Here is a 141,715-nt window from a genome sequence, read left to right on the forward strand (position 1 = left end):
TCAGTATAAAGGGCTGGGATCCGGGGCCCATTTAGAGTATTTTCCACAAGGATGGTGATTTCAGCCGGGATGACATCATCATCACTTTCAGGGCTATTTTTTTTCCCCATAAACCCAAGGGCAGGGCTACCCTTAGCTAAATCCCTCCCAGTGACTGCAATACAACCCTCTGGAAGCTCAGGAAGGGGTGGGCTGGGTTATAAGCTGCCATGTATTGTGTAGACAGGTATGGCTTCTCACTGTCTTCCCCCCTTCCCCGTGTGAGGGGGGAGAAGGAGAAGGCTTAGGTAAGACGCCCCCCACCCGTCCCCCCACCCTCCAGACTACTACGCAGGCACAGGTCCCCAGATTAGAAGTATGACACCCCAATTCCTTAGGCTTCTCTAAACTCAGCAGTGACAGCCAGGGGCAGAAGCACATTCCTCGCACTTTCCCCTCATCTAAGAGACTGCAGGGGGAAAACTGCAATAAAAGCTCGACCCTCCCTCCAGAGATTTTAAAGTCCTTTTTTATTCCATGATAAATCGATAAATCGTTTTTAGGGGGAGTGGGAGGTTGGACAAGCTGCATTTCAGAAATGCTGTCGTAATGGTTTTTAACACCTTTTACTCTTCTTACTGGTGCTATTTTGTAGACTAAGGAACAATGTTGACAGGTTTTGTGGGAGGTTTTTTATACACTTTTTTTTTTAAATCTCAGACATCTATTTTTGTTTTAACATTTTCATAATTTTTTTTTTTTTGTAACTGGAGCCATGTAACAAAGTATGGGGAAAAATTGTGCCTTGTTTCAACAGTTTTGCTAATTTTTAGGCTGAAAGATGACAGATGCCTAGAGTTTACCTTATGTTGAATTAAAATCAGTATTTCTCTAACAGTCTGGTGTCCCTTTTGTTCTTTTGCAGGTCAGATGGGTGGGGTATGTGAGGGCCTGGTTAAAGTGGAAAGGTGGGTGGTCGCAGTAGGGTCATTCATCAACAAGCCCAGTACATAAGTACCACGGTGACCCCCAAATCTAGTGCCATGGTCCCCAAACTCCAATGTATCAGCGTTCCCTGGAAGGCTTGTTCAGTGGAGATTTCTGGGCCCCATCCCCAGAGTCTGATTCATTAAGTCTGGAGTGGAGCCTGAGAATTCCATGCTTCTGGTCCAAGAACCAATCTCGGCTAGTGAATGGGTTTCTAAATCTTGGTTCCCCAAACAAATAACTGGAGTGCTTGAGTTCATTTAAAGCCTTGGTGTCTGGAACAGCCATCTCCAGATTATTACAGCTCTTGGGTAGCTGGTCCAGATGACTCAAGAATCCCAGGGCTGATCCTCCAGTTCCTTGTCCCTCTGTAGGCTTTCCCTGCACCCTGTTCCACTGCTCCCAAGTTGCCATATCACAGTTCAGCCACAGTCAGTGAGGGGACTTGTTGGGAGTGGCCCATGGTCCGAGATTTTAGCATAGCTGCCAGTGGCCCCAGCTCTTTGGGTGGAATGTGTATCTTGCTTAAGCTTAACGTTGCAACTCGCTTCAGTAGTTCCATCTTAAAGTTTACCTGGGGCCACCCAGCCAGGTGTCCCAAGCCCAGAGCCCATCATGCCATAATCCTCATATTTCACTATCTCTAAGCATGGGTCAGGGCAAAGGAGCTGATTTCAATAGCTCTCCAGAGGTTAATATCGGTCAGCTGGTGTGTGCAGAGGGAGAATGGTGTGTAAATGGGATGCACATAGTGTATCAATTGAGCCTCAGTTGGACTTGGCACCTCTGAACCTGTTTCTTCACATAAGATAGGTTATAATCATGGCCACCTCCATGATTGGAGTTATGGGCCTTAATAAGGCCAAGTTCAGAAAGGGTCTGGTCCAGGGTTGGAGAATGAGAAACCAGCTATTTTTTTAGGCACTTGCTGGGCTAGGACAGCTCAGGTGCAAGTTGCCATGGTGAGACGATTGTCAATTAGCAAGCCGAGCCAGGCTGGCGCTCTGCTCAGGTGTTCAGGCCCCAGGGGCCTTGGCTGCCCTATTAAGCCATCTTGTATACAGTACTGCACCAAATGCCAGGCCAGGATGAAGCAAAATAAACGGCCTCGGCCTCAAAACCCCAAGAGAGGAGATGAACTAGCTCTTCAGGTGAGGGGCCCTTGGGTGTCCTGGCCTCCCTGTGGGCAGGCTAGCGGGGAGACCTTGTTGGGGCTGCCGGGGCAGTTCTCTGTGTTTTCTCAAGATGGGGGCCAGGTTTGGATAGCAGTGATCCCAGGTCTGGGGCCAAATGGAGAATGTAATGAAAATTCTGATCTTGGGGAAGTAGTTGGTTTGCACCACAAGTAGGCCTTTTCTGAAAAAGTCTTCCAGTTGCCTGCGGCTGTATCTGGGGTCTGGCATGTTGTATCACTTGGGCAGGTGACCCTTGGAATTTTTCATCTCTATAAAAGTGGGAATCATAAATCCTACCTACTTCCTAGGCCTGCTGTGAATGTTCAAGGCTGTGATCCGGGTAAATTGCTTTGCCTGGTGTCTGGCACGTAGTAAGCCCTCACATGTGATAACGAAACCCATTAATCAATGCAGTGTTAATGACAGTGCTGGTAGTGATGGTAACATCCAATATTAATGTATTAAAGTCTTAAAAAGGAAAGACAGGTAGTATTCACCTAGGTGTTTCAAAGGAGCTGGGCTCAGATGCTAACTATAGCAACAGCAGCATCTGGCATTGAAACTGTGTCCGTCACCCCCCTCCCCTCCATCATATTGGGGTCCCCGTGCTCCTTGTTAGGGAGAGTTGATGGGGGTGGCTTTGGCATCCGGCACTCAAGAGACCTGTGGAAGGGATCTTGCCTGGGGGTGCAGGGACTGACCTCTGGACAGTTTCTCCATGGCTGTTTGGTGGGGGATGAGCACTAGATAGAGAGGGTGCCCCACTCTACCTCAGTCCCTCTGGTTTTCCAGCCAACTGCTTCTTGAGGGATTCTCTGTTCCAGGCCTGTGTTTCATCCTTGATTCCTCTCTGCAGCCAGACTGGATGCCTCTCCTGGCTTCACCCCCTCCTTATTTGTGACGTTGGATGGGCTCCATAGCCACTCTGTGCCTCAGTTTATCCAGTGTAAAATGGAGATAATAACCTCATAAGGTTGACGTGTGGATCAAATGATTCAGTGTCTGTGAAGCACATGCAGAGTGCTTGCGGGTAGTGAGTGCGGAGTAAATGGCGGCTGCTTTATTGTTTGCTGTTAGAGAATCCTCCCAGCAACCCTGAAGTGAGGCAGTGATTATTGTGATCATAGGTAAGAGAACTGAGGCTCAGAAGTCTAACATACCCAAGGCCACACAGCCAGTGGCAAAGGAGGTGTAAGTTAGAATCTGTTCTGTGAATCCATTGGTCTCACCTGCATCTCTCTCTCTCTCTCTCTCTCTCTCTCTCTCTCTCTCTCTCTCTCTCTGTGTGTGTGTGTGTGTGTGTGTGTGTGTGTGTTTGGATCCTGAAATTACCTGCTGGCCTTTGCAGCCTATGGTACAATTTACCTTTCTTGCTTCTTTCCCTTCTTACTTTTTTCCAGCTTACCTTCCCTCCCTCCATTCTGCCTTCTTTCCTTTCTTCCTTCTTTCTGTTTAACTTTATTACTGGAGTTGGGACTACTTACTCTGAGTCTTTGCATGTGCTGTTCTCTGCCTGGAACAGCCTTCTCCACTTTGCCAGACAGGTCCTCCAGTTCTCACCTCTTCCAGGAAGCCTCCTTTGCCTCCACTCTAGGCAGCATTAAGAGACATCCCCTAATCTGAGCCCTCCTTCCCTGTGGACAGATAGAAGAATCCATCTCAGCACAAAGCACTCTGTATTATCATTTCTTACTTTTGCAGTCCTCTCCTCCATGAGCTTGTGAGGTCCTCAAGGCAAATGAGACCTGACACCATTTTTTAGTTCAATAATCTTGTCATACATTTGGAAAACTCGGGTCTTGAAGTTATAGTGTTTTGGTTTTGTTTTCGGAGAGGAGACTCACGATATCTATCTGGGAAAATGAGATTACCTCATACTTTAAAACGGTAGCTTAAAGACGCATAGTAAAGTCTCCCAAATTTCACCGGCTGGATGGAAGTTCTTTTTTCTGTTTACCCTCTGGCCTTTCTCAGTCAAAGCTTAATCTGACCCAGACAACCTTGGCTAACCGCCTCAGGGAGGAGGGTGGAGCCTGAGGAGATCACGTGACCCTCGCTCTTTGGGGAGCTGTCTCCTGGGAGGGTAGATGAGTTTTATTTCAGAGGCCCTCGCTCAGAAACCTGTGATGTCCTGTGTCTCCAGAACCAGGTTCAAACTCTAGACTGGCACTTGAGGCTCTTCTTGACTTGGCTTTCATTCCCCACACCCATTCCTCCCCCACCCAAAATGGCTTTTAGGTACTGCTGAGAACAGTTGACAGTAATTGAACGTTGACATTAATCGAAAGGGACTTCGAAATCACTAACATTTATTGAACACACACTATGTGCTAGGAGTGGTCTAAGAACATTACACACATCATTTGATTCTAACTCCTAGCAGAGTCAGGATTTGAATCCAGGCCTGCTGGCTTTGCTACTTATGAAATTCACTGAAACTGTTGGAAACTTAATGTCCTTGTGTATAAGATGATAACACATTATATTGCCCAAATCACTTATGAATATCTTTACTCAATTATCCAGACTTCGTATCAATTCACTATAGTGCTAATATTACTACTACTGCTGTAATCATATGGTTACAGGGCTCTTTGCTGCATCTTCTTGTTTGTCTATTCCTACCCTTACTCTTGTGCTGGGTTAACGTCTCATATTTTAGGACAACTATCAACTCTGAGAAGCCTTCCCATACTCCTCAGGTGAGGTCAGGTCTCATGCTGCACTCTTGGAGCGCTGCGTACCAGAGAGACTACCCAGCTGTATACTGGTGGTTAAAATATTGAAGTGCCTCCTGGCCAGTTGATAAATAGCTCCTACCCCAAGCTCCCCAACCTATTCTTCCCTGAACATCTCTCCAGGCCTCAGGGGAGGGAGAGACCCAGCCCAGAAGAGGCCTCCGGGACCCCACCTCTTGCAATGCAGGTGCCATCACTCCTGCCACAGCCTCCTCCTGCCTAACACTGTCTGGTTTGTAATTAAACAGTGATGTGTAATTAGTTATGTGCTTTGCCTTCCCTGCTGGACTGGAAACTTTAAGAGCTCAGAGGCTATGTCTGGTTCTTGGTCATCACCAAAATCCTAGGGCCTGACTGATCAGGGAAAATAAATATTTGTTGAACACAAGAATAAATGATATTTGGACAAGGAAACCAGCTAGAAACCTGGATCAGTCTTTGTGATGCTGGGCAGTTGACCTCTCTGACACTCAGTTTCCTCTTCTGTAAAGTGGGTGTAATTCATTCTTTGAGCAAGTCTCTACTAAGAACCTCTGTATCAGGCTCTGGGACACGGTGGGAACAGGACTGAGAAAAGCCTTGCTTCCGTGGAACTAACGGAAAGGCAGGCAATAAAGGCATAAACAAGATGATTATACTAAGAAAAAAACGGATGATGAGGTTGTAGGGTCATTCTAGATAGAATAGTCACAGAATGTGTCTCTGAGGTGACTTTTAAGTCCTTCCTCAAAGCCCGTATTGATTTATTTTTTATCCAATAACTCATTTTTGTAGAAATTCATTGTAAAACCAATTTTTTTGGCTACTGGGGGTGTAGAATTTGTAACTGGATCCCGCCTTCTAGGCGGAGTCACACCGGCACGAGGAGGGATCTCATTGGTTGCGGCAGACCACGCGGCTGCATTGCCCCGGCAGCCGGCGCCCCGCCCCTTGGGCACTCCAGCCGTCGATCAAGTGTCGGGCTCCGCCCCCAGTGCGCGGCTTAGTCCCTCTCTATAAAAGGAGCCGGCGGGCGATGACGAGCCTTTACGTCGGCGCGTAACGGGGGGGTGCGTGTGAGGTCATCGCGCGGGCGGGCGGGCGGGGTCAGGCGGTTTGAACGAGACGAAGACGGAACCGGAGCCGGGTACGGGCAGCGGACGCGGTCCAGCCGAGAGCCGGTGAGCCGGCTAGCGGGCACGGGGCGGCGGCTGGGGGCGGGCGGGCGGGCCTCGGGGCGGGTAGAGCCGGCGGGTTCTGCGAGCGGTGCTCGGGCCGCTCCCCTCAGCGGTGCCGTTCGGGCCGGGTGGGGGAAGGGCGGGGCCGTGACCCGGCGCGCGCGGGCCAAGCTGGGGGAAGCGCGCGGGCCAGGCTGGGGGGCGCGCGCTCTCCGTTCTGCTGGGGGGCGGGGCCTCGGGCCGGAAGTGGGGGCTGCTGCTCGGCGGCGTGGGGGCTTATGGGCTGCGGCCGAGGCGTGGATCCCGGACGGCGGAGGTAGGAGGTTCCGGGGTGGCTGTGCCGAGTAGGGGGCGTGTGTAGTTGAAGTGGGTCCTGCTGGGAGCTCTGAGGACCCCCACTGTAGGAGACGGTGCTGCCTGATTAAGAGTTCGGGTTTTGGATTCATACCTGTATTGAATTCCCTGCTGTGCGATCTTGGGCAGGTGTTTTAATCTCTCTGGGCCTCAGTTTTCTCATCCGTAAAACGGGAGACAAAGATACTACATGCGGAAAGCTCTCGTCGTGGTACATAGCAAAAAAGCAAAAAGCAGGCCAGCTCACTGGACTTCCTCCTTTCTTCATCGGTATTTGTTGAGCGTCCACTAGGTGCTAGGCACTGTGCTAAGCGCTGGCTATACACCCAGGAGCAGGAGGGCAAAGACTTGCTTTCTAGGAGTCTACATTATGGTGGGAAGACAGGAAATGAGAAAATTAATACTTGGAAAAGATAATTTTATATGCTCACTGGGAAGATAATATAACAGGGTGACATGAACAGTGCTTTTTCAGTCCCTGCTTCACAGCTGACCTGGGGTGCTGCAGGGCAGAGCTTGGCTTCTCCTCCATTTTGGGAATGAGACTCCTGAGGCCCGTTGAAGGAAGGTACACCGGCCCTGCCATCCACCTCTGTAATGGGGTATCTCTAAGAGTAGTAATAATAGCTGTTTGCTAATTGGGCACTTGCTGTGTGCCAGGTGTTGTGTGGCATTATGTCATTTAATATTACACTGTCTCTAAGAGTTATTATCTTCAGTTTACAAATTAGGGGACTGAGGCTCTGAGAGATGATTTGCTTTACGGTGTCCAGCAAGTGGCTGAATCCACGTCTGTGACTTTCTTTTTTTTTTTTTTGCGGTACGCGGTCCTCTCACTGTTGTGGCCTCTCCCGTTGCGGAGCACAGGCTCCGGACGCGCAGGCTCAGCGGCCATGGCTCACGGGCCCAGCCGCTCCGCGGCATGTGGGATCTTCCCGGACCGGGGCGCGAACCTGTGTCCCCTGCATCGGCAGGCGGACTCTCAACCACTGCGCCACCAGGGAAGCCCGTCTGTGATTCTTGAGTCCAGGCCCTTAACCTCTGTATTATGCTGCCTCCCTGAGGATCAGATCTAGAGGGCATGTTTTATCCAATGTGCCCTTTGCGGTGGTGTGTCAAAGTGTGTAGTGGTTTCTGGCACATAAGGAAGCTTAGGACATGCTGTGCTTTCACTCAGATTCTCATTTAATCCTCACCACCACCTTGTGAAGATATTGTTCATCTTTTACAGGTGAGCTCTTTGTGATCCGGAAAGGTGAAGTATTTACTTAGGGTCACATTGCTTTTTTTCTGGTGGCACCTTCCTCCCCCTCTTTCCATAGGGCTCAGTATGGTGCCTTGAAAGTAATAGGTGCTCATCAGCCATCAATGAATCAAAGTGGGTTTGGGGGCCTGCTAGGAGACCTGCTGAAGGAGAAGAGATACCTGGAGAGGCAAGGGGGAGCTTTTTTCAAGGCACTTGAAACATGGATCAAGGAGCCTTTTAAGGGGGTGAGGTTTGCGTGATGGTCATGGGGTCTTCCATTGAGGCCAAGCAGTGGGATCCTTGTAGAGGAAGAGTGAGCTGTCACGAGCTGTAGCTGAGGCTCTGAGAATTGGGCTCTGTTTTGATTGCCTGGAAGAGCCAATTAAGTAGTTGAGTTAGTGGATGTTTACTGCACATCTACAGGGTGCCTAACCCCAGTGGGGTTAGTGGCTGCAGAGTTTGCAGAGCACATGGGGCCAGGTATTAATGTACTGCTAATGAAAGAGTTTTGAATTATATGATGATGAAAGGCCATTAATGTTTTCTGAGCTGGGGTGTGGTCAGGAGACACACGTGGCTTAACCAGCTGCTTACACTTTATGGCAGCGTGACACACACATTACCCGGTGTATGTATATATGAATGTCACCAAAATAGATTACAAGTGCTCAGCCTGGGACCGTGGTGGTTTTTATTTGGATGTGTCTCACCTTGGTACCTATTAATAGCATTTTGCGCACAGTATGCATTTCATTTATTCATTCATTTGGGAATTTTAAACAGAGGAGACCCTTGGTCTGATTTTTGATCCAGAAGATTCTCCCTCACTGCTGTGTAAAAACAGTTTGAGTTAGAGACTAATTTGATGGCTGTTGTGGTGGATGGAGATGAGAGATGGTGGTGGCAAGTCTCAGGCACTGTTTTTGGCGCTGGAGATAGGAGGATGAGTGAGACAAGGTCCCTCCCCGCCCTGGCGCTTGTTTGTTTAATACGAAATAATTTTTTGTGCATTATCTCATTTAAACCTCACCTCACCCTTTTCAGATAGGTAGCATTAACTCACAAGATAACTGAGGTGTATTGAAGTTAAGTAACTTGCCCAAGGTTATACAACTAATGAGTGACAGCCTCACGTTCAAACCCAGGCTTCAGATACTCAGCTCTTGGTATGGAGCAAATTGCCTACTGGTCCAGATCTCATCCAGGAGTGATTCAGAAATGAAGAGGTAATGACAGTTGCAGAGGTTTGAATGAAGTGCTGTGGGATTAATTTCCCAGTGGAGTTAGGAACTAAATTGTATTGGCTCCTTGTATAACGTGGTTTTCTCATTTGAGTTTAAGTAATAGTGTTGATAGTTTGCTTTCTGGAAAGAGTTTACACAGACACATTTTTCTCTCTCCTGCCAGCCTGAAAACAGGTAGCATTTACTGAGCCCGTTGTGTGCAAGTCAGTGTGCCGAGTGCTGCGGGGAATGTGGGATGTGAGGGCACAGACCTGCCAAGTCATTTATCTCTCTAGACCGCAGTCACCTCTGTTCATAAAAAGGGGATTGGATGGGAGATCTTCATCTTCTGGCTCTCACATTCTGTAGCTGTGTGACTCGTGAGGCGTGCAGGAGACACGTGGAAGTCTAGCTAGTTGCTAGGTGAAGGAATGAAGGGCCACAAGAGAGCACAGCGGCCCATGGTGGTTCCAAATTTGCTCTGAGTTTTTTTCCTCTTGTTGGTCATATTGATGTCACATGAAATGAGGAAAATTTAAATGTCAAGATCATCTTGAAATTTAATATTTTATAGTCATGTGTCCTCATGGTAATTGCCCAGGGATTTCATTTAGATCTGGATACACCTCCCCTTATCTCATATTGCTTGAGTCTTCCCTTCCCACTGTCTGTTCTCCACCAGCTGTCAGGGTGATCTTTTTCTTTTTTTTTCTTTTTCTTTTCTTTTTTTTTTTTTTTAGCCACACCGTGCCAGCGGGATCTTAGTTCCCCGACCAGGGATCGAACCCGTACCCTTGGCAGTGGAAGCATGGCGTCATAACCACTGGTCTGCCAGGGAAGTCCCAGGGTAATTTTTTCAAACTTAAACGAGAGTGTGATTCTACCCCACTTAAATCCCCACAATGGATTCCTTAACAGTTAAAGAATAAAATCTAAACTCCTCAGCACAGCCTGCAGTCCTAACAGGATCTGGCTTCTTCACTTCTTCTCCCACTTCTGTTCCTGCTATCCCTCTACTCACTGGCCTGTAGGCACCCTTCTTCCACATCTTCGCGGGGCTGCCTCCTTCTCATTCTTAAGCTCAAACATCAACTCCGAGAGGCTTTCCCTGACCACATTCCCCTCCACCTTCATTATGTAAATGGTTGCCTGAAATGACATTTGTGTATGTGGTCAGTGTCAGACTTATACTAGAAAGTGAGCTTCCTGTGGACAGGCAACTTGTCTTTCCTGCATATCTGTTTCCCCTAGAACAGTGCTTGGTAAACATTTTCAGTTAATGTGTTTCTCTGTGCTTGTTGTTTTGAATTGGAAAGCCTGGCAGAAAGGTGAGGGGCAGATTTTCTAGGGGCGGGGAAAGAATGTGGATGATGGGGCCAGGCAGACTTGGCTGCCACTTCCTAGGGCTTCTGTGCTGCACCTTTTTCCTTATCTGTAAAATGAGGAGAATAAAGTGAGCCTTGCAGTGAGTTGTTGGGTTAAGTGACAAGTGTCTGCTAAGCTCCTGGTGCTTAGTAGGCCCTCAGATGCCCTGTCTTCAGGAGGCTCAGCAGAGAATTGGTACTAAGGTCTCTTCACTGTGAGGTCATTGCCAACACCTTGTAGTACTTAGGTTATTGAAAAGGTAATTTACTTTTTTGATTATAAAAGTGGACATAGTCTTTAAAGAAAATTTGGAAAACTTTATAGTGGAAACTAAAGAGAAATTAATACAAAAGCCCACCATCTGAAGAAAACTGGTGTAAACATTTTGATATGTTAGTGGACAAACTTGGATTGACGTTTTCTAAGCAGAGAACATTTTTGCTTGTGCATCAGCCTCCCTTCATAAAACAATCATTCCTTTACTTAGTGTCTTTTGTAGCTTAAAATTTTATGCCAATCACATTAAAACGGGGCCTGAATTTTAGGCTGGCTGGTGTTGGGTATTTCATTTCAGGTCATGTTTATTCATGGAAATCCAGGCTTGTGGCTGGAATCCTAGTGTCTCTGGTTTGGCCTGTTGGGGAAGAAGGTGAGGCTTATAAATTGAGTGTCCCCACAGGTCTGCCCTGGTGACTCCAGGAAATGCTTGCTCCTTTTTGCTGCCCAATAACACGAGTCCTTCTCTTTTCCTCACATGTGTAGAAGATGGCAGTGAATGTGTACTCAACGTCGGTCACCAGTGATAACCTCAGTCGACATGACATGCTGGCCTGGATCAATGAGTCTCTGCAGTTGAATCTGACAAAGATTGAACAGTTGTGCTCAGGTAAGAGAAATCAGTAGGCCCCTTTTCCAGGAAAGTCTGCGGGTCCTTCAGGGATGCAAGGCCCGTATCTGATTGCAAAAGGTGCAGGTTCAGGTTCTGCGTTGGGGCTGCCCGGTTTCTTTCAGCTCTGCCCTGATTCCACTTCTGAGAGGAACTGTGCTTAAAAAGAGCGTGCTCTGTTCTGGCCTGTGTGTCTACCGTCTCCTGCTGTAGAGGCTCCATTCTGAGGCCTGCAGCTTAGTCCCAGCTTCTCCATCTGCACTGTTGTGCATCCAATTTGAAGTGACTTATTTAAGGACAATAATTATAATTGTTCTAGTTCTATATTAGTTTATCAGTGGTGTTTCTTTTTTTATTTATTTATTATTTATTTTTGGTTGCATTGGGTCTTTGTTGCTGCGTGTGGGCTTTTCTCTAGTTGTGGCGAGTGGGGGCTACTCTTTGTTGTGGTGTGTGGGCTTCTCATTGCAGTGGCTTCTGTTGTTGCAGAGCACGGGGTCTAGGCGTGCAGGCTTCAGTAATTGTGGCATGTGGGCTCAGTAGTTGTGGCTCACGGGCTCTAGAGCACAGGCTCAGTAGTTGTGGTGCATGGGCTTAGTTGCTCCACTGCATGTGGGATCTTCCCGGACCAGGGCTCGAACCCATGTCCCCTGCATTGGCAGGCAGGTTCTTAACCACTGTGCCACCAGGGAAGCCCTCAGTGGCGTTTCTTATTCCCAAGTAGCACAAGCCCAAACTCAGGCAAGTTTGCCATTTCAGCCACAACTTTATTGACCTACTGTTTACTAAGAATCTGGCAGAGAGGTAATGATTTAAAACAAGAACAAAAACATGTTCTGTTTCTGTCTATACTAATTGTATAACCTTTAGAAAACTAGAGAGAAGAAAATAAAAAATGCCGGTGGTTTCATTTTGAGAAAGCCACTGATTGGGTGTTTTCTGTGCACATATATATTTGTATATATTCCAGCTTTTTTTCACTTAACATTAAATTGTGGATATTCTCTAGTTTCTTTCACTGTCTCGGAAATAATTACGTTTAATGGCTGTATACTATTTCTTTCTGTAGATATGGTGGAGTTGTTTAATATCTTCCCAATTTTTGGACATTTAGGTTATTTCCAACTTTTCTTTCTTTTTTCTTTTTTTATAAAATAAATATTTATTTAGTTTTGGCTGAGTTGGGTCTTAGTTGCAGCATGCAGCATTTTTTTTAATTAAGTTTTGTAAACTTTCAGATGATTGTAGAAGTGTACAGGCATACCTCGTTTTTTTGTTGTTTCTGTTTTGGTTTTTTCTTAAATTTATTTACATTTATTTATTTAGCTGCGTCGAGTCTTAGTTGCAGCACGTGGGCTCTTTGCGACACACAGGCTTCTCTAGTTGCGGCGCATGGGCTTAGTTGCCCAGCGGCATGTGGGATCTTAGTTCCCTGACCAGGGATCGAACCCGTGTCCCCTGCATTGGAAGGTGGATTCTTTTTGATTTTTTTGGCTGCGTTGGGTCTTCACTGCTGCATGTGTGCTTTCACTAGTTGCGTCTAGCCGGTGCTACTCTTTGTTGCGGTGCGCGGGCTTCTTATTTTGGTGGCTTCTCTTGTTGCAGAGCACAGGCTCTAGGCGCACAGGCTTCAGTAGTTGTGGCAAGCGGTCTCAGTAGTTGTGGCACACGGGCTTAGTTGCTCTGCAGCATGTGAGATCTTCCTGGACCAGAGGTCGAACCTGTGTCATTGGCAGGTGGATTCTTTTTTTTTTCTCTCTTACATAAGTTTTTTTTTTTTTTTTTTCTTGCGGTACGCAGGCCTCTCACTGTTGTGGCCTCTCCTGTTGCAGAGCACAGGCTCCGGACACGCAGGCTCAGCGGCCATGGCTCACGGGCCTAGCCGCTCCGTGACATGTAGGATCTTCCTGGACCGGAGCACGAACCCGTGTCCCCTGCATCGGCAGGCGGACTCTCAACCACTGCGCCACCAGGGAAGCCCTGGCAGGTGGAATCTTAACCATTACACCACCAGAGAAGTCCCTGGAAGGCGGATTCTTAACCACTGGACCACCGGGGAAGTGCCCAGGGATCTTTAGTTGTGGCATGCGAACTCTTAGTTGTGGCATGTGGGATTTCGTTCCCTGACCAGGGCTCGAACCTGGGACCCCTGCATTGGGAGCGTGGAGTCTTAGCCACTGGACCACCAGGGAAATCCCTCCCCTGTGAGATTTAATCTCAGTTTTATAGTCAGAGAGGCTAGATGTGAAGTTGTACAGTGAGACAGGGTTGCCCAGGAGTCATGCTTATTAAACATCAGTTGCTTTGTTAGTCTTAGGCACTGGCTGTTAGTCTTAGATCCGTGCTGCTTTCCCCCTGCTTTCTGTTAATTTCCTCAGTTTCACTGCCACATCCCCATTTGTTGGAGGCTTTTAAAGCACTTGTTTGCCTGGTGATTAATGGGGGGGATGAGGTCATCTTAGTTTTCTTTGGAGCCAGCTTTTTCACCAGCAGTTTCTCCCTAAAAATTACCTCTTTCTATTATAAATATACTCCAAGATGTATTTCACTTAGTTAATTCAAAAATGAGATCTCTTTTCACATGTAGATAAGTTGTATATGTGCTGATCTGGCTCCAGATTTGTCTCATTCAGACAGGGAGCTGTCATGAGTAGTCAGGACTTGGCATGAAGAGACTTCAGTCTGCACTGAGCCATGTGACTTTGGACGAGCCCCATAACTTTAAAAAAAAAATTATTTTATTCTTACTTATTTATTTTTATTTCTTGGCTCCTCCGTGCAGCATGTGGGATCTTAATTCCCCAACCAGAGATTAAACCCACACCCCCTGCATTGGAAGCACGGAGTCTTAACCACTGGACCACCAGGGAAGTCCCAAGTCCCATAATGTTCTGGTTCCTCATCTATAAACTGGGGTAGTAGGATCTGGTTCACCTTTTGCGCTGTTGTGAGGCTCACCTGTAAAAATAGCTCTCAGATACTGATTCTGCACCAGACCCTTGAGGTGAACCTCGATCTCTCAAGGGGCAGGACACATTCTCGTTTTACACAGGAGGAGACTGCGCGGGGCACAGCTTAGACGTTATAGAGCCTGATTTTGAACCCAGGATCTTTCTGACCACACAGCCTATACTCTTTCTGCTGTATACATGCTGTGTCTTTTAAAAGAAGCATTTGGAGGAGAGTTGAACAAATGTAAATTACATATTATCATTTATAGTGATATTGTCTCTTTAAAAATCTGTGAAGAGTTTCAACTTTGCCTGCTGCCTGCCATTTTTCTTATCCTAGATAAAGGGCTTTTCCCCAGTAGAACGTGCAGAATACTTCTTTTTTTTTCTTTGAAAATTTATTTATTTTTGGCTGCGTCGGGTTTTCATTGCTGCGCTCAGCCTTTCTTGTTGCAGCGAGTGGGAGCTACTCTTCATTGCGTTGAGTGGGCTTCTCATTGTAGTGGCTTCTCTTGTTGTGGAGCACGGGCTCTAGGCTTGCGGGCTTCAGTAGTTGTGGCACGTGGGCTCAGTAGTTGTGGCTCATGGGCTCTAGAGCACAGGCTCAGTAGTTGTGGTGCACGGGCTTAGTTGCTCTGTGGCATGTGGGTTCTTCCCAGACCAGGGCTCGAACCCGTGTCCCCTGTATTGGCAGGTGGATTCTTAACCACCAGGGAAGTCCCAGTGCAGAATACTTATGCACGTGATTTATAAACTTCTGTTCACAGCTAGTTCACCTCTTGAAAGCCGTGTGGAACTTTTCTCAGAGTATGTAGAAGGTTGTGTTGTGTTTCACATTGACGTGTAGGAAATGGGGTCTCAGCTTCCAGTATGAGACCAAACAGGATGAGCCGCAGACACCGTGTCCCTGAAAAAGGTCTGCTGCCTGGGGATTGGAGTCAGAGAGAAAGTGAGGCTCCTCAGATTCTCGTGTTTACTGAGGCCCGAGGAGAATCCGAGTGACGTTTAACACTGGAGCCTGGTCCCTCCTGATCTTACTTCTGATGAGCAGGGGGTCATGCAGATCAGAATTCTCTACCAAGCCCAAGCTTTGAAAGGTAGGAATAGGTTTTTCCCTTGAGAGGGCAAAGCTCTGAGGTCGTACACTACTCATGTGCTGGCTGCCTGTGAAATGGCTGGGTTTTATCAGCATTGTGGGCTCCCTGCCTCCAACAGTGAAGTGAGCCATTGCTTAGCCTTGTAGTGAGATAAGGTGAGGATGACTTTCAGTGATAGAGTGGCCGCTTGTTTCAGGATTCATTACATTCCGTAGTCTCTCTGTTTTGGAGAGTTAGTCAAGTATTTTGAAAAGATAGTCATCAAGGGAAAAACCCCGATCACAGAGAAAGATTCTGATGGGATCGCTTGTGTCAGAAGGGGGATGCTGAAAAAGAAAGGGAGTTCCTTGGTGGCCTAGTGGTTAGGATTTTAGGCTTTCACTGCCGTGGCCTGGGTTCAATCCCTGGTTGGGGAGCTGAGATCCTGCAAGCCAGGCAGTGTGGCCCAAAAGAAGGGATGGGGGTGGGGGTGCCATTTGCTTTCCATTCCTCTCTTCCTTCGATTCCAGTTCACGATCAGGCCCCTCTGCGCTTTTCCAAGGGCTCAGCGTGGTGCTCTGAACATGTCAGGTGGCCCTCACTGAATGTTCTTGGATCCCCCTTCCTTGCCTTCTCCCCTCCATCCTGACCTCCTTCACAGTTCTGTGCTGTACAGAGTAGAAGAGGTGTTTGGATGCTCCCAGGCAAAAGCTAGGTTTCCTTTTTTCTTAGCTCATTGTGGGGCCCTGCCAGCCCTCAAGTTGATATAAAATAGCTTGTCAGTCTTGCTCCCAGAGCTGCTCTGAGAGTGAGACCAAGAGCCTGACCAGGCCTTACCCATTTTGTTTTCTGCTCAAGTTGGGCTCCCTTTTCCAGACACTCCATTTTGGGCCATAATTCCACCATTCTTCTAGTGTCGCAGGCCTGAGAATCATCTTTTTAGGCTAACTCACAAAATTCTCTGTGTCTCCTGCAGGGTCTTTTGCTGTAACCCCTTCTCAGTTTGCAGGCTGCTGCCATAGTGGCCTCCTAACGTTCCCTGCAGGCTCCCCTCCCCCACTCTTCTTTTACTGTATCAGATAGTCTGCAGCCTTTCAAAGAGACCATTTTTTATTGTCACTTCTCTGCTCAAGGAAGTACCTCTTTAAATTATTTTGCCTAATTCTTCAAGTACCTCTTGGTGTTAATTAAAGCAAGAGACAAGAAACTTATTTTCTTCTGATTATAAGTAATGAGGTCTTCTTCATAGAAACATTAAGAAGAAAACCATAATCTGCTGTATTGTCACAAGTGATAGTTATTGTTATCTTTTAGCTGCATTTTTTCCCCCTAATTATGGTTTAATTTATTGAACTCTTACTATAGGCCAGGCACTTTCTAAAGTGCTTTACCTATATAACCTCGGTGTGGGGGGTGGGGGGGAGGTAAGGACTGTCATCACCATTTTATAGATGGAGAAACTGAGACAGAGAAGTTAAACAGCTTGCCCAAGGTTACTCATTTTAGCTGTACGTTCAGTATTTTCTATAATTTTAAAACATAATTGACATACTTTTTGAATAACTGAAAGTCTCAAATGGTTTACAATTCAAAAGGAACAAAAAGATAAACAGCAAAAAGTCTCCCTGTGAAAAGTAAGCCCATCTACTAGCCACCCAGTTCCCCAACCCTGAAGTAACCAGTGTTATCAGCTGGGTGGCCTCCAGAGAGAGTGTATACAAGCAGAAACATCCATCTGTCTGTGTTTTGTGTGTGTGTTCTCTTCCCCCCTTTTACACAAGTGGTACTGTTTAATTGCACTGAACACTCTGGAGAGTGTTCCATATGCATGTAGCAGGTGCCACTTTCCTTTCTTTTATGGCTGTGTAGTGCCATAATTTCCTTGGATCAGTCCCCTATTAATGGACATTTAGTTTGTTTCCAGTCTATTGCTATTACAGACTGTTGCAGTAAGTAACAAATACAAGCACACAATGTTGTATGGTTTTGTTTCTTGCTTTTAAAATTAAAATAGGATTATGTTTCACTTGTTAAAATGTCTCGAGGCCGACTTTTTTTTTTTTTTTTTGCTGTACGCGGGCCTCTCACTGCTGTGGCCTCTCCTGTTGCGGAGCACAGGCTCCGGACACGCAGGCTCAGTGTCCATGGCTCACGGGCCCAGCCGCTCCGCGGCATGTGGGATCCTCCTGGACCGGAGCACGAACCCGCGTCCCCTGCAATGGCAGGCAGACTCCCAACCACTGCGCCACCAGGGAAGCCCGAGGTCGACTTTTAATGTCTGCATTAATGACTCCTCACAGCCTTCTATTTCCAAATTTTATTCATCCTTTAAGATGACTTAAGCCTCACCTACTTCCAAAAGCCTGAACACTTTTACATTTAATAGAGTGTTTCCTTTGTGTAAAACTTTGAGGACTCTTAATCTAGAGTTTTCTGATAGGAAGGCATTTATCCTTTTTTTTTTTTTTTTTGGCCGTGACGGAGCATGTGGGATCTTAATTCCCTGACCAGGGATCGAACCCATGCCCCCTGCACTGGAAGTGCAGAGTCCTAACCTCTGGACCGCCAGGGAAGTCCTGAAAGGCATCTATCCTGTGTAGAATATTGACTTCAGCTTTCATCTAATTCTCCAAGGGACCCTTGACCCAAAAGGGTTGAGAGCCAGTGCACTTGAGATATTGCAAGCTTTTGGAGAAGGGGCTGCATTGTGCCCTTGTGTGTTCTGTGCTTGTAGCACAGATCCTGGCAGAATAGGGCTGCAGTCAGCGGAGACTTGGTGGTTGGTGCCATGACACAGCTGGTCCAACGCTAAGTCTGTCTGCATTTTCCAGCCACAGATTTTACATAGACCTGTTCTCCTGCCCCAGATCATTGGGACAGCAGCCATGTAAGAGGGGTCCTCTTCTTTTTTTTTTTTTTAAATTTATTTATTTTTGGCTGCATTGGGTCGTTGTTGCTGTATGTGAGCTTTCTCTAGTTGTGGCGAGCGGGGGCTACTTTTCGTTGAGGTGGATGAGCTTCTCATTGCAGTGGCTTCTCTTATTGCGGAGCACAGGCTCTAGGCGTGCAGGCTTCAGTAGTTGTGGCATGCGGGCTTCAGTAGTTGTGGCTCGCGGGCTCTAGAGCATAGGCTCAGTAGTTGTGGTGCACGGGCTTAGTTGCTCCGAGGCATGTGGGATCTTCCCGGACCAGGGATTGAACCCACGTCCCCTGCATTGGCAGGTGGATTCCCAAGCACTGCACCACCAAGGAAGACCTGAGGGGTCCCCTTCTTACCCTGCTTATGTTGCCAGCCTTTGTTATTAAGGCAGAGACTGGAAGGAAAGCCCCTTTTAACCTCTTCTGAAACAAGCTGAGACATCTACAGGCCAGGAGTTTTGAGCCCTTTTGTAAAAAAGCAGCTGACAGACTTCTTTGTAAAAAACATTTACCTTCTTTTTTTGTGTTTGATTATAAAATAATATTCATTGTAGTACATAATTAATATTTTAAAAATAGAATGTATTCAGTACCAGTCCCCAGAGATGGCCACTGTTCAATCATTTTTGATCTAAAAGCAATAACTTTGTATGGTTTAATGTAATACATTGTGTTTTTTATTTTTTAATATTTATTTATTTAATTTATTTATTTTTGGCTGCATCAGGTCTTAGTTGTGGCACGCAGGATCTTCGTTGAGACATGCGGCATCTTTCCTTGCATTGCGTGGGCGTCTCTCTAGTTGTGGCATGTGGGTTTTCTCTCTCTAGTTGTGGCACACGGGCTCTCTCGTTGAGGCACGCAAGCTTAGTAGTTGTGGCTAATGGGCTTAGTTGCCCCGTGGCATGTGGGATCTTAGTTCCCTGAGCAGGGATTGAACCCACGTCCCCTGCATTGGAAGGTGGATTCTTTACCATTGGACCACCAGGGAAGTCTCCACATTGTGTTTTCTTCTAGTCTTTTTTTTCCTATGCATATATATTAAGGTGGATATTTTTACATATATGAAGACATTTTATAGATATGTTTTTGTATCTTGCTTTTTCTTGTAATATTAAATCTTGAGCTTTTTCCCCCACAATTGAAAAAAAAATGTGCTTTGAATGCTTGCATAATATTCTCTTAGGTGAAGGTGTGCAAATTACATAATTGATTGCTCCTATTTTTGGACATATAGGTTGCTTCCATTTTTTACTCTTGTAAATAAAGTTACACAAGTTTCATGTGTAAATCTTTGCTGTATTTTTTTAAAATTGGTATTACTTTATTAAATTCACTTTTTTTTTTTTTTTTGCTGCACTGGTGGCTTGTGGGATCTTAGTTCCCTGACCAGGGATTGAACCCAGGCCCTCGGCAGTGAAAGTGCAGAGTCCTAACCACTGGACTGCCAGGCTATATTTTCTTAAAAATTCATTTCCTTAGGTTGGCTCCCAATGTGTTTATCAGCTGTTTACATTTTTTTGTGTGAATTGTCCAGTTGATTTGTCTATTTTTAGTGGGGTCTCAGCGTTTTTCTTTGTTAAATCTTTTTCAGTCAGAGTGTAGCAGCATGGTATACCTCTTTCTTCCCTGATTCGGGAAATGCTTCTTTATTCCAGGGTAGGGTGTCCTAATATGGTGGATAATGACATGGAAAAGAGCAATGGACCAGAAGTCAGGATACCTGGGGTCTGGTTCTAAGCTTGGTCTCTTGCCTCTGTAGTGTTTGGCCACAGTTTTTGGTCCTCAGTTTTTACATTTATAATGGCTATAAGGATTCTTCTATCACTAAAATAAAAACAACATTCTTCAAGCAGGTTTTTTCTGAGAAGCAGATGACTGCCGTTTTGAATGGAAAGTCCCACGAATGGCCTGAGAATTTAGTAAATGCACATTATTTTGCTGGTTCAGAAAGAATATCTTTCATGTGTAAAGCAGTGCTGTGGGTATAGATGCTTAATAGATTATCTTCTGTGTGTGTGTAAGTTGATTTGTATGCATCAGGATCCGAACCAGATCTGTATATTGCAATTGGTAAATTATGACTTTTAAATCTCCTTTATTTTTTTAAAATTTATTTATTTATTTTACTTATTCATTTTTGGCTGCGTAGAGTCTTCGTTGCTCTGAGCAGGCTTTAGCTAGTTGCGGCTAGCAGGGGCTACTCTTCGTTGCGGTGCGCGGGCTTCTCACTGCGGTGGCTTCTCTTGTTGCGGAGCACGGGCTCTAGGTGCGCGGGCTTCAGTAGTTGTGGTGCCTGGGCTTCAGTAATTGTGGCTCGTGGGCTCTAGAGTGCAGGCTCAGTAGTTGTGGCGCATGGGCTTAGTTGCTCTTGCGGCATGTGGGATCTTTCTGGACCAGGGATCGAACCCATGTCCCCTGCATTGGCAGGCGGACTCCCAACCACTGCGCCACCAGGGAAGCCCAGTGCCTCCATTTTAAGAAGCATAAATATTGCTAATTCATTGCCTGGTACGTAATTCCCACAGTATATTTCTGTTGGTACGTAATTCCCACAGTATATTCTGTTACAGAATATATATATTCTGTAAATAGCCACCTCAAGAATCAGGCTTTCACTTTCTGGTGCTCTTTTCTACTAAGCATGTCACTCTGGTCATTGAAATGCTTCTGCTTTCTTTGTATCTTTCCAAAAATAATGATAATGACACTGTTTATGCCAGATCTGGCAGAGAACCAATTTGGCCTGATGTAAAATAAGTTGAATATGCATATTAAGATGGCCTCGTTCTGCAGAACACCTATTGCTTAGTCGCTGGATTTCTTGCCTCCTTTCCTGAAAGGGCAGTAAGTGCACATGAAGCCTGCCCTGTATTAGGAGAGTGTATTTTGGTAGGCATTAGAGAAGTAACATTCCTGGAAATATTAAGTGCCAAGAAAACACTTTTGGGGGTGGTGATGGATAAAAATGGGCAAGTGGAGGAAAAATCGGGGAGCAAATGAGATGAAATACATGCAATAATTTCTTATAGTGGCCTTTAAAATTGAAAAAATTTAAGTGGAGGAACACAAAAATGTCTTCTATTCACCTTTGTTTATAAAATAATAGGTAAGTTTATTTAGAGATGTAAAAAGCTCAGGGAGGCAAACATCTTAGAAAAAACTTTTTTTTTAAACCTGTGTCAGAGGATGGATCTTTGAAATACAGGGGAAATCCCTCCTCCCGCTGACATTCATTTTTCTTTGTAGTTGTCATTTTATTGTCATGCTGGTTTTCTTATAAAGAATAGTTTTAAAATTTCATGGGAACATTCCTCTTTTCATCATGGGGTTCCAGGTTGCAAGTGTGTTGTAGAACTTACCAGCTAAAACCACAGTCCTATTATCAATTTCGAAGTCAAGTGGTAATGAAGCTTTGGGGTTTTGTAGGTCCACTTCACAACTTTTAAAATTTAGTGGGTTAAGCAGGTTTGGGTAAATTTTCACTCTGCTGCTTTAATAGCTACTGCATTTAATGACCTAGTGTGTATTTTCTTCTGTTACTCATTCAGGGGCTGCCTATTGTCAGTTTATGGACATGCTGTTCCCTGGCTCCATTGCCTTGAAGAAAGTGAAATTCCAAGCTAAGCTAGAACACGAATACATCCAGAACTTCAAAATACTACAAGCAGGTTTTAAGAGGATGGGTGTTGACAAAGTAAGTAAACTTTATTCTTTCATTTAGGGTGTTTCTTAACTAGTGGTAATTACTAAGGATACAGATTCTGGGCCATGACTTTGGACATTTTTGTTTTTCTTTTCCCAATTTATATGGTTATCTTTTCTCCAGTTAACATAATTTACTGGGAGCAAAGTTTCCCTCTGCTCTCCTACCCCCGGTTCCCTTACGGTCTTCTTTCTTCATTATGAAATTGGTAACTGTCTGAAAGATCAATCTGTAAATCTCTACCCATGATTTTTTAAAAAAATTTTATTACTGTTTACTCTCTATTAGTCTGAGGTCTAACTCGTTTAATCTCTGAATTTACTTCTGTAAAGCATACCATATGGTAGAATAAGTAGCTCTAATAGAGAAGATTCTAGAACTACTTGATTTTTATAGTAAAGTACAAAGAAGATGGCTGGCAGGTGCTGGAATGTTCCCTTTTGCTCCCAAGGTTATTTGAAGCTACCAGAAACACAGACCACCAGGCTTCATTAGGGTAAATAGCTTTGTTTTGGTAGATAACAGATTATTGCAAAATTAAGTAGTTTCCCCCCATTAGAAGGGCTTATCCTTTAAGCCATTTGGGGGGGGGGGCATTTTTTTTAGTAAAGCTTGTAATCGTCCCCTGATTATCTTACTGCTGTATCTGGTTTTTATTTACTTTGAAATCAGTCTTATTTTTATTTTAGTTTTGTCTCTGTACAATATATAAAATACACATTTGTGTTGGAAGAATATCATTTAGTTATCAGGCATAGTTTAAACTAGGTGTAGCTTATTATATGCAGTAATTTTTCTTTTTATGGAATTTATTTTTTTGAATAAGGAAAATTTTTGAAGTATGTAAGTTAGAATAGTGCAGTGATCTCCCATGTACCTCAGTGATTATCAACTCAGGGCCAATTTTGTTTCATGTATACCTCTACCCCTCCCCCTGTACTCGTGGATTATTTTGAAGTGAGTTACAGGCATAACATTTTATTTGTAAATGTTTCAGTGTCACACAGAGAAATTTTTAAAAAATTATTTGCTCAGATGGGTGGGTATAGTTCAGATTGTAACTGGAATTCTTGAAGAGTTAAAAGATAATTAAGCTCTGGCCAGCAGTCCCACCATTTGAAGTAATACCTGGTAACACAGTATTCTTGTACAATAAAAAACTTACAGGTCCTTTGAAGTATGTTTAATAGGACTGGAATTACTTGAAAAACATACCATTTTGTAGAAGTCTATCCCAGGACTGATTCCGTACGTTGACCTATTTTTAATACAGAATTTTTTTTAGCACAGTTCATCGTGGATGCCTGTGGTTAGTTTGTGCTCTGGATTTCATACCTTGTGACAGGCACCGTGGCTGTGCAAGTTCCATGGGAGCTTTACTCTTTACAGTGGAATGACATATCTTAGGATGTGTTTGGATGTGTATATGTGACTTAATGTATGATACTTGTTTCTTTTGCATTTCTGATTTCTTTTGATGGACTTGGAGGGGGACTGGCTGTTGTTAAGTACTCTGTGGAAGGCAAATTGAATGAAACTTGCTCTACAAACTTCCAGGGGCTTACTTAGCACTTAGTTCTTGCCTCTAAAATATTTTTTTCTCCTTTGGCAGAACTTTATACTGATTTGATGGACATGTTTGATGCTTGACAGAAGCTTCTTCTTGCTTTGGGCTAAATAGTCTTTTGTTTCTCTGCAGATAATTCCTGTGGACAAATTAGTAAAAGGAAAGTTTCAGGACAATTTTGAATTCGTTCAGTGGTTCAAGAAGTTTTTTGATGCAAACTATGATGGGAAAGACTATGACCCTGTAGCTGCCAGACAAGGTCAAGAAACTGCGGTGGCCCCCTCCCTTGTTGCTCCAGCTCTGAACAAACCGAAGAAACCTCTCAGCTCTAGCAGTGCAGGTAAAACAAACGAACAAACAAACCAAACAAACCCCAAAAACCCCCACACAAAAAATACCATTTCCAAATACATTCATTCTTATAGTAGTCAGTCAGAAGGGTTTGGGTAGCCGTAGGCTTAGGGAGCTTAAAGAGCATAAGCCCAGCCACATGGCCGAGGCATGGATTGTGGCATCAGGGCCCTGTGTTTGTTCTTAGATCTCTGGAGGCCTGTGTAATCACTTCACCTCTACCCTGCTGTTTCCTCCTCTGTAAAAGGGGAATTTCTGTACTTGCCCCTAGAGGGCTGTTCTTGAGGCCTGAATGAGTTACTGTATCGATTTGGCCAACACACTTTAGTTGGAATAGACGTCCCTCAGGTTAGCTCACATAAAAGAGAGTTAGTTTGAACACAAGGGCATTTCATCTTAGAGCCCTCGGATGGGAAGTTACAACCATACCTGAACTCCCAGGAACTGAAGGAGCTTTCTAGGTCTCTTGGGGCCTGCTCTTGGCTCTGTGTCATTGTTCTGTCTGCAGACCAGCTTCCTGCGCTTACTCACGGCTTCCCTGCCATCCCTAGAGTGCTAAGTTCTGTGCTGCCAGCAGAATCTAGGAGTCAGGGGGAGGCTGTTTTTAGACACTTTCTTTAAAAGTCTTGTCCTGGTAGATTTCCCCAAATTGTTTGCAGTAGTACACTCACAGAACATATACTTTGGGGCAGGGTGGATGTTCTGCAGATGCTAACTCCTCCTCAGAAGGTGGCAAGAACGTTACTTAAAGTCGTGTAGTACCTTGAGAGAGGCTGATCCATCTGGTAGGTAGAGAGGGACATTGAGTACTTTGTAATTTTGATAGCTTTATTGAGCTCTGATTCACTTACCATACAATTCACCCATTTAAAGTATACAATTGAATGGTTTTTAGTACATTCATAGGTGTGTTCTACTATTGCCATAATCAGTTTTAGAACATTTTCATTACCCCCCAGAAGAAACCTCATGTGTGCTTAATAGCAGTCACTTCCCATTTTCCCCCAACTCTCCTCCTTCCCTGCCAATCCTAAGCAACTACTAATCCACTCTCTGTCTATGGATTTACTTATTCTGAACATTTCTGAGTGGGATTATAGAATACATAGTCTTTTGTGTCTGGCTTCTTTCATTTAGCATAATGTTTTCAAGGTTCATCCATATTGTATCATATATCAGTATTCCATTCCTTTTTATGGCTAAATAACATTCTATTGTATGGTTGTAGCACATTTTATTTAGTCATCAGTTGATGGTGATTTGAGTTCTTTTCAGTTTTTAGCTCTTAGGAACAATGCTGCTATGACCATTCATATACAAGTTTCTGTGTGGGCGTATGTTTTCTCTTGGGGTATATATCCAAGAGTATATACTCTTTTTTTAAAAAAATTTTTTTTAACGTCTTTATTGGAGTATAATTGCTTTACAGTGGTGTGTTTCTGCTTTATAACAAAGTGAATCAGCTATAAATATAGATATATCCCCATATCTCCTCCCTTTTGTGTCTCCCTCCCACCCTTCCTATCCCACCCCTCTAGGTGGTCACAAAGCACCGAGCTGATCTCCCTGTGCTATGCGGTTGCATCCCACTAGCTATCTATTTCACATTTGGTAGTAGGTATAAGTCCATGCCACTGTCCCACTTCGTCCCAGCTTATCGTTCCCCCTCCCCCTGTCTTCAAGTCCATTCTCTACGTCTGTGTGTTTTTTCCTGTCCTGCCCCTAGGTTCTTCAGAACCATTTTTTTTTTCTTTAGATTCCATATATATGTGTTAGCATACAGTATTTGTTTTTCTCTTTCTGACTTATTTCACTCTGTAGGACAGACTCTTAAGTCCATCCACCTCACTACAAATAACTCAATATCGTTTCTTTTTATGGCTGAGTAATATTCCACTGTATATTTGTGCCACATCTTCTTTATCCATTCATCTGTCAGTGGACACTTAGGTTGCTTCCATGTCCTGGCTATTGTAAATAGAGCTGCAGTGAACATTGTGGTACATGACTCTTTTTTTTTTTTTTTTTGCGGTACGTGGGCCTCTCGCTGTTGTGGACTCTCCCGTTGTGGAGCACAGGCTCCGGACGTGCAGGTTCAGCGACCATGCCTCACGGGCCTAGCCGCTCCATGGCATGTGGGATCTTCCTGGACCGGGGCACAAACCTGTGTCCCATGCATTGGCAGGCGGACTCTCAACCACTGTGCCACCAGGGAAGCCCCATGACTCTTTTTAAATTATGGTTTTCTCAGCGTATATGCCCAGTAGTGGGATTGCTGGGTCATATGGTAGTTCTGTTTTTAGTTTTTTAAGGAACATCCATACTGTTCTCCATAGTGGCTATCATTTTACACTCGCAGCAACAGTGCAAGATTCCCTTTTCTCCACACCCTCTCCAGCATTTATTGTTTGTAGATATTCTGATGATGGCCATTCTGACTGGTGTGAGGTGATACCTCATTGTAGTTTTGATTTGCATTTCTCTAATGATTAGTGATGTTGAGCATCCTTTCATATGTTCGTTGGCAATCTGTATATCTTCTTTGGAGAAATGTCTATTTAGGTCTTCTGCCCATTTTTGGATTGGGTTGTTTGTTTTTTTGATACTGAGCTGCATGAGCTGCTTGTAAATTTTGGAGATTAATCCTTTGTCAGTTGCTTCATTTGCAAATATTTTCTCCCATTCTGAGGGTTGTCTCCAAGAATATATACTCTTGGAGCAGAATTGTTGGGTCATATGGTAACTCTGTGTTTAACCTTTGACAGAACTACCTGACGGTTTTCCAAAGTGACTGAATCATTTTATTTTCCCATCAGCAGAGTATATGAGGGTTCAGATTTCTCCAAATATTGAGTACTTTTATTCTTTAGCTTCTTAGAATGGGGAACTGCATAGATAACCCTGTGCATTTCATGTTTCAGATGCTGCTAACAGGCATGTGGAGACTTGCATTAAGTATTTAGTCTTCAGGTTAAACATATGCTAGAGATCCTCCAGCGGAAATGCCTGTTACTGTGGGTGAAAGGCCTGATGGTTATTGAACAGTTTGGGATGTCAGGAAAATGAGATATTTTTAAGCCTGGCATAATGTACAAGCTTTACAAAATACTTGCTGAATGAATAAAATCATGAATGATAAATTTACCTTGAGGTAGCCCATTCTTGATTATTCTTAATTATTTTAACTTGTAGATAGATTGGCTCCTTGTCGCTTTTTCCTCGTCTTTGTCTGTTTTGGCCATTCATACTGAGAGAAATCTTTAAGTACTGGTCAGTGTGCTGCTTTTCTCTCCTAACCCTTCTAAACACCTTTTAAAAGGGAAGCAGGACGGGGTTTTGAAGTCATTAGTGGTCAAAGCAGGCTCTACCCTCTCATCTTCCCAATCCAAGGAGCCTGAGGTTCTGAGTTAGGAGGCACCTTACTTTCCAGATGGGGAATTGTGGGCACCCCACAACAGCTGGGATTGTGAGCTCCTGGCCTGAAGTTTTCCTTTGCTCCATAAAGCTGCCCTGTCTGTGGATGTGGTTGGAGCTGGGTTAAGGTAGATCATCTGTATGTACCAGGATGACTTTGCCTCTTTCAGATGATAGTCCTGTCCACCCCAGCGGAAAAAAGGCCACGCCAAAGGACTTATTCCCAGCACGAAAGATCGTGGCTAAAATTGGTACTTAAATGTGCTGCCAGGATGAAAAACCACTTTGGGCAAACATGGGGTGCAGTCTTGCATGCTGGGCTCTCTCTGTTGGGTCTCCTCACTGCATAGCTGTGGAGGGCAGTTGGTCACAGCCTCCTTTTGTTGTCTGGTGGGTTCTTGTTTGTCTTGAAATTTCTCCTCTTAAAAAAAAAAAAAAACAACTCTGCTCCTCTCAGCTCCACAGAGGCCCATTGCAACGCACAGAACTACTGCAACCCCTAAGGCTGGCCCGGGCGTGGTGCGGAAGAATCCTGGTGTGGGGAACGGGGATGATGAAGCAGCCGAATTGATGCAGCAGGTAGGCACCTCTTGTGTCCAAGACAGGAGCCACCTTGGGGGAAAGGTGCTTGCTGCCCTGACCAGGGAGGCTTGTCTGTGTTCTTGTGGGAAGACCTGCCTTGTGTGCATACCAAAGCAGTCTTCATGACACGTGTGAGCACTTTGGAGCTGGTGGGCACTGCGAGCCTGGAGGTGACGATGGAAGAGAGAGGGACCCGGCATTTTTGAGTGCTGTTACATCTATTTCTGTTAGAAACCCATGTCTGTTTGGAAACCTGCCCATACGATGGAACCCTGTTGAAAGTCTTTGGAATGCTGTCAGGGTTCTGTGGGATTCGGAGAATGTCTCCTGAATTTTGGCTCTGACAAAAGATAGATTTCCCTTCTAAATGATAATTTAAAAAAAGATTCCGCAGTCTCTCTGCTGAAATCCTGGGCCACTAGAGTATCAAGTTGAGAGTGGAACTGGTAAGCAAAGCCTATTGCTTTTCTGTTCTTAATAGGTCGATGATTTGAAACGTCTTCAGGATTAAATATCCTGAAGGTACTTGGGAGAGGTCTCTGTAGATCAGAACAAATTTTAGACTTTTAGACATTTTCTCACTAATTCTTATAGTTTTATTTGTTTGTTTGCTTTTGGATGATTCTCTTGATTAATTCCAGATTTAAAATCAAGGATGCTCTGCGATTCCTGTGACTTCGGGATTGAACCCTTTTACTTTCCTTTTAAAAGCCAAGTCCTAAAGCCTGGAGGAAATGGCCTCACTTTAATCCAGAAGCTCTTGTGACCCAGATCATACTTCTGGGAAATCAGGACACAAAAGCCTGCTCAAAGATCACATTTGGTCTTTTTCATTCTTTGATTTGTGTGTGCCTCATGGTCACAGGTGCCTTGGGAGCGTGGAAGTGACAGGGTCACCATCCCCATTGTTGTGGCAGCCTCAAGCACCCTGTGGGCACTGTCACTGTGAGTGCATAAGTCCTGGAGAATAAGGAGCCTTCCCTGTAACTGTTGGTGTCCAGGCACAGGTGTACACAGGAAGCAGTCTCAGTGAGAAATAGGGCAAAGAGGTGTCATTGCCGAGGCCTGGCAGCCAGCACTGGGTTGGCCTTGTGCTCTCCAGGAGAAGATGCAGTGGGTTCCATGGGACTGCTGTTCAACTGGTGTCCGGTGTGAGGGAGCACTGACTTTGGGTTGCGTAGATTTGGGGCGCATCCTGGCTCTGCCACTTAACTTCTACTTGGGGCAAGTCAGTTAACCTCTCCGAATTCACTGCCTCGTATGCAGTGGGGCTAATACTTTGGTCACGGTATTTGAGCGGATTTCATGAGGTGATGTTTTGCCAAGTACCTGGAAGGGTGTTTGGGATAAATGGGGTAAATGGCAGTGGATGAAAGACAGTTGTGATTGTTACGGTTCTTGTCTATGGGCTTGATAGAGTGAAATAGGTTCTGCAGTATGTTTTTTTTTTTTTTTTTTTTTGCCGTACGCGGGCCTCTAACTGCTGTGGCCTCTCCCATTGCGGAGCACAGGCTCCGGACGCGCCGGCTCAGCGGCCATGGCTCACGGGCCCAGCCCCTCCGCGGCATGTGGGATCTTCCCAGACCAGGGCATGAACCCGTGTCCCCTGCATCGGCAGGCAGACTCTCAATCACTGCGCCACCAGGGAAGCCCTGAAGTATGTTTTAAAAGTTCATAGGAGTTAGATTTTTTTTGGTGAAACACACAACTGTTAATAGCAAAAACAAAACTACCGTTTTTAGAGTGTGAGCGCCAGTGCTCTTCTAAGCATTTTCTTTCATTTTTGCAGCAGCCGTGTGAAGTGTTACAGAGGACAGTGCGGCTTGGAGAGGTTAAATAGCCTGAGTTGAGGTTTGGACCCAGCTCACAGCCAGCTGGTCCAGCCCTGCCTCAGAACTGATTTGTTTGGCCTGAACAGGGTTTTGATTTTTATTATTATTCTTTTTAATATGAAGGATTTTAGATTCTTTCCAGGTTGCCAAAGTCCTGAGCACACCCTGTTACTGACTCCCATGGCTCATTTACATGATGTCTCTAACCCTGAAAGTATTTGAAGTGGTGACCCTTCTTGATAAAGATGTGGAGGTCTGGGGGACACGACTGATGTGGGGAAAGTAGAGCCACATGGGCTTGGTGGGCTAAGAGGAGAACAGTGTATTCTACATAAATTACCTTGTGGTGTTCATAAACTTTGGGAGATCTGCAGTGATTCCACACTGTTAAGTCATCCTGGAGAAATGTTCTTTTAGTTGATTTTAGTCCAAAGTACTGATGTTCAGTAGAAATAGAATGTAAACCAGAAATGTGAGGCACATATAGAACTTCAAGTTTTCTGGTAGCCACATTGAAAAGAGTAACAAGAAACAGGTTACATTAATTCAAATAACACATTACCCAGTATATCTAAAATATTAGCATTCTGACATGCGATCATTACAAATAATTATCAGTGAGATGTTTTACATTTGAACATTGTACTAGGTCTTTGTAATCCAGTGTGTGTTTGATCTTTACAGCCTGTCTCAATTGCACTGGCCACATTTCAAGGGCTCAAAACACCACATGTGGCTCATAGCTACCTTATTGGCCAGTGCAGGCCCAAAGCATTCTCCTTGGGCTTCTTAGGTTACAGCTGTTACTTAACTATAAGAGAGTGTTCTAAGAGTGACGCTGATTACTGGCCACAGATTTTTAATAACCTTATAAATAAGCAGTTAGAAGAGTGCCAAGTGAAAGCTGATGACTTAGTCTATGCGTGTTGTTTCTTGTGGATTCATAGTTATTGAGTGATGTCAAGGAGGGCTGCTGCTTTGGCCTTGTGGGTGGGACCAATCCGGCTGGGTTCTGGTGCCCTTGTTGATTTGTAGGCCAGAGAAGTGTTCAGTGGGTTTGTGAGGGAGGCACTAGTGTAACGTGTGTGTACAGATGGACTCCAAGCCACCGTGCCTCGTGAAGCTGTTTTGACTTCCCTTTCCTTCTCTTGTGACTAGAAGGCCTCTTCCCTGGCTCATGGACCTTGGGCTGAAGATCCAAGGCAGCTTCCACTACTGGGGATAGTCTACTCTTGCCCTTTTGTCCCCTTCTTGTACTCACTCCACTTTGGGAGTGACTGACAGTTTAAGGAAAGGCAACAAATAGCAGTTAAAGCAGGGGTGGGGAGGGTGGGGGCAGATGGATGATTTCGTTTTGCTGGTGACTAGGTGGTGTTAGTACTTTATTGAAACTTTCAATTATTTTTACTTATTAAAAAAATTTTTTGGGGGATTACTTTTTGGCCGTGCGGAATGTGGGATCTTAGTTCCCCCACCAGGGATCGAACCCATGCCCCCTGCATTGGAAGCGCGGAGTCTTAACCACTGGACTGCCAGGGAAATCCTTTCAGTTATTTTTAAAAGTGATTTCTGTGGTTGCTAAAGGAATAGTGAGAGGGTGTCTAGAACCTTGACTCTAGTTTGGTCTTTTCAGGCCTTTGATGTTGAACGTTGAAATTAATTCTTTGACAGAATGGTTCTGGTGGTTCCAGTCACCTGCTTCTGGATCATCTCTGGATGCTTCTCAACTGCAGGTTACGAAGGGACAGGATTTGATCCCTTCGGCTGGGTCTGGCTTCTTCATCAGGGAAGCTGGATAAGCTGTTTCCTTGTTTTTGCAGCTAGAAGTTCAGAAGGTAGACTAGATTTCTCTGGTGTTTCTGGCTCTCAGAATTCCCTGCTACCCAAATTGTTCTCAGCAGCTGTACCTTTGATTCCCTGGCTCGGCCTTCCACGGGGCCCTAGCCTGTAAGGCCTGTGAGGATTTTATGCTGCACCCTATGCCATGTATTTTGCATTCGGTGAGAGTTAAATTGAATTCACATTATAGATTTGAGTATACTGGAACGAAGACATACCGTGCTTAAAATACACAAAGGGCTGTGAGAGTGTTACGACTTCTATTACTTGTGGCTGGATAGAGTCCTGGCGCAAGCACTGAGATTTATTTCTTCATTGCCCCTTTGTGGAAATTAGAGTCCCTCAATGGGGCTCCTGGACGATCCTGCAGCACAAGTGGTGTGAGCTGACAAGATGCTCAGGGGAGCTAGCGGTGGAATGTGGTGGGGTCTGCTCCCTGCCTCTGCTGTCTTCTCTCCCTTTTGAAACTCTCTTGGGAGAGAGAGTGATGCAGGGACCCTCTCATCAGAGGATGCTTTTCTTTTGAGTCATGGATCGTCCCCTAGCCCCAACATACTGGGGGGAGAAAGAACCATTGAGTTTCCATGCCCAGGCCTGCCTCAGTGCTAGCTGTCTTTGGCTAGTATTAGTCATCTTTAGATAGTTTTCCCCTCCTGGCTTATCATTTCTACCTTGCTCCCTTGGACCAGACCCTCTCTTACCATTGACTTCAACTTGCAGAAAGACCTGAACTTGATTGACCAAGTGCCCTGGTAAGGACTCAGTATATGATGGGCAGCCACTCTGCTGGGCCAGGTTGTAGATTCTGCTTCTGTATTTGTCTCAGGCTCCTATGGGTTTTTCTCTTTGATCTTGTCTTAGTCCCTGAGAAGTTCCTGCATGTTCCATGATATAGCCTGCCCTTTCCTGGGAATTGTTATAGTCAGGGTGCCATGAACAAGCCCGTGTTATTTATCTGGGGCTGAAGAAAATTGACATTAAACTAAAGTGGGGTTTTGTCCTTGTTAGAGAGTTTGATGAAAGCCCACATCTCCTTTTGGGTTAGAAGTTTATCTGATGTGTTGTTGGTGCACGAATGCCAGGTGTCTAACCCTTTCTAATGTTTTGTGCAGGTCAACGTATTGAAACTTACCGTCGAAGACTTGGAGAAAGAGAGAGATTTCTACTTTGGAAAGCTAAGGAACATTGAATTGATTTGCCAGGAGAACGAGGGGGAAAACAACCCTGTATTGCAGAGGATTGTGGACATTCTCTATGCCACAGATGTACGTATTGACGTGAGGATATTTTCTTGCCATTTTGCCACCTAAGAGAAGATAAAAATATTTTTTCTGGTTGGTTTCGGCAAACTCAGTACTGATGCTTGCTGTGTTTCAGCATAACATTCATCAAAAGACTTCATCTTTGACCCTTAAAGTCAGCCAGAGAGGGCACTACTGCCCAGCTTCAGCCTCTGCCTTGAGGTCTGTGAGCCTTTGAGGCAGGCATAGGACACTCAGGTGGCTGGCTGCCCTGCTTCTGTAGTTTGTGACCACTGATAGGTCATGAGTGCCACAAGGTGCTCTTAACCCCCCTATCCCCACTCCACCCCTTTCAGCTTGGACCCCTCAGCCTGAGGTCTGCCTTCTTTTTAATAGGGCCCTAGGCGTGCCCTGGAGAACCAGGCACATGACCCCTATTTGATGTCTGCTGCCCACAGCTGTCAGAGTGTACCTTTTTCCTCCCAACCTGGAGTGTATCTGGTTCCTATTTCCGCAAAGTGCTTTGTGGTCAAGTTTCTTGGGATCCATGTGTATTACACAGCCATATCTGCTGATATTAATCATGCTATGTTAGCTGAACAAGGAAAACTGATTTTCCCTAGATTTAGGATTTGACATCTTGCTGTGTCCACTGTTTAATGGCTGCAATTATTTATAATTCTTCTGCATGCCTAGCAAGGTCTTTAGGATCAAACTACAGTATATGTCTACGTGTTTCATAGTATGTGGCAGTATACAAATATAAGGCAGCATTAATGCTGTTACTAATAGTGTGCTCTAAACATATCAAGTGAATTTGGGGGGATTAAGACAGATGACTGAAAAGTTGATAATTTGTTCAATAAATCCTTATTTCGGGCTTGCTCTGTGCCAGATAATACAAACAAAGGGGTTGAAGATATAGGTGTCCTCGATCTAGTCTGAGTATTATTTTAGTAGTCATAGCTTAAGTAAATTTAGCCATAGATATTTAGTTAAAAAAAGATGGAGGTTGAAGGGGAAGTTTAAATTCTTATGGCATTGTGGCCATTAGCACATGCCAGATGCCCTGGAGTAAGTTTGAGGTGGGAGCCATGGGTGTGATGTTTTCCCATGCTTCTGATGTTGGCTCAGCCTTGCAGCTATTACGTGTGTTGTGGGTGTTTTGGGTAAACAGAACACCCACAACACCTGCAGTAGCATGTGTGCATGGTTCCTAAGTGCAGGCAAAAGAATGAATGAAGGAAAAGCTGGCTGTATGGACAGTTATTGAGAGGAGATGGTATGGCACCATTATGGTGACTTCAGGGATTTTTGAGGGTAAATTTTCTTAAACAACTTTATTGACATAATGAACTGCACATATTTAAGTACAACTTGATGTGTGAGATCATCACCATAATCAAGACAGTGTACACATCCATCACCCCTGAAAGATTGAGAGTAAATTTGTGCTCAGTTTTTGCCTTTTGTGGGATGTGATTCCACTGCCTAACTAATAAAATAGTGGTCACTTGGCCTTGTGCCATTAAATGCCAAGTGTGTGGTAAAGACAGGACGAACCGTTGACTTTGAGAGGCTTTAAATATGAGGAAAGTGAACCCACAGTAGAAACTGATCTTTCATTTAGCCTTGAGTAATAGCTTTCCCCTCTCATTTTCCCATTTCAGGAAGGCTTCGTGATACCTGATGAAGGGGGCCCGCAGGAGGAACAAGAAGAGTATTAACAGCCTGGACCAGCTGAGCATCATCCGAATTCTTCACTCCAAATCATGTGCTTAACTGTAAAATATTCCCTTTTATTATTCTTAGAGGACTCACTGGTTTCTTTTCATAAGCAAAAAGTACCTCTTCTTAAAGTGCACTTTGCAGAAGTTTCACTCCTTTTCCAATAAGTTTGAGTTAGGAGCTTTTACCTTGTAGCAGAGCAGTATTAACATCTAGTTGGTTCACCCAGGGAACAAAGAGGCTGACCATGGGGCTCACTGTGTGGATGCTGGTAGCACTGATGGCTGGAGAAGGGGGAGACCTCAGTAGAGAAGTGTAAAGACTGGTTTGAATTTTAAGCTAATGTGAAATCTTGACAGAGAACGTTTTAATAAATAAATGCCTTAAGAGTATTTAAAAGATGCTTCCATATTTCAAAATGTCAAATGTAACATGACAGGAGCTTCTGTGTGTTTGACATTGTGTCTGGGAAGGAAGGGCCAGAACCTGGAACCTTTGGGACCTGCTGTTCCCAGCCCTCACGGGGCTGCCTGATCCTCATAGGCCCAGACCTTGGCCCAAAAGGAAAGTTTGAAAAGTTGCTTTGTAAAGCCATTTAGTGTCCTTGACCAGTTGCATCCCTGATAAGAAGCAAGAGGCATTGTTGCCTGGATGAATAGAGGGGTGTGTTTCAGCCCTGAGACATGTTGAGTCGAAGAGCTTGATTTTCATAGAACATTTCTCTGGTGATTTTTCCAGTTATCCCTGATATTTCTATGTACTGTGTTTTGTTGTTGTTGTTTTGTTTTGTTTTTTTTGAAATGAGGTGTGTCCAGTTTTTAAATCTAACAACTACTTTTGGGGACTTGCCCGCATCTCTGGGATTTGAATGGGGGTTGTGTCCCATTTTACTGTCTTTTAAGTTTACATTTAACATGTTTCTCTTCTCTGCTCCCCTTGCCCACTGGGGACTCCTCTTTGGCTCCTTAAAGTTTGCTGCTTAGAGTGGAAGTTCAGCAGGCAGGTGATCATGCTGCAAGTTCTTTCTGGACCTCTGGCAAAGGGAGTGATCAGTGAAGGAAGGCCACTGCTACCTTGGGATCTGCAAGGCTGGGTGTTTTCGGTACCTGCTGTCCACAGCCCTCCACTGTTATCGGAATACTTTGCCAGTGCACTAATCTCTTCGGAGATAAAAATGTTAGCGTGTTACTAAATGTTAATTTTCTTTTGCAGAAAATACAGTACCATGTCTGAGTTAATTATTAATATTTAAAATATTTCATTCCTTAACTCCCTCATTTGCTTTGCCCACAGCCTATTCAGTTCCTTTGTTCGGCAGAATTCTGCAAAATGTGTTACCCACTACTGAGATTGTTCTGCCCCTGATGTATTTGTATTGATTTGTTTCTGGTGGTAGCTTGTCCTAAAATGTGTGTAGCAAGCAGGTATTTTATGATAAAATTGTTGTGTAGTGCATGCTCTGTGTGGAATTCAGAGGAAAACCCAGATTCAGTGATTAACAATGCCAAAAAATGCAAGTAACTAGCCATTGTTCAAATAACAGTGGTGCTATTTCTCTTTTGTGGCCTTTTAGACTTTTGTTGCCCTAAAATTCCATTTTATTGGGAACCCATTTTCCACCTGGTCTGTCTTGACAGGGTTTTTTGCTACTTTTAAACAGTTTCTAAATAAAATTCTGTATTTCAAGAGTGTCATGTCTTCTGAAATTTGTCTTGCCCTGGGTATATTATTTTAGGTTCAAATGGTAAGGTACCCACGCTTCCTTCTTAAATTAGGACTGATCTTTTGAAATCCTTCAGTTTTTTTTTTTTTTCCAAATGTGCTTATTTGTAAGGCTGTTTCTTTTTTCTCCATTCTTCACAGTACATTTCTCAGCCTCCTGCTGTTTCACACTCTCATGTTACTGTGAGAGGTCTTTCAGAAGTCCAGGGCTTGGCCTAGCTACCGTGAAACCTTTTCAGGCTGTTTCCTCCAGAGGTATATAGGACAGAGCTTGGTGGATACCATGGGGCAATACTTTTTTTCCCTGAAAGTATGTTTCAAAGGCAGTGAACACAGTCAATCTGTAACCTGAAGTCATCACCATTTTTCTTCCCTTTTAAAATTCTGTGCTGTAAGAAACGAGTTCAGAAGGTGACGTGCTGCCATTTTCAGTATAAAAGAAAGTTAAATGGTCAGAAGGTAGTTTTCTATATGATCTGTAGGGTACCCACCACAATTATGGATGCTCTGTAAACCCAACTAGATGATGATTTTGACTAGGATTACACCCACGTTACTTCCTGTAGAAGTTAACGGTATGAAACCTTCCTTAAAATGTTACACATCTTCAAGAAGGAATTGGAAACCACATGTGTTTGTAATTTACAAGAGGCTACCTCCAGGAGTGCATGGAGTTTGCCAAGATAATTTTGGGTAATGTCAGCTGAGACGTTACCTTGGGAAGAGTGAAGCTGTTAACTGTGTGTATCTCTGACCTAGTAAGTCCATTGGCCTGACTCTTTAGGCTGAGGCACAGTCTTCTAATGTGACTAATTCAGGTTGGGTCACTGGTGCGGTGAACTTGAATTAGCTGCTTAGTTTGCTTGGCAAGTTCTGTGTTGCATGCAGTATAGGTAAACAGATGGCTGGATTTAGGATTCACTCGTGCTGGTGGTCCTCAAACTGATGGGCTTCAGAATCACCTGTAGAACTTGATTGACATTCATTTCTAAAGTCCAATCCCAGAAATTCTGAGTCAGGAGATTAGAAATCTGCATTTTACTGTATACCTCAGGTGACCGGGGCTTAATGTAGTCCTCAGACCTGTACTTTTTGGCCTAACATTTATGCCTGCAAGTTCAAGTCTAATTCTGGCAGGGGGGATATCAGATTGGAGTCCTTGTAGGTCCCTCCTAGCTTTGTGACTTTTGAGCTAATTGATCCCTTTTCTTGTTCTGACCTGCTAAACAGGGATGATGGTGTTGGCTGCAGTGCCTCCCTCACTGGGTGCTTGTTGAGATCAGAATGAGCTGAGAAACAAAAGGTGACCACAGCGTTAGGAAGCCCTGCACGGGTTCTTGATCCAGTCTGAAATTGTTTATAGATCAGAAAAGCTTAGGGCACAATTCAGGAGGGTGATCCTTAAGATAGACTTGGAGTTATTTTGTAAAGTAAGTAACAAGTTCTTCTAATGTTTCTTTTTCAGCTTGCGGGGGATTGATGAGTCCAGCTCCTTTTAGTTTTCAGACTATGATTTTCATCCTGTTTTTCCCCCAGGTGAAATCGTGTTCTAAACACACACCTTTCCCCTTTTTCTTTTAAATGAAGATTCATTGATTCAGTAATTGATTCATTGATTTAAAGATAGGTATTTCTTCAGGGTTTACTCTCTAGAATATAATATGGTGTTGGAAAGGAAGCAGTTTTCTTTTGCTACAACCAAAATGAGTCTAGGGAAGTTTTTCTTTAAGGATTGTTTTGTGAGATTTGGTATGAGGAGCTCCTTTTGTGATGTTTACCATAGTTCACCATAGTCTACAAACAAAACCTAGGCTTTAAGCCTGATCAGCCTAATCGGATTAATTTGCTAGTATGTGGGTGACCCAAATCTGACTGCTGTCAACAGAGTGGAAGTAATTGCTTTGCAAGCTGAACCTGAGCCTTCGGTTAGTGTTCGTGAGTCACCAGTCATTTTGCTGGTCTGGCACTGTTGCTGTTGTTTTAAAATTAGGAGTATGTCGTACTTTTGAATTCATACATTCCAGTTATAAAATTTTAAAACCCGATGAGTTCATATTTATTTCTTACACTTGCAGCTTTTTTCTCAGTTTTCATATGTGACAGTATAGATGAATATGCAGAGTCCTTGTCCGAAAGAAAGCCCACAGAGGAATTCTGTGCTTTTACATTGAACTTGACTATGCTTAGAACCATTATCCCAGATGCCTTCAGCCAGATTGTTATGCAGGTATAATTTGTGAAGGTCTGTTTCCCTTTTGGCTTAATCTGAGTTGGAAAGCAGTGTTACCTTAGCCTGGAGCACAGAGCTTTCTGTTGAGGTTGTGGTCAGGTTGCCTCATTAATTTCGTTATGTAGGTAAGCAAGTCCAGCCCTACACACACACATTTAAAGTAACCTATATTTCTTTTGTATTGGATGCTCTGATGTTCTGAATTGTAAAATGTAAGTAGCCTTCACAGACATGTTTCTGCAGGTAGGGAGAGGTAAATCTTTGTCTTGTGATCAGTTGAAAAGCAAAGCAAGTTAGCCATCAAAGCCTAGAACTTTGTGAATGGTATCAAGAGATAGATTTAGAATTACAAAGTGATCTGTTAGCAGTTTGGAATTCTGTAGGATGTCTTACCTTAAAAGTTAAAAATTTTTTTCCTTAACTTTTTCCTGGTTTACTTTGAATATTTTTCGCAGTCTGTAGGAATTGGTGAGGATAGGCTTGATGTAGGTATGAGGAAAAGGAGGAAGAGCGGTTTATTCCATTTGCTGGTGTCTTTAATTTTTAGTTTTGGTGGGAGAAGGAGATTTGGGAAGCTGTAGTGAGATTCAGTCCATCGGGGTAGGTCTTAACAAAGCTGGCTTTGTGGCTCTTGCTAGTTTCCAGCGGGGACAAAGATGAGTTTCTAAGATTCGGCTTTCATGGATGATTCACAAATTGCAGTTTAGACTATTAACGTTAAGCCAAGGTCAGGCATGCAAGTGGGTAGACTGAACATATAAAGGGGAGCCCTTCTCCAAAATGAACAAGGGAGAAGTGCTGTGATCAGGAGGCCAAGGATCAGGACCAGGGTCCTTCCCAAGGCCCTGCATCCTTGGTCTGCAGAGCATGGCTTTTCATTGGCTCCGTGAAGAGATGAGCGAGGATGGTTTCCCTAGGAACCTTTCTGAGCCAGGAAAACTTACTTAGGTCTGTAAAAGCCAGTAGGATACCAGAGCCAGAAAGAGTGGGAGAGTGCCCAGTTCCAGCAAGTGTTGCCTCTGGAGGCCAGTTTTCAACAGTTGAGAAAGTTTTGGTTCAGAGACGAGCACAATGTTTCTCAGCATCAACTACATACATTTTGCATGTGAAGTTTTGAAAAAATTTGCACTGACAATGAAATGGTTTGTAAAGCGTACATCCTTTTGTATTTTAATAAAAGTTTTGACTCTAAAAGAAGAGATTTTGACAGATGAAGTAAAAAGTGGCTCAACACATGTGTTTGGCTTTTTTTCCCACAGGCTGCAAGCTGCAGGGAGAGCTTTGCTTAATACATCCATCCCTGAACCACCATTTAGTGCAAGAATCTAAATATATTGCACCCAGGATCTGTCACCGGTTATCCTAGGCTAAGCTTGGGTGACCTTCAGATTTCTTTCCTGTCTTGCTTCACAGTTGTTTCATCACGTTCATATTTATATTTCTCCGATTGGGCCCATTTGTATATTTTGGAGTAGTTCTAGTGATTTTAAGATCCAGCATACCTCAGGGTCATCTGGATTTTAGCATTCTAAAGGTTTCTAAACTGATATTGCCTTTTTTTTTTGTATTTTATATGTTTTCTTACAACGTAATGTGAATTAAACGTGTAATTATATATGACTCCTGTTTTTACTTTGAAATTTTAAACCCTACTAGGAAGAATGGAATAACCTGTTTTTTACAGGTAGCTATAGGCTAATCGCAGCTTGCCCCTGTGTGTGCGCCTCCCCCCCTAGTAATGTTAAAGGCTGAGAGAAGAAACAATAATTCAACGTTGAATGAAATAAAAATTATTTTTAGAAATTTCCTAAGAATTTGTAACTCTCTGACTTAATTTCTTTTCTTTCTTTCTTGGGGAGGAGATGGGTAATTAGGTACTGAACCACCCCAAGAATCTGCTGTTTTTCTTGAATCATGGTATTTTGAAATCTTTGGTATGTGAATCCTGAGTACTCTTTGGCAGTGTGGTAGGAAGAGCATTGTTTTAAACGTCATGTGAGTTGAGTTGTTAGTCTCAACTAAAGGTGTGATCTTGACATTAATCCTCAGGGTCCCCTCCAGTTCCAATGGTCATTGGCTTCTGTCTTGTTTATTCGATTTTGAAAAGAAAAAAGCCTGTCTTCTTAGCTATCAAGTTGCGCCTTAAAATTTTCAATAAATTTTATAAAGCTGAGAAGAATAATTGCAGCTTTACTGAAGACTAATTCACACATATAAATTGTATGTTAGGTTACAATTTTTGACGTTTTAAATCCCGCAGTGGTAAAGCTGGCGAGGACAGAGTTGGCGCTGCTGCTGAGTGGAGTGGAGCTGCCTTCCCTGGAGCAGTGACTGTGACCTTGAAGCCTTCCGGCAGCATTCCATCTCCGCTTTTAGGGAGCAGAGTAGAATCTCCTTAGGATCGGCAAGCGATGCCTGAACTAGTCTCAAGTAGGACTTTGAACTTTTTTCCAGAATTATTTTGTGCAGAGGTTTATCTACGAGATTTTTTTCTTCTTAAACACCTTCCCTCCTGCTTCTTGAGTTAATAAACTTGAATTATTGATGATCACGATTTTATTCGTTTTAGATGTGGGTTTTCTGAACTTTTCCTTACCTAAGAAGTGGAAGGAATGCATCTTACTATTTCCCCTTTGTTCTCATGTTTCTTCTTTGGGAAGGAAAGTTACATTTATTGTGATAGAATTTAGCATATTTTGGCCCATGTAAAAATGTTGATAAACGCAGGGGCTGCTGTAAGTAGAAATGATAACATTGGATTGGAAAATGAAAGCCCCAAACCAAAAGACAGTGGGGAATAGTCAAATCGGCCTTGTCTCTGTTTTTTTTGTTGTTGTTATTTTTTAAATAAACCCTTCTCGTTTATTAATACCTAGTTTAATAAAACTCTGATTTAAAAGACCTGCATCTTTTATGACATTTCATTTCATTGAAAGTCTTTTGTCTCCACTGTTGATGAAATGGGAGCAGGAATTTTTTCTCTATGTGGGTGCTCTCTTTGTGGTGAAGATATGGGGAGGGGTCTTGGCTTGGTGAACAGTTAACATTTTGGTAACATCTAGGTCATCGTGAAATGTGATTCAGCTGGGTATCTTTAAGTCTGGAATCCATGTCCCTGGTTGAATTCTGCCCAAGAGATTTGCCTTTGGCCAGCTCATGCTGCTGAATTGTGCCAGGGGCAAGATTGAACAGTGCTGTATCAAGTCCAGGCCTGCCATGAAGTCTGGGTTTATAGGACTCCCATCTTACACACAGTGCTCTTGTAGTCTTCCTCTTTTCAAAGAGTTGCAGCTCACGCATCTTATGTTGAGAGAGCTGCTGTGCCTTCCACTGTCCTCCAGCTGTGGGGGCTAGTTGGCCTTTTGGTTTCGCTGCTTTATCATTAAGCTCCCAGGCATTTTCCACAGTTTCCATGAGTTGTGGGCGCTCTGTGCTGTATTTGTCCTATGGGCCGTTCTCCACTCATACTTGTCCTGGCTTTGTGTGCTGTAGCTCCTCCTGTCACTGTCTGCTGTAAGTTCAACTTCATCCGTAAAAAGAATGTCTCAGATTAGATGAAGCATGGCTGTGGTTATGGTTTGTGGGATGGATTCTGCTGTTCCGTTTTGTGTTCTGCGTATGGAATTCTATCTCATTTTCCTGGTTCTAAGTGTGGCCAGCTGACCCTGCAGTCAGGTTGAGGCCCTCGGAGTTCACAGAGACTTCCTAGAGGAGCTACTTTGGACTTGGGGACAGCTGTCAAGATGTCTCTGTCGAGAAGGAAGTTGAAAACCAATAAGCCTCTGTCAAATATAGCCAGCAGTGTTAACTGGGGAGAGCAAATTGGGTCAGGGTGAGTGAGGGTTTGGGGTTAAAGTCATCTCCAAAAGATTGGACACCTGGGCCCTAAAATCCATTTGCCTGAGATTAAAGGCCGAACAGGAGAGCTGAGCCTGTCTGAGCTAGATTTCCAGGACAGCTTTAACTGCATTTGGCCTTAAGTCATCTGCCCCTGTAAATTCTTACAAACGAATTACTTAGCAAACCAGTTTTTCTCCCATCCTCCACCTACTTCCCTAGTGGCAGTTCTAAGCTCTCACCCCTGTTTCCAGGTTTGTACCGAACCCCACACCCTGGCCCCCTTCCCCTCAGAGGAGGCTTCCTCTGATCTTACCTGCTCTCATTCCAGATAGATATTTAACTCTACAGCTGAATCTTCTCTTCCTTCCAGTATCAGAGGACTAGTACTTCTCTTTGCCTCTTACTCTTGTGCTTTGCTCTTGGGTGTCTCTGTTGCCCTCAACCAATATTTTTTCCCCTTTGTGGCCTCCGTCCATGAACATACAGAGCTCCTCCCTTTCTCATAAAACTCGTAGTTTTAAAATAATTATTGTAGTTTTAAATAATTATTGTAGTTTTAAATAAATTAATTATTATAGTTTTAAATAAAATAATTATTGTAGTTTTAAAATAATTATTTATAAAATAATAAAAAGATTTAAATAGTTGTGAGAATAGTATAAAGAATTCCCCTTTGCCCAGACTGACTGATATGGTGAACATTTTGCCGCATTTGCTTTATCATCGTATGCATTTGTTGAACCATCTGGGAATAAATTACAGATATGGTGTCCCTTTACCTTTAAATACCCAAGTGTGTATTTCCTAAGACCAAGGATGTTCTCTTGTATAACCACAGAACAGTTGTCAAAAGCAGGAAACAACATTAATTCAATATTATCTAAGAATGTAGTCATGTTTAAATTTTGCCGATGGTCCTAATAAAGGCCCTTAGACCTTTTCCCCACCCAGTCTAGGATCCAGTTCAGAATCACGCATTGCCTTTAGTTGTTAGCTCTCTCAGTCACCTTCAATCTGGAACAGTTCCTTAGGCTTTGTTCTTCATGACACAGATTTTAAGAGTAAAACCCAGTTACTTTGTAGAATGTCCTGCAGTTTGGGGTTGTCAGGTTACGTATGTTTGCGGAGGGTACCGCGGAAGTGGTGATCTTGAGACCAGCGCGGCAGGAGGCAGGGCCTTCGGCTCCCTCATCAGTGATGTTAACTTTAATCACATGTTAACCAGGACTTTAAAGCAAAACAAAGTATACTTGATTTCTGTATACATACCAATGCTTTGCTGCTTAATATAATTGTGGTGATACACGTGCCTTGTGTTAGTGCACCTTTTTGTATTCCTTTATTCTTGGCCTACCTTTTTTTGCCACATTGGCCCCCAACTCCCCATAATCCACATGTACTCATAATTTTGTATGTACTGACAGTACAGTACCCCCTTAGACCCAGGCAAGAAGGGCCTCTGCCCCGGGCTGAGCTTCAGGGCATCCCACTCTGTCCCTCCTCTGGCCATGTCCCTCTCCACCAGATGAGGTAGGTTCGAGGGGCTAAGCGGATGGCCACTCAGGCCCCACCGGTGTGCTGCCCGCTCCCCCCACCCCCCGTCCCCTGCTCTAAGTACTGGAATTCCCCACCCAAATCACTTGGAAGCTGATTCCAGAGTCTTTGTAGGCCTGTTCCTCAGAGCATCATTTTTGAGGGCAGCCTTGCCAAGGCTTGCAGTGACCATGGAGCAGTGGAGGCATGGGGGAGATGCAGCCTGGGTGTATGGGCTGGGGTGTCCGTCCACATGCCACCATCCACAAGCCCCCTCAGCAGGATGGAGAGGACATGGGGTTGGGCAGAGGGCTTGGAGGCCACACTGCCAAATTCTGTCAGTGAGCTGAGGAATTCAAGAGTTCTAAATTTGAACCTGGCCTTCCAGCTTGTTATGAAAGTGTATTTGTGAAGGTAGGAGAATAGAATGTATTTTATTTAGCAGTGTAATAATTTATAAACGTTTTAAATAACTAGACTTGCTATGTGGACCAATATTTGTTCTTCTGCTCTTGGCCCCATAATTATTAAGGGTAGTCCCATTTACAGATGTGTGTATGTGTACACACGTACTTATATGTATAAGCATGTACCTGTTTGTCATTCTTTTATAAATATTGGCATCATTCTGTGCATTCTTTTTGTATCTCATGGAAATCCCTCCTAGTCGTCTGCCGAAGGTCAGATTCATCCTTTTGATTCCTTGGATAATGTCCTGAGTGCAGGTGTACTGATTTATTCAGCCATTCCTCTACTGATAGCCATTCACTTTATTTTTTTGCTGCTCTGAACGATGTTGCAGCAATGACTTTTTTTTTTTTTCTGCACTGCATGGCTTGCAGTATCTTAGTTCCCTGACCAGGGATCGAGCCCGGGCCCCAGCAGTAAAAGTGCCAAGTCCTAACCACTGGACCGCCAGGGAATTCCCAGCAACCACTCTTGTACAACGGTCTTTCACAGATGAGTAAATTGCTACCCACCATTCACTCCCTTGAAATAAATCTTTTTTTTTTTGTGGTACGTGGGCCTCTCACTGTTGCGGCCTCTCCCGTTTCAGAGCGCAGGCTCCGGACGTGCAGGCTCAGCGGCCATGGCTCACGGGCCTAGCCGCTCTGCAGCATGTGGGATCTTCCTGGACTGGGGCACGAACCCATGTCCCCTGCATCGGCAGGCGGACTCTCAACCACTGCGCCACCAGGGAAGCCCGAAATAAATCTTAAAGATTGGTATGAACCTTTTTTGAATTAAAAAAAGAATAGAGAAATGCATGATTTTAGACTATAGAAATTCTCTGTAATCTCACCTGCCAGAAATAATTGACATTACATTTGGAGTTTATTTTTCCAGGCTCTCTTTCCATGCAGGTGGCAACATATACAGGTATATATTCTGAACAGAAATGGACTTATGAATACACCTCTGCAGCTTTCTCACTGGTGACCTTTCATCGCCGTGTTCAGTGGCCTTCATTTCTTATCATCTTGGCTCACTCTGGAGCATCCCAATCTTCCTGGTTGACTCATCCTGTCTTTTGTGTGTTTCCCCTCCTCTCTCTATGCCCTAAATGTAGCCACTCAAGTTTCAGTCCCCGTATTTCTAGGTATTTGTTTTTTATTTCTAATTGGACAGCCCAGCATCACATGCATTAAGCCACTTTCCCTCATTGCTCCGTTTTCTGGAAATGTTTCTGGCATTTCCCTCAGTTACCCTGGTTCCTGGCTTCCAAGTCTCCTTTCCTTTGGCTCTTCTCTCTCCTTTGGTCCTTATAGCTGAGCTGTCGCCAAGACACGGTTAGGTTAGGACACCATGGGCCAGTCTTCCTCCTCCTCTCTTCCTCCATATGCTGATGAGTTTTCATAGTTGCCTTCATGAAAGTTTTCATGCCATCCTAGAGTACCCTCTTGATTCCTGCTGGTGGTACTGGCTGATGAGGTGGATTGACACTCCAGTAATCCTAACACAATGCTGTCTTCCATCATCTGTGGAGGTGCCATTGACCCAGTGGAAATGTGCCCTTTGTATTCTCATAGCAGAGCTCCATGGAATGGACCCCTCCCACACTCACACCTGACCCCGTGCTGCGTGAGGAGAAGTCCTGCCTCCAGGGGCACTGAGGGCAGGTGCGTGCACACAGTGGAGAGTCAGGGGCCCATCTTGCCCCACCTTTGGTGCATGTGTTTGACCCTTTGGAAATGTGCTTGCCCCAGACCTTATTTCCCTAATCTGTGAATTATAGTTGGACCCCCACATGGCCTCCTAAGCCTTTTCTAATTCTGAAGAAAGGGTGACTCCCTTTAGGAAGCCTCTGGCATTAAGCCAGGAGTATAGTAACCTGAGAAGCCTCAGGGCCTCAGGACAACTCTTTCCCATCAGAGGAAAGGCGGCTCACAGGTATAATAAGCTCTAGAAAAACTCCCTGTTGGAGGATCCCCTATGAGAAGAGGGGTGCTCATCAAATACGGGCTGGGGGTCCATGGGCACGGGGCAGCCATCCTCTCCCTTGACCTTGACTTTTTTCCCACCCTCCTGTGACTCAGCTAGGTCAGCCTCCCACATGGTCCTTACAAAGACTGGAGTTAAAGCAACTATGATTCCCTATTCTAGGTCAAGACCAGTGTCTTCTGAGGACTTCAGAGAGAGCTCTTTATCTCAAAAGGTAAGAAAGCCATCAGAATTGATAACGGGAGGGGGTGTTCCAGAGCCACCAGACATCACTCATGGGCATCCAAGTCTGTCGGTTATCAGCTTATCAGCCTCTGCACGGGGAGTTGCAAGCTGAGATATTTACAAAGTAACAAGTCTACTGCAGTAGGCTGGTTTTCCCTTTTAAAGCATTGTGTGGGCCAAATGCAATAAAACTGAGGCCACCAATTTGCAGTCTCTACATGGACTGTACTTAATTTTGTCCAGCTAAGTTGTGATAATGGTGGGGTGGGCTGTACAAAGTATTATGAAGCCAGATGAGTATTTAGTGTCCATTATGTGCTTGGGGCTGGGGAAAATAGAATTAGTATAGATTAAACCAAGATAATTTTAAAATGCCCTGGCCTTCAAAGAGCTCACTGTGAGATGGGGAGTAATAACAGGAGTTCTCATTGATTGTGTAATACAATTTGTTGGGGCTTCACATGTGTTCAGATGTCATTTTATCTCACCACAACCCTTCAAGGTGGATACTGGGGAGAGATTTTGCAGATAAGGAAACTCATGGCTCAGAGAAGTGATGTGATATGCCCATGATAAATTAGCTTGGGAGCAGGGAGCCAGGCAGAATTCTAGCCCAGAGAGCTCTGGGACTCTACAGCCGTGTGTTTCCCATCACACCTTGCTGTCACACATATGGATAGACATGCACAGGTGTCAAGCATGCAAGGCAGATAGGAGCAAAGAGTTTGGAAGCACAGAGGTGGCAATGATGACTCTCACCTGAAAGTTATTGAAAAGCTCCTTGGAGGAGGTGTCATTTGAGCCAGAGTTTGAAGCATGGGTAGGAGTTCATCTCTGGGGATGATGGCCTGTGTTGCATAGAGGGAAAGACGTGAGGAGAAGTGGAATGCTGTCTGTGTGTTGGGGGGTGGTGGAGAGCAGTTGGCGTGCCTGGACCATGGTGTCTGCATTACAACTAGAAAGACAGATCAGGGCTACATTGCAAAGGGCTTTGAGTGCCACACTCAGGAGTTGGGGATGATGGGAGTAGCCTGGAAAGTGTCAGCTGGGATCGAGTCGTGATCAGATTTGCCTTCCAGAAAGATAATTTGTGCGAGTGTTTTGGGAGGTGGATTTAAAGGGAAGACCAAATTCTGGTCCCAGTTGGGGAAGGTCATTGTACTTGTCCCAGCAAAAGGCTAGGGTTTAGAGTGGGGCAGGGATGTGGGAGAGGAGGGTCTAGATATAGGAGATGGATCATAGTAAGAATCAATAGGAAGGACAGTAAGAATGCAAGGGAGGCAGAGGGAAGAACCAAAGATGGCGGTGGGATTTCCAACCTCGGGGCCTGCGTGGCTGGTGAGAGCATTAACTAGCTCATCTGTTGGGCTCCGTGAAGGCAGGTCTCCACTCTGTTCGATGGTGTGTCCACAGTGCCTGGCACTCAACGAATATGCCTAGACCCTGAGGGAATGAGGGAAAGTTCACAGTTGGAGGAGCACTGCGTTTGGTGTGACTGGGGTGGGGAGAGTGAGTAGTCCAAACTCCACCTTGTCTTTTGACTTTCTGAACCGAAGTCTTCTTCACTGCCCAAGGCCCAAAGCAGTGCATTTCAGTGGGCAACACCCAATGGTTATCACATAGTCCACACCTGGAGTCTTTTGGGGGAGGTGGCCTTTGATGACCTGAGTCTTCAGGAACCTGCAACACTCTGCTAAGGGTCAAAATGAGTCACGTGTAGGGGCGGCAGAGGGGAAGCTTTGTTGAGGGCTGGGGGGATGGGGAAGGCTGGGTGGAGAATGCGGGAAGGTGAGCAGGAGGTGGCGGAAGCCGAGAGCCCCCGATGGAGGGGACTGCGTGAGCTTGGCTGTCGCGCACAGGTGATCTGACCTGATCCGGGGTGTCTGGGCTGGTCAGCACAGAATCACATTGGCTGGAGAAGATGGAGCTGGATTCCTTGGGCTCTTGAGTTCTGACCACTGAAGATTTGAAACTATATAGTTACTCAACTGAAGCACCTTGTCGAGTCCTGTGATGTGTGAGGTGGGGCCTTGGCTGTGTCTGCTAACCTCGCTGAGCCTCAGTTGTGGCATCTGTAAAAGGGGAACAGTAGTTAACTCCCCAGAGTCAGGAGAAGCGGTCTAGATCTTCCTTGGGCTTCCTAGGCCTAAAAGTGGTTAAAGACTTACTTGTTTGCATCAGTAAGTAACACACCACAACACTACCTACCCCAAAGGTGTGCTCTTTCAATAAGATGTGCTGAAACTGTTCAGCTCAGGAAATCACCCCTCTCAGGGCCTGGTTCCTGTAGTCAACTGTGTTCCAGGTGTCCTCTGCAGGTGGGTCCCAGAAGAACAAGGAGGTTCTCAGCTCCCCGACACCATCCGTCTCCCTTAGCCAGACATCCGACTTCCAACACGAGTCTCAGCTGTTCACTGAGCCACACCTGGCCCAGATGGAGAAAACGTTTCAAGATGAGGTCGACTCGACTGGAGGTGAGGCTACGTCATGGGCTCAGCCTCTGGCTTCTGCACAGGGAGGGACCCAGGACCTGGTGTAGGTGAAGGGTGCAGACTTGACAAGTGTTTTTATATCCAGTATCTCCTTTAAAACTTTTCATCGTTATACTGTGTGGGTATTGTAAGCCTACTAGAGGCTATTTGGGACCGAGGAAAAAAATACCCCTAATCCAAACACTTGGGTAATCTCTATCAGCATTTCAGTATGTTTTCTTCCAAACAGTTTCATATGTATGCTTCATTTTCTATTGCTGTGTTGCAATATTCCCACAAAATTAGTGGCTTAAACTAGCACTTGTTTATTATCTCACCATTTCAGTTGGTCAGGAGTCTGGGCACAGCTTAGCTGGCTTCCCTGCTCAGGGTCTCACTAGGCTGCAGCCAAGGTGTCAGCTGGGGTTGCAGTATCATCTGGGGCTTGACTGGGAAGGATCCACTTTTTTTTTTGCTGCGTCGGGTCTTAGTTGCAGCAGGCAGGCCCTTCGTTGTGGCACACGGGCTCCAGAGCGCATGGGCTCTGTAGTTTGCAGCACGTGGGCTCTCTAGCTGAGGCGCAAGGGCTCAGTAGTTGCAGTGCATGGGCTTAGTTGCCCCTCGGCATGTGGGATCTTAGTTCCCCGACCAGGGACTGAACCCGCATCCCCTGCATTGGAAGGTGGATTCTTAACCACTGGACCACCAGGGAAGTCCCGGAAGGATCCACTTCGAAGTTCACCAGGTTGTTGCAGAATTCATCTCCTTGAAGCTGCAGGACTGAGGGCTCTTGTTTCTTCCTGGCTATTAAAGGGCCACTGTTTTCAGCTCCTGGAGCCGCCCAGTTCCTGGCCCTGTGGGACTCACCAACACGGCTGATTTCAAGACTCAAGTCAGGCAGGAAGATAGCAACTCCAGCACGATGTGTGCTACAGTCTCATAATCATGCACACACAGTCCCGTATATCCTGTCACCTTTGCCGTATTCTGTTGGTCAGGAGCAAGTCACAGGTTCTGCCACACTCAAAGGCAAGGGATCACAGGAGGGCATGAACGCCAGGAGGTGGCCATCATGGGGCCACCGTCAGCCTCTCTGCCCCAGATGGCTATGTGTGTTTTCACATGTCTGTAATTGTACTTTATGTAATTTCAGACCCTTCTTTTTCTCTTAATGTTAATTCCTTAAGGGTTTTTTCATACTTTATGTGGTCTTCTGAATCATCATTAGCAGTGAATGCAAGTGCTCTACTGGTTGACTAAGCCATTTCCCTAAATGAAACATTTAGGTTTTATTGAGTTTAAATAACATTGTGAAGAACATCCTTTGTGCATCAAACTTTTTTTCTCTTTAGAGCTTGATTTATGCCCTTGGGAAGATACACATAAACTTAAATTATTCCTGTTGGAATACTTAAAGTCATCTTTATTTCTGTCCACTAGACTCTGAGCGCCAATGCTGGGGCCATGTCTGCTTGCCCCCTCAATTTGAGTTTTACAGTCACACCGTGTTTTGGCAGGAAAGGGTAACAAATGGTCAGTTTAAGAAGAGCAAAGTGAGGTGGGGGAGGGACAGTTTGTGTCTGACCTGAAACTGAGATTGTCCCTAATCAGAGTTCTTCGGGTGTCGGTATTTGGCGGCCAGGAGGTGCCACCACTGTGTCTTAGAGGACCCGACAGCCCCAGCTTTAGCCACAGTTTTTATTCTGTTTGTCTTTTGTTTTGAACAGGTAATATAGGCACACAGTTCAAAATTCAAAAGGTGCCGTTATCTCTCCCTCTTTTCGAAGCAGACCACCATGCAGTATTTTTACAATGCTGCATTACAAACGTTTTCCAAAAAAAAAAATTCAAAAGGCACTTTTCTCATGATACCTTTTCTTGGTATACAGAGAAAATGTCTCCCTGGGCCAGACTGTGCTGCTCCATCCAGCATGCAGTCCCTGCAGGCGTTACTGCCTTCTGTTTCCTGTGACCTTCAGAAGCACAGAGTGCCTGTAGTTGCTTCCCCCTCCTTTTCATATGCACTACTGTCTACACTGCTCTATTCCTTGCTTTTTTTCCTCCAGCTTTATTGAGGTATAATTGACAAATAAAATTGTAATGTATTTAAAGTGTGCAAAGTGATGATTTGATATCCGTATACGTTGTGAAGGATCTGCACAATTGTCTACTCCTTGCTTTTTTAAAAAATAATTTTTATCTAGTTTCCCTTCTTGAATATGTCTTGACCTAATATGTCTTGAAATCTTTTCCTATCAGTGTAAAAAGAGCTTCCTCATTTTAAAAAACAAAACAGAAAACTGGCTGTGGTTTTAAAATGGAGGAAAGGAAAATTCACTCTTAGCTGATGGAGGGTAAGGGAAAATAGGACCCTTTTTCAGAAACCTTTAAAAGAGGTGAATTCTGAGCATGGGCTTGAAACCGTTTCTCGGGAACCCTGGCCATTTGTGCTTGCCTCGGAGGGAAGAGGGGAGATACATGGTTCTCTTCCCTGTTCTGCAAGTTCCCTTTTTGGGCTGTAGTGGTTTTGCTGGTCTTGAAAGTGTCCACGTACCCCTGGCCCGCTGCCCGGTGGGGCCTGCCTGGGGGAGGCTGCAGGCTGCTCAGGGGTCGTGGGAGAACCATCGGGCTAGGGGGCCCTGCAGCTCGGCCTGCAGGCAGGGGGAACTTACCTTCTGCTCAGGTGCTCCTGGGTGGACGTGGGTGGCACACAGTCTGAGTGCCACCCACCCTTTATGCCAACAGACATTTTACCAAGCTCTGCCGGGCCTTATGGTTTATATAGGCCTCTGCTGGATTTTATTCAGTTCTCCCAGAAGCCCTGTAGCAGGGGTCCTGACTGTCCACGGGAGGCACCTGGGGGCTCTGCGCAGCCAGGCATCAACCACAGGCCCCGACAGAGTGGCCAGTCCTGTGGCACCAAAGCCTGTGCCTTCTCAGGCACCCCCACCATGTGGAGCACCTCAGATGCTAAAATAGATGAAAGAAGGCCCCTTCAGTGAGAGCAGGGCTGTAAGTCCAGTGTGCAGCATCATCCTGTCCTCCATGATCTGTGTGCTGAGAAGGGCAGGCATGCGCTCTGGACAAGCGTGGGGAACAGGTACTTATTTCCCCTGGAGGGCAGAGTGGAGGCTAGGAAACAACATTTTTCTTTTCATTTCTTTCTTTTCTTTTTTTCAATTGAAGTATAGTTAATTTGCAGTGTTGTGTTAGTTTCAGGTATACAGCAAAGTGATTCAATTACACATATATATTATTTTTCAGATTCTTTCCCATGTAAGTTATTATAAAACAACATTTTTCTTAAGTATTTTTAATTTAGCATTTATTTTTTTAGATGCTTATAAGTATATAAAAAACAGAGATAAATAATCCATTATCCTACCTCTTGGCATTACAAAGAAAGGAAGAGAAAGGGGCGGGGAGCTGGGGGCACTTGGCACTGGAAGAGTACATGGGTAGAAAGTTCAGACAACACAGAGAGGTGTGGGTGCAGCGGGAACCTCTCTCCCTTCCTCCACCCCTGACTCCTGCCCCACTGTGTTCAGAGGAGGTCATCCTTGACCTGCCTGGAGAGGTGAAGTGGGAGTTTCCCAGGAGATGGGGAACAGGGAGGGTCAAGGCAGGGTCCTGGCATAGGAGAGGTGTTGCTGGGCTAGAGGGCGAGCGGGGCATCCTGGAGCAAGGCTGGGGGGCCAGGTGGCCCTGGGGGGCTGGTGGGTGCCCTCGGGTCACAGGGCCCTGAACTCCGGCAGTGGGGCTGATGGGGAGGTGGCACATCTAGGCCTGTTTGAGAAAGGTAAGTGTCATGGTGGCCAGGAGGTCGGGCTGGGTGTAGAGCCTGGGGGGGTTGTTGAAAGAGCTCATCATGTGATGGCCTCACATGGGGTCCTGGAGATTATAACAGAGAGGAGAAAGTCTTCTGGTTTCAAATCCCCGCTGCACCACTGTGTGTCCTTGGGCAAATCCCGCACCTCTTGTGCCTCTTGTGTGCTCATCTGTAAGATGGGGAGAATGACAGTGCACCATTCTAGGACCACAGGACTCACCCCTCAGGTGTTCTTCTTGGGTGACTGGGTGGAGGTGATGCCGTTAGCAGAGATGGTAAACACAGGAAATGGGAGCAAGTTTCGGGATAAAGATAAGAAATTGGATTTTAAACATGCTGAGTTGAAAGGGCCGGGGGGACACTTGGAAATATTCAGGGACATGGAGAGAAATTCTCTCCTGAGATGTAGAGATGGGTGAATAGATGAGGTCGTTCAAGGAGAGTGTCCAGCAGAAAAGAAAGGGACAGTGATGGGAAGAGCTGAGGCACGTGACGAGCGACAGGACAGAGCAGGTGACGGAGCCTGGGGGAGACGCAGCAGCCCGGGGAGGCGAGACTGGCTGGTGCTTGGCTGCCAGAAGGGAGGAGGCCCCGAGGGTGGGGTTCGAGGTCACTGGGGCCAAGAGGAGTGAGCTGGCAGGAGTCAGGGAGCCGCCCAGAAAGTCCCTCCTGCCTGATCCTAGGGAATGTAGGGGCCCCCTCCGCAGGGACATGATATTTCCACTTTTGTGCTTCGAGAGCTGTTAGTGAACCATTTGGTGTGAGGGGTGAGCACTTCCTTTTAGCCGTGATGAGCAGGGGACCTGACTGGCTCCCACAGTGTACATTTCTTTTCCAGGACACCTTTGTGTCTATTCTCTTGTTATACTCAAATTTTTTTCAGTAAACTGTTTTTAAGAAGGATATTAAAATAATACAGCAGTGGACAATATATACAAGTTCTTAAACACCAATGAAAGGGACTCTCCCTGTAGTGTTGTCAAGAGGAGTTTGTTCATTAAACCCGCACAAAGGCCCTTTGACTGCCAGCTCTTTCCAGAGGGGACAGCTCTGTGCTCGGGGACTGTCCCCTGACATCCATCTGATACACGGAGGGGCTGTTACATGTCACTCAAATATGTAAGGCTCTTGGCTGTCGCTTCAGGTCAGCAGGATGGCTCCTTCTTTAAGCAGGGCAGCTTTCGTTCAGGCTTTCATTTGTTCCTCAGTTTAGCAGTAAATGTTGCTGTAGTGCCGTGCTGGGTGTTGTATGAGGAGCGTGGAATAGGGTGGGAGCGTGACCCCAGCTTGCTGGGGATGGTCTGGGTGCCACCACTCACCAGCTGTGTGACCTTGGGCACACGATCCCACCTCTCTGTGCCACAGTTTCCTCACAGCACCCCCACCCCGCCCCCGCCCCCACCCGCCACCATCAGGTGATCAGTAAGAATAAACGCAGATGGTAGTGGTCCCCAGTCATAGTCATCATGTCCCAGTGCCAACAGAAACACTCTGGGAACAAACATTTGCTGCGTGCTGAGGACCCAGTCAGAGAGGGGACAGGCTCAGCCCTGCACTGCCCGAGCTCATGTCCAGGCTGGTAAGGAGGAAGGTTTGGGGGGAAGTAGGAGCCAGGCATGGGGCTGGGCCGCCCCCTTCGAGAGTCCCTGGGAAAGGCTTCCCTGTGGAGGAACCAGGTGGTGCAAAGGCCTTGAGGTGGCAGGGTGAGAAATGGTGTGGGGACATGGTGGCTGGAGCAGAGAATGAAGGGGATGGTGGTGAGAGGTGAGGTCCGAGAGGAGCAGCCTTCAGGCCATGGCGAAAGCTCCAGATATTTGGAGGGGGTTCTAGAAGTTCTTTTTAAAAACTGTGATTCTTTTTAAAAAAATCTAGACAGGAGTAATTGATCCATTTGCAGACAGATACCCCTGTAGCCACAAAACCCAGCAGGGGAAGAAATTTTATCCCAGCCCCTCTGCCTCTCCCCTGCCCATCTTTCCCTCCAGCCCAAGTTTGTATTTTCATTGCCTCTAAAAGATGTGTTTCACCTCTTCCTCTATAGCTTTGAATTTATTTATGTCCGTTTGTTGCCATTGTTTACTTATGTTTTTCTTCTTTCTGTATTTATTTATTTATTTTGGAGTTTTCATCAGTTTTCTTTGTCTCAATGCCTGGTCTGTCTGATTTGCTCAGAAATGGGATCTGATCTTTTTTAGTACCCACCCCCGTCACTGCCGTGGGACCAACATGGTGCTTTCACGCGGCAGGTGTGCAGCCAGTATTTTTGGGTGATCGCATGTTGAACAGATGAGATGCAAAAGATGACCCGGCAACGTGATCCTCTGTGTGTTCCCCCTCAGCACCCAGATACCCAGGAACGCTGTGGCTGGTGATGGGGCCGAGGGACTTTTGGTGAAGTGGACGGTGTTCTTCCTTCTCTCTTTTGAAGCCCTGGACATGAAGACTTTCGTTAAGGCTGTGAAGAAGATTCTGAGCAATGCGTCCATCGAGATGATAGAGGCGCTGTTTTTGAAGGTGGACATGAAATGTAACGGCCTCACCTCCGCTGCTTCAGGTGGCTGGAGGGTGCAGTCCTTGGCTGGTCAGTGGGGCACGTGGAGGGCTGAAGAGGGGGGTAGACTCTGGGGGGCTTGCTGGATAGAGGGAACACTTGGAGTCTTTGAGGGGGCCCTCCCGAGACCCCTGTGAGCTGGGCTCACTGCAGCTTGTTCCCCTGCCAGGGTACAGGAGGGTATGTGACAAACGCTAGTGACCCCTGCCCGAGACTGGCTGAGCACACAGCAGTGAGCGGCAAGGACCCCCGCCTGCCACGTGGCTCTCCTGCACACCAGCCTCCCATTTGGCTCAGGGGATTCCAGCCGGTGCCACAAACATCTCTTAACCCTTTATGGTCACTCAGTGGCTGTTAAATCAAAAAATGTCAGGGTTGGGCTTCCCTGGTGGTGCAGTGGCTGAGTCCGCCTGCCGATGCAGGGGACACAGGTTTGTGCCCCGGTCCGGGAGGATCCCACGTGCCGCGGAGCGGCTAGGCCCGTGAGCCATGGCTGCTGAGCCTGCGCGTCCGGAGCCTGTGCTCCGCAATGGGAGAGGCCACAACAGTGAGAGGCCCGCGTACCACAAAAAAAAAAAAAAAGTCAGGGTTTTAGAGCATATTAATAATAATGCTTTTTACCCCTGATTTTAAATGTTCTACAGTGCATGTACAGCATTTAAGAATGCAAAAGAACACAGTAAAGTACAAAAAACCAGTCTGATGTATTGATGTAGCAATGCTGACAACGATAACTAGCATTTACACCAGACATTGTGCTAAGCAGTTTATATATTATTATACTTAAACCTCACAGGAATCCTATGGGGTAGGTGCTGGTAATGTACCTCCATTTGACAGATTGGGAAACTGAAGCAAGAGAGGAATAAATTGGGCCAGGGTTACAGAGCTAGTTAGCAGCCGGGCCAATCTTCAGACCCAGGGATTTTGCCTCAAGAGCCCATGTGTTAACAGCTCTGTCATACCTCCCCCTCAGCATAGATGTACATTCTGTTTCTTTTTTTTTTTTTTTTTTTTTTGCGGTACGCAGGCCTCTCACTGTTGTGGCCTCTCCCGTTGTGGAGCACAGGCTCCGGACGCGCAGGCTCAGCAGCCATGGCTCATGGGACCAGCCGCTGCGCGGCATGTGGGATCTTCCCGGACCGGGGCACGAACCCGTGTCCCCTGCATCGGCAGACAGACTCTCAACCACTGCGCCACCAGGGAACCCCTACGTTCTGTCTCTTTATGTGTGTTTTTTGTTTTCATTTCTCTTAATACTCTATAATAAATATGTTTCCAGCACTCTGTCATCTACACAGTGATCTTTCTTCATAACTCCCTGTTTTTTTTAAATTAATTAATTAATTTATTTTTGGCTGCTTTGGGTCTTCGTTGCTGCGCGTGGGCTTTCTCTAGTTGTGGTGAGTGGGGGCTACTCTTCCTTGCAGTGCATGGGCCTCTCATTGTGGTGGCTTCTCTTGTTGCGGAGCACAGGCTCTAGGCGCGCAGGCTTCAGTAGTTGTGGCATGTGGGCTCAGTAGTTGTGGCTCACGGGCTCTAGAGCGCAGGCTCAGTAGTTGCAGCTCGTGGGCTCTAGAGCTCAGGCTCAGTAGTTGCGGCTTGCAGGCTCTAGAGCGCAGGCTCAGTGGTTGTGGCGCACAGGCTTAGTTGCTCTGCAACGTGTGGGATCTTCCCGGACCAGGGCTCGAACCCGTGTCCCCTGCATTGGCAGGTGGATTCTTAACCACTGTACTACCAGGGAAGTCCCCTGTCTCTTGTCATAGCTTCATATGGTGGCCCATTTCGGCCTTGGCCATGTTTTCGTGAGGCTGGTCAGTAGAGTCTAGATTTGCCTTCGTGGCCTGGCTTATGGGTCCTCCCCAGCTATTGACTTCTTGATATATGAGCTGGGGCAACTCATCTATACTTATATGGGCCTTAGTCTTATTATCCATAAAGTGGGGTGAATAAAGAGACTCAGATGCAATGGCAAATGTGGAGTGATGTGAGGATTATCTAGGATTACAGAAACGCGTTGAGGGAGCGCTGCTGTGCTGTCTTCACAAATGCACGCACAGAGGCCCTTTGCCGATCCAGATCCAAGAACAGCTCTGGTGCTTGGCTTCTTCCCTCGGCCAGAGCCTCTGGGGGCTCCCGGAGCCCCTTGGAAGGGGCTGGGAGAGACGGGCGAGGCACTGGAAGCCGGTGCTCTGCCAGTTTGGCCGACGCCCTCCCTGCTGGCGTTTCTTCCTGAGGCAGCAGGAGTACCTGGACTACGTGATGCGTGAGTTCAAGGGCAAGGAGAAGATGATGAGAAGCCAGTGCTGCCTGCGCTTCCACCTTCCCATGAGGATCATACCCCTGTAAGGAGCCTCTCCCTGGGCTCCCTGGACTGAAGGGTGTGTCTGGACCAGGCTGGGGCCAGCCCTGCATCGCCCCTTCCTAAGTCCCCGCGCCTGTCTGTGGGGCCACTGTGGGCCTGGCACCACGCCTGCAGCTCTGTATTCTTTAGCTCGTTTCGGCCTCACAACCCCATAGGTGGGCTTGAGCAGCCCCTCATTGTGTCCCCATTTTTCAGACAAGGAAACTGAGGCTCAGAGAGGCCAAGTGACAGTGGTGGGGTTGCTCTGTTGGACCCTCCGTATCCACAGCATAGACGCTGCTCCCACTTCCTGCTCTGGCTGGGGCTGAGCAGGTCTGTGGTTTCATCCACAGGGTACAGATGGCTCACATAGCGGGGACAGGGCTTTCCCTCGAGGTGACAGGAGTGAGGGCCATCACAGGAGACTGCTCAAGCCCGCACCGGGCCTCGGGAGCAGCCCCTGCATCACTCCTGGCGCAAGTGGCTCCTGTCCCTGCCTTGATTTGTGCCTGACCCGCGGGCGCTCTCCTCCATGTGACTCCTTCTCTCTCTGTGCCCTGGCCCTGTTTGCCCCCACCCCTCCAAACTCCCTAAGAACGAGGAACATTCTAGTGGATCCAGCCCGTGGGCCCAGGCTTCCTGAGCTGGGCTGCTGCAGGCCTCTTGCTCTCCTCCCGGAGTCTGCCTTGGTTGGGGCACCAGATGCCCCGTGCAGGCGGCCGGGGCCTGGGAGCCAGGTCCTGTGGTAACAGGTGTGGTGGCCTCCATTTGTGGCCTGGTTATAACCAGAAGGGCTGTGGGTGAGTTTGTCTCTGGGGACCACACCCAGAGCAGGCCACGGAGAAGACCACAAGGGTGTGTCTGCCCTCAACCAACCTGAAGTTTAATAGAGAAGATGGTGCGATGAAAACCACGGAAGGGTAACTTTGAAAACAATTTGGTCAAGATTTGAGGAATAGCCAATAAATATGAGTGATGACACACTTTGCAACCGTAAATTTCTACATGGAAACTTTGCTGGGTGTTGTCATACCTTTGCTGGTCTATTTCCTGGGACGTTTGATTCCCCAGGGTGATCCCAAGGGCCTGAAACAAGAAGCTTGTCCCTGTTTTCTCCTGTTTATTTGCTCAACCTCCTAACCTGGAGGGCATGTCCAGCTTGGTGGAGAAAATAGCCAAATAATATTTCATCACCATCAGGAAGGGGTAACTTTGAAAACTGGCTCACCAGGACTGAGCCTGGGCCAAGCTCACCCAGCGCACCATCTCCTTGATCCCGTGGAGGAGCTGTCACTGTGGAGATGAGGAAGCTGAGACCTCAGGAGGGGACAGCTTCCTGGGGCACTCTTCACTTCAGAGCTCTCACCTCTTGGGTCTGTTCCCTACAGTCCCTTGGCCCTGACAGAGGAGGCAGAATTGGAAGGGACGGCTAGAGAGGTGACTGAGAAAATTGATCAGGCTCTGAGCAGAGCCGTGGGCTGAGGGCAAGAGAGAGGGGAGAGCCGTGTCCAGATAACGAGTCCCCGTCTCTCGTGCAGAGTCTGTAACACAGTAGAATTTCCCAGTGACGTGGGTTATCCTTAAGTCACGGCTCAGCTCACATCCATGGCAACGTGTGGAAAGGGCTCTGGCTGGAGTCGGAGTCGAGGTGCCTGGGTTCTAGTCCCAGCTCTGCTGGGAACCAGGACATAACTCCAGGCAGTTAGCCCCTGGCTCCCTGTAGGGTGAGGCAACATCACCTGCCCTGCTGGGGCCCAGAGGTGTGGGCACATGGAGTGGGAGAGAGTGTGCTGTGCTGTGTCTGGCCCTTTAATAGCCAGTTGGCTTAGCCAGCTTGGGGACGGGAAAGAAGCCACTGGAAGGTGGCGTTGAAGTTCGCTGGGAAGGCTGTTCAGTGGCTTCCTGTGAGGCCAGGCATGCCCCATGCCTGGCCTATTAGCCATGCTCTATTAGCTATTATGCCCTATTAGCTATGCTCAGGGCATGATTTTGGAGATGAAGAGCTGGGTTCACAAGGCCCTGATTTCTCACTGTCCCTTTATCTACTTTTATCTCGTTCTTGGACCCTATTCCCCCCTCCATCTCTAAGCACTAGAGTAGTTGCTGGAAACACTGTTATTTTGCAGTTTTCCTCACAAGCTCCACTCCACTCGCCTCCTGTGGGCTGTTTTTCCTGTGAAAGGACATCTGGCCCATCCCATCATGAGGAAGCTGACCGGCTATTTCATGGGATAAACTTACTGCTCTGGGAGGCCCGTGTCACCCCAGCATCCCATGTGGGTCTCCTTTCCTTCTGGCCACGGTTGTCAGCGGTGACAGTCCCCTTTGGAGGAGGGGCAGAGCCCACGTCTCACAGAAACTCACCCGAGTTTCTCATGGTGCCTGTGAGGGAAGCTGTGTCCTTCCTCCTCTGTGCTCTTTGCTCTGGTTTGGTTTGGGCTCCTCTCTCTTGTCACCTTCCGCAGGAATCATGGGTGTGAGATTGTGAAAGTGGAGTTCTTAGTCCAGCGGCGCAAGAAGATAGGGCATTTCCTGACTGTCACCAAGGACGGGATCCTGCAGTTCTGGTCGGAGTCCTTCTCGCTGACCAGCTCCTTTAGGGTGAGTGGGGCCCACGTGGGTGGTTGGAAAGTCTCTGCCTTCATGCCCTGGACCCGAGTGGGCTCCTTCTCTGGACCCGTGGGCTAGACAGCCACACTTGCTCCTGGGAGCAGGTCCTGGCTTCCCCATGGGACCATGAGCCTTGCATTTCTTTTCTGAAAGCAGGATTCCACCTGGATGTCCATTGCACTTAGATGTCCAGCAGATAACCTAAACCCACTTTGTTCAAATTGAATGTCACTGTAGCCCTCCCTGCCCACCAGGCTTCCTTCTCCTGTGCCTCCAGGTCAGTGAATGGCATCGTCATCCACCAGGGTTCTCGTGTTGGAGATCAACCTCCTTTCCTTTCTCTGTCACACCCATTCCACCACCAAGTCCTGCTGGTTCAAATCCTCTGCTTGGACCAGGGAGGAAGTCGCAGTGACTGTGAACATGGGCTCCGGAGCCCAACTGCCAGACGTAGAGCTCTGACTGTACCACCCCCCAGCTCTGTGACCTTGGAAGTTACTATATTGCTCTCTGTGCATCAGTTTCCTCATCTGTCAAGTGGGGTTAATAATAGTATCCCCTACAGGCAGGGTTGTTGGGAGGATTTAATGACATAATCCATGCCTGGTGCTGGGAGCAGGGCAAGGCACGCAGCAAGCACCCGATAAACATAAGCTGACATCGTCATTGTCATGGTCGTTTGTGCCGTCAGCTCCTGGCCAAGCGCGGTAAATGATAGAATGCTCGGGAAAACCCCTGTGTACTTGCCTTTGCCAGGCCAGGCCAGAGTCCTCCAGCAGATGAGGAGGGCCCAGCTCTGCAGAGAAGGCTGAGTGAGCATGCTCTGTGCCTGCAGAGTGTTTCCTAATTGCATCAGGGGTCATCCTTTGGGGCAGGAGGATTCTGTATCATCCCCCTGACCCCAGTTGCCAAGGGAGAGAACCAAGGTGTGTGGAGTTCTAGTGACTCTCTTGGGTGCACTTGGTAGCCTAGGATCAAAGGGGATTCTCACCTGTACTCCCGAGGCTGGCGTTTCTGGCACATTCCACCCTCTTTTTCTCTGTGTGCTTATCAGGGGGGCACATCATAGCCTGAGCTCCTGCTTGTGGCTACAACATGGTCACCTCAGCTCTCCTGAGGGCCAAAGCCTGGGAGGGCCAAAGAGGACAGAGGGAGGCTCCCCAAGAAGGCCCACAGACCTGGGCATCCTTCCCTGAGGGGCTGCTTTGGCAAGTAGATGTTGGCAAGAGTGAGCCGCCAAGCACCATCCTCGGGCACTCACTGCATGGCCATGGTTGTGCAGCCGGAAGGCCCTGGAGTCTGGGCTTCGCTTACCAGCTGTGCAACCTTGGGCAAGTCTCTGAGTCTCCCCAGGGCTCTCAGTTTCTGGTGTGAACGCGGGTCTTGGGGGTGATGAGCATTACCATCACCTCCACTGTGTGTGGGTTAGACCCCAGCCCTGGGCCAGAGAGGGGCCTTGGGGGCCCTGGTGCATTGTTTTCCCTGCCCCAGCCGTTAGCTCAGGCCCCTGCTCTTGGTGCTCTGAGCTCTGATGGGACAGTTCGGAGCCCGCGTGGCGCTACTCAGGGAGTAAAATACAAGTTCCGCCGCTGGCCACACCTCACTCATGGCCCGTCCTCTCCAACCCAGACCTGTCGGGCTGGCCCCCTCTTCCCTGGGCGTGGCAGCTCATTTCTGCTGACTTGCCTTTGCTTGTGGTGTCCCCTGCCTGGAGTGCCGGCTCAGATTCTGTCTGTGTAAGGGTTGTGTGAGGTTGGCACCAGGGTGGGCGGCACCCATGCCGGCCCAGCCCCTCCCAACGCCGGCAGCACATGGATGCTTTAGCTGTCACGGTTCCATTCGTTCCTCACAACCTGGCAGGACGGTTTCTCGTTAATAAGCCACTTGGACCAGGCAACACTGGCAGGTGGTAAACAAGATTTGGACAAAACAAACAAAACGAATACCAGTGTTATACGTCAATTACATCTCAATAAAAATCAGAGAAAAAAGATTCAGGCAGAGAGGGGCAGGTCGTGGAAAAGTCGGTCTTCCTCTCTCAGACCCTAATTCCTCTCTGGAGGCAACTGCTGTGGCCACTTTGGGGGTGCTTTTCCGTGGACAGCCTGTACATACACCGACCCCTTCTCTTTAAATACACAGATGGTAGCACGTTATAATGCTGCTCTTCACCTTGCTTTTTCACTAGTAACAGGTCTAGGCAACTATTCTGCATTGTATGTACACAGCTCCCGCGTTCTTAATGTCCGGGCCGTGATCGGTGGTGTGGGTTTGTAAGGCGTCATTTCCAGGCAGACTCTGGCCTGTTGCTGTTGTAGCTGGGCAGCAGTGCCCGTTCCTGCTTACACTTCTCTGTGAGTACCTGCAAACACATCTGTAGATGCCTCTTGGAATGGATCCTGGGATCACAAACTATGCACATTTAAAACTTGATGAGCTTGTCAAACTCCCTAAAGGGTTGTGAGGATGAGTGTTCTTTAAGCTCATTTTACAGATACGGAAACTGAGACTCAGAGAGGTCAGGGAGTTTAGCCAAGACCCCACCGTTGGTAGTTGGTGGTAAGGCTGGGCTCCACACCAGGTCTGTGCTTGGCTCCAGGGCCTTGGGTGGCAGGAGAGGGTTTGCGGGGAGGCTGTGCTCCTGGCGTGCTCTCCCGGGGAGCCTCCGCAGCCCAGGTCTCTTCTGCTCTCCCTCTGGCAGCTTTACCAGATCCATCCGCTCCACAACCAGCAGATGCGGGTCATCGACATGGTGTGTCTGCACAACATGAACATGGTTGCGATAGTGTCGACCGACCAGAAGATAGGTGAGGCCCCGAGGTTCCCCAGGCCGGTGCCTGGCCACTGGAAGCCATGCATTTGCACTTGGAGAGCCCTGTCACCCAGCCAACTGTGAGCATGAGTTAGAGTCCCCTGGGAGTATTGCTGGGTGGTGAGTAGTGAGGCTTCTCACTGTCACCAGAGACTCCTGAGGCCTGGGACATGGGTTTGGGTTCATGTGTGCCTCCCCTTCTGTCTCTTCCCCAGAGTTCTTTGATATCAGTAACCGTAAATGTGTCTGGGCCTTCACCTTCATCGATCTGGACAGTTGCGTCCTGACCTTGAACTACTGGTGAGTCTCGTGGGAGACCGGGGCAGGGGCTTGGCAGCAGTGGGGCTGGGACCCCCAGAAAGCCTCTCTGGAAGCAGCACTGGAAAGATCCCCACCCTCTGTGCCTGTGTCCTCTTCCCCTCAAGCTGCTCCTCTCTTGGGTCCCCTTTCATGGTCACTCAGACCTCAGAGTTGTTGTCGGCCCCTCTTCCTTTCACCAAGTCAGCCATCAAACCCAGCCTGTCCCACTGTGTCTCTGGGAACATCATGGTCCATCAGTAGGGTGACTTGACAAAGAGCAGCTGAAGGACCAGGGATTCATTTATTCTGGTTAAGAAAAAGTGCTGATTTCTCTTGGACCTGGTTCACCAACGGTCTGGATCTGGGCGGCTGGGCCCACGTTTGTCAGCTGTTGAGGTCAAGGCTGGAAAGTTGTGTGGGATCTGCCCTCGCTCCCAAGGTGGAGAAGGGCCTTGGAGGCCGGCGAGGGGCGGAGGGTTGCACTGGACACACCCAGCCGGCTCCGTGGCCTCTTCTGTCTCCTTCTTTTCCCAGGTCTGACTATCACAGGGCTGTGTTCTGCTATGGGGACACCAAAGGCAATGTCATCGTCTTCACCTCCAACGATGTGACCCATGGGCTGTTCAACCCCTGAATCCTCCCCAGGACCTCCAGATGGGGTAGCGGAGATGTGGGGAGTGGGGGGAGATGGTCCTGCCCTGGGAGCTCCTTCCCCTCCCTGCTTCCCGGTTCGAGAGTCCCTGGGAAGGCGGTGCACCCACATGCTCAGCTCAGAGCCGCCTGTGGGAGATGGGGTGATGGCGTGACAGCGGGACACGGGACGGGGCTGGGGAGATGGGCAATCTCTCTGGAGGTGGGAAGTAGTGCACGTGAGGGCCGGGGCGGAGGTGGGGGCGCTTCAGGACCCTCCTCATACCAGGAAGAAAGAACCTGTGGCAGCTATGTGACCCGCTCTGGGCCCTGGGGAGGTGGCGCTAGCTTCCTCCATGGCGTGAGGAGGGTTCTGCTCTCCTTGGCTGGGAGCTGCCTGTGGGTGGGTGTTGGGGTGGGGCGGAGAGGCTGCCCAGGAGGCTGCGCTTCCTCGCAGCGCCTGGAGGAAGGCCCGACTCCGCACGAGCAGCGTGAATCAGCACAGGGACACTTGCGGAGCCCTTGGGTGCTGAGCGCTTTGGGCGGTCACCTCCTGCAGTTCCCGCCTGCTGCCAGGAGGGGCTGCTGTCGTCACAGCCTGTTAAGGGAGGAGGAGCCGGGGGTTTAGGGGGAGACGCGCTTACACTGGCCCCACAGTGGCTAAGCGTGGCTGAGATCTGAGGCAGGCAGTCTGCGCCAGAGCCTGCACTTGAACCACTTGCTAGGCTGTATCCCAAACCGACTGAATGCTGGAGGATGCTGTCTGGGGCTGCTCTGCCTAGGGGCACGAGATCCCGAGGCCTCGGGGCCTGGGGCTGTCGGGGACATATCTGAACTGGACCCTGCCTGGGATCGAGCCTTCGACCCGCAGTGTCAGGCCTCCAGGCCGCACCGCGTCCATCTGGAGGGGGCCCCAGACCCCAGGGACACTGACTCCTCTCCATCCAGGACTCCAGAATGGCCACTTGGGCTTCTAGCCCGAGTTTCTGAGCAGGGGCTCCAGGGGCCCCCAGGCCTCAGTGACACCTCCTGCCCAGCTTGTTGGGGCAGCATCCGCCACTGGCCGGACAGAAGGTGGATCCTGCCCTGGACGCAGCAGGGGGCTGGCACCCTGCTGTGTCCTGTCTCGTCTGCCTCTGCCCCTGGTGCCCGACCTGCCCTGACCCAACCCACCGTGGTCGCTCTGTGCCACCCTGGGAATTGGCACAGGAGTTGGTGGTCTTTGAGCTGAGTGGTGGACAGGAAATTGGAGGGGAGGCAGATGAGGCTAGAGTGTTGACTGAAGGCTGGGGACAAACAGGAAGGGGGGCCCAGCAGCATGCTGACTTGGGAGGGGCTGGACAGACCAGCTCTGTATGACCTAGATCCAGTTGCTTAACCTCTCTGTGCCTCAGTTCCCTTATTCAAATGGGGTAAGCACAGTCAGTTCATGGATTTGTTAGAAGGTGGAAGGAGAGAAAAGTGGGAGGGCAAGGCTGTGCTTACTGCGCCAGACACGCTTGCTTTACGACGCATGCGTGCAACTTCTCCTTCTTGGAACTTGTATTTGCCAGACAAGGGGGGGCATGTATTCAGTAGTTTGAAGCATGATGGCAAACTCCCAAATGATTATTTTCAGAATGAATAAGAGCCCAGGATCTCAGTTCATTCTCCACTCCAGCAGAGTCAGAGCTCCCTAATGGAGACTCAACCAGCTGGGGAGAGTGAGGAGCCCCGAAATCTGGTTCCAGCTCTGCTAGGAGCTGGCAGGGGGACTCTGGGCAGCAGTGTTTATTGGCCCCGGTCTGTTTTCTGGGTGCCGACTTCACCCCACTGAATTTACCAGGACACAGGGAGGCTTGAGTGAACGTTTGGATGGGAAAGCCTTTTGGGGTGCATGGGAGTTGCAAACCAACTCAAGGGTTCTTCTGAGGTCTTGCTTATTCTACAAACAAGGAGAGCTGGTGACCTGGGCCTTGATTTTCTCCCCTATCAGATCACTGGACCGATGTTTCCACACGGAAGCTCTTAAATGAGAAGTCCCCTATGTATAGAAGTTACCGGCTGAGGGTAAGTGGGATCTTTCCTTGGCTGTAACCATGGTAATTAGCTGTACACAGGTAAAAAAACAAAAATGCAGCAGGTGGATCTGCCCTTCGGTCTCTGCCCTTGGGGCTTGGTCTCTGGGGATGGGGTGGAGGCAGCTGCTGGATCCCGTCCCCTCTTTGTGCAGAAGCCAAACCATCCCAGGTGTGACTGGTCTCTCTCACCGCCTTCATTGCTCAGGCACCAGCCCTCCTGGGTGGCTGCAGCGGCTTCTCGCCGTTTCCCCACGTCCTTTCTCTATGCAGTGCTTTCTCCATTCAGCAGCCTCAGGAATCCTGAGCTAGAAATACAGTCATGTCACTCCTCTGCTCAAAATCCCCCAGTAGCTCTCTTGTCTTGCACAAAATCTCAAGTGCTCCCCACGACCATCAGGACACGAGCGGACCTGGCCCCTGGCTTGTTCCCAGTCTCGCTTTCTACCTTTCTCCTCCTTTCTCTAACACAGAGACGCCAGCAACCTGGCTGTTCTCTGAACACGAAGCCCTTTCCCACCTCAGGGCCTTGACACACGCCGTTCCTTCAGGCTGCTGTGCTCTCCCCCCACATACTGTACGCCCCCCTCTACTTCCCTTGGGTCCCCAACCAGCCAGCCTGGAACAGCCCTGCTCCATCAGCCTCTGCCTTCACCCCTTCACCTGCAGTGCTTATAGGATTCTGACACCCATTACAGCGTGTGTTTTTTTCCCACATCTCCACGCGATTCTCTGACACGAGCTGGGTGTCCTACAATTCAACTCAATTCTGACACTGTCTACCCCAGGATAGCGTCAGATCCCGCAGTTTAAGGGTCCCACAAGACTGCCCTCCCCTTCAGATGCCAGTCCCAAGTTCAGGTTGTTACCTGTGCTTCTGACCCACTGGCATTAATCAGAGGTTTCCACGACCCCCTCCTTGGGTTCGATTAATTTGCTAGAACAGCTCAGAACTCAGAGAAACGTTTTACTTTACCAGATCACTGGTTTATTAGAAAAGAATATAACTTAGGAACAGCCAGATGGAAGAGATGAGGATGGCAAGGTATGTGGAAGGGGCACGGAGCTTCCATGCCCTGTCCGGGTCTCCACTCTCCCTGCACCTCCACATGTTGTCCAGCCCAGAAGCTCTCAGAACCCCACCTTTTGGGTTGTTATGGAGGCTTCATTACACAGGCATGATTGATTATGTCATTGGCCATTGGTGATCAAATCATCCTCCAGCCTTCACCACGACAGACACTTGGTGAAACAACTCATGCAAAACCCAGCTCACCTCGCCTCCATTCTTGTCTTGGAGAGGAAAATCTCCAGATTGGGAGGCCAAGCACTGGGCCAGAACACAGAACCTGTCCAGCCAGGCCATGCCCTTGACCTGTGGGTCCCAGACTTTATTTTTTTTTCGCTATACCACGCAGCTTGCGGGATCTTAGTTCCCTGACCAGGGATCGAACCCGGGCCCTGGCAGTGGGAGCGCGGAGTCTTAACCACTGGACCGCCAGGGAAGTCCCAGTCTCGGGGAAGTCCCAATCTCGCCCAACTTGTACCAGATAACATCCTCGCTCACTGCAAACCACTTCCCGACAAACACGGACAGCGGTGGGGCCGGGAAGCGCAGGCTCACCCATGGTGGGCGCCCCGTGGATGACAGCGACTGTGGACTAGGCGGACTTGGATCCATCCTCCCTCCCCCTTGGCATGGGGCCACAGACAGTGGTATTAGGATGGGCCAGACCTTGCCTGTCCTCTAACTTATAAGCGAGAGTTCACCTAACAGCAGATTTCAGTGCTTGTAACCTGTTCCACTGATAAATGGTGGCCACACACCCCTGATCACATGACCTGGGCTAGGACTGTGGGGCTGGAGCACTTTGTCAGAGCTGTGATAACTAGAGGGGCATAGACTTGGGGAATCTCTTGGCCCCTCCAGCCCATCTGGTGGCTGGGCCCGGATGACCGTCCTTGGGTTGGGTCTCCCACCACCACTGCTGTCTTCCCAGGCTCTCCACCCCAACTGGTGTCAACAGGTCAAGTTTATCCCCCAGCTGAACCTGGTGGCTTCCTGTTCAGCCATCGAGGAGTCCTCTCTGGTGCTGACCATATTGCCGCCCGAAGTCCCAGAGAGCCTCAAGTAAGGAGCACCTGTCTCCAGGCAGAGGTGGTGGGGCTGGGAGGGGGTGGGTGGTGACAGTGACTCCGGGACTCTGGCTTCACTTCAGCCGCAGGTGGCCATCCCTCCTGAGAGGGGACCTGCCTCCGGGACAGTGGCATCTCCTGTGGGCAGTAATACCGTGTCCTGTGGATCATGCTGGGTCCAAGGAAGCACTGTGTGTCCTGTGGGCCAACAGTGAGGTGTGGTGGTTAGAACATGGGCTCTGGAGTCTGTTTTTTTTTAAATTGAGGTTGTCAGTTTTGAAAATTGACATATAACATTATATTAAGCTTATATTAAGACGCATAACATAACGATTTGAAATTGTGAAATGATCACAAGTCTAGTTAACATCTATCACCACACACAGTTGTGCATTTTTTTCCCTGTGATAAGAACTTTTATGGAATCTGGTTTTAATCATTCTGGCATTGCCACCAGCAGCAAAAATATGAGGCCTCTGTTATCCACCAATTCATACACAAAACTCAGCACAGAAGCTAGCACATAGTGTAAGGATACAGTCAGAAAAATGTTTTCTGAATGAAGGAATGAATGTGAGTTGCTTCACCTCTGTGAGCCTCAGTTTTCTTGTCTGTAAAAGGGGGTGATAATAGCCCTTCACTTACCTCAGGGCTTACATGAGTGAGTGTTGTACATAGCGTGTGTTCACTGGTTGGCCACATTAATTCTTTGGAGATGGTTCTAATCTATTTCCTTCATTCTGGATTCCTCTACCCCAGGGGGCATCTTTTCATCTTCTGTCTTTTTTATTTTTTAAAATCGGCTGTTGGGAATTCCCTGGTGGTTCAGTGGTTAGGACTCTGCACTTTCACTGCTGGGCTCGAGGGTTCAATCCCTGGTCAGGGAACTAAGACCACGCATGATGAGCAGTGCGGCCAAAAAAAAAAAAAAAATACTCAACTGTTAGTCACACAGGTATACGTACATATGTAAAAAATTCAAGCACTAAAAATAAAGCCGGAATCCTGTGGGCTTTTCTCCCCGTTCCCTCATCCAATCCCCAAGTCCTGGAACTAACTGCAGGTTGGAGGAGGGGTGTGTATGCCTGTGGCGGTGGGGAATCTTCTGTCTTGGTTTTTGTGGTTTGGGTGGGGCGGTGTGGTGGGATTTTGCTTGGAGCTGATTTGCCGAGGTCCATCTCTCTGCTTTGGTGGGAGTATTACCTCATGTCTGTGATATGTCTTTCAGCTTCTTGTTTTATTGGGTCTCAAGGGCAGGAGGCTATGACAGGCTCCTTGGTCTGCCTGCCACCTTCCCACTCCAGCCACACGGGGCCCCCTTGTGGCTCACACATGTTCCTGCCCCCAAGCCTTTGCATTGCTCCTCTCTGCCTGTTTTTTTGTTTGTTTTTGTTTTTTAAACATTTTTATTATGAAAGATTTTTAAACACACAAAAGTAGAGAAATAGTATAATGCTTTAATATCACTAGTACTAGTCCAAGTTAATCTTTACCCAAGTGTCTCAAAAATATCTTTTTATGATTATTTGAAATCAGATATAGACAAGGTTCTAGGATGGTTCTGAGCTGAGGAATGGTGTGCTCTGGTGTGTGGGAGCATCCTTCTGGCTGCTCTGTTGCAAGTGGAATGTACGTATGTGGGCAGGAGGGGAGATGGGGACACCAGTGAGGATGCCATTGTAATAATCCAGACTACATGTGATGGTGGTCTGGAGTCTGCCTGGCGTGGAGACGGAGAGATTTGAGATATATTTTAGGGGTGGGTTGCAGAATATAGTTATACACATGAGCACACACCCCGTTCCTTCTTGTCTGTATGAAGTACACACACTGGCCAGCAGGTGGCACCATTGACTGCTGGCTGGTCTCTTGTTCTGGTGATGTTCTCTTGGGGCGTAGCCTCTGCAGGTGGGGCCTGGCACTGCCAACCCAAATTCTGCCTCTGGAGTGGCCTTGTAGACTTCTTCCCTTCGTCCCCTCTGACCTTCCAGTCCCTTCTCTGCACAGCAGCCATCTGTGCAGAGACCTGGTCTCCTCCAGCCAGCCGTCATGTCAAAGCCACCTGCTTATTTCCCTGCAGGACTTGCCATGATGTGTACATGTCCGTCTCCCTGTCCCTGTGTTCCTTTACTTGCACAGGCTGTTTTCCTCTAGAAGAAAAGCTCCAGTGAAGGCAAGGGCATCCTGTCTGCACCTCTGGTCATCCTGGAAGGGCATAGGAGCCAGGAAATCTTTGTTGAATAAATGGGTGAATCAGGCTGAAATGATTTCTAGTAACGTTTTGTGACTGTTCTTCCAGAACATTTCTCTGCACACATAAGCATGGAGGGAGACTTATCTGGTTTGACAATACAGGTATTTGGTATGCTCTTCTTGAAGTTTTCTAATGTCCTTTTTTCTTTTGGCCGCACGGCGCATCATTCAGGATCTTAGTTCCCTGACCAGGGTTTTTTGGTGAAGTTTTGACTTTTAGAGGAATCCTTCTGGCTGTGGAGTGGGGAGCTCAGGGGAGTGGGAGCAAGGGGGGAGGTTAAGAGGCCCTCCTGGGAGGCTGATGCAGAAACGAGGGGGCCCTGGGCTGTGGTGGGATGTGAACAAAGAGGATTTGGGGCCCAGGTGAATAATGAGAGCGCAGGAGAGGGAGCCTCTAGGGTGATAACCAAGCTTAGTTCCCTGGGGAGTAGCAGAGGTGCAGTTCAGGGGCAAGTTCAGTGGAGAGCATGCTGCGTTAGAGGCCTTGGAGTTGAGTTTTGAAGGGAGAGTTTGAGTGGAAAGAGCTGGCGGGGCAGGATGTGTGGATGTGAGGGAATAGCACACGCAAGGCACAGAGCTCCCAGGGCTCTGGGGCCTGTGAGGGCTGTTGGGCCTGACCTTTCCCCTGATCTTCCCAGAAGCCCTGCCTGGGTCCCCTGGCCCTCCTGAGCACCCCGACGGCCTCCTGGCTCCCCATCGCCCATCCCCCGGGCCTCCAGCCCTGCCACACCGTTTCCTGTCCTGGAGCTCTGGTTCCTGAGCCTACTGCCTCTCCCTGCCACGCCCACCCTGAGTCTGAACACTGACCCCCCCCCACCTTGCCAGCCATGGGACCTTGGGCAAGCTCCTTTATTTCCTTCTGTGTCCTCATCACGGCACAGGGCTCATGACAGTCTTCAGGGTTGTGTGAGGGGTCCAGGTGACTCACAAGACAGCACCCAGCACAGGGACCAGCACGTAGCAGGGACACCTTGTTCTCTTCCCCTAGCCTTTGGGGGATCCCCTTCCACCTTTTGGTCTGTGTCATGAGTGGGAGGACAGCCGTCCCGGTATAGTGAAGGTGCAGATCGAGTTAGGTTCGCCCTTGGAGCGAGGCGAGCGTGGTGCAGCTGCAGGAGTTGCTCCTGCTTCGCGGCTGCTTTCGCCTTCATGTGCAGGCGAGAGGTGGGCGTCTCCTCCAGGTACTGCTGGTTTCGGGCTGAGCGGGGGCTGCCGCTCTGCTGGCGGTGCTGGCCCTCCCTCGGGGGCAGGGTGAGCCCAGGGCAGGGTTCTGGGAGCCGCTCTCTCCTTGGGTGGAGACGTGGTGACTTCTCCCTGGCCTCCCGGCGGCCCTGCCTCTAGCTCCTCCACACCCCAGCCTCAGAGGCTCTCCGAGGCCTCCGGTCACAGCCTTCCCCCTGTGCTGTTGTAGGTTTTCAGTGCTGAATTTAAGAAAAGGGATTCTTTGCTTTGATTACTGCCCAGAAAAGAATGTCCTGGGTAAGTAACGTTTGTATCACGTGAGGCTGCTGGTCTGGCAGAACTAGGGTGAGGGCTGCTGGGGAGGTGGGGCCCATCAGAGCGGAGGCGGAGGCCCTGCAGCGTCTGCCGCCAGCCACTCTGGTCCCCGCCCCTGGGCACCTGGGGTGGAGTGGTGACAGGGGCTTGCTTGGCATGGTGGCAGAGGAGGCGGGACGAGAGAGGCAGAGGGATGGATCATAGCAACACCCCCCACCTGCTGAGCCTGGCTGGAGTCCGAGGCCTGGCCCCAGGACAAGGTCCCAGCGCAGGCCCCCAGTGGCTGATACCCGGTTTTCAACTTCAGTGACTGGTGGCCATGACCCCCTCATCTGCCTGTGGAACCCCTTCTTCTCGAAGAAGCCTGTGTGGCTGATGAAGGGGCATGAGACCTCGGTGACACACATTCTCGTGAACAGCAAGCACAGCAGCATCCTCCTCAGCATCTCCAAGGACAAGGTGTCCTCAGGGAGCTCGGCCCTGACGCCCGCCACTAGCTCCTGTTCCCCAGCAGAGATGCTGGCCCAGGGAGAACGATCGAGCTCAGCCAGCCAGGGAGCTGGCTGCAGTTGGCAGGAGCCTGAGGCCCAGGGCAATGGTGTGACCTCCCTGTCCATGGTCCCACCCGGGCCTGAGGCCTAGAGGCAGGTACCCCAAGTGGCACCATGAAGGGGCCGTGGGTCTCTGACCACCCCCATAGGGTCCTGAGCCCAGCTCTGAGCAGCCCACCAGAGTTGGGCAGGGCCCTTCCCTTTATGGGGTCTCAGTCTCCTCATCCAGAGAATGGGTGTTGAGTGGTTTAGAGAAGAGCTGCTGGTGAAAGAGCAGAGGAATGTCTGGCGCATAGTAGGTGTACAACAGATGTGAGCCTTTCCCTCCCCACAGACCCGAACTTGCTCCTCTCGGCTCTCCCAGTGACCACTGCTTGGCTGCCCTGGCTGCAGGGCCTGACTAGACCTTTTTCAAATGCCCGGGGTTCCCCTGATCAGGCCCGCTCCTCTGCTTCTCTGAGCTGTGGGTTTAGGGTCTCTCCCCACCTGCTGGGGGATGCAGGCCAATGGTTCCAGGTGCCCTCCTTCAGGGGACAAGTCTGTGTCTTCTGGGACTCAGTAGATCAGGAGCTGGCAGGGCCCTGGTTCACCAGGCCACGCTGCCCACACATCCCCACACTTGGTACTGTCTGGAATTCTCCTGGCAGCGCTGGGAGCTGGGCATCGGCACCTCTGATGAAGGCTCCGAGGCTGGAGGGGTCGGGGACAGAAGTAGACTTGCCCAAACCTTCATGGGCAGCGATGGGCAGAGCCACGGTGTGGACGGCAGTCTGTGGACTCCACGCCCATGCCGTGTCCAGCTTGCTGCTGGCGCCCCGAGTGAGGAGTGTCCTGGAGGGACTTCCACGGGGCCCCTCTGGGGACACTTCCTCAACCTGGGAGGAAGTCGAGGGGGACAGGTGAGCCTTTTGGGCAATGATGTTGGCAGCTCTTTCTGTGCCCTGCCTGGCTTTACTCGAGGGAGGCTGGGGTGGGAGCTAGTGAGGGTCTGCAGGGGCAAGTGCTGCCTGTGAGGTCTTCATCCTCAGCCGATGAGCAGCAGCTACTCGAGCAGGGTAGAGACCCTGGGGGAGGCTGGGCGGGGGGCGTGCCTCGGTTTCCTCATTTGAGCATAAGCACAGCGTCTGTCTTAGGGCTGTGATCCATGGCAGTCACTTAGCGTGGTGGGTGTGTCTTGGAAGTGCTTGCACTGGGTGCCCTGGCCCCGCTCCCAGGAGAACCCCAAGGCCTCAGGTGCCAGCTGCATCCCCGAGAACCCACTCTTGGCCTCTTTGCCTGTTTCTCACCCCCGCAGAATATTCGCGTGTGGGACATGCAGGACTACGAATGCCTCCAGTCCTTCTGCGGGAAGCATTTTGCCCTGGGACACTGCCCCATCACCAGCGCATACTTCCACAAGGATGACAACAGCCTCATCTGTAGCACCTACTCAGCGCTGCACGAGAGGGAGGTGGGACCGTGTCTGCACCCAGAGGGGAGGGGCTGCAGCCGTGTTCTGCAGTCCCTTGGGACACCGAGGGGTGGTCACATCCCGTCCGTCCTGAGACTGCTTCGTGCCATGAGGACAAAGCTGCTAGACTCTGTGGGCTGGTCCTCAAAGCTCTCGTCTCCTGGGATTTCCTGGGGGACTGTTGCTAGGCCCTCAGTGGTCACCCTCTATGCTGCTGTCCTCCTGACCCGTGCATCCTCCGGACTCTCCTCAAAGCCCACCTTGAGGCCCGGGCTGGCTTAGAAGACCCCGCCCGCCCCCACCGCTCCACGCTCCCTTGCCTCCCCTTGATCACGGCCCTTATAACTCTGTCCTGTCGTGGTTACATGCCTGTCCCTCCTGCCAAATTGTGAAGCCCAGGAGGGCAGGGCCCACCCCCGAGCAGCCCCTCTGAAGGAGAGAGCCTGGAGGGACCTGCTGTGAACACTGTCTATGAGCCATGACTTAGCTGGTGCCCATGTGAGGTCTGTCCTGACTCTGGAGGACAGGACAGCCTGGGAGAAGCACAAGGGGCTGACCGTCCAGGGTGACAGGGGGACCTGTGACAAGATGGGAGCTGAGGGGACTGCAAGGACAATCAGCAGCCAGTAGAGGGGGAGGTTCTATCTAGAAAGGGCGGTGAGGGTGTCATTTGTGGTTGGGAGGAAGGGGAAGCCCCAGTGAGACCTCCTTCCCTCTGTTGGCCGGTGACACACACGACACACACGCTGTCCTTGTGCCCTTGGCTGGCTCTCCCAGGTGGCAGGTTTTTCTTGAGAAGGGAGTTGGTGGGTTCCTTCGTCTCTGCTGAGTGTCAGACTGGCTGCCAGCATTTGTTGAATTAAATAGACCTTTGAAGTTCATTTCAAATCATCACACATTATCAGCCCTCTGCTCTTTGTCAGGAGCAGAGAATATATTAATTAGGCACTGTCCCATCCCTCAAGGAACTTATGGGGTAGTAGGAGAACACATAACTTTAGTAGAAAATGCTGTGTGTTATGATGGAGATGTGTGCTAGGTGCTTCATCGAGCACAGAGAAAGGATCCTTAGCCTAGCCTGAGGCAGAGGTAGTCAGGGAAGGCTTCCTGGATGAGGGGACACCAGATTGAGGCTTTATGCTTTTCAGAAGTTATAAAAGGGACCTTGGACTTGGATTTTGATCTTGTGGGAACACGAGGCTTTGGGAGCCCTGATCTCAGGAAGTGGGGGCCATGGAGTAGGGGTGAGCTATCAGCAAGCCTGTGTGTAGTTGAGGATATCTTGATGTCTCAGGTTACTGGAAGTTTCTCCCTGGGGCAAATCACTGAGGGCAGGCCCCTTCTGACTGCCCAACTGTCTGCCCCTCCTCACCTGTAGATTGGCATCCTAAAAGGGTACCTGGAGACGCAGGGGCCTGGGAGAGCAGAGGAGAAGACCACGACTTACAGCACGCCCCTGTGCGCCATCCTCTACAGCAAGGTTTTCAAGCAGGTAAGTGGTCAGCAGCTCGTCTCTGAGGCCAGCAGGGAGTGGGGTGGGACGGGACGCTCATAGCTTGGGTGGTGGTGCAGGACAGTGGGAGGTGGGCGAGCAGCAACCCTGCAGAGGGGTCACCCCGGGTAAGATAGGAGCACCACCACGTGGTCAGCGGGTCACCAAACTCCTGTGAGCCTGTGCGCCCCTGGCTACCGCCCCAGGTCAGTTCTGGACAGGCAGCCTTCTTTATACAGTGTGAGATGGAACACAAGGTGTGAGCTGCTCTTCGAGGCTCCCTGGGTGGGTGTGGGTGCTGCTCCTGGGGGCCATTTCCAGGGAAGCCCTGGTTCAGCACTGTCCATCGTGGGAGGGGAGGGAGGCCCAGGCTGTGGACAGCCCCCTGGTCCTGAGTAGAGATCTCTGCATTGGGCAGGGCAACTGGGAACATGCATTCTGAAGTGTGGGGATAGATAGGGCGCCTGGGCCCTCTGCGCACTGCCACTGGGACCCCTTTCCTGGCCCCACTGCGTCTGCTGCAGCATGGCCTTGGCTGCGCGAGGCCAGAGCTCACCTCTTTGGGTTTCCCTCTCATTCGGACCCCTGGCACCAGCACCCCTTATACCTTAGGGCTCTTCAGTGCCTTCCAGCAGTTTCAAAAAATTCCCCTTCCCCAGCTTTCTAGATGTTCTCATCAGGAAGGTTGGTCTGAAGTAGGCTCACCTGTTACTGTTTCATTGTAATAGTTGTCGCCTTAGGTGGAATGATGTACCTTTACTCAACATTTCCCTACTTAGGGGACAGTTAGTGTATTTCCTGTTGTTTTTTTCTATCCCCCGTGATTAATGACTTTGCAGTAAATTTTTTTTCTGAATTAGAGATTATTTTCTCTGGATAGATTCTGATAAATGCCATTTCTGAGTTGAAGGGGATTTCACCAGACTGGTTCCTTCTGAAAAAACTGTGCCTGTTTGCACCGCCGTGGGCCTCAGGGCCGAGGAAAGCCTGTTTTCAAGAGTGGCTTATCCCGCAGCAGGAGGGCCCAGAGCGCCTGTCTTCTCGGTACACAGAGTGGCAGCGGAGCTACCCGCAGTCACGCCAGCTGGAGGCTGCCCTTGGGAGCGGGGGCCCTCTCCTCTCCAGGAGCCCTGGCTGTGTGCACCCCCACAGGTGGTGAGCGGCTGCCTGAGCGGCGTGGTGAGCGTGTGGGAGGTCGTGACGGGCAAAAGGATGACAGAGTTCTCCGTGACGCGACCAGCATGTGGAGCTGACCGCCACGCCCCTGGATGAGTCAGAGGCCTGTCTGCTCACGGGTCTGCGTGATGGCGCCACGAAGATGTGGAACTCCAGCGTTGGTGAGTGCCTGCTGACCTTCCCCAGCCCGGACCAGATGGAGGTCAGTCTGGTCCATCAGCTGGGGCCTGGGGGCCCCTCACAGCTCCTGTGACCCTGGGACATGCTATTGTCCATGCCTCTCTGAAAGGTTGTGCACACAGACTGCCTGGCCTCGTGCCTGCCTGACCCTTTGTGTCCTTGTGCAAAAAATGAAGACAGGTAACAGGGCCTGTCCTTCATAGGTGTTCTACAAATGTTAGCTACTCTTGCTCTTTTGGTGTGTTAGCACTTCTTACCCTACCTCTTAGAGCTTTGAATGGCATTGCTAGCAGTGGGGTCACATGATTCAGAGCCACCCGTACCCCTGTTTGGGAAATGACTGCCAGGGTTATAGGGATGGTCTGTGGGTGTGGCAAAGTGCAAAGCAGCAGTCCCACTTTGGGACTTGAGCCCGTTAGTAACCCCTGTGACACAGTCCTTTAACCAACCCAGAAGGAGCACTTGGCCGAGAAGCCGGGGATTTAGAGGACTGGCCCAGATCCTATCACTCAGTCGTTTGACCTTAGCCAAGTCACTTGTCTGTTTCCCTGCTATCCCCCTGTAAGAGGGACATGGATACCTACCCAATCTGCCCCCTCCAAGGCCATCAAATGGATAATGGGATGTGAGAGCACTCTGAAAAAAATATGGTGGTATCACCTCTAGGGAATTCTCATCATTATGGGGAGTTTTGATTTCTTGCTTGGTATAATTAGGAAGACATTTGGGGCCTGGAGCCATTTCCTCTGAGGTACCTTAGAGTTCTGTCTTCTTTCAACTTCAACAGATTAGTGGGATCGTCCATATGAATAAAGTGTTCTACGTGACCAGATGGAGTAAGAGAATCACTTATTTCACGTGAGTAGCCAGGGTGCACATGGGAGGTGAGGGCAGCTAACTGTTCTCTCCTGACTTCAGATGGGTTCCTCCATTCCTAGCTTTGCTGGTGGTTGGAACACCAAGCAGGAAGTTAGTGCTGGGTGATGTCTGTTGCTTCACCCTCTCATCTGTCCATTTATTCATCACTCCATGCAGCCGATATGTTCTAGGCTTTGTACTAGGTGCTGGGGACGGGTATAAACAAGCATATGGAGTCTTCATCCTCCTGGAGCTCCCAGGGGGAGGCAGACACTAATCAAATAACTTCATTTGTGATAGTCTGTTGAGTGCTATGGAAAAAAGAAAAAGTACAGGTTTCTATGGGGAGGGGACAGAAATCTGATCTAGTCTCAGGGGCCATCAGAAAAGGGTCAGCTGAGGATGTCGGGTGGAGTGGGATCTGAAGAGTGAGCAGGAGGGGTCTCAGTGAGGCAGTGAGGGGCTAGGGACAGGAGGGACGTTCCAGGCAGAGGGAACAGCATGTGCAGGGTCACTTCCTCTTCAGAGGGCTTTTCTAGGCCCATGGTTTCCCCTTCTTTCAACCTGAATCCTTACTCAGGTGTCTGAATGGGGCACATCTGTAAGATTAGTGTATATAAAGCCCCTAGGACCGGACCTTTAGAGCAGGCACATAATAGGTGCTTAGTAAATGCAGTCGCAGGGCAGAGCTTCATCCCTGATCTACACCTCCTCTGGAGTGTCCTCCTCTGGGTCAGTGCTCCAAACCCTAGAGGCCATGAGGGTCTCCCAGGAGACCAGTGAGGCTGAGCTCTCAGCCCTTTTGCCTCTGGCCATGTGTGCAGGTTCCACAAGACCAAGCCGGTGCTCTTGTGCTACCACTGGCAGACCTTCCACACGGAGGATGTCCTGAGCATGGCCAGGTACCAGAACCAGTTCCTTGGAACCTCCTCCTACAATGGGGACATCCTCTTCTGGAACATCAGCATGTTCGGGCCCATCCTCCATTTCAACGCCTCTCAGAGCCCCTTGCCCTCGCTGCCCAAGAGGGTAAGGTCAACAGAAACAAGCTGTCCTCTTCCTTCTCTCTCAGCTGTGGTCCAGAACCACGTAGGGCTTGGGGGTGGGTAGGGGACACCCTGGGGAGTGGAGGGAACGGTGGTGGCTTGTTCTGGAGGAGGTTGGGAGCTAGGGACGTAGGTGGTAGTTTTTATAATTATCCTCATTTGACAGATGAGGAAACTGAGGCACAGAGAGGTTAAGCATCTCGCCTAAGGTCACACAGCCAAGAAGTAATCGATCCAAATCCAGGCAGTCTGACTCCAGAGCCTGGTGGTGCTAGTCCTGTTCTCCCGAGATTACTGTTCCCTTGAAGGTGGCTCACTTCTGACCCATCACTACTACAGCTTACTGCTCCGGTCTCACTGGGCTCTTGGTAGGACTTAGGAAGCCATACAGTCTCTGAATGACCATATCTTTGCAGATTAAAGCTGGAAGGGGCCTTCGGGGTCACCCCGTCCAGTAGTTTTCCAAACATGTTGTGGAGAGATGCTTGGAGGCTATTACAGCGGCTTCTCCAGAGCACTTCAGCTTTTTATCTATTTTACACTTTGGAGTTTCCCTTCAGATTAAAAAATACCTCAGAAATACTTGGAGGGCTTCCCTGGTGGCGCAGTGGTTGAGAGTCCGCCTGCCGATGCAGGGGACACGGGTTAGTGCCCCGGTCCGGGAGGATCCCACATGCCGCGGAACGGCTGGGCCCGTGAGCCATGGCCGCTGAGCCTGCGCGTCCGGAGCCTGTGCTCCGCAATGGGAGAGGCCACAACGGTGAGAGGCCCGCGTACCGCAAACAAACAAACAAACAAACAAAACATTCTTGTTAATAACAAGGCTGGTTCTCATAAAAACTATGGAAATAATGCCAAGTTGCATATGAATGGCTCCCAGGTCCACTTGTTGCTGGGAGGGGGCAGGGAGTGGCAGGAGGTTGAGGTGACCCCTTGAAGCCACCCTGACCATGGAGACCATTAGAGGCAGGCCCTGGGACTGGGTGCTGGAGGGTTCCCAGGGGCTGGTGAGGAGCCTGCCTGATGGCCAGAGGGATGGGTTCTGCTGCAGGACAAGGGCCTGTCCGGGGTGCTCTCCCAGGAGATAGTGTATTTCTGATTTATCCGCCCTCCTAATGTCCAGCTGAACCCTTGCCAGCCTCTCCACCTGCCTCCCCCTGCCTGTATGGAGTCCCTCCCTTGCAGGTTCCATCCCTGTGCCCTTTGCGGCTTGAGCAGCCGGCCCGCTTCTAGCACAGCGTCACCCCGTCCCCGAGTACTGGACCTCCTATCACCCGCCTGGGGCCAGAGGTTAACAGTGATCATTTACCTTGGTAATCATTTACCCATCATTTACACAGCACCTACTGTGTGCCATGCTCTGTGCTGAGAGCTCCATGGGTGGAACCGTGATAGACACTCACAGTAGATACTGGCTTTAGCACTTCCGTAAGCTCTTAAGTAAATACTAGAACAGGTGAGACTCAGCTATGACAAAGATTATGCACATAAGGAATGAGTGACTGACTGAGGGAACAGGAACAAAAAAATATTTACATCTGCATTTCTAATCGTATATAGTGATGACATGGAACACGCTATCAGAATTTATAGAATTTTCTTACAATGTTTCTAAAGTTTCCCAGAGTTTTTCCTTTACAGGATTTCAGATATTTTATAATTTTTTTTCAAGGTTTAAAATTGTGGTAAAATACATGTAACATAAAGCTTATCATCTTAAGCTTTTTAAAGTGCATAGTTCAATGTTATTAAATACATTCATAATATTGTGTAACCATCACCACCATCCATCTTCACAGTTCTTTCCATTTTGTAAAACTGAAATTCTGTACCCAGTAAACACTAACTCCCCGTTCTCCCCTCCCGCAGCCACTGGCAACCTGTCTACTTTCTGTCTCTATGAAGTTGACTAAGTATCTTATAGAAGTGGAATCATACTGTATTTGTCTTTTTGTGACTGGCTTATTTTATTTAGCATAATGTCCTCAAGGTTCATCCAAGTCATGGCATATTGTGGAATTTCCTTCCTTTTTAAGACTGAATAATATTCCATTATATGTATAGGCCACATTTTGTTTATCCATTCATCTGCTGATGAACACTTGGGTTGCGTCCAGCTGTTGTGAATAATGCTACTATGAACATGGGTGTACAAGTATCTCTTTGAGACCCTGCTTTCAGTTCTTTTGGGTAAATATCCAGAAGCAGGATTGCTGGGTCATATGGTGATTCTATTTTTAATTTTTTTGTGAACTGCCTTACTGTTTTCCACAGTGGCTGTACACACCTTCCCACTAATAGTGCACAAGGGTTCCAGTTTCTCTGCATCCTCATCCACACTTACTGTTTCTGGTTTTTGTTTTTTTGGTTTTTTTTTTTGATGATAGCCATCCTAATGGGCGTGAAGTGGTATCTTATTGTAGTTTTCATTTGCATTTCCGTAATGATCAGTGATGCTGAAACACTCTTGTGATGGTCAAGTGTGGGATTTCTCATCTCCCACATCATCTGATACAACAGCCATAATTCTGTCCCCATTGTACAGATGGAGAGACTGAGAGGGCTGGGTCTTGCCCAAGGTCACACTCAGGTCAGGGGCAGAGCTTGACTTGAAGCCAGGAAGCTGGGTCATGTATGGGCATCAGACTGCCTGGGGTTGAATCCTAGTGCTGCCATTTGCTGGCTGTGACTTCTGGCAAGTCATTTTTTTTTTGCTTGGAGACTTCATTGTCCCCATCTGTGAAATGGGGACTCATGGAGCTGCTGTGAGGGTGCCTGGGTACCCAGCACATGATTGATAATTGCTAACTGAGCTTCAGACATCAAACCCTAGCCCACCCTCACTTTTCGGGGCCAGAGGACACTCAGACTTGGGCCGGGGGCGTGAAGAATAAACTTTAATCTCTCTCGGAGTGGGGCCTCTAGTTAGGCTGCTCTCTGGGTGGGGTCACAGAGCCGTGCACACGCACTCGGTATAGGCAGGTGAAGCGTGGGTTCCCCCAGTTGCTTGATATCTTCATCTTGACTGCTCCAAAAGTCCTGGGAGGGTGGTTCTAGAAAAGAGTCACAGACGGGGGGCAGCTTGCCATAGGCCCCCACCCGGCCTGTCCAGAGGAGTGTTTGGGAGAGAAAGGGAACCCTCCATTTCCTCAGGTGGGGAAACTGAGGCTCAGAGAGCAGAATGTCCCAAAGCCACACAGTAAGTTGCTACTCAGGGGCTGGGATGGAAGGGGATGAGGCCAGAGGACAGATAGACTGTGATGAGGAATGCGTCCCAGCACAGTACGTACGTGCTCCGGGACCCTGGGCAAACCACGGCCTCTCTGGGCTTCAGTTCCCCGTCTGTAAGAGGGAGCGGTAATATCTGCTTCTCAGGGTTGCCGTAAGCATGAAATGAGATCTTGGGGCCAGATGGCTTACTGGCACCTGGCACACAGTAGGTGCTCTGTAAGTGCTTTGCCCTCCCCTTTTTGCACCCTCCCCAGAGGGGATGGAGCCCAGTGCAAAAGGGGGCCTTGGCCTGTGAGATCTCACTGGATGGTCTCAACCTACCAGGGAATTACACCAGGGGAAACTGAGGCCCAGAGAGAAAGGGAATGGCCTGAGATCACAGAGAACGTTTGGTTGGGTCAGGATTTAGGTCAGGGTTAGCCTGATTCCCAAGCCTAGACATCCCACTGAGCCTCAGGGCCATTCCAGCAGCCACCCTCTGGTCCTGCTTCTGTCCCCAACTCCCTCCCCTCCAGGCCTCAGCTTCCCCACCTGTGGTTGGACCAGGTGCTGATCATGTGGCCCCCAGTATGGAGACTCTAAGTTTGAGGCCAGCAACCCTGGCCTGATGGGCCCCACCTGCTCAACACCTGCTGTCCCTGGGAGGAACCACAGCGGGAGGGATCCTGGGCAGGTCAGGGAAATGGAAGCGAATAGGTCTCCTCAGGGTCCTACCCTAGGCCCTGGGCAGTAGCTCTATCACTCTGGGCCTCAGTTTCCTCATCTGTCAGTGGGTTAGTGACAACTGTGCACCTCCTCGGGCTGCTGGGAGATGAAGTGGGGGCCCCTGGGTAAAGCCCTGCACGCAGTGTGTGTTCATCAGGTGCTCAACGTGGGCAGCTTTTCCTAGGTACCTGGAGCTGGAACATCTGAATGATGTTTTCTGGCTGAAACTGGAACGCTCCCAGGAACACCTCCTTCTTTGGGGAAACTTCCATGCCCTGGAGAATCAGAGCCACAAAGAAAGTGTCAGGCACAGGTAGGACATCTAGAGGGTGCTGCCTTCTCCCAGCCGAGACTTGCACACCTCCCAGGATGGGGAGTTCCCTACCTCTTTGGGCACCGTTCCATTGCAGCACAGAGTAATGAATAGGAAAGAGCATTGGACTGAGAGTCAGAAGGTTAGGGGTCCACTTCTAACTCTGCCATAGACTTGTAGGGTTTGATGTTTCCCTGCCCTTTCTCTGAATCTCCAGTTTTCTTATCCGTAAAATGGGGGCTTAATGGTCTCTGAAGACTAAATTGGCTCTGAAAAGCTTGGGTTGAAATACAGTACTGTTTACCCCCTTTCCTTGAAGGCTGTGATCTGACCCCAACCCTGGCCATTCCCAGCCTTAAGGTCCAGCCCCTGCAGGCTTCGGGAATTGTGCAGACAGTTTATCACAGTGCCTGGAATACTGCCATTATGAGCTGTCCCCTCCCTCAGTTAAGCATCGCTCCCAGCCAGGGCATGCTCACGTAGATGACGAAGTCCTTGGGGGCAGTGTCCAGGCTGCCTGACAGTGAGATGGTCTTGGGGATGTGCTGCAGTGTCAGGTTGGACAGGTAGACCTTCTGGGCCAGTTGGATGGTCACCTGGCCTCTGTCACCCGAGAAGGCCCAGCAGTTGCCAGGTGTCATGTTGGGCTAGAAGTGGCAGATGCAATGAGGGCTTTGCTGGGTGGGTGGGTGGGTGGGGGAGAGCAGATTCCTCATCCCACCCTGGGTTCCTAGACCTCATCGGCCCTCCTGGATGAGCCAGATCCTTCCTGTCTACAAAGCTTGGCTCGAGTACCACCACCACCAGGAAGATTCCCTGACTATAGGTAGCAAGGATAAGCCTTCCCCTCAGCCCAGTGCAGCGAGGGCAGGGGCCTTCTCAGGGCCCTGAGGGTTCCCTGCCCTCAAGACTTGAGGGCTGGGGGAGGGGCCCTTTCCAGTGCCAAAGCAGGCTGTCCTTGCCCCTGTGCCTGCACCCCCAGGGGTCCCTGCTGTCTGCACTCGCCTCTTGCCCTTGCTCCCTGACTTTTCCCCAGAGCCCCCCCTCGCCCCATCAGTTGCCCCCTTTCTCTGCCTCTGCACCCCGCTCTCTTGTTCCTACCCCTGCCCCAGGCCCCCACCCCCTGCACTCTCGCTCCAACCTCTGCCTTCAGTTCCTGCCCCCAGGCCCCTGACCACACTCCTGCCACTCTCCCCAAGTCCTGCCATTCCTCCTGCCTCAAGGATCACGTCCGGGGGCTGTGCATAGTTCCACAGCCGGATCCAGTTCCAGTAAGAGCGAGCCTTGTCGTGGTTGTATGTGGCTGACGTTTGCTCATAGTCGATGGAGGCCCCTGTATGGGAGGTGATGGTGCAGGGTTGGGGGGAGAGGTGTCTCAGCTGAGCAGCCCTGGCTCTGCCTGGTGGAGGGGAGACTCACTATGTGCCGGGGGAGCACTTTGGAAGAGTCATTGGTGCTCTCTGGACTTTAGTGTTCTCCTCTGGGAAATGGGAGTAATAATAGTAACAATAATAGTAGTAATGATAGCATCCATTTCATAGGGTTGTTGTGAGGTTACAAGGAGTTAATACACCAAACTGTTTTTCCAGCAGCGCCTGGTGCGAAGTAAGGTGCTTGCTCACTTACGTCAGCCTAGTTACTATAACCCGGTTTTTATTACTATGGCCATGATTATACCCATTTCACAGAGGAAGAAACTCCGGGCCCGAGAAGTTAGACTGATACTTTCTGACCCTACATCTCCTTGGGCCTGCGGGTGCCTGCGTGAGCTGGTACTGTCTGCACAGGGCAGCCCACCCTGCCGGCCCACCTCCCTGCTTTCCACACAGCCCCTCACAGGGGCATCTTTCACGTCGGTTCCCTTAGTCTGGAACGCTTTTCCCTACTCACCAGGTCTCAACCCAGCGTCCTCCTTCCCACCCCTCTACTGCAGCCACTGGCTTTATTTTTCCAAGGCACGATTCCCAACTGTGATTGGTCCGTGGTCAGTCTCCCCAGCCGGGCAGGGACAGTTCTGCTGACCCCTGGATTTGGAGGATGATGGGTGGGGGAGGGCTGGGGAAGGGCCTCCCCTCCCCACCTCAGCTGCCATGGGAGAAAACGGAAAACCGTAACAAGAAGACCAGCTGGGAGGCAGAGGTTAGCTCTGAGGACAAACTTCCCAGCAGCAGGGTGTGCCCCAGACCAGAACTGAAATCACCCTCTGAAGGGTTTCTAAGGAAACTGGAGGTGGGCCGATTGGTGGGGCAAGGGGGAGGGGGAGGGGGGCAGGGGGAGGCACTCACCTATCGACTTCAGGGCAAAGTCCGGCTTTTCAATGTAATCTCCTTGGATCATCTTCATTATTTTCTGGGCCATTTTTTGCTGAGAAGGCAGAAAACCCAAGCTGTGCACTGGTGCGTTCTTACGGATCATGGTCCACAGGTGTGTTCACACCAGGTGATGTGTGCCTTCAGGACTCCCTCTTGTCCCTACCTGCTTGCCCCTGCGTGGTCCACACACAGGGCTGCCCAGTGCTATGCTGTGAGGAAGCCCAGGGCCAGCCCTATCCCACCCATGGGGTTACTTAGTATTTTCACACCCACGGTGATGGGATGTCACACACGCAGGACCAGGAGTCTCAGTGAAGTTAAGGGCAGGGGAGCTGGAGTCAGACCTTTCCTGCTAAGAGCCCTTGGGCTATTTACCGCCCCCTGAGTCTCGATTTTCTTGTCTGTAAGATGGGCTGATAATCGCGTCCACCTCCTACTTTTGCAAGGATTAGAGCTGAGACTCAAAGCCGCTACTATATGCCAGGACTGTCTTCGGCTTCACGTGTGGTCACTCTTATGCCCCCACAGCAACCCTAGGAGGTATGTACTATTATCATCCCCATTTTAAGGAGGAGAACCCTGAGGCACAAAAGGGTAACTTGTCCAGGGTCACACAGCTGTTAAGAGGCAGACCCGGGACCTTGGGTTCTGGAGTTCAGGCTCTCAACCACTATGCTCTGTTGCCAGAGAAAGACCGCAAAGCATTTAGCATAGTCGGTGCTCAGTAATCACTGGCTATTATTCTGTTAGACTCTTCACAGCTGTGACAGATTGTATTTTCTAAAAATGGCTGCAAAAATGTCTCCCGTTCCCCGCTCCTCCTTCAGTGTGGCTTTGACACCCTTCTCATGGAGACGTGGGACTTCAGTTCCCTCCCCATCGGTCTGGATGGGCCTGTGACTATGGCAGGAGTGATGCTGTACGACTTGTGGGCTCAGTCCTAAAAGGTGAACCGCCTGCTTCTCTGGGGACGCTCACTCTTGAAAGCCAGTTGCCGTGTTGTGAGGAAGCCCGTGCCATACGAAGGGACCACTATGGGTGCTTTAGTCAACAGCCCTGAGTTCCCAGCTGACAGCCAGCATCAACCTCCAGACAAGTGAATAAAGATTCCTCCAGATGATTCCAGACCCAGCTATTGGGTCACCCCTAGCCTTCAGGTCTTCCCAGCTGAGGCCCCAGACATCATGAAGCAGTGACAAACCATCCCTGCTGGGTCCTGTCTGAATTCCTGACCCACAGAATCTCTGAACATAATAAAATGGTAGTTTTGCATGACTATGTTTTAGGTTGGATTGTCATGCAGCAGTGGTAACTAAGATGATAGCTAGAGTGTTATAGGACAGTGATTATTACTCTATTTCGTTGATGTGGAAACTGAGGCACAGAGAAGTAAGAGCTGAACTCCAAAAGGTAAGAAGAGATTTTGCTCATAAAAAGATAAAAAAAGAAAAGATATTGCATCTATAAAATAAGAATAGGAAAATAAGAATATGAAAAGGAGCACCGAGAGAACAAAGAGGAAACCGTTACGAATTCAGAATACATTAGCAGAAATGAAAAATTCAGTAGAAGGTTTGGTAGATAAAGTGACGATGTTTTCTCAACTGTAGAGCAAAAAGATAAAGAGAGGAAAATGGGGTGAAAGGAAAAAAATCCCAGAGTATTAGTTTAGGAGTTTGACATCCACATAATGAGTAGTTTCTGAGAATAGAGCAACCAGGGCCAGGGGGAAATCATCAATTTAATCACATGATTAAAGAACATTTCTTTTTTTTTTAATTGAAGTATAGTTGATTTACATTGTTATGTTAGATTCTGGTGTACGGCAAAGTGATTCAGTTATACACATCTATATATTTTTCAAATTCTTTTCTATTATAGGAAAAGATGTTGAATATAGTTCCCTGTGCTGTACAGTAGGATCTTGTTGTTTATCTATTTCACATATAGTAGTGTGTATATGTTAATCCCAAACTCGCCCTCTAACTTATCCCTCCCCCCTTTCCCCTTTGGAAACCGTAAGTTTGTTTTCTATGTCTGTGAGTCTGTTTCTGTTTTGCAAATAAGTCCATTTTTATCATATTTTAAATTCCACATGTAAGTGATATCATATGATATTTGTCTTTCTTAAAGAACATTTCTTAGGACTAAAGAACACATGTTTCCAAATTAAAAGGGTTCCAAGTGTGGCCAGCCCATAGGCATATTATTGTGACATTTCAGCTATAAGGTAAGATGTAGGGCTTCTAGGTAAGATGTAGTAAGTTACAGAGAACCAATGATCCCACTAAAAACAACTAGAAAACGCCAGATAGTTTACTAAATCATATTTTAAAACCATCACTGAGCTATGAAAGAAACAGGAACAGAGGGACTAAAATTCTAGAGAGGGGACAACCACTCTAAAATGTGCTGACATTCTTAAAAAAATCCCTGGGGCATTTGATGATTCTGGGCATGGGTTGAGGATCTGAGTTTGGGTCAGACAAGGGGCTGCTACTGGTAAAAGAGAAAGTAGCAAAGTTTTTAACAGTTACATACAGAGGTTGAGACAAAATTGGAGATTTGAGGAGCCTTGACCATGACCACTTTCCTCCATTAGATGCTAACTGAACCCCAAGACTATGTAAGAAGCTAAAGGGCTACTTTGAAAGCTTCTGAAAGGCAGAATAAAACTTCCTGGTCTCACAAGCCTTAGTAAACAAAGTCCCTCTGAGGAAGTGGACCCCAAAACAAAACAAGCAAGAGGTTAAAGCCTTAGAACAGTGATTCTCCTTATTGTGTGCCAGAATCACTGAAGGACTTGTTGAAACATAGATAGTTGGTTCCCATCATCAAAGTATATGATTTGGTAGGTCTGGGTGGGGCCCATTAATTTGAAAATGTTAACATTTTTCCAGTTAATGCGGATGCTGCTGGAATAGGGGCCTCACTGTAAGAACTCATGCCCTAGAAGAAATGCTAAATCAATACTGAGTAGCTACAGCTGTGCTTACCTGAGGGCACTAAACCAATTATGGGTACAATTAGAGGCTGAGAATCCAAGCTTGACCCTGGCAGGTAAGGCTTCCAGTGGGGTCAGAGATTTTGTATCCAAAATTGGAAACTCAAAGCCCAGAAATAAATCCATCCACCTATGGTCAATTAATCTTTGACAAAGAAGGTGAGAATATATTGATACAATGGAGAAAAGACAGTCTCTTCAGCAAGTGGTGTTGGGAAAGCTGGACAGCTACATGAAATTAATGAAGTCAGAACACAGCCTCTCACCATACACAAAAATAAACTCAAAATGGCTAAAAGACTTAAATATAAGATATGATACCGTAAAACTCTTAGAAGAGAACATAGGCAAAACATTCTCTGACATAAATTGTACCAATTGTTTTTCTTAGATCAGTCTCCCAAGGCAAAAAAATAAAGCAAAAATAAACAAATGGAACCTAATCAAACTTATGAGCTTCTGTACAGCAAAGGAAAACATACACAAAATGAAAAGACAACCTACAGACTGGGAGAAAATATCTGCAAATGATGCGACCAACAAGGGCTCAATTTCCAAAATATACAAACAGCTCATACAACTCAATAATAAAAAACCAAACAGCCCAATCAAAAATGGGCAGAAGACCTAAATAGACATTTCGCCAAAGAAGACATACAGATGGCCAACAGGCACATGAAAAGATGCTCAACATTGCTAATTATTAGAGAAATGCAAATCAAAACAACGAGGGACTGCCTCATACCAGTCAGAATGACCATCATTAAAAATTCTACAAATAACCAATGCTGGAGAGGGTATAGAGAAAAAGGAACCCTCTTACACTGTTGGTGGGAATGTAAATTGGTGCAGCCACTATGGAAAACAGTATGGAGGTTCCTCAAAAAGCTAAAAATAGAGTTGCCATATGATCCTACAATCCCACTCCTAGACATGTATCCAAACAAAAGTATAATTCGAAAAGATACATGCACCCAATATTCATTGAAGCACCATTCACAATAGCCAAGACATGGAAACAACCTAAATGGCCATCAACAGATGAATAAAGAAGGTGTGGTACATATACATATATAAAGTGGAAGACAACTCAGCCATAAAAAAGAATGAAATAATGCCATTTGTGGCAACATGGATGGACCTAGAGATGATCATACTAAGTGAAGTATGTCAGAAAGAGAAGGACAAATACTATATGATATCACTTATATGTGTAATCTAAAATATGACATGAATGAACTTATTTACAAAACAGAAACAGACTCACAGACATAGAGAACAGACTTGTGGTTGCCATGGGGGAGGGGAGGTGGGGGAGGGATGGACAGGGAGTTTGGGACTAGCAGATGCAAACCATTATATATAGAATGGATAAACAACAAGGTCCTACTGTATAGCACGGGGAGCTATAATCGATATCCTGTGGTAAACCATAATGGAAAATTATGAGAAAGAATATATATGTATGTATGACTGAATCACTTTGCTGTATAGCAGAAATTAACACAACATTGAAAATCAACTATATTTTAATAAAATAAATTAAAAAAAATTGGAAACTCAAGAGGCCTCAAACACATGGCAGTCTTTCCCATCAAGACATTTACCAGGACTTCCCTGGTGGTGCAGTGGTTAAGAATCTGTTTGCCAATGCAGGGGACATGGGTTCGATCCTTGGTCCGGAAGATCCCACGTGCCATGGAGCAACTAAGCCCGTGCGCCACAACTACTGGGCCTGCACTCTAGAGCCCACGAGCCACAACGACTGAGCCCGCCCGCCACAACTACTGAAGCCCGCAAGCCTAGAGCTCAAGCTTCACAACAAGAGAAGCCACCACAATGAGAAGCTCGCACACCGCAACGAAGACCCAGCACAGCCAAAAAAAAAAAAAAAAAAAAAATTACCAATTTTTGAAACTGCACGGGCAGGAGGCTAGAGGGTTAAACTGAAAACCTCTGACTAAATCCTATAAAAATTGCAGTCCAGGTCTGAACCAGTTCAATGCATGTTTACATAGAAGTGATCAGTATACTTCATCTTCCTTACAAAGAAAAGGGGGAACTCTCCCTGTTTGAAATTATAATTATCTGGAGCATCTAGTTCTTTTGTAAACAATGTCCAGAAAACACTAAAAAATTACCAGACATGAAAAGGCAAGACGATAAGATTGATACTCCAAAGAAAAAACGGAAAATAGGATACCATAGATGATCCAGATATTAGATTTAGCAGACAAGGATTTAAAAATAATTGTGACCAGTATGTTAAAATAAAGGAAAAGACGGACAGCATAGATGAAATGATGGAGAATTTCACCATAGAATTAAAATCTATGAAAAAGAATCAAATATATATTCTAGAACTAAACAATACAATATATGAAATTAAGAACTTAATGGAAAGTTTTGAGTAGATTGGACAGAACAGACTACAGGATTATTAGTTAACCTGAAGAAATATGAAGAGGAAGTATCAAAACTTAAGCACATAGAGAAAAAGAATGAAAAAACAAGCAAACCAGGTAATAATACAGGAATTATGTGGAAAGCACTCTAAAGTTTAGCATAGATGTAATTGGAGTCCCAGGAGAGGAGATAGATAATGGGGTAGAAACAATATTTTAAGAAATAATAGCTAAGAATTTTCCTAAACTATTGAAAAAAAATCAACCCAGAGAGTCAATAATTTCAGCAACCCCCCCAAGCAGATTAAATATAGAACACTGGAGGTAAAAAGAATATCCTACAAACTCTCAGGAATGAAAACGGATCACACTCAAAGGATGAATAATAAGAGTGACATTAAACTTCTCTAAAGCAACAGTATAAAATAGAACACAATAGTGGACGTCTTTCAGAATCCTCAGGGGAAAATTTCCTATCTAGGATTTTATTCCCAGCCAAACTATCAATCAAGTGCAAGAGTAGAGTAAAGATGTTTTCAAACACGCAAGTTCTTAAAAAAATAATACACCTCTTATTTTGCTCTTTCCCAGGAAATTATTGTGGGATATGCTCCACCAAAACTTGGGATATGAGGAGTGGGGCATCAAACAAAGAGAGGTCAGGTGTTCGGGGCAGAATGGCCAGCATCTCACCTCATCTGACATGGCTTCCATCTTCTGGAGCTTGGCAATGAGCTGATTCAAGTTACCTCGGAGGTCCTGGATTTCCCCAGCATGATGTTGCACCTTTTCTTGGTACATCCTTATGAGGAAGGAGTGAGAATATGGACTGACCAATTTGTGATGATGCTGCTATTACCCTCAGCTTCTACCTTTGCCAGTCAGCCCACAAAGAACTAGCTTCACATTTTGCCACTCTCATGGGCCCATCCCTGAACCTACCCAGAAAGTTCTTACCTCTAAAATATTACTCATGCTCTTTCTTCTGCTTGGACTATCCAACTATCCTTAAACCCATCTCATTCCTTCTAAATATTTGAGTATTTTGTCTGCATTTAAGGATGCTGCCACCAGGTGGTATCTTTTTGGTTAAAATTTCTTATTTGCTGAGCACTAACTATGGGCCAGGAATTATTCAAGACAGTTTACATCTTCTTTAATACCCATAATTACCTAGAACAAGGTGGATGTTATACCTCACTCATAAATGGGGAATCAAAGGCCCAGAGATGTGACGTGACTTGCATAAGTTTAGCCAGGTAGGAAGTATGGAAGCTGGGATTTAAACCCAGGTTTTCTGGCAGAGCCCACATTCTTAGCCAATACGTCTCAGGTCCTGGCTATAGCTCTGGTTTTTAGGTGATAATAGGACTATTTAGCAGACTCTTCTTACCTCAATCTCTGCAGTGGACCATTTATGCTCTCATCCTGGTGGGGTGTTGAGGAAAGCAAGGGATCTTCTTCAGATGACCTAATCTGGGCCCAATAGAGTTTCATCCATCCATCCTCCCACAACCATAAATCCATCCACTCATCCACTTTCCTATTTATTCTTCCACCCACCGACCCACCCATCCACCTGCCATACATTCAAAATCCAATTTACCCTTCTTTTCATTCATCCATCCACATACACTTCCATCCACCCTTTCCCATCCATCTGCTCCTCCATTTATCCAATCTTTCTTATCCATCTACCCTCCTATCCATCTGCCTTACCTTATCCATTGACCGTCTCATCAATCCATGCACGCATGCATCCCTCTACCCTCCCATCTATCTACCATCCCACTCAACTATCTATTCATCCATCTATCCATTTACTCAGGCTCTCCCATCTGCCCTCCCATCCATCCACTCTCTCATCTGTACACTCTTCCATTCATCCATCCATTTTTCCCCCCATCCCTACATCCATTACTTCCATCCCCCATCCATTCACATTCCCATCTGGCCATCAAGACATCCAGCGTTGATCGTGTCCACCCTGTGCCTGGCATTGAGGCGGACATTGCTGGAATGAATCAGACCTGGCTCTGCCTTCAAGGACTCCTAATACAGTTGGGGAAATAGTTATTACCAAAAAATTGCATTTATGTTTACAGAAAATTGTGGGAGAGGGGAATGTGACTACCTCTGCTTAGGTGTTCCTGGAGGAGGTGACATTTTAGCTGGATCTTGAAGCATATATATGATGAAGTTCATGAGGGGAGAAGAGCAGAGGGAAGGACAGGCCCATCAGATCCCCTTTCTCTCTAGGGCTCTTTTCTGTCCTTAGACAGGGAGCTCTGGCCATTGGTTTCCTCCTCCTTCTTCTCCAGGAACCACAAAGCAAATGGTCTCATCTCAGTTAAGCAGAAGAACAAACTGCCTTGAATAGAGAGAAATGTGTTCCCTGGCCTCACCATCCCACTCTAGGTGGGGGCCTTGACAAAGAAGAGATGGGTCACTTCTGGGAATGAGTGACAGGAGAGGCGTCCTGGAGGAGGAACTATGCCTCTGGTCCTCAAAAGTCACATTTTGGCAGGAGAAATGGGTTCCGGGTGGGTGGCATGGCAAAGGCAGAGATTTGGAGCTGGAATGAGTCAGGAACTGAGTTGGGTCCAGTTGTGACCCCAAGAGTGAAAGGAGCTTATGAAGGCGACATTGACTGGCTGGGGTGAGGCCAGTCAGTGGTGGGGCCTGAAGAGAGCACACACTCACCTGCCAGACATCCATTTTGGACAGCAAGTGCATAGAAAACATCCAGAATCCTGTGGGGATGGGGGAATGAGAATGAGCCATTTAAGGTGAAAGGTTAAGAGCTCTGGAGTGAAGCCATCTGGATTCAAATCCCAGCCTTGCCACTTACTAGCATTTGGGAGAAGTTACTTAATCTCTCTACACTTCCGTTTCCTCCTCTGTAAAATGGGAATAGCAGTCGTATGCACTTCATGATTGAATGATATCATATATGCAAAGTGTCTCCCATAAACCAAATAATCTGTCTCCTCTCTCTCTCCTGTCTCAATCTTACTGGGGATAATTGACAGAAGAAAAGGGGGTGTGGTCTCCCCTGCATTTTATGATATCTGTGCTGCCTGAAATCTCATTATTCAAGCCATTATTAAAAGCTTGTAAAACCCATTGGTTGTTCATGATGAAACACTCAACAAACCAGGAATAGAATGGAGCTTTCTCAGTCTGAAAAAGGCCATTTATGAAAACCCACAGTTAACATCATACTTAATGGTGAAAGACCGGAGGTCTGCTCTTGCCAGTTTTCTTTTTCTTCCTTCCTTCCTTCCTTCCTTCCTTCCTTTCTTCCTTCCTTCCTTCCTTCCTTCCTTCCTTTCTTTCTTTCTTTCTTTCTTTCTTTCTTTCTTTCTTTCTTTCTTTTTCTCGCTTTCTTTTTCTTTCTTTCCTTCTTTCGTTCATCTTCCTTCTCTCCTTCCTTCCTCCTTCCTTCCTCCTTCCTTCCTCCTTCCTTCCTTTCTTTTTCTCTTTCCTTCCTTCTTTCTTTCTTTCATCTTCCTTCCTTCTTTCCTTCCTTCCTCCTTCCTTCCTCCTTCCTTCCTTCCTTTCTTTCTGTCCTTCTTTCCTTTCTTTCTTTCATCTTCCTCCCTCCCTCCCTCCCTCCCTCCCTCCCTTCCTTCCTTCCTTCCTTCCTTCCTTCCTTCCTCCCTTTCTTTTGACAGCACCGTGCAGCTTGTGGGATCTTAGTTCCCAGACTAGGGATTGAACCCGGACCCTGGCAGTGAAACCAATGAGTCCTAACCACTAGACCACCAGGGAATTCCCTGCTCTTGCCATTTCTATTTAACATTATCCTGGAGATTATAGCCAGGTCAATTAGCCAAGAAAAAGAAATAAAAGGCAGATGACATGATGTTGCATATAGAGATCCTAAAGTATACAAGACTGGTGTCTTGCCCAGTGTCAGCAGTAACGCATGAATTTGGCAAGGTTGCAGGATACAAGATCAGTACACAAAAATCAATTGTACAGTTGATCCTTGACAACAAGGAGTTGAACTGTGGAGTTCACTTACATACAGATTTTTTTCAATAAATATACCTTCAGCTCTCCATGTTGGGGGGTTTCACATCTGCAGATTCAACCAACTGCTGATCGAAATTTCCATCTGCAGTTGGTCAAATCTGGGGATGCAAAACCTGCAAGTAAGGAGGGCTGACTGTATTCATTGTACCACATGAATTTATATAAGGGATTTGAACATCTGCAGACTTTGGTATATACAGGGGTTCCTGGAACCAGTCCCCCTGAGGATACTGTATTTCTAAACACTAGCAATGAACAATCTGAAAATGACATTAAGAAAACAATTCCATCTATAACAGAATGTCAAAGAATAAAATACTTAGGAATAAATTTAACAAAAGAAGTACAAAATTTTCACTCTGAAAACTACAAAACATCATTGAAAGAATTAAAGGAGGCATAGAGTTATTCATCAATAATGGAAAGACAGCCCAATGTTCATAGATTGGAAGACTTAACATTGTTCAGGTGACACTACTCCCCAGATTCATGTGTGGATCAATGCAATCCCTATGAAAACCCCAATGGCCTCTTTTGTAGAAATGGAAAAGTTGATCCCAAAATTCATATTGTAATGTAAGGGACCCACAATAGCCAAAACGATTTCTAGATTTCAAAACTTACTGTGAAGCAACCAATCCAGGGTAGTACTAGCAAACAGATAGACATATAGGTCAATAGCATAGACTGAGAGTACAGAAATAAACCCTCATATTTATGGTCAATTGATTTTCAGTAAGAGTACCAGACAATTTAATGGAGAAAAGAAGTCTTTTCAATAAATGGTGCTGGTACAATTGTATATCTACTTCAAAAGAATAAGGTTGGACCCTTACCTCACACCATATACAAAAATTAACTAAAAAATGAACCATGGACCTAAATGTAAGGGCTAAAACAATAAAAATTTTAGAAGAAAACATGGGAGTAAATCCTCATCACTTTGGGCTAGACAATGGTTTCTTAGATATGACACCAAAAGCACATATCACAAAAGAAAACACAGATAAATTGGACTTAATTAAAATTTACAATTGGCCTTAATCAAAGGACTTTATCAAGAAAGACAACCCACAGAATAAGAGAAAATATTTGCAAATCATATATCTGATAAGGGACTTGAATCCTGACTAATAAGGAATTTTTAGAACTCAAGAATAAAAAGTCAAACAATCCAATTTAAAAATGGGCAAAGATCTGAATAGACCTTTCTCCAAAGATATACAAATGGCCAATAAGCACAAGGAAAGATGCTTAACATCATTAGTCATTAGGGACATGAAGTAAGAACCATAATGAGATATCACTTCTCATGACCTAGGATGGCTGATAAAAGACAGACAATAATGATTGGAAGGGAGATCAGCTCAGTGCTTAGCGTCCACTTAGAGGAGTGGGATGGGGAAGGTGGGAGGGAGACGCAAGAGGGAGGAGATATGGGGATGTATGTATATGTATTGCTGATTCACTTTGTTATACAGCAGAAACTAACACACCATTGTAAAGCAATTATACTCCAATAAAGATGTAAAAAAAAATAATGATTGGAACCCTCACACATTGCTGGTGGGAATGTAAATGGTGCAGCCATTTGGAAGAGAAGTTTGGCAATTCCTCAGATAGTTAGAGTAATCCAGCAATTCTACACCTAGGTAGAATAAAATTCCCAATAAAATTGCGAACACGTGTCCATGCAAAAATATTACAGGAATGTTCATAGCAACTTTATTAATAACAGCCAAAAAGTAGAAACAACCCTAATGTCTATCAGTTGATGGATGGATAAACAAAATGTGGCTTACCCATACAATGGACTTTCAGCCATAAAAAGGAATGAAATGCTTACGTATGCTACAAAATGGATGAACTTTGAAAACACTGTAAGTGAAAGGAACCAAAAGACAACATATTGTATGATTCTATTTATATGAAATGTCCAGAATAGGCAAGTCCATAGAGTCAGAAAATAGATTAGTGGTTGCCTAGGTCGAAGGGGAGGGGGCATGGGGAATGGCTGCCAGGGACTGGGAAGTTTCTTTCGGGGGCAGTGAAAATACTGGAATTTGTTAGTAGTGATGGGTGCATTACTTTGTGAATATACTAAAAACTGCTGTATTATACACTTAAAAATGGGGTTATTTATGATATCCTTAATAACCTTAATAAAGCTATTTAAAAGAATCTTATCTGTTGGGTTATGTTGCCTAGGAATTTCTAATTTCCTAGGAAATTCTCCCCCCGCTCCAAACCCCGTGGTGCCCTTAAGTGGAAGGAGGAGATTCCTTTGCTTGAAAAAGCAAAGCTGTGATGCGGTGGTGGTGGTGGTGTCTGGTAGGAAGCCATAGAGACCCAGAGAGAGAGAGAGAGAGAAATGAATATCATACATGGTCTGGGGAGAGCTTTACAGTTTTCAAAGTTTTTCTTAGCTTTCAAAAGATTTTCTTGGTCATTGTTTCATTTAATCTTCCGAGCAACACTGATTAGACAGATGAGGAAACTGAGGCTCCAAGAGGGGCAGTGTCTGACCCAGTGTCACATAGTCAGTGCCAGAGCCCTCACTCTTTCCCTTCCCAGGATGGGCAAGAGCCCAGGGATACCTCCACCTGGGATGGGGCAGGGCTCTGGATACACACCAAAAGCGCAGAGGATCAGAACACCTGTCTTTCCCATGAGCTTGCAGAGGGACAGATTGCATCTGGAAGACAGAGAAGCAGTGGTCAAGGCGAGGTAGGGCTTTGCACAGCCTAGTAAGTCTTAGCCTGGCTCTTGCCCCGTTCCCACCCCAAGAGACAGGCTCCTTTCTGGGCAATGACACTCTCTCCCTAATGCTGGCCATATTCTGTGGCTCCACAGCATCTCAGAGGAAAGAAAGCTCTTACCTCAGTATCTGGGGCCATCAGAGATCAGCTCACAGTGGTCACCCATGTCCTTCTCACTCCCTCCATCTATATACTGTTTGTCCCCTCCCTTCTTCTCTCCCGGGAAGTGCACCCTTCAGGGTTTTGTTCAAATGTCCCCTCTGCCTACAACCTCCAGAGTCAACACTTCCAGCTTGGCACTGTTTTTGGTGTCTGCCTGCCCCACCCAACTGAGAGCTCATGAGTGATGGAGGCCAGGTTGGGCCCAGAGTAGGCATTAAGGAAGCGTTTAGAATATAAACTTTAAATGAACGAATGAAGTGGAAAACTCTTGCAGGAATTTAGAGGCATTTGCATGGGCAGGGAACAGAAAGGGAAAGAATGGGACAGGCATTGCAGGCGGGAAGAACGGCCTGTACAAAGGTATGGAGGTGGGAAGAGGAATAGTGGGTCCAGGGAGTGAGAATCCTAGCTGGCCCATTGTTGGCCCAATGGATCCACAGCAGAAAACAGAATAAGAGGAGCTTGGAAAGAAAGGGAGGGACGAGATTTCAGAGGGCTACAGGCTGATGTGCTGGAGCGATGGGGAGCCACACTGGGGTCTGGGGTGAGGCGATGTGATAAAAACCAGGTTTGAGATAGCTTATCTGAGGGGAGGTCCAAACCAGTGACGGGGCTGCCATGGTCACCAGTGCACGGTTCCAGTCCCCATAACCCTCCCCTCACCTGCCCTTGCTCACCTGCAGGTGTTGAACAGAACCTGGTGGGCCTGAGTCCTCAGGAAGCAAGCCAGGCGGCTGATCCAGGCTGTGGAGAAGACAGGGAAGCAGTGAGTAGCTGCACCCTCATTCTTATCCTGCAACACCTCACAGGGGTGAGACCCTGTTGTTGGGAGACCCTCTCAATTTGCCATTCGAGCCCAGGACAGTCCTTTGCTCTACTTATGGGTAAGCACCAGCTTGGAGTGAGTACTGGAACTATAGTAAACCCGCTAGCAACCGGTGGTTAATAAACACTTAAAAGTGACTCAGGCACATGAAAAGTCTGAGATGTCCTTGCTAATGTCCATTCCCAGACACTGAGAGCTTCTCAGTAGAAGAGTCCTTGTCTGGTTCATCCCCGGGTGCCTAGCATTGCCCCGCATTGGGGAGCTAGGCAAAAAGTAGGGGTTCAGGATGGATGAATAGGTGGAAGGATGCATGGATAAATGGAAGAATGGGTAAGAGAACGGCTTGGAAGATAGATGAATAGGAAGATGAATGAGGATGGGAGAATGAGAGGGGGGTTAGAAGGATGAATGGGTTGATGACTGGATGGATATGAATATTAACAAATAAAGGTGTGGGTGAATTGATGGATGACTCAGTGAACGGACTGGAGGGGTGGATGAACTAATGGGATACATGGATATCCCAGAAGGTGGATATGTGAACAGATGGTTGGATACATGACTGAGTGGATGAATAGTGGAAGTGTGGCTGGATGAACATAGAAGACTGATCTTTAGGGTGTGGTCAGAACCATGTCCTTGAAGTGAGGGTGAGTTGCATCAAATCATTCCCATGACTTCAGAGGCCAGCCTGGTGGCAGAGTAGAAAAGGCCTGGCAGTTAGCTTCTCCTCCAGACAGCAAGTCTCTCTCTTAGTCCCTCTCTCCAACCGTCAGAGAGCCTCGCTGGAATGACACCCCTGACACCTCTGAAGGGAAGACCCCCAGAGCTCAACCTGCAGCCCGACTTGAGGCTGGGCCCTCTTCCCAGGCCCATGTTGATGGCCCAGGCAGCTCTTCTGTGTATACGTACACATACATCCCAGCATGCACTGGGTCAGGCCTGAGGCATTGATGCGGATAGGCAACAGGAAGGTGTCACCTGCAGAGAGCACAGGGCTGTCATGTCACTGCCAGCCTCTGGGTTATGGTGCCTGCAGACACCGGGGGAGCATCCCTGCCCCCTGCCCTGCCACTCCCCTTGCTGGGTGACCCTGGGTTGTCCATTTGACATCTTTGAGCCTCAGCCCCTCACTGCCCACAATGACCCTGGGATCCCCTCTCCCCTCCCTTCTCACTTGTGTTTGACAAATCCTCCTCTGTCATCCTGCGGGTGTTCCGGCCTCGTTGGGTGACCCTGGCAACAACAAGATTCACAATTGCATTTTACAACTTACAAGGAGTGTGGAGTCCCCATTTTCTAGATGGAGAAACTGAATTGTAGAAAAGTTTGCTCAAGAACACAGGACTGCGAATCAGGGAGAGACCCAGGTCTGGCTGACCCCCGATGCAGGTCTCTTTAGAGGAAAGGACTCAGTTTGCTATGGCAGTCTTCCAAAAGCCACTCCCTCCTCTTACTGGCAGAAGGCTGGTTTTGGTCCCTTGTCCCCTTCTCCCCCAAGTGATTTAGATGGTCCTGATTGGTCTCAGCCTGTTGTATTCTCAGTCCCCTTGCTGTTGGCACAAGGATGGGGAAGTCTGCAGGGGTGAGGTGTGGGGGTGGATACAGGGGTCTGGGACTTGGGGGAAAAGTTTTCTCACTGCTAAGCTGATACCTACAGGATGCAATACCCACTCTCCTTCCACCCTATATGACCATGCTTCTGTGTGACCCCTGGGACAGTGGTAGCCATCTTGTGACCATGAGCGGAGGCCAAAAGGGAGAGCAAAAAGATGGCAGGAGGGACTTCCCTGGTGGCGCAGTGGTTGAGAGTCCGTCTGCCGATGCAGGGGACACGGGTTCATGCCCCGGTCCGGGAAGATCCCACATGCCACGGAGCAACTAAGCCCGTGTGCCACAACTACTGAGCCTGCACTCTAGAGCCCATGAGCCACAATTACTGAAGCCCAGGCACCACAGCTACTGAGCCCACGGGCCACAACTACTGAAGCCTGCGCGCCTAGAGCTTGTGCTCCACAACAAGAGAAGCCACTGCAATGAGAAGCCCACGCACTACAACGAAGAGTAGCTCCCACTCGCCGCAACTAGAGAAAGCCCGCGCAAAGCAACGAAGACCCAACACAGCCATAAATAAATAAATAAACTTAAAAAAAAAAAAAAGATGGCAGGAACCTGCATCTTGGCTGGCACTGCAGAACCTCAGAATTAATGTTCTCTGGAGCCACCCATATCTTGGGACCTTTGAATATGTGAGATAAATTTTCTTTATTCCTTTAAAAATTTTTTAATTGAAATATAGTTGTACAATATAAGTTACAGGTGTACAGTACAGTGATTCACAATTTTTAAAGGTTATAGTCCATTTATAGTTATTATAAAATATTAGCTATATTCCCTGTGTTGTACATTTTTCTTTCTTTTCTTTTTTTAAAATTTTTATTGGAGTGTAGTTGCTTTACAATGTTGTGTTAGTTTCTACTATACAGAAAAGTGAATCAGCTATACGTATACATATTTTCTTTATTTCTTAATGTAATGGTCTCCAAACATCATTTTTTGTTATACTCCCAATGTTATTTATATATATATGTATAGCTATACATATATATATATATCTATATATATATATATCTACAAGTGTGCTGATATATTATTTGCCCTTTCAAATGTACAAGCTTTATTTATACCTGCCTGAGGAATATAAATTAAAAGAGGATGAGCTAAAGGAAAATACACACTGAAGTTCTAATAATTTTTCCCCTTACCCCAGTGAACTGTTTTGTACACCCTCTTGGGATATACACCTGTTCTGGGGACCCAGACGTAGGCATCATTTTGAGCTGGAATTTCCATCACCTGCAGCCAGAGGTCTCCTACAGATAAAGATGGCAGAGATGTGTGTTTTCTCATTTACTATCTGTCTCCCTCACGTGAGCTCCACAGGGGCAGGGACCACACCCATCTGGTGCAACGCCATGCTCCCAGCACTCTGCCCAGTGCCTAGCACACAGAAGGTGCTCAGTAAACGCGTGCTGAAAAGATAACCACTCCACCACTTCCTGGCTGGGAGACTTTAGGAAAGCCGCTGTCTAATCTCTCTGACCTCAGGTGCTGCATCTGTAGGCGCAGCTGGTAATGCCCGCTGGCTTCCATGAAAAGGCTGAGGGGCAGCATTTTGTAAACTGTCAAGGGCTGGGCAGAGGGAGGGGATGCTGTCCTCACCTCCTGGATCTGACCTCCTTGGGGACGTGGACCACATTTCTGCGTGGGTCACATGAGTTCCCAGGGCTCCTTGAGGACCGGGGCATCGATGTCCTTCTCTAGGATGGGGAATTGGTGGCAGGGCTCTCTGGGAGTCGGTGAGGAGGAAATGGCTACTCCTGCTGCCACCTCCTAGCGTTCCCTGGAAGGTGCCATGTGGAATCTTCCCTGGGTCAAGGGGAGCTGTTGGCACTGTGACCTCACAGAGCAGGTGGGGATGGTCAGCCCAGTCTCTAGCTTGGCCCTGGAACTTCCCCTTGGAGGAACCCATTCTGACCAACTTTCCACTTTAAAGATGGAGAAATTGAGGTCTCAAGAAAGGAAGGGCCATGCCAGGGATTCTGGGGCTGGACAGGGGAGAGACCTGGCATGCCAATATCCAGGCCATGATTTTTCTTGCTCCCAGGCCCCTTTCTGCCCCAATCTTCCCACATTCTTAGGCTGTACATGAATTTATTCTGTCATGTCGAGCTTTTCCTTGGTGTTTTGTATTTTACATAATACAAAATGATGTTTATGTGTTGTTGTCTTAATAAAGTTCTACTTTTTACTGGTGAAAAAGAAGAGCATACAGAAGGCTGTGGTTTTTCAGTCAGTCCTGCCTGTGAAGAGCCTATTTGGATTGTGGAGCTAAAAATGAATTCACTTCTTCCCCCTGGTGGCAGTTGCTCAAATTGCAGGCTAAGTACCTGTGGTAAATAGAGTAACTGTTCTCCAAAGAGGCTCACATACTAAAACCTGAACATGTAAATATTTTAGGTTACGTAAGGGGAACTGAAGCTTGCGGATGAGATTAAGGTTGCTAATCAGCTAACCTTGACATGGGAGAATATCCTAGATTATCCAGGTGGGCCCAGGGTAATGATAGGGATCCTTATAAGTGTAAGAGGGAGGCAGAAGAGGAGAGAGATGACAGCATAAGGAGCCTAACTTGCTGGTTCTGAAGATGGAGGAAGGAACCATGAGCCAAGGAATGAAGGCCAGGAAGTGGATTCTCTTCTAGAGTTTCTAGAAAGGAACAAAGCCCTGCCAATACCTTGATTTTAGCCCAGGGAGACCCATTTTGGACTTCTGACATCCAAAACTGTTAAGGTAATAAATTTGTGTTTTAAGTCACTAAGTTTGTGGTAATTTGTTATAGCAGCAATAGGAAACTAAGACAGTGCCCTGAAGAATATCTGGTGAAGGGGAAGCCCTGAAATGCTGCCACTGTCATTGTTACAAGGGCCTTTCATTGGTGCATTCATTTAGTCATCGAGCAAGTATTTATTAGGCTATTTGTTAAGCACAGGGGTGAGCAGAAGCAGCTCCTATTCTCGGGGTGGAGGGTAAAGTGGCTGCAGAATAGCCTGCACGTAGCGGGTGCTCATGGAACAGTGCTTGTCATTGCTGGTTGGGAGGTGGGGCTGGTGAGAATCTCCCTCCTTTGTTTCTACTGGCTGTCACCCAGTGCCCCCTGGTGCTTGAAATGTGGAGGAAGAGGAAGTGTTCATGTCTAGAGCAAACACTGAGAGTGGCTTTGGTCAGTATTTGTGCTGCTTTCCGCTGAGTCTGCTGTTTGCCTCGGCTACAGCGAAGACCAGGAGGGCTGGTCTTATGCATCAGTGGATAAACTGAGGCCAGAGGAAGGATATCAGGGAGGATGCAGCTGGCTCCCTTCATTCCTTTCTGCCTAAAGAATGGGGCAGGGGAGCATGGGCTAGGAGGCAGGGCTGATCCAGGGGAACTCTGGTCTCTAAGGGGAGGGCTGGATGGTTTCTGCACTTCCCGTCAGCTCTGTGGGCACTAGTGGGGACCCAGTGTGGGTGGGCCTGGACTCTGAGCCTGGTATATGGGCTGGTGTGGAATCAGTGGGAGCCATGGAGGGCTCTGGAGTGGGGGAAGGCCCTGGGGACCCTTGTGTCTGTACCCCAGGTGAGCCATGCGGAAGAATGGAAGGGCCTTCCCTGCAGTTCTGCCATCACCTACTGTGCACACATGTACGTGTACACACAAACACATATGCATACCCCGAATGTCAGGAACCAGTCCACTATGCACACATATACATACACGTACAGACCCACAGACACACTCAGTATACTAAGCCCACCTAAACATATTGTACACAAAACTCCCCACACCTGCACTCATGTAAACAGGCATGTGACACCATAAACTAAGACGGCAACACGTCCATTTCATGTGCACACCCACACACAAACACACACTTTCCTCTGATGCCAGTAATTATGACCTAGTACACGTGTGTATGCATGACTACGCACACACAGCCACACACAACCAAAAGGACGCATATACCCCTCAGACACGCATGTCTAGACAAACCCATTCGGGGGCACACGGTTCCCTGGGCCCTGTATAGCCAAGGCGGAGGCTGGAGTTTGTAACGCGGAAAGAGCAGACGGGCTCAGTCCTCTGTGAGTGGGATGTGCATCTGGAGAGAGGCTGAGTGTTAAGTAGCAGCACTGGGTCCTCCACACGCTCTCGTCTGCCGCCCTTTGAGTTCGGGTTCCACGTCTGATGAGGGCGAAGTATGTGTGACCAGGAACAGGGCTCAGTCGGTTGGGGCTCAGGTAGCCTCCTAGAAGAGCTGGGTTTCCGCTTGGAGGCACAGGTGGAGAGGTCAGTCATCCCCCTGGCTTTGGGCATCCCTTTCCTCCTGGGCCTGGCCCAGGGGCGATGAGGGGACCTCCCGGGGGCAGCCCTCCTTCTAGAGATCTGCTGATCTTTGAGGCCCCAATGCTGCCCGGCCCCAGGGTCTTGCAGTGGTTGGCAGCGGGCTTGCTACGTGGACGTGGCAGCCCCCCTCCCCCCCACACACATGTGGGATCACACACTTCGGCAAAGGCCATGTTTGCAGGGAAAACACTTGCAACCACGAGCAAACCTGCCCCTCCCTGGATCCCCCACAGTGGGTCCCGTGTACCGGGGAGCCTCATAAAGCAGTTTCCACACGCGCCCCGGGCCGCGGAGGGATGGCTGGGACTGAGAACCCACCCACCCCGGGAACTGCCTGAGGTCGGAACAGAGATGGGGCTGGCACTCCTCCAGGGAGGAGCCTTGACTTTTCCATCTGTTCAGTGGGGATGCTACTTCCAAAAGCCTTCTGCAGAAGGGTCCATCCCTGGTCTTGCTGTGGGACACTGGGCAAGTGCCGCCTCACTGGGCCTTAGTTACCCATCTGAGCAGTGGCCCCCCGGTCCCGCCTGACTCCCTCTCCCCAAGTCCACCCAGCTGGGCTGGGTCGGGAGGGGCCGGGGGCCATGTGAGAGGCCTACACTTAGGACATTCCTCACCTGGCACGGGATGAGGTGAGGATTGGACCACCCTGGGTCCTCCTCTGGCTGGGTTCGAACAACTGGGCACCAGGCTGGGCTGGATTCCTGGCATCAGACGACACAGCCCTGGGCCTTGGAGTGCTGGGCCTGGGCTCCCTCCTTGAGACAGGAAGCTGCCCTCAGTCTCCACATCTGGGCGTCTCTCCATCCTCCTTTGGCACAACTTGGGTCCTGCACGGGGTCCTAGTTTGCTGTGTGGCCCTAGGCAAGGCCATGTCTTCTCTGGGCCTTGGGGGCCGTTTCCAGACCAGATGCCCCCGTGGTTTCTGATGAAGCAGGCTGGGAAGGGGATTCTTGCCCGTGCAGAGATGCAAAAACTGACGTGTGGCAGGTCGTGAGCAGGACTGGGATTGCCACTCACAGCTTGTGACGTCCTGGTTGGGGTAGGTTTAAGCTGCCCAGGGCGGGACCGCTCTGGACAAGTTCCCTGATGCTTGTCCCCACCCCAGCGCACAGATCCTGGGGGGCAGGGGCCAGGGCTGCCATGGACAGACAGTGGAGGGGACTTTCAGGGGTCCCAGGTCACGAAGCAGCGAGGCAGTGGCTCAAGGAAGCTGCAGGGTCCCCGTGGGGCACACACAACCTTCTGGAACCGTGCATCCAGGCAGATGGGCAGACAGTGAAAGGGGTCAGTGATCCGTGTTAGTGTGGCACGTGGATGACTGCAGGCAGGGACAGGAGGCCTGCTGCCCTCCCCTGGCTCCCTCCCTCTGCTGTGCTGTGTGAGCCTCCTTTGTCCCCAGACAGCCCTCTCCCCGCCGCCGGGTGCACCTGCCTGTGTGTTCTCAGCGGAAGCAAACTGCCGAGAACACATGCACACACCTCTTCCGTGGCCAGGCTGGTGGCTTTTTACTCCCGTCCCATCCCGCAAGCCCCAGAATTCAAGCCCCTGTCAGGGGAGCACTGTGGATGGAGTCCAGAGGTCTGGATGTGAATCTCAGCTGCAGACGGTCAGGCAGGAGAGGGGCCTCGGGAGCATGGAGACCACCACCTTTATGCTCTAGGGTCTGCGGAAACTGAGGCCCAGAGGGGCACAGGGACTCCCCACGTCCCACAGCGAGTCCGAGGGAAGTTCGGGCCTCTGAGCTCTTCCTTTGATGCTCCCTTCCTGCACCACAACCTCTCATTTTAATTCTGCTCGTGTTTAATTGTTTAGTTAGCGCCTCTGTCAGCCCAGCAGCCCAGGTATGGGAGGAAGTCCAGGGCCTTGAGGGCTGGGTGTCTTGGCCCAGATCTGAGTTCTCCTGGCCAGGGTGCTCAGCGCTCGGAAAACTGGGCCTAATAATGTACTGATGTCATAGAATTTTGAGGAAAACTAAAGCCCGCAGAACAGTGTCTGGCACAGACGAGCGCTGTGGAAGTGCTAGCCATTATTACTACAAAAAACAAATAGCCATGGGAGCTAACACTTACTGTGAACTGAGTCAGTCTTTACAAGGACCCCATGTGACAGGCACCATTCTAGTCATTGCAGATGAATAGGCGGGGGAAATGAGGCACGGCGCAGCCACACAGATGGCGAGTAGCAGAGCTGGGATTTGCACCCAGAATCTGAGGGACTCCAGAGCCCTCAGCCTCCAGGTGAGGCGGTCCCCACCTCACCCCCGCAGGACTGGGAAGTGCTCCTTCTACCTGGGGGTTTGTGGAGGCTCCGGGGAGATGGGGTCTGCTCAGATCCTTGCAAAAGGGCACAGGGTGTGACTGTTTTCGAGGAAAGGGTAGACACGTAGGGTTTGGAGAGGCAGAAGTGAGAGGTGGAAAGGCACGTCTGGAGGGGCCTGGTGGGGTCGTGCACCCCAGGCTGGCACATGGGGAGCCAAGTGGCCCCCCATGTGCCCGTGGACAAGGCCACCCCTTCCCATCTCTGAGTTCTCTCTGCCCAAGGTGTGGGGTGGATGGTGGGCAGTGTGGTCTCTCTCGGCGTCTCCTGAGGACAACCTGACCTCACCCTGCTCTGGCTGCTCAGTGGCTGAAGCCGAGAAAGCCCCTCTCCAGCGCCCCCTGCAGGTCACTGTCCTGCATTTCCTGGACTGGAGTGGAGGGGTGTTCCAGCCCACCACCAGGTGAGTGTTTCCCTCACCAGGTTAGATACTCCCACCTGCCGGCTGAGTGGGTACAAGAGGATTTACGAGATGTGACCAGGCATGGGGGCCTGGTGTCTCTTAATTAGTAGATTTCTACACCCAGGGGCCAAGACTGTGGCTCCTGGGTCCCCAGGGCTGGCAAGACCCTTGGCTACTTCCTCCAAAAGCCAAACACTGAATCTGGACACAGATCTGAGCTAGTTTACCCCTACAGCCCCCTGTAATGTGGAGGCTCAAAGGCAGAGGTGGTGGAGGCACCCCAAACTCAGACACGTTTAGGGGCCAGGCTAACTGTGGGAACGCAGACTCGTTATCGCCAAGCCTCTGGATTTCCAAGAGAATCCATATATACATATGTGTGTGTGTATATATATATATTATATATGTATAAGAACTCATATATGAATATATATGTTCTTATAAAAAACACATATATTTTCTGACTCTTGCTAGCAATAATTTTATTTCTTCATCATTGTGGTCATCAGCAGCAGCAACAAACATGCAGTTTCTTCCTTCTTCATACGTAGCATCGTAAAATGGGTGCTACAATCTGCCTATGGTACAAAGTTTATAAATGCAGTACACCGATACAAAGTGGAAGCCATTAAAAAGAGCTTAGGGCTTCCCTGGTGGCGCAGTGGTTGACAGTCCGCCTGCCGATGCAGGGGACGTGGGTTCGTGCCCTGGTCTGGGAGGATCCCACATGTCGCAGAGCGGCTGGGCCCGTGAGCCATGGCCGCAGAGCCTGCGCGTCCGGAGCCTGTGCTCCGCAACGGGAGAGGCCACAACAGTGAGAGGCCCGCGTACCACAAAAAAAGTAAAAATAATAAAAATTAAAAAAAATTAGAATTATTTCTGTGCATTATATATATTCAAACTTGGAGCTGGGCATTCTTGTGTTAACTCCTCTGAGCTGACACTACCATTTTATGAGGGCTCACTGTGGGCCAGGCTCCAAGCAGGATGTTTTCACATGATTGTCTCCTAGAAAACTCAGCACAGCAGCCCTGTGAGATAGGTACCACCAATCTTGTGTCCATTTTACAGAAGAAGAAACTGAGGCTCAGCATGGGGAATGACTGGCCCAGGGTGTTGCAGTAAGAGGGTACAGGGAGCCAGAGTTCACGGTCATCTGCTGCAATGTCTGTGACCCTGAGTGGAGTTTGGGAGTGCATCCGGCCTGCCCCAGGTGGGGCCATCTCATGTTGAGTGCAGGCCCCGCCTGTGTTAGATGGTCAGCAGGCTCTTGCCGGCGGGGAGGGCGGTGGTTGTGGGGTCTTGCATCAGTCAATGTGGGCTTGCTGGGCCGCAGTGCCACTGTGGCTCAGGACTGGTGTCCCTGCAGTGTCCCAGAGCCCCTGCATCTGATGCTACCCCTGGCACTGCTGGTCAACACCCCTGTGAACCAGGGCTCCATCGGGACCCCCGTGGTCAGCATCTCTGGCTGCTTCTCTCTCTTCGACAAAGCCATCGTGCTTGATGGCTATAACAGGTGGGTGCCTGTTGGGGGCTGGGCTGCAGGATCCCAGACACCGAGGCCGTGGTGTCATTTCTTGAACTTTCTACTTCATCCAATCACCAAAACGGACCTGAGCAGCACACCCACCCGCCCCCTCAGTATCACACCTATTTTATGGCGAGCACACTGAGGCTCAGAAGGGGGGAGGAAGTTGCCTGAGGTCACACAGTGAGTTTGTGGCCAGAGCCCACGTCCCCACTACTGCCCTGCACCACATGACAGTGCACAGTGGCCATCAACCTACTATATGGGGAGGGAGTCTGGGCTGGCAGCCACTGTTAGGGACCTCAGAGGGCTGCCCCTCCCTGCAGAAATGAGGAGTCTGAGGCCCGGGGAGGGGCGGGACCCGCCAGGTTCTCCCCGTGAGCCAGGTGGCTGCTCCTGTTGGCATCTAAAACAGACAGTCGCTCTACTTCCGGAGCACCTGCTGTGTGCTGGGTGTGCTCTGGGCCCCTTCTGTGCATCAGCTCACAGTAGTCCTACCAGGTAGGTGGAAGCATTTCCCTCATTTTACAGGAGAGCAAACGGAGGCATAGAGTGGTTAAGTGACTTGCCTAAGGTCACACAGCTGGCAAACGGGTTCAAACCCTGGCAGCCTGACAAAACCCCACCGCTGTGAATTCCTCTGCATTAGGTCTACCCTCCCGCCCGTGGATGGGGGCTCACGGTGAGGCGGTTGAGTACTTCAGAGACTTAAGAGGGTGCGACATTTACGCAATGACTGGACTTCTTCCTCAGAGAAGGCTTGGGTGTAAATCTATTCCCACCGGGGTCCCATGAGCAGCCCGTGTAACTCACGGGCTCCCCACGACCCCTCACGGTCCTCATGGGCGGGGGCTGCTCGTGGTTCATGGACAGGGAGACGGAAGTCCAGAGTTTGATGCTGTTGAGAACATAGATGCCATCCTCCCACCTCCCCAGGAGGCCATTCAGTGAGGCTGGGAAGTGGCTACAGTCAGCATTTTAGGAGACCAAGGAACCGTGATTTCCAATGGATCCGCACAGAGAAACACTGACTCAGACCCACCTCTCAATGAGGAAGGGACTTTAGTAGGTGTGTCGCAGAGAAATGGGACCCATGCAGGAAGCAGACTCGGGCCGCCAGCCCCACCCCCGCCTCACCGGGCTCAGTGGCCATGAGGCCAGCTGGCCAAGGATGTGGCCGTGTCCGGCTTTTGCAACACCCTCTGTCTCCCCCGAGCCTGGCCTCATTCTCGCATCTCGGCCACTTCCGAACCTTGAGACCAATGACCCCCTTCTTGGCATCTCAGTTCCTCCTCTGTGGGGACAGTCGTGCCTGTACTGTGCCCGGCACATGGCAGGGTGTGGAGTGGGAATCACTGGCCCCCGGCTGAGGAGATAGTCTTTCCTCTGGGACCTGTGGTTTTGCAGAGACACAGGACCCAACGTGCCGACCTGGAGCTCAGGGGCACTTCCTGGTCTCTTCTTTTTGGGCCTCTCACTGTTGTGGCCTCTCCCGTCATGGAGCACAGGCTCCAGACTCGCAGGCCCCGCGGCCATGGCTCACGGGCCCAGCCACTCCGTGGCATGTGGGATCTTCCCAGACCGGGGCACGAACCTGTATCCCCTGCGTTGGCAGGCGGACTCTCAACCACTGCGCCACCAGGGAAGCCCCCTGGTTTCTTCAGCACAGCCCCTGTGCTGCTGGCCCCGCTGCAGAATCACATCAAAGCTGTGCTGCGGAACAAGGTAAAGGACCTCCCACCAGATCCCGCGGAAGGCGGGCGTCACTCACCTCCAGGCGCGGCTAATGAACGGGGGATCCCAGGCATGGGGGAGGTGGGGTGCTAGTGTTTTTCTTTTTTCTTCGGTAGAAGGCCCTTCGTGGGGCTCCCCGAATTTCCCCATGAGGGCAGGGAAGAGGCTGGGGCAATGGTTCCGTGCAATGACGTGGGGACCCAAGCAGGGCGTGGGTTTGGGTCTGCAGGGGAGGGAGGCTCATCTTCTCAGACCAGCCCCAGGGCCGAGCTGGAGCGTGGGGTGGGGACGGTGCTTTCAGGGCTGCGTGGCTTGTGAAAAGAGAACACAGTGAGAACGGGCAAGGGCCTGGGCACCAGAGCCAGATGTGACCTGGCTTCCAATCCTGGTTTCCAGTCCTGGCTTCCAAGCCCTGGGCTGAATTTGGCCCCAAAGCTGCACAGTCCCCGGAACAAAGAAACCATAGGGAGTCAAGCATCAGCACTTCCAGGCTTCCACCAGGAAGAGAAGCACATCAGTTCCGCTGACATTTCATCGGCCAAAGCAGGTCGCATGATCTTGCCTGACCTCAAGGAGTAGGGAAGTGTGATCAGGAGGAAAGGAAAAACAGGTATATCGTTGAGCACAGTAATGTCTTCCACACTCTCCCGTGTCCTCCTGTGTAGGTGAGGCTGGAGACGTGGCTGAGGGGCAATGAGGCTCCTGCTGCCATAGAGATTTTGCAGAAATACTAGGCACCTCATGCCTTCAGGTCCAAGCTGGGGAGGCACGGATGCAGCAGCAGCCCACAAAGTGAGCAAGGAAGCTCCCAAATCAGTTCTTTACAGACAAGCCCTTGGTTTCTAGAAATAAAGCCCAGTGACTATACATCCAATGAAACCTAGATCTTGGCCGTGTATTGTCTGCTCAAAGCAACTGCTCCCCAAGCCCCATCCCACGGCTCCATATCTGCCAGACAGTGAGGGAAACAGCCATTGTCTCCATATTAAAAACAATCAGACAGCATTCTATAGAGAGGCTCCCCTGCCACAGGACAGCTTTATACGTCACCAACCTCAACTCTGGCATCAGGAGGTCATTAAAGAGCAAGAACTTTGGAGTCAGGAGAATGGGGCTCACATTCCATCACTGTCACTTGGTTGACTCAGTGGACCCCTTAGCCTTCTGATGCTCAGTTTTCCCGTCTATAAAATGGATAATAATAATAATACTCTAAAATGAGTGTGAGGCTATTTAAATGAGATCATTTTTTTCTGAGGTGCTTAGCACCGAGGCTGGCACACAGTAAGTGCTTAATTCGTGCTTGCTGTGGTGAGAGCTAATTTCTAGAGTGTGAGCCTATGGGACCTCTTGCCTCTGTTGACCTAGAACAAATAGACTGCCAGTTATTTCTTCAGCAAAGATGGGCTTTTCAGGCACAGCAGGAAATTGCAATCTGGGGTCTGCCACCGTGGCGAGCCATGTGCAAGTCCCCCCGCAGCAAGGGAAGGAGAACCCTTTTATAGAGGGAGGAAAGGAAGTTGCTGGGGCTGTAGTGAACAAAGAGTCTGTGGCTTTTCATGGGCCGAGGAGTCTTTCTTCTTCCTGTTGGGCTCTGCTATTGTTGTGGGATGTGACAGCTCCCCTTTCTGGTCTCCCAACTCTAGTTAATTGAGGTTTCTGTTTATTGACTTTTACACCTCTGATCAGAGCCAAACTGAGAACAAGGAGGGGCCCTCGGCATGCTGCCAAGAGAATGCCCAAGGGATCTTTCCTAGAGCAAGGCAGGGGCAGATCTCCCAAACAGCTCCACGTCTCTGTTTAGAGCCACACAGCACATTTAAAGCAGTTTTAACAGACTTATCTGATCCCAGCTTCTAGCCTTGAAGGGGCATATAAATACTGAAGTCCCTTTTACACAAGTAAGATATTTCTTCCTCCCAGTGATTTTTAAAAAGCCTTTTTCCCCCATGTCTTGTTTTTTCTTTCACTTAAATGTTGGGGAGCTAAACTATTTAGTTTATTTGCAACAGTTTATTGTAACCCAATACATTGTGTTTATTCCTGGCTGCATCATTCATTCATTCACTAAGTGGCTACCAACGCTGCCATCCTGGAGCTTAGATCCTCGTCCACAAGACAGACCTATAATAATAAGGTCTAAGGAAACAAGAACAAGTAAATTAGTAAAAAAAAAAAAAAAAAAAGGCTATTTTGAGATCGTCTTGAGGGTTATAAGGGGGATAAATGGGGACACATATCAGGGAGGGAAGGGGGAGGGGGAGGCACTGCTGGGTGGGCAGCGAAGGTCTCTCTGAGGAGGAAGCATCATCAGAGAGCCCTCTAGGGGACTTCACAGTCTATCACCCTTCCTTTCCCCAGGATCCAGGGTCTCCTTCTCTCCTGGTCTCCTTGGTAACACCCAAATCCTAGCTCCTGGGAAGGGGGCTCTAAGAGAAGTAGGTCAGGACTTCCTGTCCAGTCTGCCCTGGGAAAGGCTAGAGGGGAGGAAGTCCTGCCTCAAGAGGGCGGCAGGAACTTGATTTCCATGCCAGTGGCTAAGGCTGCTCTGTTCCTACTTCCAATGTTAGAACCCCTCCTACAAATCCTTGTGAATTCACCCATTTGTTTCTGTTCCTACCTCCACCTTTCTACCCCCTCCCATCATCTTTCCTCTGAACCACTGCTCCGGCCTCCTCGCTGGTCTCCCTTCTTCCAATCTTGCACCTACCATCCTTTCTCCACTCAGCGGCCAGAAGGTTGGGTTTTTAAAACTGCACGTCCAGGCATCTCCCTTCTCTGCTTCAAGCTCTTCTATGGACTTTTCATGGCACCCAGAGCAAAATGCAGACCCCTCACCACTGCTTACAGGGCCCTGCCAACTCTGCCCCCACCCCCTTCTTCAGCCCCATCTGTCCACTGGTCCTGTGCTGGAGGAGGGATGGTGAAGCCCTCCACATGGCCCTCATACCCCTTCCTCAGACATTAAAACACACCCACAGCCTTCAACAAGTTTAAGTTTTTCTGCTGTTTAATTTTTGAAAGAATTGAAACTTTGGGGGTGTGTACATTTGGGGTTATAAATAACTCATTTCATTTCCCATCGTCTATGACTTCTCAAAAGTCAAAGGGCATGCTCAGGCATTCTTTCAAAGTGAGAAAGTGGATTTGGAAGAGTAGGGAAGGAGAAAGGGTCGCGGATCAGATTAGAATCTGGGCAGAGTAGCTTGGGGTGGACGATCCAAGTGGTGAAGAGTGGTCTGGCACGCTGGGGTTTCTGGGGCAGTGCCGGGTATAACAGAGGAGTGAGGCTTGATGAGAGTCTTCAACACCTGGCCTGATTGTTCAGGCCTCAGACCACACTGCCCCCTCCTCCTTCGGCTCACGGTGAAATGGACCAAACCATCACTACATCTTGAGTTGACAGTGACAAAACCAAATGAACTGTTAATTTAAATTTAAAAGTGAGAAGAGGCTCTGTTAAGCATCTCCACCAGCTTTGGATGATACTGAGTTTCCACGGATAAACAAAGGATGATGCTCAAAACTGCAGGGATTCCAGTTCTCTGCGTGTGAGCGAGGCTGCTCCTTGAAGCACTGCAGTGCAGCAAACTTCATGGCAGGACATGCAATGAGACTTCTTAGGTAACTCCACTGCTGTCCTATTTCAGCTGCAGTTGATGAATGACAAATGCTAGAAGCCCTCCAAAGAGCTCACTTAGTAGGTGTTTCTGCTACTAATCTTGAGTAACAAACCATCTGAAAACTTAACGGCATAAAGCACAGTTTTAGTGTTTCCACAGATTCTGTGGGTCAGGGCAGCTTACCTCTGCTCCAAGACGTCAGGCCTCAGCTGGGAAGAATGGCTGGGGTGACTTGCTGTCTGGGGGATGGAGTCACCTGGGGGGTTCCTCACTCAGCTGGCTGGTGGTTGATGGTGGCTGTCGTCAGAACACCTACATGTGGCCTGTCCATGTGCTGGGTTCAAAGGCTGAGCATCCCAGAGGCACAGAATGGAAGCTGAATGGCATTTTTATGATCCAGTTTTGGAAGTCACGTGGTGTCACATCTGTTATACTCATTTAGTCAAATCATTCGCAAAGGTCCTTCCAGATTCACTGAAATGGCTACTTCATCAGAGCCTTGCCACAATGTCACCGAGTCCTGCGAGTGACCCTACTGCCTCTGAAATTCCTTTCTTTCCTTCCTAACTTCACCACGCTGGCCTTCAATCCCACACCTAAAATCTCAGTTGTAGGCTCACTAGGAGAAAGAGTAGTCTTCTAGTCCAATCCTTCCATTTCTCAGATGAATCTGGTGAGGTTGAGAAAGGGCAAGGGCATCCCACAGATTGAAGTAACAGGCACAACATGGGATGCTGGCATGTGTGATAAAATTGCCTCTGAGGCTGCTGGTTCCTGGGAAATACTCTGTTCCAGTTATTCATCACTGATCACTAACCACTCCAAAACCTAGTGGCTTAAAAAGCCCGACAACTTATTATTTATCACGCTTCTGTGGGTTAACGGAGCAGCTCTTCTGTCACATGTGGTGTTGGCTGGGGCACTGGGATGGCTGGAACGTCCAGTGTTGGGCCTAAGGACTTCCCTTCAGCCTGAACAATTGTTTGGCCTCTGTCAGGCATTCAGAGAGAAGGTTGGGTCCTGCCAGTGTCTTCTCATAGAGCCTGCTTGTCCCAGGCCCTAGGTGGGCCATTTGCGTTGGCCTTTGATGCCCTGGCAAGGCCTGCCAGTCCCTGCTTGTGCCCAGGTCCCACCTTGGGGTTGGGCACCAAGACCCTACCACCAACCCCAGAAGCACCTAGAAGCAGTGTGGAGTGGACTGTACTCCCTACGGGCACCAGACCCGCCCTGGACTCCCAGGCTGAGCCCTTCTAGTTTGTACTGTGGAGCCTTGACCTCTCTCTGACAACGCAAGAAGCTAAGTCCTTTGAATCAACAAATCATCACCATCCAGGTCATCACAGCCATTTACGGAGCCAGGGTGCGGCACTGAGCGCTCACAGCTGTCGCCGTGGCGGTATGATTACTTCTCCTTCCTGTTCTGCAGACGAGGTAGTGGAGGCTCTGAGGGGCTAAGCTGCCCGTTGGCATGCAGTATGTGGGCGGCAGGGCTGAAACTCTTTCCTAGGCCTACGACGCTGAAGCTGGGGCTCTACTGTCCAATGATGACAGAAGTCCCCACCACATGGGATTGTCATGAGGTTTAAATACAGGGTGCGCGGGAAGGAAGGAAGGAGTAGGGCACATACGAGATATCGATGTTTTCAAATGTTTTGCTGCTTCGGGGTTGTCGAAGGATAGACCTCAGAGAGTCCAGAGAGACTCCTCCTGCGCTGCGGGGAGGTTGGGGGCGCTGGCTGCGGGGAGGATGGCTGAGCGGCGTGGGTGGTGTGATAGGAGCAGGTCGCCGAGCTGTGAGTGACAACAGAGGAGCTGGTGTGCTGAGCTGCTGGACACCAGCATCTCCAGGACACCCTAGACGGCAGGCAGCGAGGGTGGGCTTGGGGACGTAGGCGGTAGAATATTCGGGGTCGCACCGAACAGGCTTCACAGGGGCACAGTCGGGATGTCAGGCGCTCTGGGGGGACAGCAGGAGGTGGTTCACTGCGGGGGCGACGACAGTGAGGGCTGTGGGGGTGGCAGCGGGTGGCAGGGATGCTGAGGGTGGACAACCCTGCAGCAGCTGCGCTTTGTCCGGAGAAGCCATGCGGGCCAAGGAGACTTCGTGGCCGGAGCAGCAAGGACAGCGCCGCAGTGCTAGGGAGGGGGCCGCGGCGGGCGGGGATGGGAGGAACCTTGCCTTTGGCAGCCAGTCCCTGCAAGTGAATGCATCTGGCTGTGGTCTTGCCGGAGCTGCGGCCAGCCGCGTCAACAAGGACACCAAGGGCTGAGTGCTGGAGGCGGCCTGTCAGCGAGGTTCCCTTGTTCGGAAAACGTTTCCTAGCTGGTGGGTGGGTGGGGGGGGGGGGGGCGTTGGGTGGGGGTGGCGGCAGCTTGGGTGGCAGTGGTGGCGGTGGTCTCATGGGGGAGTAACAAGGAATTGGCAGAGCGACAGGGAGGCTGAGGAGAGTATGTGTATGTGTGCGTGCGCATGTGTGTTCCCTGCATGCGCTTTTCTGTGTCTTGGCTTTGCCTGGAGGTGATGTTATCCCTGTATTCCAGTGGTCCTTTTGCCGGGACCTCCACCGGGGATCCGGGGAGCGTTGCTCACAGATGATGTCACCCGGAAAGCAACGGACCGCATGGTGGACTGCATTCCCTGGCCAGTGGTTCCACATTCTGTGCTGCTCCAGCCACAGGGGTGTCACTGCTCTGCGCGGCCCTCCCCGTGCCAGCGCCATCCCAGCCCGAGAGCGCCTCTTCTTTGAGTATGCCCTTCCTGAGACCCCTTTGGCCCTGTGCATCCCCGTGCTTCCGGACGTGGTGGGAGCCCCCAGCTACCACCTGAAAGCCATTGGGGAACCTCGGAGAAGGCAGCTCCCACAGCAAAAAAAGCCTTGCGCTTCGGGCGTTATCGGGTGTGTCTCTGGATCAAAGCACGAGGGGGAGAAGGATGCTCCAAGTTTAAACCCATGAATACAGGTCAGGTTTGACGGGGGGTGGGGGGGTGGGGGGGTGGGGGGGTGGGGTGGGGAGAGGGTGGAAGGGGAAGCAGCACCCTTGACTAAAGGCCTAGCAAGTGTGAGGAATTTCCCACCCATTGTCTTGTGAAATTGTCACAACCATTCTGGGGGATAAAGGGTGTGATCCGCACTTCACAGATGAGCACGTGAGCTCCGGGAGTCTAAGTGACTTGCCGGGAACCTGGCCTGGGTTTGGCTTCAGAACTTGCTCTCTTCCACTGCACCGCAGTGTGTAAAGGCAGAGAGGAAGGAAGCCCAGAGGGTTTGGGGAACAGAAAAAGCAATAGTCTGATCAGAGCAGGTGAGCAGCCTGGAAGGCTGGCCAAAGAGCTTGAATTTTCTCTGGTAGGCAGTGGGGAGCTATGGAAGGTCTTGCGGTGGGGGTGGGGGGTGGAAGGAACCTGACATTGGTGTTGGATGTGCCGAAGTGGACAAGGCAGACCGCGGTGGGAAAGGCTGGAGCCTCAGTCAGGGCCTTGAAGGAAGAGGGGAGGCCACTGGGAGAGGCCTGGTCACCTGGATATTGGCATTTCCTTCTCCCAGGACTTCCCTGTGTGAAGAGGATGGCCACCCAATCTGAGCCTCTGAGGTTCCCCACTGCCGACCCCGAGGTCTACGCTCAGGCACGGAAGGCTCCCGTGCGCCCAGCTACCACCTTCTTCCTGCCACGCCAAAGAGTCTCTGACTGGACGCAGGCACTCCACCAGTGTTGTCCAGTCTCGCTCTCAAGTGGTTACACTTCCCATTTTGCACATGATTCTGGCGTAGAGTCAATGTGTGTGATTCAACGACACAGTCAACCTAAAAGCCCAGGTGTGTGTTGCTGGGCACCTGACAGATGCTCAAGAAATGCAGACCCCACCCCCTTGCAGATCTTTAAGCACAGCCTTTGCTGTTTGGAAAAAAGGGAAACGGAGGTCCAGAGAGGCAACGGGACTAGCCCAGGGCCACACGCCAGGAGTAGTATGGTAGGCTCAGGACCAAGTCCCCTGAGTCCACATCAAAGCTCCTTCTGCATCATCTCCGGGTCTCAAATCCTGGTGAGCACAGAATCCCCGGGCAGCATGTAAAGATGCAGGTTCCCAGGCCCCCTACTCCTCAGAGCTTCTGACTCAGTAGCTTCAGGATGGGGGACTGGAATCTGAGTTTAACAAGTTTCACAGATAGATTGGGGGAAAGACTTTGAGGAATATTACTTTAGTCTGCCATCCCCATTGTGCAGTCAGGGACAGAGGCTAGGAAAGGGCAAGCAGGTGACAGGGTTGGTTTTAGACCTGATACTCAATGCTCAGCCCTGAACTCGGTTGGGCTTGCCTTACTTGTAGGGTGTTTCAAGGGATTCCCCCCAAGCCCTTGAGTCTGTTCCTCTCCCCTGCATGGAGGTACGGACCAACTGTGACAGAGTTAACCAGCCTTCAACTCCCACCCCCAGTCGCTTTCCAGGCAAGAGGTGACTCTGAAAAGTGCAAACACAGAAGTTGCCATGGCCTGGGCTTGATAAAAACAAGCCAGGCAGGGGCTTCCCTGGTGGCGCAGTGGTTGAGAGTCTGCCTGCCGATGCAGGGGACACGGGTTCGTGCCCTGGTCCGGGAAGATCCCACATGCTGCGGAGCGGCTGGGCCCGTGAGCCATGGCCGCTGAGCCTGCGCTTCTGGAGCCTGTGCTCTGCAACGGGAGAGGCCACAACAATGAGAGGCCTGCGTACCGCAAAAAAAAAAACACAAAACAAACAAACAAAAACAAACCAGGCAGTTGCCTTAGGGGAACTGCGGGGCCAACGATAAAGAGCCTTTGTTCTGAGCCCTGAGCTGACCCTCAAGGGCCCCGCCCCTGCCCCTGCCCCACCTGAACGCTGACAACCCACCTGTTAGCCTGCGGCTCCCCCTGGGGAATTCTGCGTCTTTCTCCCAGTCACTGAGGCGGCACCCTCAGGGCTCTCTCTGTCCTCCCTCTACCCGCCTTCTTCCTCCATCTCAGACTTGCTCCAGCCCCCGCTCCAAGTTGCTGGGACCTTTCAAACTGTTCTGTTGTCCCTGTCCCGGTTCAGTCCTTGTTCCCCGGTTTCTGGACCAGAAAAGTCTCCCAGCTCCTGTCGCTACCCTATTGCGAGCCACACATCTGATTCTTCATCTAATGAGCAGCTGCTATATTCCAGGATGCATGAGTAGGACGGCCTCCCCTCCCTGCGATGCTTTGAATTTCGGCAGCTCTACTGCTTGGGGAGCCACGTTTGAGCCTGGACGTCTTTGCCCAGGCTGTGTGCTGGCACCTTGGCTCCCACACAGCCTCTAACCTCTGGGGTCCTATCCTCTCTCCAGGGTACTGCCGGGAGCCAGGTGTAGGCCTCGCTGCTTCTTCCCAGACTTGGGCAACCTGTCTCTCACCGGAGGGTTCCAAAGCAGGTTGTAGCTGTGGCCTCATTTGACCTTTATCTGGGAACCGTGAGGCGAAGGAGGGATTGGGATTCGCGTTTCACAGAGGTGGGAACTGAGGCACGGGAAAGGTGTGACTTGCCAGGGCTACCTGGTGAGGAAAAGGCAGTGCTTGATGGCAACCCAGGCCTCCTGAGCTCGCCTGCGGGGCTCTTTGTGCAAATCCTAACAGCAACAGTGGATGAGTTTATTTGGTGCCTGGCAGCGTGATAAGCTCTTGGCATGAGATTCATTCAGCCATCGCAACAGCGCTTCACAGCAGGTGCCGCCATTAATTCCACTTTATAGATGAGGAGACCAAGACTCAGAGAGGGGATTTGCGGTCACCCAGCGCCAGCGAGCAGAGCTGAGATTTGAAGGCAGGTTATCCTGACTTTGCTGCACATGCTTCCAACCTAAGCCACAGAGATGATGGGGTGACATTTAAACCCAACCAAGCATGGGGTCCTGCAAAGTGACCAGAGGAGGTGGGGGTGAAGTTGATAGCTGGCAGCCCATGTTGCACCAGGGGTGTTCAAACTGAGCCCTCTCGTCAGTTGGCTTCTGCCTGGGTTGAGGTGATTATACTGTAGTATAATCAAGATGGAAAAATTAGTGAGGGCTTCTGGACAGCCCAAGTAGAAAAACAGAGGAGAGTGGGGCTACTTGGGTTGCAGGAAGGTGGGATTCAGAAGCCCTGCCACTCGGGCTCCCTCACTCCCAAGATAGCCTAATTAACGAGAATAATAATGGCAAAATGGTGATAAAGCACTACCGAAGACAGATGTAAAGTATTATCACAACAGCAGCTAAGATCCTCTGAGCACTTGCCTTGTGCTGGGTACCACATGGCCAAGCCCTTTATTTTCTTATTCTTTTATTTCTTTATTCTTGTCCCCATTCTACAAAGGAGGAAATTGAGGCTTAGTCAACTTAGTGAAGCAGTCTGAGAACACACCGATAATAAAGGGAAGACTCAGGATTTAAACCCAGAATCCACAGACACATCTTCCAGGCATCACTACGTTGTGAGTCCAGCAGGTTGGAGCAGGGATATAAAAAAACTGTCCGTGGGTTCATTTATGGGATATTTATGAGAATCCATTTACTGATTCTCAATTTTTCTATGCTCTCTTTCCCAAGAACCCTCTTTTCAAGAGTGGCTTCTTCCACAAACCTTCCCACCTTCCCTTCCTCAGGTGTTCCTTCCCCCTCCTTATGAAGCATTTTCTCTTTGCCCCCGTCCGTACTCAAGAGCATTGCCTTGGAACATCACCTCCAGGACTTGGAATAAATGGGCTGTGAGTGATCCTAGAATGTCCAGGAAATAAGCCAGGTGGTTTTCAATTTTCTTTCAACAAAAGAAGAGTGTTACTACTGTTCCTAGTCTTAATCTGCTTGGAGTTGTTGAGACACGTTTTTTGATAATACAACCCCACGTGATTTTTGTCATATACATTGAAAGCAGTTCAAAGAATTGAGCAACACTGTTTTAATCAAACTCCTCTCATGTCCATCTGCTTATTTGTTGAAAAAGTATACAGAATTTTTTGTAGCACTTAGATCTCAAAAGATGAAAATTAGATCTCTGATGGGTGCTGAACCCTGCCTCCTTCTAGCAATGAGTAAAGTAATTCACAGATAAAACAACTAACTGGGAAAAAAACTGTCCATTTCATTAAAACATCCATTTCTCAACCAATACTTCTCTGTGTTAAATTATTATTAAAAATTTTAGTAGAATGCATGTGACCATTAATTGTAATGATAATGAAGGGCAGAATATGTGACCCCAAAATAACCTACTTTGGCCTGTAGATTATTTTGAGCTGAAGGCAGTCACGCCCAGCATACAGACTCAAGAAAAACTTTTACGTCTCCCTTAACCACCTGAAATAGTTAGACGGGGGGTCTGGTTCAGAGAGAGAGCTATTACCGGAGATAACTTTTATCTGAATACCCTAACCGTATGGCAGGGCAAACATCTAACTACCAAACACCTCCTCTTCTTATTGTCCTGTGAATTACCCTCCTCCCCTTTGAAGCCCCAGGCCACTGTCCCATTCCTTAGCTCAGGGTGGCATAGAAGTGTCAGCAGCTGGATTTGGCCTTGGTTCTCATTATTTTTATGGAACTCCCATACATACATAATTAAATTTGTTTTTCTCCTGTTACTCTGTCTTACATCAATTTAATCAATAGGCCAACCAAAAGAACCCAGAAGGGTAGAGAAAAAAGTGTTCCTCCCCTACAATAACAATCTAAAAGATTATTTTTAATATTTAGTGCCTTACGGTCAAGGGGGAATTTGAAAAAAAATTTAATCAAGATACATATTGTTGATGCAAAGAAGCACATCTCTCTCCTTGCCTGTCCTACCTCATCCCCTGTTCTTTTCCCACTTGTCAGCTTCAAGAAAGCTTTGCTGGCCTCCTAACTATTCCTCTAACACACCAGCACCTTTCCTACCCCAGGGCCTTTGCACATGCTGTCCCTCTGTCTGGATTGCTCATCCCCCTAGACATAACTATGGGTGCCTCTCTTACCCCCTGCAATCTTCTCTAAGTCACCTTTTCAGTAAGATCTTCTCTGACCTCTGTGTCTAAAATTTCTCTCCCTCCCTCTCAATCCTTTATATTCCCTGCCTGGCTTTTCTCTCCCTTAGCACCATCCTCTTCTTCTTATAAGGACACAAGGCTTACTGGATTAGAGCTGACCCTCATGACTTCATTTAACTTAGTCATCTCTGTAAAGACCCTATTTCCAAATACAGTCACATTCTGAGGTCCTGGCAGTGAGGCTTCAACATATCAATTTGGGGGGTGTGGACACAATTCAGCCCATAATATGTGGGAAGCTTCACTTTAACCAGTTCCCCCAGCTCTATGCTTATGATGGTGCACTTTATGTCTGTATGCTCTGCTTCAAGAAAGGTGTGAGAGGTACATGGTTTTTAAAAATTCTATAACTCAGTACAAACAAAAAGGTTTGGAGTCCTCTCAGGTTGAAGTTGCTCTGATTAAAAATTATAGTGTAGGGCTTCCCTGGTGGCGCAGTGGTTGAGAGTCCGCCTGCCGATGCAGGGGACGCGGGTTCGTGCCCCGGTCCGGGAGGATCCCACATGCCACGGAGCGGCTGGGCCCGTGAGCCATGGCCGCTGAACCTGCGCGTCCGGAGCCTGTGCTCCACAACGGGAGAGGCCACAACAGTGAGAGCCCCGCGTATCGCAAAAAAAAAAAAAAAATCATAGTGTATCTTCCGAGGCTGTGGAGTGACGTGCCGCATAAACCCTCGCGGCTGCGAACAGTCAGAGGAAGGGAGGGCCCACTAGGTGCCGCATCCAGATTCTGGGGCAGAGCCGACGGCAGGTTGGGGATGAGAGCTGGCCAGTCAGGTTTGCCCCACCATCAGCAGATACCCCTCCTGCCAACCCTCCCATATGGCCATCTCCAGACCCTGATATGCCTGTTTTCGAGATGGTGCAACCTGAGGCTTGAGAACGGAAGGGATTCACCCAGGGAGGCATCCTGGCTCTTCGGCTCTGCATGCACTCACCCCTGACTCAGCCTGGTCACGCTGGCCTATCCCGCAGGCCTCGCATCACCCCACCCTGGCAGGGCCGTTTGTCTTCCTCCTGCTAAGTGAGGTGTGAAATGGGCCAAGAGCCTACAGGCAGGGCACAGACCAGCCAGCCCTCCCAGGCATCCTGCCCAGCCCACGTGCCCCTTGGCCCAGCACCTTGTGACTGGGTACAGCCTGGGTGCCTGGGAGGGATAAGGGAGTGGGCTTAGGAGAGGCCTACAGGGGTCAGAGGAGCCTGGTTTGCTGTGTGACCTTGCTGGGCCCCTTTGCCACTCTGGGCCCTGGCATCCTCTCCTCTGATTCCTCTCTACCCAGGATGGGCCCCGGGAGAGTCACACTGAGGATGAGCGAAAAGCAACAGAGACACCCATCCTTGTGGCCATAACAGCCCCTTCAATGGGTACCACCCTTTACAGTTTGCAAGTTACCCTCCCGTCCATCAGGGTACCGCTAAGGCCAGTACCTAGGGGGTAGCTGAGACCCAGCAACAGGAAGGGATACATTCAAGGTCCCACACCTGGCCTGTGGGACCCTAAGGCCCCAGTGCAGACTCCAGGTGCAGCCTGGGGGCTCCCAGACTCCCTCAGTGCCGCTTGGGAGGAGGGAGAGTGCTGGCGTTATTTCTGGCATTTCCAGAGAAATAGTGGACCTTCTGTCAGCCAGCACCAGGATTTCTCAGGTATGCCAAGATTCCTTAGGAAGGTTGATAAGTTCCCTGGAATTCCCAAGGGATTCCTGCAGCTTCCTCAGAGACACTGACATTCTTTTTTTTTTTTGCATGTATTTTTTTTAAATTGAAGTATAGTTGATTTACAATGTCATGTTAATTTCTGGTGTACAGCAAAGTGATTCAGTTATACATATATATTCTTTTTCATATTTTTTTCCATCATGGTTTATTACAGGACACTGAATATAGGTCCCTGTGCTATGCAGTAGAGCCTTGTTGTTTATCTATTTTATATATGGTAGTTTGTATCTGCTAATCCCAAACTCCTAATTTATCCCTTCCCCACCCCCTTTCCCCTTTGGTAACCATAAGTTTGTTTTCTATGTCTATGAGTCTGTTTCTGTTTTGTAAACAAATTAATTTGTATCATATTTTATTTTTTTTTCATTTCTCTTTAGTTGAAAATTTTATTCAGTGTGTTTACTCTGACATCAAATTCACCATTGGTCTCAAAGAAATTGCAAGAAATGTTCAGGTCATCATAGCATGAACAACTATCTTAGTTTGGCCAGGACTGAGAGGATTTCTGGGAGAAGGGTCGTTCAGGGCTGAGACCAGAATATTCCCAGGCTAATGGGACAAGGTGATCACCCTCCTGGGTATCATATTTCAGATTCCACATATAAGTGATATCATATGGTATTTGTCTTTCTCTTTCTGACTTCACTTAGTATGATAATCTCTAGGTCCATCCATAATGGCATAATTTCATTCTTTTTGCGGCTGAATAATATTCCATTGTACATATATACCACATCTTCTTTATCCATTCATCTGTCGATGGACTTTTTGGTTGCTTCCATGTCTTGGCTATTGTAAGTAATGCTGCTGTGAACATTGGGGTGCATGGATCTTTTCGAATTATAATTTTCTCCAGATTATGCCCAGGAGTGGGATTGCTGGGTCATATGGCAATTCTATTTTTAGTTTTTGAAGGAACCTCCATACTGTTCTCCATAGTGGCTGCACCAACATACATTCCCACCAACAGCGTAGGAGGGTTCTGTTTTCTCCACACCTTCTCCAGAATTTGCTATTTCTGACATGCTTATGGAACACTGGTATTTCTGAGGAAACACTGAGCTGTCAGGAAACACTGAGAATTCTTTTAGAAACAAATAAAAAGGCTCTCAGAAAGAGAGATTTCACAAGGAAAAGTCAGCATTCCTCGGTAATTCGGAGTGTCCCCTCAGTTCCCACAGGAATTTCAAGATGTCTCTGAGGAACAATGAGATACTCACAGGAGGGCTGACAGTCTTCCCAAGTCAGTGATTCTCTCCAAGAAAATTGAGAGACTTCACAGAGAGGGAGCTTAGAATAGGGAGCTAACTTACGGGGGGCTGAGGTTGCCTTGGGGAAAGATGTGGCCTCTTCCCAGAACTATGCAGATGTGCACATGGAGACAGGATCACACCAGAGACCCCTGACACACACACACACACACACACACACACAGTCACATACACAGACACAAGGCACACACATACAGACACTCAGGCACACACACATGGATTCATAGTTCTTTTATTTATTCAACAAATTTTTTTTTTTTGGCTGCGCTGTTTCTTCGTTGCTGTGTGCGGGCTTCTCATTGTGGTGGCTTCTCTTGTTGCGGAGCATTGGCTCTAGGCACGTGGGCTTCAGTAAGTGCAGCATGTGGGCTCAGTAGCTGCGGTGCGCAGGCTCTAGAGCGCAGGCTCAGTAGTTGTGGCACACGGACTTAGTTGCTCCGTGGCATGTGGGATCTTCCCAGAGCCCGGCTCGAATCTGTGTCCCCTGCATTGGCAGGCGGATTCTTAACCACTGGATCACCAGGGAAGTCCTATTCAACAAATATTGAGCCAGCCACTACAGAGTTGTTCCTGGAGATACATTGGGGAACAAGACAGAGAAGGATGAGTAGATGGTTGCACGGATAGATGGGTGGGAGGATGGGTAGCTGGGAGGATGGATGGATGACGAGTGGGTGGATAGTTGGATGGATGCAAGGATGGATGGACATACGGATGGAGGAATGGATTGAAGGGTGAAAAGATAAACTGACAAAGACTTTTGTGGACTACCCTGAAAACCTAAGCTTGTTTCACTAGATGAAGTCTGAAAATGCATGCCTACATAATTTAAGAGCAATGAGCTAAGGGTTAATCAGATTCTGTAGCACTATATCTCAAACAGGCCATTCTCTAAAAAGATGTCCAGAGCCTGGGCTGCGCCCAATCACCACCTTAAAGGTGATCTCTGATGTCATTACTTCATGATTGAGAAGGATGCTGTAATCACAGATAGGTGCTATAACTCAGGAGTGCTACAGTTAAATTTCATTATGAGTTTTAAAAGATAGGCAGGCTAGCCTGAGAACCCAACTGCCTGGTATCTGAGATCCTTTGTAGTTCTCAGATTCTGAATTCAACAACTTAGCATAGAGATCACAAACTTAAATGCCTATTGCGGTAAGAATTTAGGATAAATTAGTAAGGGAGCCCGGTTTAAGAGAAGTACAGCATACAAGTTCAATTTCATTTTTAGGGAGGCAATAGAGAGTGGTGGGGTCTGTGGCAAACTGGACAGCATATGCCTCATCTGAAGAGGGCAGCTCCTCTTCAGCTCCAGTTGACTGTGGCCACGTGGGAAGGTGGGCCCAGTCTTGTCAATTTTCTGTATTTTAAAGAGAAAATGGGAATTTGAATTTTTAAAACTGTAAAGTTTTAAAAGACTGTCCTTGAAAAAGAAAACACACCTATGGACCTCATTTAGGCTGCAACCTACTATTCTGCAACCTCTATCTTGGAAGCTGATTTCTAAGAGGAAATGCCCTCTATGTGCCTTAAATCGTCACAAAGAATGTGAAAAACACCACCTGTTTGTGAGGTGGCAGAAGCCCTGCTGGTGAGGGGGTTGAATGTCCTCTAGCCCATCTCTTTCTTTCACTCACTGCATCCTCACAGCAACTCTATTTTACATATTACACATGAGAGGCACAGAGACCTTATGTAAATTAGGCAAGGTCACACAGCCAGGAAGCAGTGGTGCTGGGATTCAAGCAATCTGTGTTTTTAATATTATAGTAATTTGAGTTAGTATATGCCAAGTACTTAGGCTAGTCCCTGGAGTGGAGGAAACCTTTTGTAACCATTAGCCATAATTGTCATTATTTCAAATGTCCCTGTTCCCTTCCCCAGCCTGCTCTCTGCAGTGATAGAAGCCATGCTGAAACAGATCCTGCAGAGCTCTCTACCCAACGTGGTGAGTTTGACAAAGTGGGTCCCAGGCAGACCCTAGAGATTAGCTGGAAAGGCTTTGCAGCTGGAGGCACAGAGATGCAACGAGGGTAGAGAGAGGCAGCCAGGCAGGCGATTTTGTCTTTGGACTCTCCAGCCTCCCAGAGCTTTGCCGTCCTGTCCTTTGTCCAGGTCCCTGCTCCTGGGTAAGGGACATTTACTGAGGGACTAATGTGTGCTAAGCAGTTTACACCTGTGGGAGAGGATGATTTCTATTGTGTTTGTGAAAGCCTCTGATAGAACCACTCAGTTTTATACAACCAGTCAGAGGTTGGGCTGGGCTGGAAGGCAGGAGACCTCTGCTCATCTGTGTTTCAGCTGTGCTCAGTGGTCCGATTCTGGTTCCACATCACCAATCAACAGCTGAGCATCCTGAAAAGTAAGTTGCGTTATGGACCTGACTTGCTCTCTGGCTTAGACTACTGCAGTAGCCACACACCCACTCCTGTTTTCTCCCTTTCATGGCTTGCAGAGAGGTATTTGAATCACACCTCTGCTCAGAGTCTTCTGTAGGAGGATCAAGTTCAAACCCCCAAGGTTGGCAGTCAAGGTCTTTCCTGCAACTTCCCCAGCCTTATTCTGCTCTGTCCCCCTCATGCTGCTTCAGCCAGCTGACCTCAATCATCCCATAGGCTCCAGGCCCTTTTGAGACATTATATCTTTGCTCCAAGTGACTTCCCACACCCTCCTTCTGCACCTGGAAAATTCCTGCACCCCGTCAAGGTGTGACTCCAATGGTTAATTCCCCCCAAAGCCTTTGCAGACCTCTCCAGGTAGAATGAATCCCTCCTCAGGACTCCCACGCACACCTTATCCATCACTTGTACCAGACTGTGTAGTACTTGTCTGCTCCTTGGCTGTTTCTTCCACTAGAACAGAAGCTCCTTGACAGCAGGGATTCTGTATTATATTCTTTCTTGTGTTTGTCTCACAGTTCCTGGTTAGGCACAGAGGAGGCACTCCAAATATACTTTGCTGGAACTGGAGATGAAAGAGAAGAACATCGATGAATGGAACAAAGGACAAAAGTATAAATATAAATAAGTGGAAATATGTATGGAAGAGTAGGTGGATAGACGGATGGATGCGTGGATGGATAAATACAAGGAAGTGTGAACAGAATATGATGGAAGGAGGGAAAAATGGAAGAAAGGGAATATAAGTGGATTTATGGATAGATGGAAAGACAAAGGAAAGAGATAAAATGATTGATGGATATAAGAGAAACTGGAAAGATGAAAGATGGTGGAGGGATGGAGGGATAGATGGATGAATGGATGGAAAGAAGAATGGATAAAATCATGAAAGAAGGAAGAGAGGATGGTTGGATAAAAGTATGAATGGGTGAAAGGGTACATATATAGACAGGTGGGTGGTGGATGAATGGAAGGAAAGAAGGGTCTATTACTCTTGTGTGGGAAGATGGATGGTGGAGAGGTGTGTATAGACAATATATGTATTAACTGAATGGGTGAAGGAAGAAAAAAGGAAATTATAGAGATGGATGGAAGGTAGGGCTTCCCTGGTGGCGCAGTGGTTGAGAGTCTGCCTGCCGATGCAGGGGACACGGGTTCGTGCCCTGGTCCGGGAAGATCCCACATGCTGCGGAGCGGCTGGGCCCGTAAGCCATGGCCGCTGAGCCTGCGCGTCCGGAGCCTGTGCTCCGCAACGGGAGAGGCCACAACAGTGAGAGGCCCGCGTACCCCAAAAAAAAAAAAAAAAAAAAATTAAACAAACAATCAAACTAGTTACTTGGCATCAAAGTACATGGGGACCCCAGAATGGAGGAGTGGTTCAGGCTGGTCTTAAATGCATCCTTCCCCTCTGAGCTTCTTTTAAGCATTAACATGATACTGCCAGCCCCCTCTAACTAATGGGAAGTCCTGATTTATGGGGAATGTGCTTTGCTCCACAAAGTAAGAACTTCAGGGACCTTGGGACTAACAGCCCCTGTGCTCTCAGCACTCAGCTGTTCAGGATAAAATTCAAAAGTCCAGATTTTAGGAACAGCTCTGCCACCAGCATCCTGTACGACCTGGGCAAAGCCATTCACATCTCTGAGTCTTCTCTTCCTTGTCTATGGTCCCTATATTGCGAGGTTGTTGTGAGGATTAAATGAGAGGCGCAGAACTTGGTGTAGTAGGTGCTCAGTTAACGTGGGCTTTCTGGTTTTTCCCAGGACAAACACTTCCCGGCCTCTTTCATTAACTGGCTGACTGAACGTAAGTTTTTTCTTCTCATACCTACCCCCACTGTCTCCCAGTCCCCACTCCATCTTCATGTTGAACTCTTCTTCCTCAAGAGTCCTGAAAGCAGGTGTGAAATCTTGGAACCACAGAGAGCCCACCGGACACAGATTCCATGCTTTGATCAATATCGAGCACTGAAGCTGGCTTCGTGGACACCGGCTCCCCAGGGACCAGTGTCACAGCAGGTTCCTGAGATCGCCCATTCCATAGTGATGACTGTGACGGTGGGAGTACAGGCTGTCTTATTCCATAGTGACTCTGGCTAGAGAGAGATGTCTGGAGCAGCCCGTTCCATAGTGATGAGTGTTAGAGTGGGTTCCCGGGACAGCCCACTCCAGAGTCAGCAGTGTCGAGGTGGAGCTCCTTAACTAACCTACTCCATGGCGAAGAGTTCTGTCATGACATTCCTGGAATCACCTACTCTATAATGATTAATCTTTTAGTGAAATTGTTGAAATTTTTTACTCCATAATGATCCGTGTTATGGGATTCCTGGGCTATCTCACCCTGGAGGGAAGAGTACGCGACGGATTCCTAAAATATTTCACTGTGCTGGTCAGTTAATTGGAATATCTCATTCCGTTAGGTTTCTAGGCCAGTCCCTTTCCTTGGTGAGGCTGTTCTTCACATTATGGTTAAGTTTCCAGCCTATCCCGCTTTATGGTAAAGAGCATTGTGGTGCGATTCTTGAGATGTTCCACTAATCTAGTGTGAGGAGCTTTCCAGTAGAGCCAACTGATTTCTGAGTCTTAAAGGAATTTGTTTAATCACTGTGCTTCCATTCCATCCCCAAACCCCCTATGCCCTCTGTGGGGGCCTGGGCTGGACAAAGAAGGAGAGCTCTCCTGGCCAAGCTTCTGGATTGTCATCAATAACCTCTTTCAAGCCGCCTCTACCTCCTCTGGGCTTCTCAGCGAGACTGGGTCCCAAGCAGGAAGGAGATGGGATCCCTGCCAAGCAGGAGGGGCAGCCTATAGTCTCCCTGTGGAGCCAGGGAGGGCCTGACTTATCCGTGAGCCCTCTTGCTGCTTCCCTGGAATTCTCCATGATTATTGCGAAAGCCAGAGAAGAGGACCAGAAAGATGCCCTGGCCTGGGCATCCAGAGACCTGGGTTCAAATCCCAGTTCAGCTACCAGCTCTCTGGTGATCCTATAGCAGTCCCATCCTCTCTCTGGACCTCTCTTCTCCCATCTATAAAACATGCACAGTCTCTAAAGATCTTTCCGTCAATGATGAGTGCTGGGGAAATGGGAGCGGGACAGGACCAGAGGCCAGAGAGGCCCTTGACAAAACTGTGGCCGCCACAGGTCCTTCTCATGGTGGCATCTTCTAATGTCTCTCTTTGCTGTCAGTTGCAGAGACCCCGCAGTCCTCTCATCACCAGGATCAGCTTGGGAACGCTGCCAGGACCACGGTAAGGATGTTAAGCCCAGGAGACGCACTGCAGAGCTCTCTGACCCCATCTCGAGAAACTGCCATCTTGGTTTACCCACCATTGATCTCTAACAGCCAAGCCGCAAACAGTCCCTTCGTTAGAGCTTGGGTTTGCATTCGCTCAAAACTGATCAGGTGAAACACCTCTCCAGGGTGGGTACTGACTGAGGCAGAAAAGCCTCTAAGAACCCAACCAAAAGAGTGATGCTCTAATGGGGGAGGGACAGGAGTGAGCATCCTCCCCCTTCAGGCAGTTGGTCTGATTTGCAGCCTAGGGTCTGCGTATTTCTGAGGACCACTGAGGCCGAGGAGACGTTCCACCCAGTACGGCAACGGCATTCCAGTGAGATGCATGAGCCGGGCTGAAGGACTGGCTCCAAGCTGTTTAGGACTCAGAATCAATAGGTGCTACTAGCGAAGCTGCCTGTAACCCTCTAATCCTGTATCCCCCAATCCTGCTCCTCTGTACTCTGCCTTCCTTTCCTGTATAAGAAAATTGCTCCAAAGCCGCTTTTTCAGTGTATAAGGTACACTTCAGCATCTGCCTAGAAAGGATGAAATTGAAGCGTAAGATAATACACATTGAGAATTCCAGAAGGTCAGAATCCTGGCCTCAAGGGCCCTGGGAATCCCAGGGCCTTCCCAGTGGGTGGGAATGTTGGGCCTGCTGGTCCCACACAATTGAAGCCCTGAACCCTTTCTTCGCACGAGACTTTCATGGTGCAGTTGTGTGCTTCGGCGAGTGGGTGACCCCTGTTGTGGCACTTTGGTGTGCAGTGAAGGGGACAGCTTTGGAGTCAGGTAGACCTCGGTTCAAATGCTACCCTTCCCACTGACTCTGAACCTCAGTTTCTTCTTCTGCAAAATGGGCGTGAGAATAGTGGCTATTTTATAGGATGATCCTGAGACAATGCATGAGGAAAGCCTAGATGCAGAGCCTGGGACAGTGTCACAAACTGCGTCCACCGGTGGGTGGTCCAAAAACTGCGAGGCAGAGGGAAGAACTGGTGCAGAGATGTGGAGGGAAAATGCAAAGGGCTGTGAGAACACACTGTCAACCCCCCTCCCCGCTTCACTCCTGCTCCCCATAGATGAGTTCCCACAATCACAGGGGCTGGAGACTCCATGAGCTTCAGTCACCCTCCTCTCCACTCCCCACAACCCCCGTACCCCCTACCCTCCTGGCCCCATGAGGAGGGAGTAAGAAGAATCCATGGGGTTGGCCCAGGTTGGGTGATAGATGTGCAGTTCCCATAGGACACCACAAGGTGGCGCCATGACCCTGCAGATTCATGTTTCTTACACTGTGAAGATAATTTGTACAAAGCAGCATTTTTTTTTTTTTTTTTTTTTAATTCAGGGTACTGTGCTGAGCACTTGGCTTTCACGATCTCGTTTAATTTTTCAAAGCCATCTCTCAAGGTCAGTGTAATTAGCTTCATCTTAAAGATGGGAAACTGAGGCTCAGAGAAGTGATGCTACTAAACGTGTAGGTTGGGAGTCAGAACTCTTGGGCTCAGAGCCCAGTTCTTCAGTCTACTGAGACACTTAACTTCAGTCTCCCCATCTGAAAAATAGGGATAATAATAGCAATACCATTACGGTAGGTAATAGACCTTAGCTTTGTTTATTCTTAGTCTCTGCCCAGCCCTGTGCTGTTCTCCTTACCTGGGCCATTCCATGTGGTCCTCACAACCATCCTTGGAAGTAACCCTAACCCTGTTTTGCAGATGAGGAAATTGAGGCTCAGAGAGGCTCGCTGCCTAGCCGACTCGCACACAGCTGGAAGGAGGTAGAGTGAATTAGGACCCAGGCCTTCTGGCAGAGCAGGAGGCTGGAAGAGGGAGGGTGTCCAGGGCCTCAGGGAGGAGGGATGCCCTAGGTTCTCGTTCTGACCCAGTACTACCCTGCCACATCCTTGCTGAGTCCCCCGTGTTGCTCTGGCCTCAGTTTCCCCACTGGTACCACAGGGAATTGGAATTCAGGAAGCTGGGCCTCTTCACCACTACCTGGTTCTACAACTCTATCCTGGGGGTGGGGGGACTCATGGGGTGGCAGCCAAGAGACCACAGGTCGGGCCATTGGGAACCCGCAGTGACGGGAGGGGCCCAAGCCCCCAGGGCTCTCCCCACACCCCACACAAAGCGACCCCAGAGCCCAGTCCTCTCTAGGCCTCCCTCGTGCCCCTTGGGCCCCGGCCTGAAGACACCCTGACTCCGGTGGCTCATGTGCCCTTCTGGCCCAGTGACACATGTGACAGGATTTGTTTTGTCAACCTCCTTTTGCCAGCACCATCTCTGTGAACACCCCGAGGGTTTCCACGGGCCTGGAGAAGAGTCACGTGGAGCCAGATGCAGGGACAAAGAAGGGAGAGAAGAGGGAATTGGAGTGGCCTTTGGTTCTTCCCCAAGTCTCTGCGGGGCCAGGTGTCCCTGGTCCAGAATCAGTGATCCCGGGGAGGCCTCCAGGCACCAAAGGACCTGCCGTGGGAGACTCTCGGGATACACCACCACCACGACGTTCCTTCCTTCAGGCAGCAAATACATGCAGGTCACATCTATGTGAATCTGATTTATGCAAATCTGAAACAGGGTCTTGCAAAATACAAATGAAGTTTCATGTTGGGAACAGAAAGTTAATTTTTCTCATTGTTAAGAATGCACAGCTGAACACGTCTCAGGCTCTCCCTCCTAAGGAAGAATCAAGGCTCCTCTCTTAATACCACATTCCCTCCAGCTCCCTCCTCCCCTCCTTCTCCCGCTTCACAGCCAGGTTTCCCCAGAGCTGGGCTTCTCAGACTGGAACAGGTGCAAAACGCCTGGGGCTCTTGTTAAAATGCAGGTTCTGGTGGGTTGGTCTGGGCCAGGGCCTGAGATTCTGCATTTCCTCAAAGCTCCCTGGAGACGCTGATGTTACTCACCCACAGGTCACCCCTTGAGCAGCACACTTGCTTGGGACACGTTTACCCCTCTGCCCGCCCAGTTTCACTGGTCACCCTACCAGCTCAGTGCTCACCAGGACGTCAACAATCTCCATGTGGAAGAAACCAGCGGGCCCTTTTCAGCCTCATCTTACTTGATGGCAGCACAGACATCACTTCCTCCTCCTTGAAACCGGCTCTTCCTTGGCCATCCTTCCCTGCCTGTCCTCCTGCCCTGCCCACCATTCTATCTCTGCCGCCTTTGCAGGCATAATGTTTTCATATTGGCCAATCAGTGTATTCCTTCACCCCAGCCACTGTGATTGGCTCAGAGCTCGGCATGTAACCCCAGCCGGACCAATGCAGATCAGCCCTAGACTTTGGAAGAGGTATTAGGAGAGAGATAATGCTCTTTCTGCTAAGGTTGTTAAGAGAGAACGTGAGCCTGGTGTCGTCTCTGCTACCCCTTGGGGAGAGTCGGTTTGAGAATGAAGCCAATGAAGAAGGTAGAGCCAAGTCACAGACAGAAACTGTCCTGAAACTTTCCTTTGAGCACTTGGATTCAGCCGTGCCTGAAATCCATTGACCTTTGAGTTAACGGGAGCCAATGACTCCCTTTTGCACTTAAATCAGTTTGGGTGTGTTTTCCATTACAAATAACACAAATAATCCTGACAGATGCAATTGACAAACACATTGCAGCTCATTCTGTGTAAACCATCCTGGGAAACAAGAGATGAATCTCAGACAGACCTCGGCCTCTCAGAGTTGACAATCGTGTGTGTGCGCGTGTGTGCGTGTGTGTGGAAAAGGAAGAGACTTATTCAAAAACCACAAGGCAGGAAAGTAAGAAGGGCCAGTGGGGTGGATCATTGAGGGTCTCGTAGGGGATGTTGCCTGAAGGGTGGGGGAGATTTTTTTTTTTAACATCTTTATTGGAGTATAATTGCTTTACAATGTTTTGTTAGTTTCTGCTGTATAACAAAGTGAACCAGCTATATGTATACATATATATCCCCATATCCCCTCCCTCTTGTGTCTCCCTCCCACTGTCCCTATCCCACCCCTCTAGGTGGTCACAAAGCACCGAGCTGATCTCCCTGTGCTGTGCGGCTGCTTCCCACTAGCTATCTATTTTACATTTGGTAGTGTATATATGTCCATGCAACTCTCTCACTTCATCCCAGCTTACCCTTCCCCCTCCCCGTGTCCTCAAGACCATTCTCTACGTCTGCGCCTTTATTCCTCTCCTGCCAGATGGGAGAGATTTGCAGGGTGTGACATCGTCAGACCTGGCTCTGGGTACAGGGAGGAGTTGGTGCAAAGTAGGTCCAGGAAGCCAGAGAGGAGGCCCTGGGGATCGTCCAGAGAGACAAGAAGCCTGAGAATGATAGTGAGAGAGACCCCACAAGACATGTGTCCCATGAGGAAAGGCAAAGAGTTCTGCTATTTTCTCTGCATTTCCTCCCCTTTAATTCAGTGGCCACCATGTAAGGCTCCAGGACGTTTTATTCTCCTTTTTATTCAGTGCATCCCCAGTGCCTCCCAGCCAGGATCAGCATCTGATTTTCGAGAGGAGGTTCAGAGAGCTGACTTGCCTAAAATCACCACCTGTAAGAAGTAGGGTCAGGAAAGAGATCCTGTCCTTTTTCTGACCCTTAATCCTTCCCCTGGGCAGAGTTAGCTTTTCTGAGTACCCACCATGTGCCAGACACTGGGCTAACTGCTTTCAGGCTTAAACCTCACCTAATCCTCACACCAACTTTATCAAATGCACTATCGTGAGCTCTACTTTGCAAATGAGGAATGGAGGTTCAGAGAGACTATGTAACTCGCCCAAGGTCACACAGCTGGTCAGCAGCAGGGTTAGGGCTCCAGCTGAAGTCTGGCTAATTGTCGAAAGCCCTGTGAGACAAACACACTCAAAGCTACCCCAAGTTTGGGGATTCTGCCAACATCGGTCTTTTGTATTATCTGTATTATCTCCAGCTACACCATAATGTCATATTGTTTCTTCTTTCACGTCCCAAAGTGCTCAATTCAACCCAATTCAGTGTTTATGAAAGGCCTTCCTCAGGACCAGGCTCTGTGCCAGGGACAGAAGCCAAGGCAGGAAGAGGGAAATTTCTGACCATTTGCATGAAGCTTTCAATGTACAGAACATTTTCAAGAACATTACCTGCTTTGGGGAAAATAGTTGTCAGTATGTATGTTTGCCTCCACCCACTGCTGGTGGGCACTGAAGGTGGGCACACACGGGTGCTCTTTGGGACCCCAGAGCCTGGCATGGGGCAGGGCCAGAATAGAAGTTCCAAACAAATGTGATGAATGAATGGATGATGGGATGAGTGGATGGATGGAAGGATGGGAGGATGGATGGATGGGTGGATGGAAGGATGGGAGGATGGATGGATGGATGGATGGATGGAATTCTGGATTCTTCTTGCTAGATTCTGGGTCTCATCCCCTACATTCATCTGTTCAGCCAGTTGGTCAAACTTGATTAAGTTGCTCTTTTCACTTTAATTCAATGTAGTGCTTATTGGGACCTACCGCAAGCCAGGCCCTAGCTGGCTCCTGGGGACACAAAGATGGCAGAACCGTGGTCCCTGACCTGAAGGAGACCCAGTCTAGCAGAGGGGAAAGGGCTAACACACATTCCTTCAGCCAACAAACTTTTATGGAGTGCCGCCTCTGACACAGAGTGATGCTAGGGAAACGGAGATGGACCAGAGTGCTTCCTGCCCTTGAAGGGCTCAGACAGTCCAAGAGGGATGTCAGTGATTAACATGTAAATGACAGTGTGATGTAAGTGGCTCAGAGCATGGGCTCTGGGATCAGGTTACCTAGGTTTTAATCCCAGCTCAGCCATTTACTAGGTGAGTGACCCTGAACAATTCACTTTCCCTCTCTGTGCCTCAGTTTCCTTGTCTATAAAATGGGGATAAATATATTACCTGCCTCTGGTTGTTTGGAGGAGCAAACAATGAGATTACACTGTCCTTCAGTAGTCACGAGCTGATCTCAGTGGCTCATCTACTGCCCTGGAGGGTGGCCCATCTCTGGGACAAGGACCAAGATTCATTCATCTTTGACATAGGACTTGGCCCTCAGGAAGAGCCAATAAACAGTTATCAAATGGATGAGTGGTCCCAGCACAAAACTATTAACATTTGTTAAATGAATGAATGAATGAAGGGATAGATAGGTGGATGAGGGGCCCAGTTCACTTTAGCAGGAAGGATCTGGAAGATGACCCAGGGTGAAGACAGACAAGAGATCAAATTCTGGGAGGTCAGCTAAGACTAGGGAGGGATTCAGAGCTCACTCATGTCAATAGGCTGCTGGCCTCATTCTTTGGCCCATTCATTCATTCAGACAGTCAGCCAATGCCAGTTAGCCAAGCTAGGTCCTGTGCTGGTCACTGGGACCTCGGAGCTGATGCAATCCCTCACCTCAGAGATCTGATCTCATAGGACATAGCTGACCTCCCTTTCCCAACCCCTCTCTTTCTTCTTTCCTCCTTCCTTTCCTCCCTTCCCCTCTCTTCCCATCCTCTCTCCCTTCTTCCCTCCCACAAACATCATTTGATTCCTACTCTAATCAGATCTTGCTCTGAGGGACCCAAGGTGAAAAATGATAAGGTGTCCAGACTTCAAGGGACTCAGGGAAGGAGCCAGACCTACTGAACATTCCTTTCAACTGTGTGCTGAATCTTCTCTGGGAGATTTGGGCAAAGTGTTCAGGGGACATTTCATGGGGCAGGAGGAAGAAGACCTGAACCTGGGAGGGGTGTGGGACGAGCCCGCCTGTCCATCGGTCAGTTCATGAGAAGTAGTTCTTCATTTTCTAGGGGCCGGCACCTGGGGGAGCTGTTTAACCCAATAGGTGTTCCAGACACAGAGCCCAGGGCTTGGGGAAATGTTTGCAAGCTGAAAAAAACAAAATGTGTCACCTTCAAAATCAGAAAAATGTCAAAATCTTGAAGTTTAAATTAAAGATCTTCAGACTGTAACATTATAACAACTTTGTTAATTGTTATATTTAGCAGTCATGAAAATGACAATATGTTTGAAAACAGTCGTTACTTTGATCTTTTCCTATTTGGCAAGAATTCCCGAGGAAGCGATTCAAGTCTGAGAAATGCGAGCCTGTTATAAGTTGGATGAATTATTCCTGCCTGACTGATTTCTAAAGCAAAATGACAATTCTTTCAGCTTTCTTTATAGCAACATGAAGAAATTACATTCGGTGGGTGGGACGTGGGTGCCCTTCCATATGTCTGCCATTGTGAGGGAAGTGGTGGGGGAGGGGAGCCTGTGGGCAGAACCTGGGAGCTGAGTGGGAGCGCGGAGACTCAGCCAGCCCTGCCCCTGCCTCTGTGTAACCTCAGCCACACCCACGTCCTCTCTGATCTCAGTAGCCGGGATGACCTCCTAGGACCTTTCTCGACTCGGGGCTGAGCCGTGGTTGGAAAGAGATACCAGCTCGGAGCTTAAGGGCTGAGTCAGTGGGACCAGGAAGCTGCCATGGCAGAGGATTAGCAGTCACGCGGTGAGTAGGATGTCCTAGTCCTGGGAAGGCTAACCCTTAATGCCTCGCTGAAGATTTTCAATAAGAAATTCATCTCACGACCCTCGTGGCTGGGACCTTTGTCCCTGAAAGACAAATACCTTCGGTGCAAGGAGCTGTCATCACTTCTCTTTCCGGGATGACCTGGACCAGCCTGTCTGGACCTCAGATGTCCTCAGAAGGTACCAACCTCCCTACCCACCGCCAGCACCCTTTGCGTGCCCCCCCATACCCAGGCCCTGCAGGGTTTGGAGAGTGTTTGGGCGGGAAGGGGCACTGACGCACCCCGAGTTGTGCCCACCCGACTGTCATCCTCTTGTTGCACGTCACAGACGCCTGGAGAAGCACTCAGCCTGGCATTAGCACCCAGAGCAGAGGAACAACAGGCTCAGAGGGGCCCACAGCTGAGGGGAGAAGCCCCCGGCCAACAAAGCCCACGCTCTCAGCCACTACACAGACCTGGGGTCACCATAACATGGAGGGGTCTGAGAGAAAGGAGCAATGGGTCGTAATGCAGCAAACGTGCCAAGTGTCTGGGGAGAGGCAGATGTGCAAGCAAAATACTTGAAAACAGAGCGACCATGGCTCTCCCTCAGGAAGTCACCCGTGGGCAAGGTCCCTGATCTGTGTATTATAATAACAACAACAACAATGACAAGTCAGGGAACATGTATTCAACAGCTACTATTACAGGACATTGTTATGGCACTGGGGACGCATCGGGGAACAAAACAGACAAAATCCCTGCCTCATGGGGCCCCCATTCCAGTGGAAGAGCAAGAGGAGCACATCTTTAGAGATTGTGTCCAGGTTTATACATGTTAACTTGTGTACCCTTCAGACTGGCTCAGTGAGGTAGGTAGACCCATTGTGCCCACTTTACAGGTGTGTAAGCTGAGTCTCTGAGAGGGAAAGGTCACAAAGCTAGTAAGTGGCAGAGTCAGGATTTGAACCCAGGCCTAGCGTGCTTTTGAGAACTGCGCACACTGCCCCTTGTCACCCTCCTGTTTTCCTGGGCTCCTAAATGCTGTGATAGGTCACCACTCACTACTATTTATTGTAATAATAGTAATGATGATGATCGCAATTATTCATGGAACACCTTCCGCAGCCAGGGCTGGGCTGGGCTCTCTACTGACATTGCCTCATTTAGTTCCCCCAGCAGCTCTTCTAAGGTAGAGGACATTCTCGTTCTCATTTTATGGTTAAAAACCCCAGACCTCAGAGAGGTTAGGGTACTTGGCTGCTGTCACACAGCCAACAAGGGAAAAGTCCAGGAGGCACAGCCAAGGCTGACACTAAGAGCAAGCTTATTGCGCTGTTATAAATAAAATGCATGAATTTTAAAATGTGTATATTTTAATTAATCGGCAATAAAGAAAAATGCTTCTGCAGACTGTAATAAATATTTATTGAACATCTACTGTGTGTCAGGCCCTGGGGATGATGCCCTGTGGTCCTGGCCCTCATGGCCTCAGAGCAGGGACGATTATCACTGTGCCCTAGGAGCTGGTGGGATTCCTGCTCAGAGCAAGGGTGTGGGGTGCTCCAGCTGGTGGGAGTGTAGCAAGTAGCCCCCAGATGTTCCTGACCACCTCTCAGAGTCCTGAGAGCTCAGCTGTCTAGCAGGGAACCTCTGCTCATTTTGTAGTTAGAGGAAACGGAGACCCTAGGAGGAAATGAGTGTCTTGCTCCAGGTCACAAAGCAGGTTATTAACAGAGAGACTGGAACCCAGATCGGGGTCTCCTCCTCCATACCCCAGCACCAGGCAGGTCCCAGAGTCCCACCCTCCATGAACATGTGGTGTCAATGTGCCCATCACCAGCTGGAGGGACCTTTAGAGATGACCTGGTCCCGCACCACCAAATGTGCGGTTGCTCCACTCTCCCCTCGTGCACTTGTGGCAGACATTACTAATCAATGATGCCCTCTCAGCCCAGGAGCTGCCTGGGAGGGCTTCTCAGCAGAACGCTCCCTCCAGTCCCTACAATCAGTCAGACTTGTAATTGAGAACATAGTTCTTAGAGTTCCCTTACTTGGCCCCAGAAGGGAAACTGAGGCTCAGTGAGGAATGACACCTGCCAAGGGCTATACACCAGCACCTAAGGGAGTCAGAATTTCCAGACACTGGTATACTGGAGGCCTGAGACCATTTTAGCTCATCTGGTCTTTACTGCACACAAAAAGAAGAAATGCTGTTGCCGTTGATTAAGCATTAAGCATACTGGATGCTTAATCTTCTCACTTAATCTTCTCCATAACCCTGTGGGGCGGGGCCACATACAGATGGGAGACCTGAGTTGGAGGGCAGTGAAGTGACCAGAAACCAGCAATAATTATAATCATCATCATCACTGTTGTCACCATGTATCGGGGGCCTACCACACGTTATCCCACTGCATCCTCACAATATGCCTGGGAGGAGAGTCCCATCATTAGTCCCATTTCACAGGTAGGGGAACCTGAGGCTCAGGGTGATGAAGCCCCTTGTCCAGGCAGCACAGCCAGCTACAGACAACGAGAGAGGATTCGATCCCAGCCTGCCCAACTCCAGAGCCGGGGTCTGACTACCGCCCCCTCGGTACCCTTTTACTTTCCATCTTGCAACCTGGATCCAGGCGCGAGGGCTGTTTACCCATTTTACGATGAGACAGCTAAGGCCTGGGGTGAGCACCAGTTCTGAGTCTGAGGTCACTACATCACACTTGGCCCCCTGGGTTGCGTTCCTGAGGCGGGAAAAACTCTTCACAGGATTTCAGCACAGCCCTCAGCTCTGTGCCCACAACCAGGGCAAGAGAACTGGGCACAGACAGCCAGGGAGGGGCGTCTGCTGATCGGCCCAAGGCTCTGCTGGATGGCATCTTCCACGTCCCAGGCCCAGGCTTGGGTACCTGGGCTGCCACCTTCTCCCTGCTCTGTGCTCTGATGGTGGGACCACAGTCAGCGTGAGGAAAACTAGCTCCCGAAGCCTCCAGCCCTACCCCTACTTTCCTCTGGACGCGTTCATGTGGAGGACAGGCTTACAGGTCCCTACTGAGCTGCAGGTGGGTGACCGGAGGAGATGGACACTGGGTGACCTGGAGCTCCCTGCTGGTGCTCCCAGCCTGATGCCAAGTGGGCACTCATCTGTGCTTCCTGGACCATATTCCAGGTTGACACAGGCCCAATGCACCAGGCGTTACAACCAACTCAAACAGCAGAGGCTGAGGAATAAACAGGATATTCTAGCCCAAGGACTCTCCCGCTCCACCAGCTGGCCTCAAGTGACATGGTAGAAAGGTCCTTCCCTGGGGACCCAAATTCCTGTCCTTGTGAGTCCTGGGAGAGCCACCTCCCTTCCCTGAACCTGTTTCCTCAACTGGAAAATGGCGCTTTCCAAACCTCCTCACGGGGTTGTCGTGGGCACCAATGGTGAAAATGGACCTGCAGTAAGAAGCCCCGGGCCAGGCACTCACCCGCACCTACTGGGTGCTGGGCACTGGGGCCAAAGAATGCGACTCGCTGCTGCCCCCAGAGGCTGCGAGCTGGAACAGCTGATCTCAATGGGAGAGGATGCAGAACTGCGAGCACTCTCCAGCCTTGCCCTTTCCCATCTGTGTGGCCTTGAGCAAGTCATCCTCCGCTTCTGAGCCTCACACTCCTCAGCTGGGAAATGGGGGCAGTAACACCCCCTGCG

The 141,715-nt window shown here is 48.7% G+C and overlaps 4 protein-coding genes across 8 annotated transcripts; 3 read left to right on the forward strand and 1 right to left on the reverse strand.

Moving 5' to 3' along the window:
- Positions 1-5,958: 5,958 nt before the first annotated feature.
- Positions 5,959-41,139, forward strand: MAPRE1 (microtubule associated protein RP/EB family member 1). Of its 5 annotated transcripts, none has more exons than XR_014297723.1 (8): positions 5,959-6,039; positions 10,987-11,110; positions 21,608-21,753; positions 23,462-23,669; positions 27,552-27,673; positions 32,460-32,612; positions 34,259-34,372; positions 40,529-41,139. XR_014297723.1 is itself a non-coding variant. In XM_082671223.1 (8 exons), the coding sequence occupies exons 2-7, from the start codon at positions 10,990-10,992 to the stop codon at positions 34,313-34,315; spliced, it is 807 nt and encodes a 268-aa protein (XP_082527349.1). In that variant the 5' UTR covers positions 5,959-6,039; positions 10,987-10,989; the 3' UTR covers positions 34,316-34,362; positions 40,529-41,139. The 5 variants fall into 5 exon arrangements, 4 of the variants coding, with proteins under 4 accessions (XP_082527349.1, XP_082527346.1, XP_082527347.1 ...); XM_082671223.1 differs by having other exon boundaries at positions 34,259-34,362; XM_082671222.1 differs by lacking the exon at positions 40,529-41,139 and adding an exon at positions 9,600-9,706 and having other exon boundaries at positions 5,988-6,005; positions 34,259-36,007.
- Positions 41,140-48,086: 6,947 nt separating this feature from the next.
- Positions 48,087-79,784, forward strand: EFCAB8 (EF-hand calcium binding domain 8; the record flags this gene model as incomplete). The annotated part of the gene is given in 21 exon segments (XM_082670728.1): positions 48,087-48,096; positions 48,627-48,782; positions 55,037-55,189; positions 55,329-55,339; positions 57,401-57,504; positions 59,969-60,104; positions 62,815-62,920; positions 63,141-63,225; positions 63,760-63,856; positions 63,860-63,884; positions 65,831-65,904; positions 67,913-68,043; positions 71,713-71,780; positions 72,106-72,257; positions 73,644-73,781; positions 75,178-75,291; positions 76,444-76,523; positions 76,525-76,669; positions 77,435-77,505; positions 78,330-78,534; positions 79,737-79,784. Coding segments are annotated over 21 exon segments (2,109 nt in total).
- A 1,688-nt stretch (positions 79,785-81,472) lies between these two features.
- Positions 81,473-101,286, reverse strand: SUN5 (Sad1 and UNC84 domain containing 5; the record flags this gene model as incomplete). Its single annotated transcript, XM_082670730.1, is given in 15 exon segments — positions 81,473-81,604; positions 82,676-82,762; positions 83,280-83,447; positions 84,018-84,133; positions 85,086-85,164; positions 91,215-91,323; positions 91,915-91,949; positions 93,225-93,274; positions 97,196-97,257; positions 98,161-98,227; positions 99,222-99,290; positions 99,385-99,441; positions 99,444-99,510; positions 99,514-99,545; positions 101,268-101,286. Coding segments are annotated over 15 exon segments (1,149 nt in total).
- Positions 101,287-103,429: 2,143 nt separating this feature from the next.
- Positions 103,430-110,970, forward strand: BPIFB2 (BPI fold containing family B member 2; the record flags this gene model as incomplete). The annotated part of the gene is made up of 5 exons (XM_082670731.1): positions 103,430-103,484; positions 106,878-106,974; positions 108,344-108,490; positions 110,167-110,227; positions 110,902-110,970. 5 exons carry the CDS (start codon positions 103,430-103,432, stop codon positions 110,968-110,970), a joined length of 429 nt encoding a protein of 142 aa, XP_082526857.1.
- Positions 110,971-141,715: the final 30,745 nt, after the last annotated feature.

This window comes from Grampus griseus (assembly GCF_964374135.1).
Source record: "Grampus griseus genome assembly, chromosome: 14".
NCBI lineage: Eukaryota > Metazoa > Chordata > Mammalia > Artiodactyla > Delphinidae > Grampus > Grampus griseus.

Excerpts from the sequence above, each read along its gene's own strand:
- MAPRE1 (XM_082671223.1), top strand. The coding sequence starts at position 10,990 with ATGGCAGTGAATGTGTACTCAACGTCGGTCACCAGTGATAACCTCAGT. Across the intron at positions 27,674-32,459 it reads CAGCCGAATTGATGCAGCAG|GTCAACGTATTGAAACTTAC; the intron begins GTAGGCACCTCT and ends TGTTTTGTGCAG. Across the intron at positions 32,613-34,258 it reads ACATTCTCTATGCCACAGAT|GAAGGCTTCGTGATACCTGA; the intron begins GTACGTATTGAC and ends TTCCCATTTCAG.